Source organism: Bidens hawaiensis, unplaced genomic scaffold, assembly GCF_021521415.1.
Source record: "Bidens hawaiensis isolate Kalapana, Puna unplaced genomic scaffold, B.hawaiensis_p1.1 tig00030755_1, whole genome shotgun sequence".
NCBI classification, from domain to species: domain Eukaryota; kingdom Viridiplantae; phylum Streptophyta; class Magnoliopsida; order Asterales; family Asteraceae; genus Bidens; species Bidens hawaiensis.
The window spans coordinates 7398-147373 of record NW_027495127.1 but is presented as its reverse complement, the minus strand read 5'-3'; the positions used below and the strand labels follow the sequence as shown (position 1 = coordinate 147373).

Here is a 139976-nt window from a genome sequence, read left to right as displayed (position 1 = left end):
ACCTCACATGGGTATCCGGAATTAGATATTCCTAAGTTTATACGAGCAACTCTTCTACTCTATATACACGTTTATCGAGGAGTTCTTTGATCAACCCTTCTTGGCACGCAAATCGAGACAACGTTCGGGTGTCGCAGGGTCGTGCACGTACTTCGAGACGGAATGTCGGGTTATTTGGGTGGAACGCACTTCGAGGAAATGTCGGTATTTGGCACGTATTACGAGGTTATATTTTCGGGTCGGTGGCACGCAAAACGATGTTCGACACGCAAACCGAGGTAGAGAGTGAAATTCTAGAGAGAGAGTGGCTGTGGGTGTGAGGGAATGAGCCCGTAGCCCCCTATTTATAGCAAATTTTGGATCCCATCGCGGTACGCGATGGGTCCTACTTCTCCCGCCGTCGCGTACCGCGACGACTCCTTTCCTGAGGTCACGCCACGTGGCCTGACACGTCTGCCACGTTCTGCCATGTGTCACTAGAGTGTGACACGTGTTGCTGAGTCATCACGGTCCATCGCGGTACGCGGTGGCTGTCTCCTTGGACTCATCGCGTAGCGCGATGGGTCCCTGTATATTATTTTTCATTTTCAGTCCTTCATCTTTTGTAGCTTGTCACTTCTGGTCTAATTCTTGTTGTCTAAAAATACTAAGGCGGCTCGCGGCGATGCGAGCGTGCGAAGTGCAAAGTGCGCCATCAAAGCGCCACATTGCGCCCAACGCCCTTCGCCGTCGCCTTCGCCCGAGCGCGTGCGCGTCGGGTGCTACGCACCCTCCGCTAGGACCACTTGGTGCATGATATTCATAAAAGAATATTACTATGGAAAATCTCTTCCTTATAAAGAGCTTCCATTTCTTTTCCACTTTCCATGTGGGATGGATTCCATCTTCCTTATTTATACCTTAGTGGAATGTTTCCACTTTCTTACATCTTCCAATGTGGGATGGAGTTTCATATAAGAAGACTTAACATAGGAAATATTTTTATTTTTTTATTTTTCTTATACTTTCTTATTTATTATTTTCCCATTACTTATCTTGATATTATTTTTTATCCCTCAACTTTCCTAAGTTGTTAAATTTGGATCAAAATTTTGGGGATGTTACATTGATGAATGCGATTCGTGAATCGGTCTTTAAGAGGCAAAGAGGAAACACACCAACTAGTGAACTTGGTCGATATAGTGGAGCAAACTATGTTGAGGGCGCATCGGTCGATGACATTCGCAATATTGATCTGTTGGCTTGGTGGAAAGAAAAACAAAACGAATTTCCTATTCTATCTGCCATGGCTCGTGACTTGCTTGGCATACAAGCCTCAACAGTTGCTTCCTAATCGGTTTTTTCTATTAGTGGGAGGGTATTATCAATGCGAAGAACAAAACTAACTCCCGAGTCTCTAGAGGTTTGCATTTGCCTAAAGAATCATTTGGATGCGGTGGATCTTGTACAACACAAGGAAAAATTTGGAGACGATATACCAATAGAGCGTCCTATTCATGATTAGGAGTGAAGGGCTTTCTTCCGAGAATTCGGATGGTGAAGAAGACGGTGATGAGGACTAAGAAGACTTGTAATTTTTATTTGTTTTAGTAAAATAATTTGTAACACGATTAAATTTCAAGTAGTATTTTGTTTTGCTTTGTTTATTAACTAGCTTTGCTTTGTTTATTACTAGTAATGTTTTATTTCTTATTAGTCATGTTTTATTTTTTGTTACCTTTTCAATTAATTATAATAACGAAGAACATTTTATTATATAAACAGCACATATTACAAACATTATTAAAACATGATGATACTAAACATAACAACTTAAACTAAAAAACAATGTCCGTCGTTTTAATCCTACGTTCTACAACTATTAAGCGTTGTCACCGGCGACGGTAGGTGCTTGAGTTGTAGAGCCAGACGACTCTTCCGCTTTCTTGGCATCCAAACTTTTTTCTCACGACAATACTTATTGGTATGCTTGCGTAAGGTGGAGTTCGACCCCGCTTTCAGAAACTTCGAACAGTACTTGCACCGGGCCATCTCTTGTGAGTCTATCATGACACACAAATCGTAATGAACCCAAACATCGGGGCATCATGTTGTTTCGATCACCATAACAACGTTGTCATTACTTTCCATTAAACCGTTTAAGCTAAGTTGTGATTTAAAGTGTGGTTTATAGTTTTGAAAGTGTTTTAACAAGTCCTACATAATACATAGCTATTTATAGTATGTGTGTAAGGTTTTTTAGTTAAAAAACCGGTTTCAACGGTAAAAAACGGCTATATAGCCATTGGAACCGGTTCCTAACGGTTAAGTTGTTTGAATTTAAAAAAACAGGTGTATCCGGTTATTATGTAAAACCCGGGTTCGGTTCATACCCTACCCCGTTCCACTGGGTTGCCATATTTCTCCATCGGGTCGGGTCGAGTCCTGACTGAAACCGGTTCCGTTTTGTACCCGATGACAAAAAAACCGGTTCCTACCCGGTTCCGAGTTTTAAGGAAACCCGATATTGTGCACACCTCTAGGAGCACCGCTCACCATGAAAAGAGGACTGGTAAAGGATAGCGTAGTATCCCATTCTCATGGTTCTGCTATCACAATTCACATCATCACCTTTTGTGCACTATCTACGAGAGTACACCACATGGTCTTGTGTGCACATTGAATATAAAGGCGACGAGTTTAACCAACCCATAGTAAAGTAGTTCACACAAATTGACATAAACAATATTTATTATCGTGTAGAAATATGCGAAAAGTAATTTACAACAATGTCTAAATATTCAACGTAATCTATCTCAATACATGCGCCACAAATGATACCAACTCCACCCGAGCAACACCATCATCCATCATAGACTGCCGAACCCTATCACCAAGCTCCGTCGCCCTTTTCCTCATCTCTACTCCTTCATCCGACACTATCAACCTCGTAACCACCTCTTTCACAACTTTCGAACTCACCAACTCATTCCTTTGCGTCCAATCCCTCACATACATCCCAACATTCAATACTTTCGTTAACAACATAACATTGCGTGGATGATCCGAATGCATTGGCTATTAGATGATCTCATTTCTCCCGCTTAAATTCAAACTGTATTATATTTTTAGATAACATTTATTGTAAATATTTTGTTTATTTCTTTCCCACTTTCGAGGATTGTTTTGCATGTATATAACTTGTCAATATTAGTGAATACAATACACGTGATGTGCGAAAAGCTATATATAAATAGTAAACACAAATCGCAACTCAACACTAAGTCTTAAATTTATGAAACCAAACAATCCTAACTAAGCTTCACACAAACGGCAAGTGTACCGGTCGCGTAGCAGCACAGTCTAATGGAAGTCCGGATGTCGAACACAAAGACATGTGAAAACGACTCAGATAATTAACCCTATTCTAAGTACTGCATAAAAAATATATTTATTTACTTAATTATTTAAACTAACTAAACTTAACTAATTTAACTTAACTAACAGTGAAACTTAACGTAACTAACGATAATAAGAAAACTTAACGACACTAACGAAGCTCTTAACGAATATGGAGAAAATGTCTACCTAGGTAAGAATCATATTGACGGTCTAACAAGTTAATGGATTGAATGATCTCACGACACCGGTATCTAAAGATGACACAACTAAGGTTCGCTCAAGAAAGCTAGATCACTTCTCGGTCTCACTAACAAACCCTAACTTACACTTAATTGATTTTAAGAACAAACTGGGAAACGAATGCTAAGGTGTTATAATGACTTGTTAAAAGTACAAGATTGACATCCTACTTTCGATGATAATAAATAAAAGGAATTTCGTTTGCTTACGGGTGTTTTATATCTAGTCAAGATTAAATGAAATATTTAAGTGTGGACTTGGACATTAAAAGATGAAATAAAGGATGGTGATGGGCCTTAGGTCCATGGGCTTAAGGGTATATAAACCCTTTAAACCTCCATAAAACACTAAACAATCATTCTTATCTCTTAGCCTCCATACACCCTCAAAAACACATACAAACACTCTCCTTTATCTCGGACCTAAATCTGGAGGAAAAGACCCAAGCTTGTAGGTTTTAGAGCGTCGTGATGAGCTAGAAACACATCAAGATTAAATCGTGTTCGTGAAGCCGATTCGTTTAAGGTGAGTTCTATAACGAAAACTTGTTCGGATCGTTTAGTATTACTATATCTATACATAGATGGTAAAAACGAATCAAGCGCAAAGATTCTCGTTGAAATTCGTTATAAGTTTAATGGGTTAATTAATCAAGTGTTTAACCGTGAATATATATCGAAAAAACGCACCATTTAAACCCGATGTATAGCTGTTTGAATGATTGGGGTTTGTTGGCGAGGTGATTACGAGTAGAAAGATACCAAATTTTTTTATTTCATCGTGATTTGAAGGTTTATTGCCGATATGGTATTTGTTGATTGTTTGGTTTTCTTGACAATTTTGACTTTGACAATTGAGTCAACGATTGGACAAGTCTGATGCTAATTCGTTATGCCAAACTAATCGCTGGTCATTCGTTAAACAACCATAACGGATAAGATACATCTGCGTGTCTTTATAACGAATGAACCTCTCATTCGTCTTACATAATTAACGAATGGCATTCGTCATTCGTTATCCACACATTCGCCATGATAAGACAGCGAATCAAGTCATTCGCTATATGATACACTAGCATGCTCTGGTAACGAATGAGCCCCCATTCGTCTTATTGAAAGCACGAATGGCCTTATTCATTCGTTATACACTCATTCATCTCAGATCAAGTCATTCGTTATAACGAATGGAACCATTCGTCATAACGAATGAGGTAGCGAATAAGAAAAACATTTAAGAATTTTAATGAAAATTTTGTAAGGACCGTTAATGAAAATAAAATATTTCCAAGCTGACCTGGCAGCTTAACCCCAGCCAGGGTCTCTGCCTCTTGTACTCTGTTAGGGGCTGCCGCCCCTAGACCCCGCTGCCAGGGGCACTGCCCCCTGACCCCCGTTCGTTGAGGGCTATATTAAACTATAAATACGATATGGGTAGTGATAGTTAATTGATGCGTGCAATTGTTATACAGTTAGCCACCCCAAGTTAAAGAGACGAGTTACCATTAACTCTGAGAGGAACCAAGCTCAAGTGAGTTTCTAGCCCCATTTCCTTGTTATGTTTTCGGAGATGTGTGCATACTCGATGTGAATAGTTAATACACTTACCTTAAGTGGTAAGTGTATGCTATGTGAATGTTTATGAATGATGTATATATGATATATGTGTCTATGAATGATGTATGTATGGTATATGAATGATTTAGAAAAGATTAAGAGTATGTATGAAAGTATATAAATATAAAAGAAAAGAAAGGTATGTATGAATTGACGGTAAGAGGGTGGCAGACCCTAATAATATATGTGAAGAAGGGTGATAGACCCTAATAATATCTGTGAGGTTATATGGCGAAAGGCTCTTTAAGGGTGGCAGACCCTAATAATATTTATGAGGTTATAGGGCAAAAGGATCTTTAAAACGTATAAGTATGTATGTATGTAAAGTAAGATACATTATGAAAGTATGAAAGAAAGAATGAAAGTAAGAATGAAGGTATATACTTATGTATGCACGAAAGAAAGAATGAAGAGGTTAATAAGTAATATGTATCTTCAGATACGTATAAGTAAGTATGTGAATGTATCGTGTGTTGTTTGTTTAAATTAAAACTCACTAAGCGTAACTGACTATTAGTATGCACGCAGGTTAATAGACTGAAACAGCTAGCTTGATGGGGACACATGACAGGATCTGAAGAAGCTGGCATCTACATAAATATTTGCCGTGATGTTAAATAAGATGTTTTATGTTATGTTTTTAAAAACAAGTTTGAATGTTTTGTAATGAATGATTGAAGTTTTATTTATTCCGCGAAATTTTTAATTAATTATGATATTTAGAACTGTGTTTATGACTAAATCCAACGTTCAAGTAAGGCAACGGGATGGGGCCTTACAAAGAGGCGGGGGGAAAAGAGTCATTAAATTTTACTCCAAATTTAACTCCAGTTACACCTCTTATACACCATACTGCACAAACTCTCATACACTTAGAATCCTAAAAATGATAGTAACCTAACTAAGAGCTAATCCATAAAACTGAGACTTTTAAAATTACCCAATAATCAACTTAGGAGGCCATCTAGGTCATGGTTTTGAAACCCGGCCCGGCCCGGCTGGTCGGACCGGGACCCGGGACTAAAACCGGCCCGGGTCGCATTGTAAGACCCGTTTTCTAACGGACCGGCCGGTTCACGCGGGCGCCGGTTGGACCGGACCCGATGAGCCGGCGGTCTAACCGGCAAGTTTTTTTTTGTAATCACTTATCATAACTGAATAATATAATCACCTCTCAGGCTCTCACCAAACAAAACCCTATCGCCGCTCGCCAACACAAAACCCTATCGCCGCTCCCAACTCCGGCCACTCCTAACTCCACGTCTATCACAGAAGGTGTCCAACTTTGTCTCCTATTAGTAATTACTTAATTAGTGTTAGTAATGGCTGATTGGCTAGTGATATGAATGGCTAGTGAACTAATTTGCTAACAAATTGTAGATTTGGTTATTAGTGTGCACTGTATAAATAATAAATATGATTGTAGATTTGTAACAGATTGTTTTTCCATGTTTAGAAATAATGAATCTATTATAAATATCAATCTGTTATGATTTTTTATTTTTTGAAAGACTTATTTATATATTAGTAATTATATATATATTATTTATGACGTCATCCGGGTCAACACCGGTCCGCCCTTCTAGGTCGGTCCGACCTTTGACCCGGTGAGGCGTCCGGGTCGACGCCCGGGCCGGGTCTGAAAACATTGATCTAGGGTTTAAACCTACTGACATTGATGATTATGTAACCTCCCTAACTAAAGTTGAAATGGATGTTGGAAAGTTTAATGATCCTAACCCTTCTGATTAAACCATTAAATCAATCAATCTCCTGAATGAAATAAAGCTATTATTAGCAAAATTGACTCTATAAGTCAGAATAACATTTGAGATTTGGTTGAATCACCTAAGAGTGATCATAACTAAACTAAATCCCAATAAAAAAAAGTTAAGACATTAAGAAGCACGATTGATTGTTAAAGGTTATATTCAAGGAGAAACCAATTATCAAAGAATCTTATGTCCTATATTAAAAGAGATTTCTTTAAATATCATTATTGTTCTAGTAGCTTATAACAGTTAAGAGCTACATCAGATGAACATTAAAACAACTTTCCCTAACAATCGGCTTACATATTTATATGTTCATAAAACAACCTAAAAGTTATAAACTGAATGTGAAAGAACATTTAGTCTATAAGTCAATAAAATCCATTTATGGGTTAATGCAAACATCAAAATATGATGAATTCTTAATACAATTATTTTCATAATATACCTACCTTAAAATGAGTGGGAGCAACTAAAAACAAACTTGTCCTTATATAGATGACATTCTTCTGACAAGTATATATTACATAAGTCAAAACATTGTTCACACACTTTAATATTATAGATCTCAGAGATATGACTTACACATGTAACAAACAATACTGTTGGTGCATATTTTGTAACAGGTGATCTTTAGTGTTTGTTAGAATTGAGAGCAACGGTCAAAGGGGAGTCTGTTGGTGCATTTTGTGACCGTCGCTATTCAATTCCGACCAGCTGGGGCGAAGTTGTGGAGGGAGCCAACTTCGCCATAGGTGAAGTTAGAACAACTTCACCTTGAGGTCCAAGCCCAAGCCCGCGAAGATATTTATCTCTATATATATATGTGTCTTGTTTAGGGTTTTGAGTTAGTCGTTCAGTTGTTTAATTTACATGAAACAAACCAGAAAGAGAGTATCGTCTGTAGCCATTATATTGTTTAGAGAGAAACAGATAGGGCGAGTCTCGTGGGCAGACCCGAGGTAGAGCTCACCTCGGGTTGGCCGTAATATGTTTTCTCGTTTAGTATGTAATGTGTTTTGATTAATATATAAAGCGATCTGCAGATCTGTTTATCCCATTCGTGTGTATGTTTGTGTTTAATCGTGTTCTTCGTCTCCAACACCATAAACGGGTATAGGAGGATTCCGCACTCCTAGACTCCGTGCGGATCTCGTATCGATCAACGACGAACCAGGGACTTACAAATACTGCTCTACTTTAGAGGATGATAGGAACACATAGATTATTTCCTTATGCTTCATTAAGTAGAAGCCTTATATAAGTTTAAGTCTATACTCGTTTAGATATTACTCAAAATTGCAACACACTAGATATGTCTAGATTAATGTGAAGCATCTAAAAGAGTACTAGATATCTTTAAAGGAAACGAAGACTATAATTTAAAAGAAGAAGTGAGAATTCAAACCGTTAGTTCACTCTAAACTTTGTCATAATCAAAGATAACATAATGTAATTTTCGGGGTATATGTCGGTAGATAAATCTATCTCATGGAGGAGTCATAACTGATAACAACAATCTAAATTATAATGACATAATGTGTTGATTAATCACAACGCAATTAGCAATAAATGTTGTTAAAAGTTTATCAGTGGACTCATAAGTTTATTAAGTCCATATAAATTATATATTGAAGATTTACTATGATAAAGTCAGCTACTATGTTTTTTCAAACGGAAAAAGTTCGAGAAGTATTGCATTAAAATTTCGATATGCAATTAATTATTCGTTAATAAAAGAATTGAGGAATCTAAATTTTCGTATCGAATAAATTCATGATATGCTCAAGGATCCGATAACTAAAATTCTCACCCATAAATACCCAATAGATGTTTCCTTATGCTAAAATTCTCACCCATAAATGACTTAATTGTCAAAGTTAAAATCGTCAAGAAAACCAAACAATCAACAAATATCATATCGGCAATAAACCTTCAAATCACGATGAAATAACACAAATTTGGTATTGTTCTGCTCGTAATCACCTCGCCAACAAACCCCAATCATCCAAACATCTATACATTGCGTTTAAATGGTGCGTTTAAATGATGGTTACCACATACCCAATACCATAGAACTTATTAAAATGAACTTAGAATTTATAATATACAAATCTTACATGTAACATACTATTAAATCATTTTAAATATAAAGCATCTAAACGAGAGTTCGGTCTTGGTTCTGTCCTTGACTCGGAATAAGACCGAGGATGGTCACCACATACCCAATACTATAGAACTCAAACTCATTAGAACAAACTTAGAAATGATAATACTTAAGTCATATATACAATATGTTAATAATAAAGTATTTAAACAAAAGTTCGGTTTTGGTACGGCTCTTGACTCGGGATGAAACCGAGAATGGTGGCCACATAGCCAATACCATAGAACTCAGTAAAATGATTTGGAAACTAAAGTAATTAGAAACTAAACAACATTAGTAAGCTTGCATAAATTAAAGTGTTTAACAAGGAGTATAATAGTCCTCCATGAAGCCTTGCCTAGCAATACACCTAAACCGACATAGCCGGAGAAGGAAAAGCCAAGGAAACAAGGGGATTATGTTTTAAACAAGTTATAGTAACAAACTTTAATTAACAAGAATTAGCTAGTAATAAAGATTAGTATTAGTTTGACCTTGAAGAGTCAAACTATCAAGAACTTGAAGAATGAATACTTGGATCTTAGATTAAGAGAGTTTGGACAAGAAAGAGCAAACCAAAATGGGTGCATGGGACTTGTTTTTATAGTGGAAAAAGTATAGTTTACTCATAAGGGGTATACATGCATTTTATATGTTAAAAATGGTCAAACAATGCACAAAACAACAAGAGGTGTTTGACACAATTAGTCCTTTAAGTTTGTTTTAAGTCGTTTTTAGCCATAAAGAGGTGTTTTAACGTACCAAAAAGGATGTTTTCTTGATCCGACATCTGTGTAACATAAACGAACATAAAACCCAATATTTTATTTATAAAGATGGATCCGAAAGACCTGAAACAGGTCGGGTTTCCGATACAAACACAAATACAAGTTAAACCGAAATGACAAATGTCACACCGTCAGAAAAGTTCAATGGCACAGATCAATCAATTTTCAAAATCGGGCTTGTATAGTGCCCCTTCCATAAAGCACAAGAACACAAATCATAATTTTCTCTTAGTAATATTACCAATTAAGTGATTTATCATGTATATTTAAAAACTTATTTTTACATTTAATAAATACAAATAAATCATAGCTGTCGTTGAGTTTCAAATTAGAACTTACACTACATAGAAGGTCAAAGTATGAGATAGAAGATTAACCAAAAAATTTAGTTAACAAAAAAAAGCTATAATCCATAACTTGAATCTATCTTAATTTTATTCATCATCATGATTATAAGGTGTCCAAAATACCTAAACCCGAATAGACAAATTCGGGTTGGGGTAAATAGGGTCAAAAAGTATTAATCGTGTTATTCATGTCGAATTGTTAATATGGTCGAGTTTCGGGTTCAATTTTGGAAAAAAGTCGGGTTTCGGGTTAACCCGAATAACCCGATTAATGGTGATACATAACTTTAAATACAATGATTTAAAGGTGAAATAAGCACTATAAAGACAATAATGTAAGCTTTATAGAGGAATTAATTATTTTGTTTATTCATGAACCGTTGAGCGGAAAGTTCATTTATGTTTTGTTCATTTAAATTTGTTTACGTTAATTTACATATTAATAGAAAATTATTAGATATTATTCGCATTTAGAAGTTATATCACCCTAATATGTTTTATATTTGTCAGTGTTTATTTAATGCGTTCATATATGTTCGCTTATCTTTGTTTAATTATGTTCCTGAACTGTTCGTTTATATTTTAAGTGAACGGACATAAACGAACATGAACATGTTTAGTTTTTAACTGACGAACATGAACACAAATATATGTTCGATTAAGTGTTCGCGTTCGTTAAAAGTTAAATGAAAAAACACAGATATGCCTTTGTTCATGTCCGTTTGGTTTATTTTGCAGACTGAAGAGGTAGGTCCCAGCAGAGGTGGTTAGGACCCGCAAGACTCCCTTAAAAGGAGACGTCTGCGCAGTTGAACACGCAAGACTCCTTAAACGGACGTCTGCGCAGTTGAACACGCAGACTTCACCATAGGGACGTCTGCGCCGCGACCTACCAAACCCGCAGGACCCACCACGCTCAGAGTTGTGACGACCTCACATGCGGTACGCAAGCTGGTCTCGCAGGAAATGCCTCCCTATGGTTTCCAAGTATCCGCCTGTTCCCGCAGGTGCGGATACCCGCCATTAGGGACTGGCCACCCGCGCAGCATGGCTACACGCATAAGGCTCAGACTCATAATAATTCAGTAGTCACCTGAAGAAGGAATGAGCAAAGCCGGGAACATTCCCGCATAAAGGCGGGAGGGGGAAAACTCCCGCCTAAATGAGCCAGTCCGTATAATAATGGAGGATCTTTTGTGTGATACCTGACGAGGTATGGACAAAAGATCTGACCAACGATACGACAGCTCACTGACAGCAGCATGGCAGACAACACGCCACAGCACTGTGACCAATAGCCGCCGCCTGCTCACCAACTCCTGCCATACCACGTGCCTAGCCTGTAGTTGGTGGAAAAGGAAAAGTGAACAGCACGCCTGGTCACTGTCAGCCGCTACCTATCCACCAATTACCAGCAGAGCACGTGCGTAGGCCACAGTTGGCAGAGTAGTAGGCCGGCCAAACCTCCTTGGAAACTCACCTTCGGCTATAAAAGACATCAAATGGTAATATCATTTCATCATCTAATATCTTGTATAATTTACCTGATAACTGCTCTAGTATTAATAATATACTTTTATATTCAAAGAGTAATATAGACTGATTCTCACGCCGGAGGGTGGTCACAAGGAGGAACCCCCCCCCCCCCATTTCTTAGTGACGAGCTCACGGTGTCTGTTTTGCAGGTTATCGGAAGAACCATCTTGCCGGAATTAACCCCTCGTGGGAAACGTCTATCTGACCCTCTGGTTACTCGTAATCTGTCGTGGGTTCGACTGGTGTTTCTTCATTGGCGCCATCCGTGCATAAAGCTAGAACTTTATTTTTCTCCAGTTTTTTCAAAATTTCTGGAAAGATGGTTAAGGATACTCCGGTCCCAAAACCGAGTAAGCAAGAGACTCCGGTAATTATGACCCCAGCTATAAGGGGGAATACCGAGTACACAAACTTTACGAACACTACCCCAGCTACCCAAGCCGGGGCAAGTGAAGTAAATAATCACACTGGGATTCACCGATACCCAGTTAGAAAATCAACAGACGAGGCTCCCCTGCCAAACACTCGATGAGGTTAAAGTGTGGGCCGAAGCACCTCAAAAAGAGTTCCAAGCTGAGTTGGATGAACGTTTACGTTCACTCCAACAAGTGGAGGAATTCGAATACGACGACGATTCGGAGGAATCCGAGGAAGACGCGAACCCTCGTCATAGGGCGAAAGGGAAGCGTAAAGAAACGGATTTCCAACCGAGAAGGCGTTTTGGAGAAGCATTCAGTCCAATAAACGTGGGCAACAGCCCACGCGACTTCTCCAAAACATTCACGCCAACTGCGGCAAGGGCGGGAACGTCCAAATTCGCAAGGGACATTGCGGAAGCAATCGCCCCAAGAAGTGCCAAACAAATGTCCAACATAGGCACGTACGATGGTATTTCTGACCCTGACGATCACTTGAACAGATTCATCGCGGGGGCGACCGTCAGTAACTGGACGGAACCCACGTGGTGTTATATGTTCCAAATGACGCTGGTCGGGGCAGCTAGAGCGTGGTTCGACCGTCTGCCGGTCCACCACATCTACGATTGGGCAGACTTCCAACAGAAGTTCAGCCAACACTTTAGTCAGCAAAGAAAGTACACTGAGCAGTGGACAATCCTCAAGTGCGTCCGAGAGGAGGAAGAATCTTTGCCTGACTTCATCACTCGCTTCAACTCGAAGAAGCTAAGCCTGGGCAACGTTAGCGAAGATCTCGTTCGCGCCGCTTTCATCCAGGGCGCAAACGACCCGGAACTCATCCGCACCCTGACGGGCAAAGATGGCATGCCATCCATGTGGGATGCCATCATGACCGCAGCTAAACGCTTTGCGGAAACCGAGAGGCAACTGGGTAGAGATCTTCCACAGAGCACGAACCTCTACACCCAGAAGACGAGGGAAAACAACGTCCTTACCGCCCGATTAAACAAAAAGCGGAAGCTGGGCATTTGGCAGTCAAGGGTAAACTTTGACACCCCGTCCGTTTTCCAACATCGGTTGGGCGGAAGAGACAACGTGAAACCGGAGAAGAACTCCAGGTGGACGCCACTCACAAAGAGTGTGACTGAGATATTCGCCACGGAGGAGCTCCCGTGGCCAAAGGCTCCGTTTATCCGGCATCGCCACAACGCTGATCGGAGAAAGTATTGTGATTTTCACAAAACCAAAGGCCACAACACTGAAGAATGCTTAGACGTAAAGGACTTGGTCGAAGCATTTGTCAAGGATGGGACACTCGCGCACCTTGTGGCGAAGTGAGCGTCGAGCAGGCTGATGCGTGAACCCCAGCTGGGGAAACGCACGAATAAAAATCGCAGCTTCAACGGAGACTACATACTGCGTAAACAACGAGATCCCGAACAAGATACATGTCGGCTCGATGGTGCTCCCATCCAAGCCACGCCTAATGGGAGCTCAATTACATAGTTTGTATGTAGATCAATTCCAAATTTGTAAAGAAAAGGCCTAGAGCCACTTCTAATGGAAACGATTCTCCTTCAAATTGAAGCTGATTTTACATTTATATTTTATGAACTTTGCACATGGAGATGCCGGTATCCGCCGCATCAAGTGAAGAATCATTGCGCAGGGAAGGCGGCAAAACCCGCACAAACCCAAAAGCACCAAACCTTCACGCAGGTCAGTTAAAGGGGAAAGGTTCAGCCATCCCACTATGTGAAAGTGCAGGTACATCCGCATGAATCCTGGTAGAGGAAGCTGAACACTAACCCATTAACTATCGCGCGTTGAACGGTCGATTCGAACACTAATGCCGGTATCCACCGCATCAAGTGAAGAATCGTTGCGTGGGGAAGGCGGCAAAACCCGCATAAACCCAGAAAATGACAAGACCTTCATGCAAGACAGTTAAAGGGGAAGAGTTCAGCCATCCCACTATGTGAAAGTGCCGGTATACCCGCATGAATCCTGGTAGCGGAAGCTGAACACTAACTCATTAACAACCACGCGTCGAACGGTTAAAAGTCATTCTGAAAGGATAAGGAAAAACCTATGCGCAGGTAAGACATAGGTAAAGTTTAGCCATCCTACCAAGTGCAAGTGCCGGTCCTATCCGCACACTCACAAAAGGGGGAAGCAAAACTTCAACCTATTGTCAACCACATTCAAGGTTAACTTATTCTAAACACTTGGGAAATCGCTAATTTAAACTAAGTATGCAAGTCATATAAAGTTTATAAAGCAATGAACCCAAAGGAAATAACAGTCTTATCCACAAAAAGATTTGTATTTCACAAAGATATATTACAAAAGATGGCCGGGTAACTACCCGCCTACAAAACAAGATCTAGTCTATCCTAGCAGCGGGAAGGGATCTTCAGAATCAAGCTTCAGGACCACTTCCACTTGGACCCGCCCCATCAGTAGAGCGTGGCGGTCCAAGGAAAGCCTTGAGGATAGCAAGTCCATCATCAGCAGCAGCGACTTCCTTCACCTTCTCCACCACCGGATGCGGGAAGGCGGCATATTGGTTCACCGCTTGGTCATATGCAGCTTCGGTGTCCATATCGAACAAAGGGAAGTTGGAAGGCGGGACGCCTTTCTCAACGAACCCTAGACCAAGCAGGAAGCCGGCCTTTTCCCCATCCTCATGAGAAGCGTTGAGGGCTGCGCTCATGGCATCATCGTAAGTAGTCTCTGAGAAGACCCGATGAACAACCTACAAAGAAAATACAAGTGTCAAACACCTTTTCTATGAACAAAGGAAAGCGTGAAGACGTAAAGCTAAACATACCTGAGACAACGCTTCTCGAAGAAGCCATTCCTTGGCAACCAGAGCTTCTTGAAGGGCGGCTTGAGCTTGGGTGCAGGCGCGTTCGGCTTCGCTTTTGTTAAGATTGGCAAGTAGCACTTCCTTTGCGGCAGCCTCTTCGACGCCCTTAAGCTTCCGCTCGGTATGGTCAAGCACGCCCCTCTGGTCCAAGATCTCCTGGAGCTTCTTGGCATCTTCCATCGCCAAGGCATCATGAGCACGTTGGAGAGCCTCTAATTTGGCCTTGAGCTCCTCATTCTCCACGCGTGAAGGCTCAGCAACGGCTTCAGCCTTGGTGGCCCTCTCGGTTGCGTTCCTCGCAGTCTCCTTAGCCAGCCGAAGCTGTTCGTTAACAGCTTGGGCAGCCTTGGAGCGGGCCTCGAGTCGCGCTTGAACCTCAACCTCGAGGGCCTTGAAGGCCTTCTCCTTCTCCGCAGCAGCTGCGGCTAACTGTTGGTTCTCCTCCAGAAGAGCCCGCGCTTGAGATACTTCCTTGGCGCGAGCTGCTTTCAACTTGTCGTTTTCACGACAAAGCAGCTCGACGCGCGGCTGCATCCGGGCCTGGAGAACCCGAAGCTCATTGGTTAGCCTACCCTCCTGGTAGCTAGCCATGGCTTCCCCCAACGCACCATGGGGAGCAGCGTGGCGAGCCCATTCCACGCACTCCACAGGGGTACGAAGGGTTGTTCCTCGGCGGATGTTCCATCGCGGAACATACACTTCATTGGAATCCGACACTGCAAAAGAAACAAAACAGTTAGGAAAAGATGAAGAAAAAATACAAAGGCTAAAAGAACCCTACGCACCTGTAGGGTCGATCACAGGCCGATAGCCACCGAACCCATCGCCTGAACCTAAGGGAAATCCATCCAAAAGGTCGGGCTGATGGGAAGGTGACAAAGATTGGCGAGAAGCCCTGCGCGTACCTGATGGGCCGGCCGTCGTTGCCGGTGGCGGAGGCATAGTAGCGGCCGCCGTGGTCGCCGTCGCGGTCGCCGCCGCAGAATCTGCGGCAATCGTAACCGCCGGCTCGGTGAAAGATGCTGTAAAAATCGCACTTACCACCGGCGGTGACGTCATCTCGGCTGGAACAGTCGGCTCAAAGGAGTGAGCAACTGATCCAGCGGAAGCAGGCGCAGGCGCCTGGGTCGTCGCCTCAGGTAGGCTGACCGAGCCTACCGTCATCGGCGGAGAGGTACTCCTCTGCGCTCCACCCTGGAATGCGTCAACATCCACGCCTGCACAAGAAGATAAGTGTTTCAATAAAATTCTTAAGTGATAAATCTACAAAGATAAGGATGTTTATACTTACGGGTTTTCTTGAGCTTGAACGTACGGACGGGCGGGGACGAACCCGATGGAGCCGGTCTCTTGATGCCGGTCACCGTCGTCGTCATTGGTTCTCCGGAGGTAACAGTCGTAGCCTCCGGAGCAGTGGTCTTCTCACCACCGGGGTTCCCCGCCACCTCTTCACTATCTGACTCGGTGTCAGATAGAAGCACCGGATCAGCTGTGGAGGCCACCTTCTCCTTCCCTTTCCCGCCGGCAGCCCTCTTCTTCCGCACCAGCGGAGGACCATCTGCGGATTCCTCAGAAGAAGACAGGATGTCAGGAATTCCAGCAGCAGGTACAGCATTGAGGGGTGGAGGATAGAATAACGCCTTACCTGGCCGCCGGTGGCTCAGGATCTCGTGGCCCAGCGGATAGACCTCCACAAACCGATCCGCCGTTTGCTCCAGGATGGGCAACTCGTTCTCGTCTAGAGCACGAGTACCCACCCGCACGGGACCGTCAGCTTCCCGCGGGTACAGGAGCGACTCCAAATCGTTCCCCTCTGAAAGAAAAGAAACAGTTAGAAGACAAACTCATATCAGCAAGAAAGACAAGACATACCATAAGGAATAGAATTCAAACCATATTCGAGAAGGATGGGAAACCGAGACGCCTCCTTCCATACCCGGCTCATCCCCAGCATCACCATCCCGGACTCCGGAAACCGGTAAACCGGAGACTGGACCCGAGATATCTTCGCGAACCATTCCGCCTCCTGGTAGTTGGAAGCGTGAAGGCTCGGAAGCGCTTGCCCCTTCTTAAACTTCATGGCAATGGGGATGGCGCGGGCAGAAATGTAGAAGAACTCCCGCTTCCACGATCGGAGACTGCGCTCGGTCGCGCAAATCTTCAAACCCTTGATCCGGGTTGTCAGGGTGTACCACCCCTGGATGCACCTCCAAGTATAGAAGGTCATCAGGCGGTCCACATAGGGCTCGATGCCCAGAACTCGGCACACCCACTCGAAGTGCCGAATCTTGGCAATCGCCATCGGATGCACCTCGGTCAGGTGCACACCGTGCCTCTCCAGGACACGGTACACAAACTTTGTCAATGGGAACCTAAGGTTCCCATAAACAAAGAATGCAGCATATACCCCGATCTTGCCACTGGGGGCATCGTACTGCTGAGGTTCAGGAAACTCAGGCTCAAGAGACTCAAGCATGAATTTCCTGACGACATACTGGTACAGATCGATAGGTAGAGCACACTGGCACTCGCCAGCAGTACTCCTATCGTCGGCTACAGCTTCAGCATCATGGGAAGACATATTGCAGAGGAAGAAGAAACGATTTCGGAGGAATGCTCAACTAAATAAGAGAGTATTCACCAGAAATCGCCTTAGAGATGAAGAGAAGAAGTGAAGATGTGAATTACAAAGGACCCTCTTCCCCTTTATATAGGGATCGCAATTAATGCGATGAATTTAATGCGGAGGAGAGAGAAATTGAAGGTGCAATGAAACCGTGACATGTGGCACCAGGCAAGCTGGCAACAGCTGTTGAAAGGACGAGTGAATTTAATTTAGTGGCCACGCGCCCGAAAAATCGCACCCACGCGCCGTAAAAAGCGTCTGGAATGACCATATAATGTCACGTCGCCATAACTTCCAGCACGTCCTGACACAGTCAGAAGAAACCGTCGCACGACGACTGTTCTTATCCTTTCACCAACTTTTCAAATTTCAAAAATTCAAAAAGATTCGAAAAGTAAGCGGGAAAAACCCCTTACCCTGGCTATCCAGTTGACCGTAAGACGGCTGCGGGTACAGTGTTAAGGCAAAACCCTTCACATACCTAGCACCCACGGGGAACAGAGGCCAAGAATACCCAACTATGAAGTCGGGTGCGGGTACAGTGTAAAGGCAAAACCCTTCACATACCTAGCACCCGCAGGGAACGGAAACCGGAAAAACCCAACTGTAAAGCCGGGTGTGGGTACAGTGTTAAGGCAAAACCCTTCACATACCTAGCACCCGCAGGGCACGGAAACCGGAAAAACCCAATTATGAAGCCGGGTGCGGGTACAGTGTTAAGGCAAAACCCTTCACATACCTAGCACCAGCAGGGAACGGAAACCGGAAAAACCCAATTATGAAGCCGGGTGCGGGTACAGTGTTAAGGCAAAACCCTTCACATACCTAGCACCCGCAGGGAACGGAAACCGGAAAAACCCAATTATGAAGCCGGGTGCGGGCACAGTGTTAAGGCAAAACCCTTCACAAACCTAGCACCCACAAGGAACGGAAACCGGAAAAACCCAACTATGAAGTCGGGTGCGGGTACAGTGTTAAGGCAAAACCCTTCACATACCTAGCACCCGCAGGGAACGGAAACCGGAAAGACCCAATTATGAAGCCGGGTGCGGGTACAGTGTTAAGGCAAAACCCTTCACATACCTAGCACCCGCGGGGAAGTGAAGCCGAGAAAATCTTGGCATTCCACCCAACTACAAAACGGGCACAGGAACAGTGTTAAGGCAAAACCCTCCACATACCTAACACCCGTAAAAAGTCATACCTCGGCACCCAATTGTAAGTCGGGCGCGGGTACAGTGTTAAGGCAAAACCCTTCACATACCTAGCGCTCGCAGGGGATTAAACGCCAGGAACACCTCGGCAACCATAAGTCAGGTGCGGGTACAGTGTTAAGGCAAAACCCTTCACGCACCTAGCCCTGCAGGGATTTAACGCCAGGGATACCTTGGGAGTAAAGTAACTAATAAGACGAAGTGCGGGTACAGCGTCAAGGCAAAACCCTTCGCATACCGAGCACTCCATGGGAATTGAAACCAAGAAGGATCTTCTGGGCCATGCTTGCAGAAACGGGATTAACATCCCCGCATAGCGGGAACGTCAAGAACTAGATTGTTTGAAACTTCAGGATGGAATTGGTGGTTATAACATGATTGATCACTATGTTCAAAACCACCAAGACCTCATGGAGAATCTACACAAAAGGTTCTAAACGCTCCTGACTTGCGGGGAGGTTACAGACCTATCCGCATCATCCCAGAGATCAAGCAGAAAATTGGGAAATTCTGCGTGACATTGGGAAACCCGTGGGTAAGACTTCCCGCGGGAAAACCCATAAAACTAAACCCTTTTCAAAAACCCCTTGCTTAAGTCCAAAAGTTCACCTCACTTTATTAAACATTCATGAGAAGAACATTGGACTGGGGGGACTTGAAGAGGTAGGTCCCAGCAGAGGTGGTTAGGACCCGCAAGACTCCCTTAAAAGGAGACGTCTGCGCAGTTGAACACGCAAGACTCCTTAAACGGACGTCTGCGCAGTTGAACACGCAGACTTCACCATAGGGACGTCTGCGCCGCGACCTACCAAACCCGCAGGACCCACCACGCTCAGAGTTGTGACGACCTCACATGCGGTACGCAAGCTGGTCTCGCAGGAAATGCCTCCCTATGGTTTCCAAGTATCCGCCTGTTCCCGCAGGTGCGGATACCCGCCATTAGGGACTGGCCACCCGCGCAGCATGGCTACACGCATAAGGCTCAGACTCATAATAATTCAGTAGTCACCTGAAGAAGGAATGAGCAAAGCCGGGAACATTCCCGCATAAAGGCGGGAGGGGGAAAACTCCCGCCTAAATGAGCCAGTCCGTATAATAATGGAGGATCTTTTGTGTGATACCTGACGAGGTATGGACAAAAGATCTGACCAACGATACGACAGCTCACTGACAGCAGCATGGCAGACAACACGCCACAGCACTGTGACCAATAGCCGCCGCCTGCTCACCAACTCCTGCCATACCACGTGCCTAGCCTATAGTTGGTGGAAAAGGAAAAGTGAACAGCACGCCTGGTCACTGTCAGCCGCTACCTATCCACCAATTACCAGCAGAGCACGTGCGTAGGCCATAGTTGGTAGAGTAGTAGGCCGGCCAAACCTCCTTGGAAACTCACCTTCGGCTATAAAAGACATCAAATGGTAATATCATTTCATCATCTAATATCTTGTATAATTTACCTGATAACTGCTCTAGTATTAATAATATACTTTTATATTCAAAGAGTAATATAGACTGATTCTCACGCCGGAGGGTGGTCACAAGGAGGAACCCCCCCCCCCTTTCTTAGTGACGAGCTCACGGTGTCTGTTTTGCAGGTTATTGGAAGAACCATCTTGCCGGAATTAACCCCTCGTGGGAAACGTCTATCTGACCCTCTGGTTACTCGTAATCTGTCGTGGGTTCGACTGGTGTTTCTTCACAGACATAGTATATGTAATTATAAGATAACTGCTTGTAAAATAAATTAAAAATTAAATGAAATGAGAAATCTTGCAATATACAAATTACAAACACAAAAAACCAACTTATAATTATCCCGAAACCCGATCTGGTTGACCCTACGAACATCCCTCATGAAAACAACACGTTGAGTCTTACCACATATTTTCACCGTTTTGACTTTATGTCTACAAGCTATACATTTGGGCATAAAAGTAAACGTGAGTTCAAAAATCAAAACCCTAAGGTTAATCACCGTGTGCATGAGCAATCTCCGGCGATCGTGTTTTGGGTCGGATCCTATGGGCGTTGAGCTTGGCCGTGTAGGTGCAAGTGTGTTTCGATCATCTGCAAAACCCAGATCAATCAAGTCCCAAATTTCTGGTCTGTCCTTCGATTTACAGTTTCGGTTCAGTTTGATGTTGTTTCGTGATTTCGTTCGTGCTCGAATCTTAACAGTCCCAACTTTCAACCTATTCTTCCAACTTTAAAAATGTTGGGAAAAGCTCGTTGAATTTTCAAAGTTGTGCGCCAATGGGTCAAAGTTTGAATTAGGGTGGCAATCTTGACTCATAGGTTAAATTAGTTGTATCAAAATGTATAAGATGGGTTAGAACGAGTCAAACTAAAAAAAGAAAATGATTGAAACGGGTCAAAACGGGTTGACATTTCTCAGTTTTTTTTAATTTTTTTATTTATGGAATGAGAAAACCGGAAGAAACTTTTTGTTATTTTTAGTTTTTAAGTTTTTTATTTATATTTCGACTTATAATTTTTAATTATTTTTTTGAATTTTTTGGTGAGTGTTTCGAAATGGGTCAAAATGGGTTGAGATTTCAAAACCCATTTCAAAACCCTTCACCAAAAAATAAAAAAAAAATATTTAAAAAGTTATATCTCGAAATATAAATCAAAAACTTAAAAAGTAAAAATACCAAAAACTTTCCACTGTTTTTCTCGTTCCATAAAAAAAACCCGAGAAATGTCAACCCGTTTTGACCCGTTTCAATCATTTTCTTTTTTTAGTTTGACCCATTCTGATCCATCTTATACATTTTGATACAACCCATTCAACTCATGGGTCAAGATTGGCACCCCTAGTTTGAATTATTAAAATTCAATATTTCAGTACTAGATAAACAAACTTCCCACTGCAACGTTCAGTTCTAGGCCTAGAATTTACATCTATTATTATTATTATTATTATTATTTTTTGTAAGAGATTGATGTCATAAACCTAATTAGCACCAAATGTGATTGTGTAATTCTAGATGGAGATATTGAAGAAAGTTCTCTTCTCAAGAGCCAATTAAAGTCTTTTGGTTCAGTTTTGCCATATGTTGGTGTTGCTAGTCTTGGAGCCATATTGTTTGGATATCATTTAGGGTAGCTACATTAACAATCTATAAGATTGTTACATATATTATTAAAGTTGTTAGTTTATATCATTATTAAATTCTTTCAGTGTGGTTAATGGTGCACTGGAATACCTTGCAAAAGATCTTGGTATTGTGGAAAGCACTGTTCTACAAGGTAAGTTGTTTTGAATTAGTATGTTGGCACTTGTGTTGGGTTCGCGGGTTGTAACCTTTTGTCTAAACGAGTCCAAAACGTTGGCGGTTAAATTGGTTGTAAACGGGTTGTAAGCGAGCTGTAACATAAGGGTTAAACAGGTTGTGAATTGGTTGGCTGGATGACCCGTAAAACTTGATTTTTTTTACGGGTCATGTCTGGACTTGTCTTTTTCTGAACGAGCCAAACAGGTTGTCGGGTTGAGCGTTTAAAACCTTGTTGTTTTATACGGGTCATGTCCGGACTTGTCTTTATCAAAACAAGCCAAAACAAGTTGTCAGGTTATATATGTGATGTAATCAAGTTGTGAATGCGTTAATAAGTTGGTTTTAAACGAGCTGTAATAAATGAATTATACGGGTCATACACTGATTGGCGGGTTGACCCTATAAAACCTGATTTTACGGATCGTGTCAAGAGTTGGCATCAATCTAAATGAGTCAAACAGGCTGTCAGGTTACAAACGGGATGTAATCAAGTTATAAATGGGTTAAACTGGTTGTAAACGACTTGTAACAAATGGTTTTAAACGGTCGTAAGTTGGTTGGCCGATTGTCCGTTGACCCCCCGAACAGGACCAAATTATTATATGGGTTAGACATGACTATTGGAACGGAACCTATAGTTTTCTTCAATGGCGGTAAGAAAATTTTGGGGTCGGTTGACTACAATAATTTTCTTTGGCCCGGTTCTGGTCAGAAGTCGGATCATATTAAAAAAAAGATTAAACTAAATGTCATATGACCAAAATAAGTATTGTCATTACAAATGCAAAATGAAAGTACAATATATCTAAAGTTCTTCACAACTGCTTTTCATTTTTTTTTAAGTCTAACCATAACATCATTTATAGAGATATTCTTAGCAAGTCATTTTCAGGTATTACAAATACAACTATCTTTTGAACTCTCGTCACTAATCTGATTTTAGACTTCATGTACTTCATTGCCAAAAAAACATCTTTCAGTGGTTGTGGTTGCGATGGGTCATGGGTAATACGAGAGCTAGTCCGACTAAACTAAAACAAAGCTTATTGGCTAGTTTATATGCAAATTGTTTGTTTTATTTCATTATTATCATTGCAGGATGGGTTGTTAGCACGCTTCTCGCTGGTGCCACTGTTGGTTCATTTACAGGGGGATCACTTGCAGACCATTTTGGAAGAACAAAAACTTTCATATTGGATGCAGTCCCACTTACCATTGGAGCTATTCTTTGGTTAGATATGCTTTTAATTTGTTGTAAATTTTTTACGTTTAAAGCGATATAACATTATAAACTTTTCCAGCGCGACAGCAATGAACGCCGAAACTATGATAATAGGCCGTTTACTTTCCGGCATTGGAATCGGCATATCATCTGCTATTGTCCCTCTGTATATATCTGAGGTAACTGTATCATTAACATATTCTGACTTTCTGGTTAACATCCTTACACTTCTGACTTTTTGGTCACCCTGTCTTTTAGATCTCGCCAACTGAAATTCGAGGTACACTTGGATCCATCAATCAGTTATTCATTTGCATTGGGATTCTTGCGGCTTTGGTAGCTGGATTGCCCTTAGCTAGAAACCCTATATGGTAATGTCTTAATCCTATTTGCATTTTATATATTCAAACTACGAGTGTAAATAAGCCGAGTCGCTCATAAACTACTTGATACTGACTCGCTTAAAGCTCAAACCGAGCTTATGCAAAGCCTCAAGCCTCACATATCAAGTTTGACTAGGCTCGCAATTTTTTTCATATATTAACAATGTTTGAGATTAGTTTTACCGTATTTTATATATAAATTTTGTATTACATATATGAATCACAAGTTTACATATGTCTAAAATTTAGGTAATAAAAAATTTACATATATGCAAAAAGAAATTTAGATATGTTTAAAAACTAATTTTCATAATTGTAATCATAAATATAGATATAAAAAATGATAAAACTACACTCAAATAACATGAACATACAAAATGTTTTATAAAAAACGTTAGTTATTAAGAGTTCCTTCAAGTTCTTAAATAATTTAAGAGTTCTGTAATGATACTCATCACACACACACACACACACACACCAGCTTTTATCCCCCGTATTACGGGGTTGTTTTATGCTATTCGTTTATAATATTTATATATACTTTTTGGATTCTAATTTTATTTAATGTAAGGGAAGCTATATAGGTTTGGTGAGACCCATGACCCGCTTATGTTTTTACTATAAAATTGTTTCTTCATCACCATCATCATCGTACTTAGTATATCCCACCAATAGCAATGCTATGGTAGGGTCTGAGGAGGGTAAGATGTAGACAGCCTTACCTCTATCCCATAGGGATAGAGAGGCTGCTTCCGGTATAAAATTGTTTCTTAATTATAAATAATAACTTAAAAAAAAAATCAGATATTAATTTTTAGTATATACCTTTATAGGATTTTCATGTCAAATATTTGGTGAGATTAAGGTGAAACTCATACCCGTGAATTCGTGTCAAATGCATGAGAAGTCTCCATTTACAAATAATGCAATCTGGTGGCTTGAGAGAATGTAGGGAGTAACTAGAGAGCTTTTAAATGTTTCGTTTATATATATATATATATATATTCCCCTTTAAACTTGCAAGGTTACATATTTTTGTGAATCATGCTTGAAGAGCATTGAATATTATGCATTGTAAATCTGTGTTTTCAGGAATACATGAAGGTCACACTAAATATCTAATTACTTGTTAAATGTTATTATATATGATGTTATAACAAATGACAAAAATAAGTAATTAATATACATTATGTAAAATTTTTAGTTTCACATGAACATGGAAATATTATATATCTAAATAGATAAAATAGTTAAAATTAATATATTAGGTGGAGAACAATGTTTGGCATTGGTGTTATCCCCTCTGTTTTACTTGCACTGGGAATGATGTTTTCCCCCGAGAGTCCTCGTTGGCTCGTTCAGCAAAGAAAAATGTCACAAGCCGAGCAATCAATTAGAATATTATATGGAAAGAATAGGGTCTCCGAGCTTATGCAAGATTTAAATGCATCGGGTCAAGGTTCAGAAGAACAAGATGCCAGTTGGTTTGACCTTTTCAGTTCCCGGTATTTCAAAGGTATGAATTTATAATAACACCTAAATCGGAGTTTTTTGCATATATAGGATTAAGCTTTGATTAGTAACAACTAATGGTTAATCATTTAATGATAGTTGTCAGTGTTGGTGCCACCCTTTTCTTATTTCAGCAATTGGCTGGAATAAATGCTGTTGTATATTATTCTACTTCGGTTTTTCGTCATACTGGAGTTACATCTGACGTGGCGGCAAGTGCTTTAGTCGGGGTAGCCAATGTTTTTGGTAGAATAAGCTTCATCTTTACTATTCGCTGATAATAAACAGTTTTAGCATCATAGTTGACCTGTAGTTGACTTTTTTCAGGCACGATAATCGCGTCTTCTTTGATGGATAAAATAGGACGCAAAACACTTCTCTTCACAAGCTTTACGGGAATGGTATCATATGATTCATATCGACATAAAAATTGACTTATTTTATTTTCATTTTTTATTTAAACTTATTTGAATTTTATTTGGATCAAGGCTGCTTCAATGCTGCTGCTTTCTTCGTCATTCACTTGGGAGATTCTAACACCTTACTCTGCACCGCTTGCTGTCATTGGAACCGTCTTGTGAGTCAAATTCTTGACTTGATTTTTTCCTTAAACCATGTGTAGTGGATGGAGCCCCTATGGGGGCATTTTGCGCCACGTCACCATAGGGGCTTTTTGCAAAAAAAGGGTGTAGTGGATGGAGCCCCTCCCAGTCGTTACCTCACTATTATTAATTTTTCTTTTCCAGTTTTTTAATACGAATAAAACAAATAAAATTTCATTAAATAAAATAAATAAATAAATCACATTAAAGTTAAAACACTACGTTAAAATACAAAAATAATTACATAAATAGTACTTAAAAATATCAGTTATCATTTATTACATAATATTAGCTACTGAATTGAACACATCAATTTGAAGATTTGCAAGTCAAAGACACTTATTTTTTCAATTACATACTCAATAATGGTTCAAATTCAAATTCATGAACGTGTTCGTGTCGTGAACAAGACGTAGATCGATATCTAGAATCAACGTGAAGATGCGGAATCCCTAAACGTGATCGAAAACAACAAGATTACTCATTATATTCTTTCTCATATATCTCGATATTAATGAAATACAATACGATATGACAATTATAGAACAAGCACAAGTTGGACCAAAAAAGCTCTAAACTCAAATGCCAAAACAACCTCTATATATAGGTTAGTTTGGGACTTCTACGCCGTATAAGTGGGTTATACGGCGCATAACTTATGCGCCGTATAAGACATACGCCGTATAAGTACTCTCATGAGTTTACAACATTCCAATACTTATTCTAATACATGGCCTAAAAGACCAAAGCGATAGACATTTTATGTACTAACAGACTCCCTCTTGGATATTGTTTGGTCTTGGTGTCTAAGCAGTAGACGTTCATGCTTCAACAGACTCCCTCTCGGATATTGCTTAGACTAGGTTTTTTCAAAAAACTTCGATCATTAAGTTCTCTTCAATAATTCTCCCCCTCAAGTCAACAGTTTCAGAATCTTCAGGCATATTCATTAAATCATAACTCTTGTTATCTGAACTTTCAGAATTGACATGTAAAACCGTTGAATTTACTGAACTTTTTGGATTTGACTGATATGACATTGTTATTCGAATTTTCAGAACATGACTCTTTTCAACACAAACTTGATCAGATGAGTCCTTTTACGAAATTTTGGTTTTTCTGGTTTAAGAACATGTTGGTTGCCTTTAGATGTAACAACATCTGATTTTGGAATGTAAGCAAACTTAGGACTATTCTTAAAACAAGAAGGTTCCTTAGTTTGTTTACGTTTGTCTCTTTGAATAACGAAATCCTTATTGAATTGATTTCGATACTGGATTTCTTTCTCGCTCTCAGATGTCGTACAATGTGCAAATTCAACCTTATTAACATGCTTATGCTTATACCCCACACCATGATCATTAGATCCATAAACAACATTCCCAGTTACCTCATCAAAAGATGCTTCTTTGTAACTGTTAAGCTTTAAATCCACTTTTTCAGTATCAGTTTGTAGTTCTTGTTTAAGTGCAGAATTTTCATCAATGTTTCTGTTCATGGTTTTCTCATTTTAATTAATCTTTTCCCAAAGTGCCTTTTCGCATTTTTGAAGTTTATCATAAGCTTCCTTAACACGTTTAAGATCATTTAGTAAAGAGTCCATGTGAGTTTTTAACATTTTGTACTCCACATCTCTTTTTAAACATTCTTTATAAAGTAACTCACATTTTTCACATGATTTTTCATTAGCACACTTATTCGTACTTTCACAAACATTAACTTTACTATTATTTTGGAAAGACAATTCACGATCCTTTATCTTCTCTATGAATTGAGTGAGATTGTACGTGTTGGGGTCTGATTGTATTGACATAATGAATATACCCCAAACTTCAGGTGAAGTGTCAACGAGTGTAACCTATCAATGTATTCGAACTTACGTTTCTCAATTCCGATATGTTTCCTTTTGCTCACAAGCTTGCAATATCTTTTAATTAAGCGATCAAACGATTCTTCAGTCATCATCTCAAAATCATCAAATTATTTCTTCAAAACTTGCTTTATGTTTCTTCTCAATGCCTCTTCAATATTAAACAAATTCGAAAATTCCATTTTGAAAATTTTCAAAATTTTGTGTTTCCAGCGTGTAAGTTCTTAGGGCGTATAAGTTTTTAGCAACGTATAAGTCCTTAGGGTGTATAAGTCCTTAGCAACGTATAAGTCCTTAGGGCGTATAAGTCCTTAGCAACGTATAAGTCCTTACATGAAATTTTCCAGAAATGTTCCCAATATCGAAACGAACATTTTGGTGCAGTCAGATTTTGATTCTGAAACGGGCTAATTTTTCGCGTTTTTTAACGATCTTAGACATTTAAGCAAAGTAAACGAATTCGAAATCCAACGAAACTTTCCAGACTTGATGTATAAATAGAAACGAACAATCTCTGAGATTTTGGACATGATTTGACTTTAACGAATCCGGACGAACTTTTAACGAAATTAGAAATAGCTCGATTCTTGACGTGAAACGAGTCGTAGATCGATATCTAGAATAAACGTGAAGGTGCGGAATCCCTAAACGTGATCGAAAACAAGATTACTGATTATATTTATTCTATTTCTCATATATCTCAATATTTATGAATTACAATATGATATGACAATTATAGAACAAATACAAGTTGGATCAAAAGCTCGAAACTCAAATACCAAACAACGTATATATATAGGTGAGTTTGGGACTTATACGCCGTATAAGTACTCTCATAAGTTCACAACATTACAAAACATTCCAATACCATTACGGCGTATAAGTCTTATACGGCGTATAAGTTATGCGCCGTATAACCCACTTATACGACGTATAAGTCCCAAACTCTCCTATATATATAGGTTGTTTGGTATTTGAGTTTAGAGCTTTTGATCTAACTTTTACTTGTTCTATAATTGTCATATCATATTGTACTTCACTAATATTGAGATATATGAGAAATAGAGAGAATATAATGAGTAATCTTGTTATTTTCGATCACGTTTAGGGATTCCGCACCTTCACGTTTATTCTAGGTATCGATCTACGTCTTGTTCACGTCACGAACACGTTCCTACAGGTGAGGTGGTCGATCGGTTCCTTCTTAAAGGCCAGTTTTTTATTCATTTGCCTCTCTTTCAATATCTCGGTGAACTCTTTATTGGTTGAGAATTTTGTTGAATTAGTTGAAAACGTTGATTCCCAAGGTCGTGTATATCAGCGAGTTAACGGTTCATTTCATTGAATTCTCCTTTCATTTCGGCAATCGCACCCACCGCCGACGATCCCGCCCCTTTCCACGACTTCTTCTACCATTCGGTCGCACCACAAATTCGTAGGTAAACCCTTGGTTTAAAAAGGCGCGCCGCGACCGAGGCGTTTTTGAAAACTCCTTATTTTACGTAAGGCGAGAAAATACATGAGGCGCCCTGAGGCGGCGCATTAGCTGGTGAGGCGTTTGAGGCAACGCCTCATGTGATGCAGTCTAAATTAGATTGAAAATGTAACTGTTTGGGCCCATCTGCTTAAAATATTAACGTTGGGGCTAATCTATAAAACATTACCCATCCGTATTATATATATTTATCACTCTATCTTTAATTTTCATATTCAAAAGTTTGTCTTCTCCAAATATCAACCTTCTAGACGTTTCAAGTTTATCTTCTCCTCAGTCATTACTACCATCTTTTAAATCGGTTCAAACTCACCTAATTATTACACATGTGTTTATGACTCAATAGGTATTTTTCTTCATTATTACTTTTTACTATACCTTTTACTTTTTACTCTAAGAATTTATGTGTTTTGCAACTTCTAAGTATGCTTTTATAATGTTTAATCTACGTATTAAGTATTCATGTTTAGTTTTACAAATATGTTTTATCTTTATGATTGATTTTCAAGTAGAATATGTCATGTATAATTAATTTTTAGTAATTTTTAAATTGAGCGCCTCACATACGTGAAGCTCTCACTTCGCGCCTAGCGCTTCGGATTTTTGAACCAAAACGCCTCGCCTCGCCTAACGGTTTTTTAAACCAAGGGCAAACCCCTTAAAACAGTTGACATTTGGCGTTTATATCGGACCATTTTCCCGATATAGAATCGCTCTTTCTTAGTTGGAAAAAAATGTTCCCAATCTTTGTCCCAAAATATGCCTAATTCTTGAAAGTTGGCTATAGAGAAAAGCAGAAACATATTAGTAACCGTTAGTATTATTTTTAAAGGAGATAAAATAAAAAATAGTATTTAACACTTACGACATTCGGGTTTATATAGGGTATAGATTTTAATTAATAATTTGTTTCTTTGTTTTTTTTAAAGAAAAGAGGCGTTGACAACGGCTATTTTTTTGAAAATCATCACCCTCCCTTGCGCTTTACACAAAACGCCCAACCCCCATTTTTAACCAAAGCGCCCGGGGCGGTGGTGTACTTCGGCGCTTTGGGGGCGCCTTCATCACCCACTACCTTGGATATTAATTAGGCATGTAAAGAAACCGAATGAACACGAAAGAAGCATGCTCGTGTTTGTTTGTTTAACTTTAAACGAAGAAACGATCGAACAAAAGAAACTAAATGAGAGCGGTTTTTTTGTTCGTGAACAAACTGAACATATTTGTGTTCGTTTTTGTTTTTCGTTAACAATATAATTATTTATTTATTTATTTTTTAATACAACCCAAACAACTAAGTGAACATAAATGAACAGCTCACGAATGTAAACAAACGAAAACAACTAAGTGAATGAACATAACTAACTAAAACCAGCTAAAGTAAACATGAACAACAATAGAACAAATTGTAAAGAACTAAAAAGTTTGGAACTGGAATTTGCATATGATATGGAATTGGAAAGGATTAGCTTTGGAATCTGAACATTCCAATAGGAATAGGAATTGAAAGGAATTGAAATCCAATTCCATTCTTGATGTGTTCGTTTGACAAATGAATTGTAACTAAGTGAATGAACATAACTAGCTAAAACCAACTAAAGTAAACGTGAACAACAATAGAACAAATTGTAACGAGAGTAAAAAGTTTGAATGTATACATTAATGAACATAAACAAACGAACGTAAATGCACATAAACTAACAAACATAAACAATCGTAAACGAGCGTTCGCAAACATAAGTGAACAATGGGAAATGTGTTCATGTCCGTTTGTTTATTAAATAAACGAACATAAACAAACTTCCCGTCGAACGTTTCACTGTAGCTTGGCTTATTTGCAGGCCTAGGTTTAATACTTTTTAAAAAATCATAAAAGAATCATGCTTATGTTGGTTGATCTTGGTAAAATGGTAACTAATTAACAGGTACGTGCTGTCCTTTTCACTTGGTGCGGGTCCCGTACCGGCTCTGTTATTACCAGAGATCTTTGCCTCCAGAATACGAGCAAAAGCAGTTGCGTTGTCACTTTGTATGCATTGGGTAAGTCGTGAATCGAATAAACAATGTTTAAATTAGGGGTGAGCATGGTTCGGTTCGACTCGGTTATGGGGTTTTCATAACCGATCACATTTGGTTGTAAACGATGCGGTTAATTCGGTTATTGGAAATGATGATTTGGTTAACCACCTGCTTTGGTCGTGGGTAGGGGTTGTAAAATAACCGTACCGAACTATACCTTGTTCATGTTTGTTCGTTAAGCATTTACCTAACAAACGGACGGTTCACGAATCACGAACACATAACCGAACATGTGTTCTTGTTCGTGTTCGTTCGTTAAGGAAATGGTTTTGTTCATATTCATTTGTTTTTGCTCGTTAAGTTCGTAAACGAACACAAACGGTCACATACACAAACAAACAAACATTTGTTAATTTGAAAAATAAAAATCAACATTCTTAAGGTTATAAACTTTATACAAATTAAAAAATAATCAAAGGTTAAATATAAGTTTAATAAATTAGAAAATATAAAAAACCTTTAATGAACGAACGTAAACAAACGAACATTGAACGGACGCGGCCTCTTTTCAAATTTGTTCATATATAAAACGGTTCACGAATGGTTCGGTTAATTTACAGCTCTAATCGTGGTTGGATTCAAAATAATTTCAGTCAGTAAATCCACTTAATATGTTATATGCATTAATACATTATTTATAAAAGATGTATAACAAAACTTTCTTGACATACATCATATGATTCATAAAAAAATATAAAGGCTGGTTTATTTTCAGTTAGGTTTGGTTAATTCGGTTATTTACACAAATATAACAAATAACGAAGCATAAACACCGGTTCTAAGAAAATGTTAAGCGAATCATCGGTCTCCCAATTGGATGGGCTCGGTTTTTCTGCTCACTTGTAGTTCTAATATGGACTTACAACAAACTAACAAACGGTTACTTTACTGTTGATCAGATAACAAACTTCTTTATCGGGTTGTGTTTCTTGAGTTTGGTGACTGCATTTGGCATAAGCAAAGTGTACCTTGGATTCGGTTGCATTTGTCTTCTTGCTGTTATGTACATAGCTTCTAACGTTGTTGAAACCAAGGGGCGGTCATTGGAAGACATTGAACGTGAACTTAGCCCACCCATATGAAAGATTTCACAAATTTACATGATAATATTTTGATGGTAATGTAGCTTTTAGTTGTTTAGTATTCCGGTTAACAATTGGAGAATTGGGTTATTGGAGAAATAACAAAATTTGCTGTTTTTTTTTTTCTTACTAATGTACTAGGCCTTATTTAAAAAAGACAAAATAACAAAATTTGTCCTTTATGTTTACATGATTTTTCAGTAGATGTCTTTTAGCGGAAAAAATGATAGAAAGTATCCTTTATGACAAAACCTTATCACGTTTTGTCTTGACTATAACCCAGTTAAGTTTTCTCGTTAAAACCAGTCATGTTCAAAACATGAGGGTAAATTTGTCTTTTACTCCTTGAGGGATTAACTTAAACTTTGAGCCAAATGAAAATATTTAAGGATAACTTATCTCCATCTCTCTCCCACCACCACTACCATCTCCGGCTATCATATTTTCTGACCCTCTTGCTTCTTTACTCCGTTTATTAATGTGATTTTCGAGCTTCTCATGTTTCAAACTAATTCTTCATAAATAATGTGAACAACAAAATCCGTGTATTACAACTTAAATGTGCAAAAACAATCAACAAAAATTACCTAAAACAAATCTATCAAGCAACTATCTAACAACTGGGAAGAAACAGTAAACATAGGAAGAACAACAAAAATCTTGATAAGCTGGGTACGATTCATGTTCAAGATCCATGGATAATAAAACATCAACCAAACACATGTCGAAGAACATGCACATTTACTTGTTTTGCTGTTGAATTAATTATTATTAATTTATTGTATTAATAAACTGCTTTCAAAGAAAAATACTTTCCACAACAGTATTTGCCACTGGCCAAAGTGTGTGACTTGGTGGATCTCCCCGTTGCCATCCCTGTCGCCATTAACCCCGCTGCCGGCGCACATCACCACCCCCTCAACCTCTCTATCAACCACTGAAAACCATCCATAGCTTCCTCCGACTCACTCCAAAACACCACCATAACAGATGCAACCCCCCCACCCCCAATATTCCACAACCAATTTCCGAATTGGAGTTTTCAAACCCTAAAACGAGGTATCATAACAAGAACTTGTGGGATTCTTTTCTAAAAAGGTCGAAGATGTGATGCCTCTATCTTCAAGCTGAGTAAAGAAGCATGAGAAGCTCGAAAATCACATTAAGAAACAGAGTAAAAAAGAGAGTATCATATGGTGGTCGGAGAGGGGATGTGATAGTGGTGTAGTGAGAGAGGGAGAGGATGAAATTGCAGGTAGGTGTGTGTGTGTGAGAGAGAGAGAGAGAGAGAGAGAGAGAGAATTTATCATGAAATATTTTAATTTGGCTTAATGTTTAATTTATCTATACAAATAGTCATTCAAGGAGTAATGAGAAAATTCCAATTTGACTCCCTGAAATATATCGTCGGGAGATGGAATATCTTCTGAAAACGAAATTGCGTATTATGGACGGGCGGGGCAATTCGTGCCCTTCCGTCATGTTGACCGGCGTTGACTAACCAAAAAAGGTTGAAATAACCACTTTACCCCTAAGCCTATAATTAATTCTAAAACTTATCTTCGATATTGTGTAGATGGTGGGGTTCGAACCCCCGACCTTTGGTTTAACAACAAACAAAACCTACCATGTGAGCTAATATGATGTTTGGTATAATTGTATAATATGAAATATATATTACATCTCAATCTTCGTCACCCTCTCTATCAATCATTCCACCACCAGTGGCATCTTCTTCCCCACATCTTCTTCCCCCCTTCAAAAAAACCCTAAATCTCAAATACACATATCTTAAATACCAATTCATCTTCTTCCCCATTAGCAATCAATAACAACACGCGTATGTTAATTACAGTTACCTCATTTACTTCTCCTTTTCACCGTCTTCCTCTTCACCACCATCAACCCTCTGCCGCCGTCTTCCACCGTCTTCCTCCTTACAGACCAAAACCCCTTGCTGCCGCCTTCCTCTTCACCACCATCAACTCACCCTCTCAGCCACGATCCTAATTTCATCCGATGGGTTTCGGTTCGGGTACTAGTTCAAAGCCCTAACCCCCAATATTAATAAATTGATTAACAATGGAAATCTAGGGTTTGGTTTAACATGAAGAAGATGATGATGAAGATGATGAAATTCAGAAAAGAGCAACTGGATGGTGAATTGATGATGGGATGATGTTCTAGGTTTTGAGGTTGATGATGATGAAGATCATGAGATTATTATTATTGTTATTGTAATAATTGATTATGTTATTATTATTATTATTTATTAGAAGAATATTATTAAAATACCCTTAATATGTTGGTATTATTACTAAAATACCAACAGTCAACTGACGTCAACTAACGGTGGGAGTCAAAAAAACCCGCAGGAATATCACAGGTGCGCAACATGCGCAAATTAGTTTTCAGGGGCTAATCCATCTCCCGCCGATATATCACAGGGAGGCAAATTGGAAATTTTTTCAGGAGTAAAAGATAAATTTAACGAGAAAACTTAACTGGGTTAAGGTCAAAGGACAAAACGTGATAAGGTTTTTAATCATAAAAGATGTTTTCTGTTATTTTTTTCGTTAAAGGACATCTACTGAAAAATAATATGAACATAAAGGACGAAAATGAGAATGATGAGAAGGATTTGTAGCCACACAAAAAACCCCGTTAAAAAATAATAAAAAAAATCATAACTCAAAATTTAATAAAAAACGAAAATGGTAAAAACACAAAAAAGTTTTCACCGTTTTTCTCGTTAAAAAAAAAAGAAACAATGGTAAGTGAAAAAGATCATTGTGTCTTCCTGTTTATCATTGTGTTTATTTCATAATTGATTGTGCTTTTTTTCATTGACATTTTTGTTATGTTACTCAACATTGTGTTATATTTTATTCGGTATTGTGTTATATTTGCGATCTATTGTGTCTTTTTAGTTATAATTGTGTTTTTTGTTCATTTTCGACATCATGTCTTTGATCTCGGCATTGTGTCTTTTCGTCCATTTTTTTAACAGGAATGACGGGTGAATCATTTTAGTTTTTAAATTTTTTCGTTTTTTATTTGCATTTTAAGTTATGATGTTTTTATTATTTTTTTTAAATTTAAATTTATTTTTATGGTTTTTTATGTGGCCACAAATCCTTCTCACACTTCTTATTTTTGTCTCCCTTTATATTTTTACCCTCAAAATAAGACAAAATGGCAAAAGACGTCCTTTATGTTTTCATGCTTTTTCAAGGACGTCCTTTGGCAAACTTAATAACAGAAAACATCCTTTATGTTTAAAAGCTCTTTCAAGTTATGCCCTTTGACACTAACCCAATTAATTTTTCTCGTTAAATTTGGTCATGTGCAGTGCACATGAAGGTAGCTTTGTAATTTTATAGTTTATTTAATTGCTAATACTAAAAATATTTTCCTTACAAATATCTCTCCCTCACTCTAATTCTTTCTTTCTCTCTCTACTCTCCACCCACCACCCTCTACACCCACCTCCACCACCACACTAGACCAACCATGGCATCTCCACTACTACCAAACACCTAAAATCATTTGTACACTTTTGCCATTAATTAATGTATACACACACTTTACTAATCTTCTTGAATGACCCATCCACCATCGCCCTGTTCAAACAAACCTCAACCATCGCCACCATCCTTCACCTAATATCCGGCGACCCTTGTCTTTCCGGCACCACCACAAATCCCCCGCTCCTCTCTCTCTAAACTCGTAATCTTACCAGCGTCTCCCCTCTTGTTTTTCCGATACCGACACCACCACCGATCCAACAACCTGAAACCCGGATAACTGAAATCTATGAAGAGGTGAGCCGTTGATATAATGTAGGAATAGAGGGGAAGAATAAGCGGATTTTATGGCCAGTTTGGTGGTGGATTGGTTCAAAATTTCAGATCTGGTATGCCTTGATTTGGATTTAGTCCGGCGACGGTTGGTGGTGGTATATGCGTCGATGGTCCCGCGATGAATTCCAGATCTGGTATACACAGTGGTTGCAGGTGGTGGCGGTCCAATGATGGTTAGTGGTGGTATACGCAGCGCGGCGATGGTCTGGCGATGAGTTTCAGATTTGGTATTTGCGGTGGTTGTAGGTGGTGGCAGTCCGACGATGTGGTGGTGGCATGTGTTAGTGAAGGCGGCATGTGGTGGGTGATGATTGTTTGGTTGGTGACGGTGAGAGAGGGAGAAGAAAGGGAGTAGAGAGAAAGAAGAAAGAGTGAGTGTGTGTGTGTGATGTATACACTTTTATTTTTTTAGCATTATCAATTAAATAAAGTATAAAATTACAAAGCTATCCTTATTTGCACTGCATATGACCAGGGGCGGATTTAAAGCTTATTGAGGGTGGGCCGGTGCCCAATGTCCACCGTTCATAGTATTGTGTTTGTGTGTATGCGTTAGTATATGACGAGCCAACAATGAGTCCGTGCCCACCGTCAACGATTAGTCAGTGCCAGTATTTAAAGGGTAGAGAGACGCGAAAAATAGCTTCACCGGATTTTTTTTCCGGTAACTGTATTATTTATTAGGAAGAAGGAAGGGGATGAGAGGATATAAAATAATGTCAGCACTTTGTTATTATATTTAACTAGCTTTTTACCAGGCAGGTCGATAAAACTCAAACGGTGGTAAAACCCAAGTATTGAGCCAGTAAGTTGATCCGAATTTGGTCGGTTTCGGTGACGTGTGCTATTGTACCAGAACTAAAACAAAAAACTATAATAACTAAGGTGGATCAATATGGTAGTGTTGGTCGGTAAAACTCGAGCGCTGGTAAAACTCAACTGTTGTCAATCCCATGAGTTGAGGCGGTGAGTCTACGGGAATTCGATCGGTTTTCATCATGTTTATTATGATACCGGAATTATGATACTGAAACTAAAAATAAATGGCGTTTGGTCGGTTTTCATTATATTCGTTACGGTGACTGAACTAAAAAGCAAAAACAAAACTTACGGACTGGTTCGGTGCCGCTAAATGGCCCAATCAGGCACTTGCGGCACCAAACTTCTCTTTTATATATATACAAGGCATTACATTATGCTAATTCTTGTCGCGATTGAGAAAACCGAGTATGAGCTCGTTAACCTGATCCAGGAATTGTTCTTGAACAAAATGACCACCTCCAGGCAAGTACATGATTTCCAGATTCGGCACATATTTCTTCACCTCCCCGCTCCTCACGTATTCCTCAATTCCCGGGAACTTGAACACATAATCTTCCTCGCCCATGATGAACAATGCTGGAGGTTCAATCTTCATATCGCTTAGACCTTGTTTTGGAGGTTCAATTTTCTCTTTAAACGACCTACAACGGTTAACAATATCAACTCATTAGTTCTAAAAGATAATAGTTGGTTTATTACATAATATTAATAACTGGGTTGATGTTATTGGCAGTCGTACTCATACAACTTATCAAATCTTGTAGTGCGTATGCGAGTCGAGGTGAATTCAATCGGTGCCAAGTAACGAAACCAGTAATTAACCCCCCCCCCCCCCCAAATAACTTTATTAACACAAAAATACAACAAATTAACATAACAAAACACATATTGCGGTTACGAACCGATGACACTTTGGTTGGTATCTGGTTACGACCAAAAAAATTAAGCAAACCATAAATTCGTCCACTCTTAAATACAATAGTCTAACATATTTAAAATTTTAAAAAATGTGGTGAACAAAAAAAAAACACGTGCGTTGTAGTTGCGAACTGATACGAATTCGTTGATTATGTAATCGAGAGACAAAAAAAAGTGATAAAAAACTACGCGTTGCGTTTCCGAACTAAGTGAATCCAGTCGGAATCGATGTTGTCGAGACTAAATCGTACATAGAAAACCATGTGTTGTGATGGTGAACCGACACGGGTTCGGTTGGTATCAGGTTACGACTTTGAAATTAAAGCAATAAGTTAATTCGTCCACACTCAAAATACAACAAATTAACATATTTACATAAAAAAGACCATGACGAAAACAAAAAATATATGCGCATTGTGGCCTTAACCTGACGCGGATTCGTGCAGAATTGATGGACTAAAATAACTCACAGGGGAAAAACCTTGGGTTGCGACTGCGAGCTGACGCGAATTTGGCCGGAATCATTTGACGATATCAACGATAAAAAAAACCCGTATTTTATAGCAGCGAACCGACACGAATTTAAAAATGTAAAACAAATTAAAAGCAAATAAGAAGTTTGGCAACCAATCACGTGATTGCGTCGCCAAACTTCTTAATTATTATATATAATAGTTATATTTCTATTGATTGTTATTTACGAGACAATTAAATTATTGTCCTTCTGTTTTCTTTTTGAGTTGTATGTTTAATTTATTTTAAGGAAATTTGGTTTTTATTGGTCCCAACTATTTTATTTTTGTCGGCGGTGATCACAACTATCATTTTGGCTGGCAACGGTTCCAACTTTCGCATACGTTGAATCCACCAGTCTGCGACTAACGGAGTACCAACTCCGTTAGTTAAAAGCTGATGTGTCCATCCTAGTTGTCAAAAACAGCTGACATGGGCATCCTACGTGGACCGGCTGTGTATTATAACTAACATTTTATATTAAATATTATACAAACATAAATTCCCAAATTATACACCCCCTAAATCCTCAAATTCTCTCTAACTCAAGAACCCTAATTCCCCCAAATTTGATGGCATTTTCTTCCCGATTGTTAACCCCTAGAACAATCATCATCTAGGTACGTTCCGCTTGACATCGTCTTCTCGGCCACATCTCCTTGCACGCTATACTCGAATGTCATGTCCAAAAAGGTCAAAGCCAAGAAGGATGTCGTCCTTTCACTTGATCTACCAAAGTCACCGCTTGTTTATTGCTACACGGCTACACCCAGAATCGCGGTCGAAAGAGGTTTAACTGTACTTCCGGTTATGATACATTTGTGTCCAATTTGAAGGTGGTGGATGTTGTTCAAGTGAAAGTTGAAGATGATGAATTTGATGATGGTGAGATTAGGGTTAGTAATAAGAAGAGGAAGGTGAGTCACGAGGTTGTTAAGTTAGGGCTTGGTTTTGGTTCTCTCGATGGTTCGAGACCGAGAGCTGGTTGATGTATTCGAATGTTGGGGATTTGGGGAGTATGTATAATACACAGCCGGTCCACGTAGGATGCCCATGTCAGCTGTTTTTGACAACTAGGACGGACACATCAGCTTTTAACTAACGGAGTTAGTACTCCGTTAGTTGCGGACTGGTGGATTCAACGTATGTGAAAGTTGGGACCGTTGCCAGCCAAAATGATAGTTGGGACCACCGCCGGCAAAAATAAAATAGTTGGGACCAATAAAAACCAATTTTCCTTTCTTAAATAAGTTAAGTTGGCACTTGTCATTTTTCTGTTGAGTTTTTTTATATTTTATTATTATTAGTTTAATTTTAAAAATTGCTTAAAAATATATTTTTATTGTCTATATAGTTTCAGTATGAATAAATTAGACTATTGTATATTATTTATTTACTACTTAAAGTTTTTATTACCAGTTAAAATAATATATAACTAAAAAAACATATCATTTTATATTCACATAAAAATGCTTTGTTAAAAATATATATATATATATATATATATATATATATATATATATATATATATATATTACAATGACTTCAAGATACGAGGACTCAAAAATTACAAATAGATTGATATATTGATTGTTAAAGAAGGTTATTGATGTATACATCAAAAGTAAAGAAGTTCTATGTTGACCATCTCGTTATGATATTCTAGTTCAGCAACTGACGTAGATTACCGCTAGTTACAGAACAAATTATAGAGCAAAGATAAATAGTAGTTAATGATCTATTTTTGTTGGCTGATGAAGCGCCAATGAACTTTGAAAAGAAGATGGAGAAATATGACTGTGTGAAAAGATCAGTTTACCCTCTCATGTTCCCGAAAATTTATTCCGCTCTGGGCTTTTAGCATGTTCGTTGGCCTTGTTCTTTTTGACCCAACCCATTTTAACACAACTCATTTTATGCCCACCATAGCAAAAATTTCTGGATCCGCCTCTACATACAAATTATCTCTGTCAATTTGTTACTTGATAACATTATATTTGTTCACTGTTAGCATTCTAGTTCAACATAGATCCCAAAAAAAAAAAAATTAGATGAAATACATCGTCATTCTCCATCCAAAGTTGTACTTTAATCGGTACCCAATTAATCCATCTATGCATGCACCTTCCTTGAATAAACTTTGCTCTCTCGGTCATGAGCCAAAGGTCTGAAAACTATCACTAGTCTTTGCCATCTCTGGAAACTATATATTTCATCATATTAGAATAATCCTTGATCAAACAGAGAATAAATTATGGAAGTAAATGTATTGGCTAAAACATTAAATAAGTAAACATGTCCATTAGGCTAAGGCTGCTTTCAACAATGATCTGTGTCCAGATGGATTGGGCAAAAGTCTGCTTTCAATCGATTCAAAAGAAAAAATAATGATCCAAGGATTTGTTATCAAAAGATTACAGAACTTCAGCGCCATCCGTGGGACTCAAACCCACGACCACGTGGTTAAAAGCCACGCGCTCTACCAACTAAGCTAGAACGGCTTCTTTATTTTACATAACACCAACAAAATTTTATATAATTTATCGGATTGTTTTCCTACTCACATTATCTATTATCTTATATATATTATTTTTAATAGAAGTAAAAGACAATGTTGGTGCCACAAGAAGATTTTTGATATTTTTATTGTTTTATGTTCTAGAAGTTATCTATATATGAAGAAACACTAAGTGACACCGGGCAGATTACGGATAATCTGGGGGTTAAGTAGATGTTTCCCACGAGGGTTAGGTCCGGCAAAGATGGTTATTCTTCTGATGACCTGCAAAACAGACACCGTGAGCTCGTCACTGAGAAGGGGGGGGGGTACCTCCTTGTGACCACCCTCCGGCGTGAGAATCAGACTAGATTGCTCTGAATATAAGTGTATATTAAGAGAAATAGCTAGAGCAGATATATGATGGTATAAGATAAGATATGATCAGATGATGATACCGTTCCAAGGTGTTGGAGTATTTATAGCCGAAGGTAGGTTTCCAAGCAGGTACAGCCAGCTGTATAATATTCCTTTTCTACCAACTGTGGGCTACGCATGTGCCATGCTGGTGGTTGGTGGGTAGGCAGCGGCTGATAGTGACACGGCCGGCTGTGTACTATTCCTTTTCCACCAACTGCAGGCTATGTACGTGCCACGACAAGGGTTGGTGAGTAGGCAGCGGCTGATAGTGACATTAAGTACTAGAGCGTGCTCCTCGTCGTACTGTTGTCAGTGAGCTGTCACCCTGTGATGGGCTGCTTTGGTCAGATCTTGTCTATTTTGTCCATACCTTGGCAGGTATAGTACAAAAGATCCTCCAGAAGCGTACGGACTGGCTCATTTAGGCGGGAGTATTCCCGGCTTGCTCATTCCTTCTTCAGGTGACATTACTGAATTATTGAGAGTTAGTGCCTTGTGCGTGTAGCCTTGCTATTAGTGCGGGTAGCCTTCCCTGATGGCTTGTATCCGCAGCTGCGGGAACAGGCGGGGTACTTCACCATTGGGAGGCTTTTCCTGCGGGAACAGCTTGCGTACTGCGCGTAAGGTCGTCATCTCTCTGAGCATGGTGGGTCCTGCGGAACCAGTTAGTCTTTGCGCAGACGTCCCTCTTCAAGGTGAGTCTTGCGGGTCCAACTGGGCTCTGCTGGGACCTACCTCTTCAAGTCCCCCCAGTCCAATGTTCTTCTCATGAATTGTTAATAAGTGAGGTGAACTTTTGGACTTAAGCAAGGGGTTTTGAAAATGATTTAGTTTTAAGGTTCTCCGCGGGGATTCTTCCCGCGGTTTCCTAACGTCACGCAGAAATTCCCGACTTTTCTGCTTGATCTTTGGGTACGATGCGGGTAGGTGTGTAACCTCCTCGCAAGTCAGGAGCGTTGAGTTTCACTTGTGTAGATTCTCCACGAGGTTTTGGTAGTTTTAGACATAGTGATCAATTATGTTAAACAACCAATTCCATCTTGGAGCTTCAAACAATCTAGTTTTCAACGTTCCCCGCTACGCGGGGATGTTATTTCCCTTTCCACAAGCATGGCCCAGAAGATCCTTCTTGGTTTCAATTCCCTTCAAGTGCTAAGTATGTGAAGAGTTTCGCCTTGACACTGTACCCGCACTCGTCTTATAGTTACTTTACTTCCAAGGTATTCTTGGCTTCAATTCCCTGCAGGTGCTAAGTATGTGAAGGGTTTCGCCTTGACACTGTACCCGCACTTGTCTTACGGTTTCTTGGTTACCAAGGTATTCTTGGCTTCAATTCCCTGCAGGTGCTAAGTATGTGAAGGGTTTCGCCTTGACACTGTACCCACACTTGTCTTACGGTTTCTTGGTTACCAAGGTAAGGGGGTATATTCCCTCTTATTTTTGAATCTTTTTGAATCTTTTTGAAATTCGAAGAGTTGGTGAAAGGATAAGAACAGTCCAAACTGTTGAAGGGACGTTAGCGTCGTCCGACGGTTTCTTCTGACAGTTTCAGGACGTGCAGGAAGTTATGGCGACGTGACAGTATATGGTCATTCCAGACGCTTTTTCAGGCGCGTGGGCGCGAGTTTTCGGGCGCGTGGGCGCGAAGTTTACGGCACGCGTCCCGTCGACAGCTGTTGCCAGCTTGCTCTTTCCACGTGTCGTTGTCTCATTGTGCCTGCGCTTTTCCCTCTCCCCCGCATTAAATTCATCGCATTCATTGCGATGGGTATATAAAGGGGGAAGAGGATGCATCTCAACTTACACATTCACTTCACTCTTCTTCTTTTAAACGATTTCTGGCGAATACTCTAACTTTTCCGCCGAGCATTCTCCTGAAATCGTTCTCCAAAATGTCTACTCATGATCCTGAGGTTACTGCCGAAGAGTCCGACGTATACCCTGAGAACCCGATGTCCGTGTCTGACAAGGACGATAAGAGTACTGATGGCGAGTGCCAGTGTGCTCTTTCTGTCGATCTATACAGCTATATTGTCAAGAAGTTCATGCTCGATCCTTACGAGCCTGAGTTTCCTAAGCCTCACCAGACGGTGTACGATGCCCCCAAGGGCAAGATAGGGGTGTATGCTGCATTCTTCATCTATGGGAATCTCAGGTTCCCATTGACGAAGTTTGTGTACCGTGTTTTCGAGAAACACGGTGTACACTTAACGGAGGTGCACCCGATGGCGATCGCAAAGGTTCGCCACTTTGAATGGGTGTGCCACATTCTGGGCGTTGAGCCCCGCGTCGACCGCCTGATGACCTTCTATTCCTGGAGGTGCATCCAGGGCTGGTACACCTTGATCACTCGGATCAAGGGTTTGAAGATCTGTGCTACCGAGCGCAGTCTTCGGTCTTGGAAGCAGGAGTTCTTCTATATCTCTGCCCATGTCGTCCCCATTGCGATGACATTCAAGAACGGGAGGGCACTCCCCAACCTTCACGCCTCCAACTACCAGGAGACTGAATGGTTTACCAAGATCTCCCAGATCCAGACTCCGGTTTACCGCTTTGCGGAGTCTGGGATGGTGATGCTTGGGATGAGCCGGGTATGGAAGGATGCCGGTTCTGGGACGCCGCAAGTACCTATCATCCTCGAATACGGTTTGAATTCTATTCCCTACGGTATGCTCCGTCTTTTTTGCTGATTTAGGGTTTTTCTTCTAACTGTTTTTCTGTTTATTTTCAGAGGGAAACAACTTGCAATCTCTTCTGCAACCGCGTGAGAGCGGTGGTCCCGCTCGGCTGGGTACTCGTGCTCTTGATGAGAACGAGTTGCCCATCCTGGAGCAAACGGAGGATAGGTTCGTGGAAGTCTACCCGCCGGGCCACGAGATTTTGAGCGCCACGCGGCCAGGTAAGGGATTCTTTAACCCTCGCCCTCTTCATGCTCAAAACTCTGCTGGAGTTTCCCTAATTTTATCATCTTCTGATGAGGGATCCGTAGATGGGCCTTTCTTCGTGAGGAAGAACAAAGCTGCCGGCGTGAAGGGCAAGGCGAAGGTCGCCTCCACCGCCGATCAGGGAAATCGGTCCGACTCGGAGACCGAAAGCGAGGAGGCAGTGGGGAACCCTGGTGATGGTGAGACCAGTGTTCCGGAGGTTGAGACAGCTGTCACCTCCGGGCAGCCCAGTACGACGACGGTGACCGGTGTGAAGAGGCCGGCTCCATCGGGTTCGTCCCCGCCTGTCAGAACCTTTAAGCTCAAGAAAACTCGTAAGTATAAATTAATCTTACCCGCAATTCTTTCCGCCATTGTTTTTAATATTGTCTTCGTGCAGGCGTGGATGCAACCGCATTCCAGAGTGGAGCGGGAAGGAGCATGTCTGGACCCATGACGGTAGGTTTGGTCAATCTACCCGAGGCGATGACCCAGGCGGCTGCGCCTGTTTGCAGTGTTGGTTCAGTTGCTCATCCCGTTGAGGCAACTGTTCCAATTGTGACGTCATCTCCGCCGGCTGTCAGTGCCATCTTTACTGCATCCTTCACTGAGCCGGCGGTGATTTTTTCTGCGGGCTCCACCACAGCGGCGGACTCGGTTGTGAGTTCACCTCCGATGGTCTCTACCGCGGCGGTTTCAACCGTGCCTCCGGCACCGGCGACTACCTCGTCCCCGGCCGGTTCATCAGGTATGTTCAGGGTTGGGGCTTCTAGCCAATCTCTGCCTCCTTCCCATCTGCCTGACCTCTTGGATGGATATCCCTTAGGTTCGGGTGATGGGTTTGGCGGCTACCGGCCTGTTGTCGACCCTACAGGTGCGTAGGGTTATTTTGGCCTATTATCTTTTTTTTTCCTTTTTTTTATATATCATCTTTTCCTAACCGCTTTTTGTTTTTGCAGTTTCGGATTCCAATGAGGTGTATGTTCCACGGTGGAACATCCGCCGGGGAACAACCCTTCGAACGGCTGTGGACTGCGTCGAGTGGGCGCGTCACGCAGTCCCAAGTGGTGCGTTGGGGGAAGCCATGTCTAGCTACCAGGTAGGCTGACGAATGAGCTTCGGATTCTCCTTGCCCGGATGCAGCCGCGCGTCGAGTTGCTTTGTCGTGAAAACGACATGTTAAAGGCGGCGCGTAGCCAGGAAGTGGCTCAGGCGCGGGCTATCCGGGAGGAGAACAGGAGACTTGCCGCCATTGCTGCGGAAAAGGAAAAGGCCTTCAAGGCCTTCGAGGTTGAAGTTCAGGCCCGGCTCGAGGCCCGTTCCAAGGCTACCCAAGCTGTTAACGAACAGCTTAGGTTGGCTAAGAAAACTGCGCGGAACGCGACCGAGAGGGCCACCAGAGCTGAAGCCATTGTTGAGCCTTTGCGCGCTGAGAATGAGGAGCTTAAAGCCAAACTAGAGAAGCTTCAGCAGGCTCATGATGCTTTGGCTTTAGAAGATGCCAAAGAGCTCCAAGAGATCTTGGACCAGAGGGGTATGCTTGACCATACTGAGCGTAAGCTGAAGGGCGTTGAAGAGGCTGCTGCTAAGGAAGTGTTGCTTGCCAACCTTAACAAAAATGAAGCCGAACGCGCCCGTGACCAAGCTCAAGCTGCCCTCCAGGAAGCTCTGATCACCAAGGAATGGCTCCTACGAGAAGCGTTGTCGCAGGTATGCGTAGCTTCATAATATCTTTACGCTTTTCTTTATACTTAAAAAAGTTTTTGATACATATATATTTTTTTTCGTAGGTTGTGCATCGGATCTTCACGAACACATCTTATGACGATGCCATGAGCGCAGCCCTCAACGCTTCCCATGAGGATGGGGAAAAGGCCGGTTTCCTGCTTGGTCTGGGGTTTGTTGAGAAGGGCATCCCGCCTTCCAACTTCCCTCTTTATGACGTGGACACTGAAGCTGCTTACGACCAAGCAGTGAACCAGTATGCTGCCTTCCCGCATCCGGTGGTGGAGAAGGTGAACGAAATTGCTGCTGCTGATGATGGGCTAACTATTCTCAAGGCTTTCTTTGAACCGCCACAGCCAACTGATGGTGCGGGTTCGAGTGGGTTTGGAGGGAGTGGTCCTGAAATTTGAACCTTGAGATCCCTTCCCACCGTTAGGATAGATTTACATTTCTGTAGGCGAGTAGATACCTGGCCATTCTTGTAATGTTTGAAATGTTTGTGCGGGTAGGACCGTCACTTTCGCTTAATGACTTGCTTTATAAATGTTATATGACTTGCTCATGCATATTATAGTTTAATTTGGCACTTGTTTTGCCTTATAAACAATATATGATTCGCTCGTGCATACTTTAGTTTAACTTAGCAATTTTCCAAGTGTTTTGAATAAGTTAACCTTTCGACGCGTGGTTGTCAATAGGTTAGTGTTCAGTTTCCTCTATCATGATTGTGCGGGTAGGACCGTCACTTTCATTTAGTGGGATGACCAATCTTCACCTATAACTGACCTGCGTGAAGGTTTTCCTCATCTTTTCCTTAGAAATTTCTGCCGTTTTTTGTGTTTATGCGGGTTTTTCCGCCGTCCACACGCAACGACTTCCCCACTTATTTATGCGGTGAATACCGGCATATCAGTGTTTTGAATAAGTTAACCTTTCGACGCGCGGTTGTCAATAGGTTAATGTTCAGTTTCCTCTATCATGATTGTGTGGGTAGGACCGTCACTTTCATTTAGTGGGATGATCAAACTTTACCTATAACTGACCTGCGTGAAGGTTTTCCTCATCTTTTCCTTAGAAATTTCTGCCATTTTTTGTGTTTATGCGGGTTTTTCCGCCGTCCATACGCAACGACTTCCCCACTTATTTATGCGGTGAATACCGGCATATCAGTGTTTTGATCATAAGTATAAATGTAAGACCATCAGCGTCAATGTGATTTGGAGAATCATTTCCATTAGAACTGGCTCTAGGCCTTTACAAGTTTGGAATTGATCTACATGCAGCCTGTGTAATTGAGCTCCCTTCCATGTTCTTGGGATGGGGGTGTCATCGAGCCTTTCGAGCCGATATGCACCTGGTTCGGAATCTCGTTGTTTACGCAGTATGTAGTCTCCAACATTGAAGCTGCAGTTTCATCCGTGTTTTCCCCAACTGGGGTTCTACACGCATTAGCCTGCTTAGCGTCCATTACGCCACGAGGTGAGTGAGTTTCCCATTTCTGACGAATGCTTCGACGACGTCCTTCAAGGATACGCATTCCTCCGTGGTATGGCCTTTTGTCCTGTGGAAGTCACAGGATTTGCTCTGATCAGCGTTGTGACGCTGTCGGATTATTGGAGCCTTTGGCCATGGGAGCCTCTCGGTGGCAAATATTTCGGTGACGCTTTTGGTGAGTGGCGTCCATCTGGAGTTCCGGTTCGACGACTGCATGTTATCCCTTCCGCCTAACCGAGGGTGCGAGCCGGATGAGGTGTCAAAGTTTACCCTTGACTGCCAAATACCAAGCTTCCTCTTTTTGTTTTGTCGGGCGGTAAGGACGTTATTTTCTCTTGTTTTTTGAGTGTGGAGGTTTGTGCTCTGGGGAAGATCTCTACCCAGTTGCTTTTCCGTTTCCGCGAAGCATTTAGCCGCCGTCATGATGGCATACCATGTGGATGGCATGCCATCTTTACCTGTCAACGTGCGGATAAGCTCTGGGTATTCGGCGCACTGGATGAAAGCGGTGCGAACAAGATCTTCGCTTATGGTGCCCAGACTCAGCTTTTTCGAGTTGAAGCGAGTGATGAAGTCTAGTAAAGATTCATCCTCTTCTCTAACGCAGTTGAGTATCGTCCACTGCTCTTCAGTATATTTCCTCTGTTGGCTGAAGTGTTGGCTGAACTTGTGTTGGAAGTCCGCCCAATCATAGATGTGGTGGACCGGTAAACGATCAAACCACGCCCTGGCCGCTCCAACCAGCGTCATCTGGAACATATAACACCACGTGGGTTCCGTCCAGTTGCTGACGGTTGCCCCCGCTATGAATCTGTTCAAGTGATCATCTGGGTCGGATATACCATCATAAGTGCCGATGTTGGACATCTGTTTGGCACTCTTCGGAGCGATTGCTTCCGCAATGTCCCTTGCAAACTTGGACGTTCCCGTATTTGCAACAGTTGGTCTAAAGGTTTTGGAGAAGTCACGTGGGTTTCCCCCCGCGTTCCTTGGTTTGAAGGTTTCTCCAAAATCCCTTCTTGGTTGGAAGTCCGTTTCCTTGCGCTTCCCTTTCGCCCTATGACGAGGGTTTGCATCACTGTCGAACTCCTCCCAATCGTTATCCAAGTATTCGCACTCATTGCTCATGTTGAGCTGTTGTCGAGTGTTTCCGAACTCGTCAGCCTGTTGGAGTGAACGTAAGCGTTCATCCAACTCAGCTTGGAATTCCTTCTGACGTGCTTCCGCCCACGCTTTAACTTGATCAAGTGTTTGGCGGGGGAGCCTCGTCTGTTGTCTCTCCAACTGGGTATCGGTGAATCCCAGTGAAGGATTGTTTACTGCACTTGCCCCGGCTTGGGTAACCGGGGTAGTGTTCGTAAAAATTGTGTACTCGCCGGTGTTCCCCCCAGTAGCTGGGGTTGTGGTTACCGGGGTTTCTTGGTAACTCGCTGGCCTTGGCACCGGAGTAACCTTAACCATCTTTCCAGAGGTTTTGAAAAAACTGAGAAAATTAGTTCTAGCTTTTATGCACGGATGGCGCCAATGAAGAAACACTAAGTGACCTCGGGCAGATTACGGATAATCTGGGGGTTAAATAGATGTTTCCCACAAGGGTTAGGTCCGGCAAAGATGGTTATTCTTCTGATGACCTGCAAAACAGACACCGTGAGCTCGTCACTGAGAAGGGGGGGGGTACCTCCTTGTGACCACCCTCCGACGTGAGAATCAGACTAGATTGTTCTGAATATAAGTGTATATTAAGAGAAATAGCTAGAGCAGATATATGATGGTATAAAATAAGATATGATCAGATGATGATACCGTTCCAAGGTGTTGGAGTATTTATAGCCGAAGGTAGGTTTCCAAGCAGGTACAGCCAGCTGTATAATATTCCTTTTCTATCAACTGTGGGCTACGCACGTGCCATGCTGGTGGTTGGTGGGTAGGCAGCGGCTGATAGTGACATGGCCGGCTGTGTACTATTCCTTTTCCACCAACTGCAGGCTATGTACGTGCCACGACAGGGGTTGGTGAGTAGGCAGCGGCTGATAGTGACATTAAGTACTAGAGCGTGCTCCTCGTCGTACTGTTGTCAGTGAGCTGTCACCCTGTGATGGGCTGCTTTGGTCAGATCTTGTCTATTTTGTCCATACATTGGCAGGTATAGTACAAAAGATCCTCTAGAAGCGTACGGACTGGCTCATTTGGGCGGAAGTATTCCCGGCTTGCTCATTCCTTCTTCAGGTGACATTACTGAATTATTGAGAGTTAGTGCCTTATGCGTGTAGCCTTGCTATTAGTGCGGGTAGCCTTCCCTGATGGCTTGTATCCGCAGCTGCGGGAACAGGCGGGGTACTTCACCATTGGGAGGCTTTTCCTGCGGGAACAGCTTGCGTACTGCGCGTAAGGTCGTCATCTCTCTGAGCATGGTGGGTCCTGCGGAACCAGTTAGTCTTTACGCAGACGTCCCTCTTCAAGGTGAGTTTTGCGGGTCCAACTGGGCTCTGCTGGGACCTACCTCTTCAATATATATTAGATTTTTGTTAAGTAATTATAATAGACAGTTATGGTAGGTTGGCTTTGTTTACTTTCTTAAAAGTGTATTTCTTTTTTTTGACTCAGGTTCAAATCCCTCCAAAAGCAAGCAAATAGTTTTCTTTAGTTTTTTTTACTTGTCATTATCAAACAGGTTTCAAATGTTTTTTTTTTGTGTATCAAGCAGTTTTAAAACATGTTTCCGACAATTTTATTCTTTTTGTTTTAGTATCGGTATCGTAACTATTGTGACGAAACCGACCGAATTTGTGTAGAATCACCGCCTTAAGGCTAGAGTTTGACAAACATCTGGGTTTTACCGAACGACGCCACCCCATTGGTTGACCTCAACTTATATATGTTCTTTTTGTTTTATTTTTGATACTATAACGAACGTAACCGAACAAGTTTCTTTTATTTATGTTACCGTAACGAACATCATGGAAATTGACCAAATTCACGTTGACTCACACGCCTCAACGCCCGGGACCGACGTTGCTCGGGATTTACCAACACCCGATTTTACCGACTGACACCGTCTTATTGGCCCGCCTCAATATTTATATTGTTGGTGTTTTTGTGTTTGTTTTTGTTTCGACACCGTAACGAATGTAACCAAAAGCGTAATGAACATGATGGAACCGACCAAATTTATATTGACTCGTCTCCTCAACGCACACGACCGAAAACATATAGGTTTACCAAAGCTCAAGTTATACCGACTGACATCATCCCATTTGTCCACCTCAACTTTTATATTTTTTTTGTTTTTTTTTGTAGTGTAATGAACGTGACCGAAACTGACTGAATTCCCGTCAAGTTATTGAGTTACCGCCTCAACACCTAGAAGCCACACAACGCGCGGGTAATTTACTAGTTCTTAACAAACTTCGTGTGCCTGACAATTCACAAATGAATTGTTAATAAGTCACTAATCTAAAATTATCTTTCCTTTTAATCTAACATTTCATTCTTCGTTCAACATCATTCTTCATTAACTAAATTTGTTTTCAAACGGATGGCTTAAAACATCAAAGAACACTGAGCGGTATACGCATGTGTTTGGTTTTGATGTCATCCATTATAATATTATCCCCTTATTATTGATTCTTCGATTCGGCAATCCAATAGCGAATGCAATTAAGCTTTGCAACCCATCTATTAATAAAATAATAAACATTAACAAAGTGATAATCTATGATAACCCTTGGAAGTAGCATTCAAACTGTATTTGCTGATTTAATAAGATGTTATAGTATAAGAGGCTTGATTATGAATCCAAGTCTAATTCATGGCATTAATTGGACGAAAATAGTATTACATCATGTCCAAGTTACATAGTTACATGCACACTATGATTTGGTCCAGTCCTTCAAGCCTAATCAACAAATGTAAAACTCATCAATAAGCTTTTGAATTACAAGACCGCAATAGTGCACCACTTATACTTTCAACTGGCCGTCTCTGAGATTCAGATGCCCGATCGAGTATTAAAAATGGGCCTGCATATAACTCTTTTTTTTTCAAATATCAACGATAATATGATAGCAATAAACAAAACTAAGTTATTGAACTTCATAGACTACGGAGTAAAGACTAATGGACTACGTTTATTTATCTTTAATAGAAAATGTTTGCTTATGTTTAATGGGTATCTTTAATCTCTCTAGATTGTCTCCTTATGTTAAATGACTCTTTGCCTACTTTAATATCAATCTTGATGAAACTAAAAAGGTTACTAAGCACCATTTTCATGTAAGTTTTTTCTTAGAACGAGACTTCAAACACCTTGTTGAATATACTTGATCACATACAACATTGTGATTATATTTCATAATCTTGATCACACGCACCTTTATGATTTAATAATAATAAGGCTTACATTTAAGCTACAAGTCCATTCATTAACTTATATTTTTTTAATGCAAACATACAATATCCATTTTGTTAGAACTTTTTCAATCAAGTGAATTAAGAACACGAATCGGATTTATATAAACCTTATGCAACTCTTTTTTTTTATTAAAAATACTCGAGAACGGAAGACAATCTAAAAATAAATTCTAGGCTTTATTTATAAGCAGCTAGAAACTTAAGCAACAAGAAAACGAACTCGATCGAATCAGGGAAACTAAACAACTTCTAATTTAATTAAAACAAATTCCATAAATAAATTATGCACCAATAAATCATCTTTGGTCCCTGAACTTTAAATCTCCTCCAAACCGCTTCTTAAGATTTTTTATACCACTCTTATATTGTTGTATTAGTCATTTGGGTCCCTAAAATTTGTATTGAACCAGCTTTCACACTTTTTACAATATAAAACATTTTTTAATGCACTTTCATATTCACACAAATCATCAATTGTTTCAAAATAAATATGGTTCAAACACATAGTTATGTGAACCCACGTACATTTGTCCTTTGGGTCTTCAAATAACAAGTTTTTATATGCTTCTATGTGGACTCCTGAAGTAAACCATAAAACCACACTCATATGCCAATAATTTGAGGCATATATCTCAACCAATCAACCTATTGATTCTTTTGAATAGTTTCATCACCAAACATACTCTATATAGATTTCCAAACACATTAGAAATCATTAATCCTCAATTGAACTTTTACATTTGAGTTCAGGCCTCATGACCGGTTACTTCAACTCTTTTGACCTGTTTAATGCAAAACTTGCAAAAACTTATCTATGTTGGAACTGTTTCGAGTTGTAATAGATTGATCAGTAAATGACGGAGCTGCAAATATTGATCCGACTTCATCGATTTTTCAAATATGATGGACAATTGTCTTCTTTCAACAAAATGGTTTCAGATCTGGAAGTTATGACTAACAGTAAAATATAATCTTTGTTGAAAGCTCTTGGCTTAGAACCCTAATCAATTACAATTTCAAAGCTTCTAAACAAATATCCTATACAAATAAAAATAACTAGTCTCCTTGTATTCTTAATCAACTTTTACTAAAGAGTAGAGACTATTAAGTATAATTTAACTAATTGCAAGGACTAAAGATGCAATATGCTCAACTCATCATTTTTTTAACAACCAACGAATAAAAACCCGACTACTTTGGTAACCCAATGACAAAATGCGACCTTAAACGATCACGTTCGTAGACAGCGCCGACCACCCAAGCACACCGCTAAATTACTCTCGAAATAAAACTGAATTACCTATGTACAAAATGACGCTCATAACAAAACATAATTACTCCCATAACAAAACTGTTAACCAAAACAAATTGAGTTACTTCTCAAATATGATTTTATTTTACGCTTTGTTACAAAGATAGAGGATCGATTGATAAACTCTACATGATTTTGATTGATTCATTGCTTAATTAAGAATCAGAGTTCATCCTCTATTTACGTTCATCCCAAAATTGACTTAAGTTATTATTGTATCGGATGTGTAAAGAAAAAGCTCCCATTTTTGGTATGATGTGATTAGAGGGCCCACTTTTACCCAATTACAAATCCCAAGGCAAAAACGTAACATCACCAAAAAGTCAAAAACATCCTCCTTTGAGTCCTTTACTTCACAACCCATCCCCATTCACCAAACACAAAAACAAAAACATGGCGAACTTTTTTCGCGCTCGGCGCGTAGGGTTCACCGTCTTGACTCTAACCGGTTCTTACGTGGCACTCCGTGATCCACACATCTCCTCCAACGACCGTACCACCACCACCACCACCGCCTTAGAATCAATCCGACGTAAGATCACCGATCCGGCAGCGGTTATTCCGTCACGTGCGTCACAGGTGTCGGCATTAATCAGTGCTAATGCCTCTAATCCGCTTGATGTTCTCGTTATTGGCGGTGGGGCCACCGGATGTGGAGTTGCTTTGGATGCCGTTACTAGAGGCTTACGTGTTGGCCTTGTCGAACGAGATGATTTCTCGTCCGGAACGTCGTCTCGGTCAACGAAATTGATTCATGGAGGTACTTCTTCGGTTATTCATTATTATTATTATTATTATTATTATTATTATTATTATTATTATTATATTATTATGTGTTGGAAGTGAGTTAACTGAATTGTTATGTGATAATATGTGTCATTTGTTAGGGTTAGGATGTTATAATAATAATATAATGTGTGTTTTTATTAGTTATATAGGATTGATGATTTGATTTTATACATATGGCTTTGATGAGGACGGTTAAGTGTGGCGGTTCACTGGTTTAGGTTTTCTGATAGTGTTAATCAGTTTGTTGCTTTCGGTTCTGTTTGCATTGATGTGTTAAGTAATTTTAATCTGTATGCCAGTAATTTGTATTTTCGGATGCGTTGTAATTGAATTTGACAATGGACATAATTATCCTGTAAGCGAACCGTTAGTGATCTATTTTGGCGGGAAGTTCGTTTATGTTCGCTTAATGCTAACTTATGATCGTTTATGTTTGGTTAATGCTAACTTATGTTTGTTTGTTTACGTTCGTTTATGTTTTAAGCGAATGAACACGAACATGCCCATTTTTCCAATGAACAAACATGAATAAAAAATTTGTTCAGTTGTATATTCATGTTTGTGTTTGGGTTTGGTTAAAGTTAAATGAAAGAACACGCACATGCCTTGAGTCGTGTTCGTTCGGTTCGGTTACAGGCCTACTTAAAAGGGTGAAAACATTAACTAGACTAAACTTCTTAAGAAAGTTGTTATAAGTATTAGCATCTTAAAGAGTCCTTCCCTGCACAGGCATGCTGACATGGATTTTATGGCATATGTATAATTCTAAAAAAGGGCATTCGTCATTGTTTTTGTGAATTTACGTATTTGTGTTCATGTGTTCTCTATCTCTTTTAGGTGTTCGCTACTTGGAAAAGGCTGTATTCAATCTAGATTATGGGCAACTAAAGCTAGTTTTTCATGCACTAGAGGAACGTAAACAGGTTATTGATAATGCACCACACCTGTGTCATGCTTTACCCTGCATGACACCATGTTTTAGCTGGTTTGAGGCAATATACTATTGGGTGGGCTTAAAAATGTACGATCTAGTGGCAGGAAAACATCTACTTCACTTATCTAGATATTACTCTGCACAAGAGTCCACTGAACTGTTCCCCACACTAGCAACAAAAGGCAAAGATAGAAGTTTAAAGGGAACAGTGGTCTATTATGATGGACAAATGAATGATTCACGGGTTAATGTTGGATTAGCATGTACTGCTGCATTAGCAGGTGCTTCTGTACTTAATCACGCGGAAGTTGTTTCTTTGATTAAGGAAGATGGTGGGGACCGGATTATAGGAGCTCGTATTCGGGATAACTTAACAGGTAAACTATCATATCAGCATTTATTTCTGATGTCATCACCTGATATGTTTGTAACATGCCAAAGTTTGATTGATATCTTAATGGTTATCAAGTTTTGTGTTTTAAATAGAGGTGGTAATTTCTACCTATCTACTTATTAGTGGCTTGATTCTGGTTACGTGTGATCTCTAATGACTTAATGAGTCAGATTGATAAAAATTTAAAAAAAAAAGATAGCTTTAAGGGAAATGGGTCGAAAGTCACTTGAAGTGTATCTTTAACGCATAAATTGTACAAAGTTTTCTAATAAAAAGCTGGATTGTTACTAAAACAGTATAGTTTTATTTGACACACTAAATTGTAAAAGGTTGGACAAAAAGTGTTTTGTGTCAATCTAACACAAGTCAACCCGCATGACGATTTGGCCTGCACAAAAGTAACTCGTTTTTAGGCATGTAAACGAACCAAACATTCAGTGAACAGCTATTGTACCGTTCAGCGGGAAGTTCGGTTATGTTTGTTTATTTAATAAGCGACGATCATGAACAAAAGATTTGGTTCACTTAGTTAAACGAACGAACATGAATGTGTGTCTCGTTTGTTCATTTATGTTTGTGAACGTTCATTTTCTTTAAATTTGATAATGTTTGTTCATTTACGTTTGTTTAAGTTCGTTTGTTTATGCTCATTAGTATATTCATATAAAGTTTTTTGTCCCATTACAACATAGTTTAGTTTTAATAACTTTTTAGGCCAATTACATTGTTTTTCAAATTACTTTTAACTGGTTTTACTTTTAGCTTAGTTATGTTCGTTCATCTATGTTTAGTTATCTTCTTTCGTTTGCATTTGTGAACCATTCATTTATACTTCACGAACAACGTAAACAAACACAAACAAGAAAATTCTGTTCTTTTAATTGTTTGTGTTTAATCGTATGTTCGGTTAAAGTTAAACAAACGAGCATGACTTGCTCGTGTTCGTTTGCTTTGTATACAAGCCTACTCATGTTGACCATTTTGCCCAATTAGTCCATTTTCCACCTCTTTCTGCATGTATGCATTAGCTTGGTCCTCGTATTCTAGTGTACGCTGGGCATAGTTTGAAAGACTTTCTTTGATTCTTATTTTTTTAAGTTTACAGGCACAGAGTTTGATTCGTATGCAAAAGTGGTGGTTAACGCGGGTGGACCGTTTTGCGACTCGGTTAGAAAACTGGCTGATCAAGATGCAAAACCAATGATCTGCCCGAGTAGTGGTGTGCACATCGTGTTGCCTGATTATTATTCCCCTGAGGGAATGGGTTTAATCGTTCCCAAAACAAAAGATGGGCGTGTTGTATTCATGCTTCCGTGGTTAGGTAGAACCGTTGCTGGTACAACTGACTCCAGTACAAGCATTACCATGCTTCCAGAACCTCACGAGAATGAAATTGAATTTATACTTGATGCCATATGTGATTATTTGAATGTTAAGGTTTGCAGATTTCACTTGTTTTGTACAACATCATGCATCTTATCGTGCCATCGATTATATCAATGTAATAACGCTATGGTTTGTATAGGTACGGCGCACAGATGTTTTGTCTGCATGGAGTGGTATCCGGCCTTTGGCTACTGATCCGAGGGCTAAAAATACAGAGAGTATATCAAGAGATCATATTGTGTGTGAAGATTTTCCCGGTTTGGTTACTATTACTGGTGGAAAGTGGACCACATATAGAGGGTTAGTATTTGTTTGATTATTGTTTAATATTGTCATGTGTGTCCGATTAGATTATTAATATTGGCATATACAAACTAAACAATAATTGTTTTTTTCAAACCTTTTCTTTTTGGGAGCTCTCTAGCAATTTCATCACAGTCAAGGTGGCTAGGCATGTAAACGAACCGAGCGTTCAGTGAACCACTAGGCGAGAAGTTTGCTTATATAATAAATGAACGAAATGAACAAGTGTTTTGCTCATTTAGTTGAATGAAAATGAACACATGTCTCATTCGTTCATTTATGTTCGTGAACATTTCTCGATCTATGCTCGTTTATGTTCATTAGTTTACTTGTGTTTATATATTCATTTAAAAATTTTCTTTTGCCTACTAGAGTTAGTCTAGTTTTATGGTTTTAAATTATAACCCATTACAATTTAGTCTAATTTATTATTTTTTAGGTCCAACAAATTGATGTTTGCGTTTACTTTTAGTTGGTGTTCCCTAGGTGATGTTTATTCATCCAATTTTAGTGATGTTCATTCATTTGCGCTCGTGAACCATTCGCTTATAATATCAACTAATGAACATAAACAGACACTAACACGCTCATTTTCCTAACAAATGAACATGGAAAGAAAACCTTGCTCGTTTGATTGTCCGTGTTCGATCGGTAAGTTAAACAAACGAACACCAGCATGCCCTGTCTTGTTTGGTTAAAGTTAAACAAGCGAACATGAACATGCCTCGTCTGTGTTTGTTCGGTTCTACTTCAGTTGCAAGCCTAAATGTGGCAATTTTAGCTCCTTTACTTTTCAATGGTTTGTACGGGTTATGGGCTGAACGGATAAAATTATGAAAATAGCTTTTTGATGTAAAAAACTGCTATGCTGTTTTATATTAAGCAGATTTTGAAAATAGTATAAATTCTATATAATTGTGCTCGACACACTAAGTTTCATGTCGATCCGGTCCAAGCATCTAATTATGTATGTTGAATTGTTATAAAAAATCAAACATTGACTTGGTATTTTTGTAAATTGAACCACACTTCAGGATGGCTGAAGATGCAGTTGATGCAGCTATCAAGTCTGGTAAATTGAACCCAAAAAACAAATGTTTGACATCCAATATATCTCTGGTGGGTGGAGACGGATGGGATCCTGCATATTTCACTGTGCTTGCTCAAGAATATGTACGTATGAAGGTGTCACATACTGGAAAAATTGTTCCTGGAATCATGGACACTGCTGTTGCTAAACATTTGTCGCATTCGTATGGTACCAAGGCTGAAAAAGTAGCCGCCATTGCTCAGGTTTCATTTCATATTTATCTTTTTGTTAATCACTTATTAATAAAAGGTTCATACTATAGTCCTTATCATTATGGTTAGTTGGTTACAAAAGCAATATTGTTACAACTAATCATTAAAGTCTTTGAATAAAGACTGGCGGCTGTATGCATAAAAGTACACTTCTAGAGACTTTCAACTTGTTTGACTCATAAACCTCGGCCTATAAATGAAATGAACAGTTCGTGAACTGTTCGAATGGAGGTTTGTTTATGTTCGTTAAACAGACAAACATGAACCAAACTTTTTGTTTATATATGTAAAGAACGAACACGAACATGAACCATGTTTTTTTGGCCCAGTAGAATTTAGTCTAGTTTTAGAAATTAAAATATTACTCATTACAGTTTAGTTTAATTTTAATTAATTTTTTGGAGCCAACACATTGTTGTTCACATTTATTAATTGGTGTTAGCTCAGTTATGTCCGTCTGTTTACTTCGTTAACGTTTTTCTATTCTTATAAACAAACACGAACATGGTCATTTTCTTAACGAAAGAACACAAACAAGAAAACCATGGTCGATCATTTGTAGGGTTAAAGTTAAATGAAATAACTCAAACATGCTCCATTCATGTTTATTCGGTTCGATCATTAAATGATGTGTTACTTTTGATTACAGAAACAATATTATTACAGCAATCATTAAAATCTTTGAATAAGATTTGTATGCTTAAAAAGTACATTTTGGCAACTTTTAAGATTAAAATAACCTATATGCACATAACATTAATGGTTATAATTTTTGTAGAATGAAAATCTTGGCAAGCGGCTTGCTCATGGGTACCCATTCCTTGAAGCTGAGGTGGCGTACTGTGCACGATATGAGTACTGTGAATCTGCAACAGATTTTATTGCTAGGAGATCCCGACTTGCTTTTCTCGATACTGATGCTGCAGGGCGAGCACTGCCACATGTCATCGAGATATTGGCTGCTGAACATCATTGGGATAAGGCAAGACAAAAGCAAGAGTTCCATTCAGCAACAAAGTTTCTTGAATCTTTTAAGTCATCAAAGAATGCTCAGTTTCATGACGGAAAGCATACATAGTCAGATCTTTCAGTAGTCATTCAGCCACTCCTGGTATGTATTATCGGCTTCTTGTACACTATGCGTAGATGGGTGTACTTGCTGATTCTTGTAGTTGTTTTGTAGGGTATTAATAAGTCCACCCCAAGGAGATGGGAATTTAGCTGGATGCTCGCTCGCTTCATTGTTTCGGTATGCAGCTAGTAATCATACTTTGTGCTTATGACTTGTAAGCTCACCTCATAAATGTTCTTCGATTTGTTGCTTTAGTCTTACATGGATAATAATGACGCGCACAACGTTTTTTTGGGTGCATAATTCACATTTTCTTGGGTTAACGATAGGAATGCCATTTGAAAAAAAAATGTGTTTTTGATATTTTATTATCTTGGTTTTATAAATGTTAAATCTCAAGACAAACTTTGTGATCAATCACCCAACACTAGATAATGGAAGGTACTAACATGAGTGTAGGAGTTGGAATACATTGGTTAGAAATTTGGATTATATAAAAATAAAAAATATACATGAAAAAAAAACTAGCCTTATTGAGGAATTACATGAGTTTTTAAAGATGTGGTAGCACACCCAAATACCCAATTTACAATAAATTTATCTGTTTTTATTTGTCATTCATGCATCCTTCCTTTTGATGGTATATGGATTGGTTGTGTATTCGGGATGGCCTAAAGCACGATTAGCCCATGTTTTACAACCCACCAATGTTATCAACGCATCTACATCTTGGTTAATAGCTTCTAACCCATTGATTTTTGTGACGCATTTCGGTAAATGGGATAAATGATGACCGGGTTATACTATTTTAAGTCTGTGGGTTATTGACTTATTGTTGATGTTTTGAATACAAGAATATGGATTGTATTGACTATTGAGGTTGCACAATTCAACCTATCAACGGCACACAATTTAGATATTTAGTTGGTAGTAAAATGTGAGTTATCTTTTGTTCGTTTCATAGATCTTATTTCTGAGAATTAAATGTTTTACATTTTTATGGAAAATAAATGTGACATGTTTAAATATTTCTCACAAGTTGTCCTTTATTTGCGCTACCTATTATTCATTTCTATAGTCCCACGAGTATTTTCACACAAACTAGCCATCATTTTCATGACATGTTACCTCAACTGACTCACCGAGTTACTTCCTTGTTCAACAATTAACCACTCACGATTATCAACTTGCCTTGTTACTCGCTCACTACCCGTAGTTTTCAAATGCTTTGATTGAACAATAATGAATCCATGTAGTGAGCTTAGTAGCGAGCTAATGTAGCAGCAAGTAAGAATCCATTGTAGCGGTCAAACATCTACCCGTCAAACTGTTTGTCGGTCACAACTCCCAACATAGTTAGGTCAGTAATGGTTATCGATGGTTGTAAATGCAAGGATAGATCCTTAAGTTTTGATTACTAAAGATTCAACTATATAGACCTTGCAAATGAAACATGGGGTAAAAAAACAACAATAAATGAACCCTGGGTAAAATGGTAAAACAATAGCTCTTGTTTTGAGAGAATATCATAAGTATATTTTATTATTTTGTTATTTTATTTAAAATCAATCGAATAATTTCCTCAATCCTTTTCATTTGTGTTCATACCTCATAAATAAAAGTCCTGTGTCATTACCTTTTTTAATATTCAAATAGAATGGAAACGGAAATTATTTTAAAATGATAGGATTGGTCAAATCAAGTTCATGAGATATTTATATACTACAAAACTGAATTTAAAAATATTTCTACATTCTAACTTTCATATAAAAATAAATTTCTTTATTTTATAATGTGCAGCATATCAAGCTAAAACGTGTAGGGATTACTCAAATCAATTCCAAGCATTATTGTTTACTTTTATTCTTTTCACGTGTTAACAAAAACATAGTATAAAATTCTATAGCCATTATCATATTTTTACATATTATATAGTTTGTTTAAGTATAAAACAAATTATTGAATTATTAAGACTTTGTAATTGTAATGACCCTTTCGATGTGTGAATAAGTTGGTATAAGTTTTTATTATTTAACTGGTGTATGACTGTATCATTATTTTACATCATTTCGAACAAATTTTTTTTGGAAACTGTGCTAATAATTAATTTAGAAAAAAAAACATTAGTACATTGATCTATAGAAAATTTATCTTGTTTGGTGGGGGTGATGTTCTATTTGATGTACATTACATCAAAAAGATTGTTCGATATGTGATCGAGTCACTACCTCGTGGACGGTTTGGGGTTGGGGAGATGCCTAGGGGAGGTTAGGAATATAATCAGTTTATCGATCTTCAATCGGTTATAGTGAATATTTGTTTGGGAGATTGAGATAATAAATGGATGTGAGAGTTGGATCTAGCGAACGGATTTTCGGTTAAGTCTATTAGAAAGCATTGATAGTATAGCTCTTTCGGATGAGAGCACGTTACTAGATGTGATAGATTTGTTCCGAGGAAGGTTAATATGCAAGTTTGGAGAATGCTTTTGGATCGTCTTCTTATTGGACTGAATATAAGTAAGAGAGGCTTTGACATTCAACTTATTGTTTGTCCAATTTGTTCAACTACGGTTCTCTTACTAATATGATATGGAGTTGTATTGGTAGATGGATGAATGTTTCGTTTCTGGTTGTCAAATCTCCACATTCGATAATCTTGTGGTTGAATTCGCTTATTATTATTATGATTATTATTATTGTTATTATTATTACTACTACTATTGTTACTGTTGCTGCTGCTGCTGCTATTAAGAAGAAGAAGAAGAAGAAGAAGAAGAAGAAGAAGAAAGAGGTTATCGAGGCAATTATTTATACAACTAGGTGAAGTATTTGGAGGTTTCGAAATTGAGAAGTTTTCAGTCATCGAGAAGCCAAAGGAAAGAACTTATTTGATTCCATTATTACATTATTGTTTTTATGATGTTTCGGTCATAGTGTTAAATAGAATAGAGTTACATAGTGCTTAAATTATCATGTAAACGTTTTTGTTTTATCCAAGATTAGCTATGGCCTTTCACTTTCTCATTTTAAATATTAAAGGTTTTTTAAGGTTTTAATTATTTTCTTTTTAACAAAAAAAATGGTACAAAGTAAAATTGGTATTAACTAAGGTGAAAAAGGGTAAACTGAGCCGGTTGTTTGGTTGGATCAGCCGGACCAACTAGAATGGCTGGGTTTTACTATATGAACCGTTCTTTTCTATATAAAATTATTGTTTCATATTAAGTTTTAAAATGATAAAGACGGTTTATAAATATTATCATACACAGATGAATATTCAAAAAATGAAACAAAATAATAAAGGTAAATGACGAGTCAATTTACACGAACAATTTCTAGCTTTAAACTATAAACCAAACAATGTAAATCTTAAACCGATCTATTTGCTTCTATCAAATGGTTCAATTGATTCTAATGATTTTTAAGCATCATAAATTATACAACGTATATATCGAATTAAATAAAACAAGTAGCATTTTTCAATTTGATAGCAATCATCATAACAATATATAGAATATGAGAATAAAAACATTAAAAACTAAATATTCCAATCATTTAAGAATGTTTTATCTTTATACTATTAATCAATCCACTTGTTGAATCAAGTTTTTTTACATGCAAACTACAATTGACAACCCCATGTAATTCACTCCATCAACACATATTTAAAAAGTAAACATCTATTAAATAAAGTTTACTTTATACATTTAAAAAACTAACACAACAATATCATATTTAGATATTTTATTTGTCATAAATACTTATCTAAGTTTTTTTCTTCAATTCTCTACCTGTTAATGAGAGGGTGGCAAGCCAACCATGTGGGTGGGGGGTATGCTCTCGCCATCACATGCTCTTCCATTATTGTCATAAATAATTCTACAAACAAACACATCACCTTTTATGACATTACATTTGATATAATTATATTTTGCTCTTTCATAATATATTATGTTTGAAAAATTGAGGTGATTTGTCATATTTAAACAAATGCAATGTTTCAATCTAATTAATCATAGATATTTAGATTCATGCATGACATTGTTCCATTTGCACTTAATGGACAAATAATTTTGAAACATGGTATTAAGTTTCAAAACTTGCTTGTTGGATATTTTAAAACATTCTTTTAACTCAAGGATTTGGTTTTGGGTCCCTAATATCCATAAGTATGTTCGATTTCATTTGCAAAGGTGGGTTCATGTGATATTCGTAAATTTCGGGTCTTGTTTGTATTCGTTTTTGTATTCGTTTATCATGTAAACCGACCCATTTTATAAACCAAAGCTTATGATATAATCAAAATGATGGATTTTATGTTACAATTTTGTTTTACACTTGTTGGGTCTTGAAAACATTCTTTTTGGTCCTTAAAACTCCTTAAAATGACTTAAACCAAACTTTGGGGACTATTATTGCCATTTACCAAAAACTTGTTTGACCATTTCAACCATCACATGCATCTTTACCCTATTTGTATGAACCATACTCTTACCATTATAAAAGCAAGGCTCCATACATAATTTTGGTTGTTCATCTTCTCCAAAATCTCTCTCAAATCCAAGTATTCATCTTCAATATTTTGTTATTTTAATTTCTTAAGGTCAACTAACTATAGTCTTTCATTTTAACTTGTTCATCTAATATTATTAACACTTGAATATGGTGGTACAACATATATATAATACACACCCCTTGTTTCCTTTATTTGTTACTTCACCGACTCCGGTTGGTTAAGTTTCGAATGTCATAAGGCAAGACTTCATGGAGGACTTCGTGTTCTTGATATATATATACACACACATAACTTATTATACATATCACTTATGACTAACTTCTAACCCTTTTAGTTTGTTCATCTTATTTACAAGTTCCATGATGTGGGTTTGTATAAGACTAACCTCGGTTTAACCGAAACTAGTCCAAACCGGAAACCGAACTTTTGTTTACTAGTTTTGTTAAAATAGTTGTTTAAACATGTTTATTGCTAGATTTGAGTTTCAAAAATCATTTTTATAAGTTCTTTGTTATTAAGCATATGGAATCCATCTATGAACTCGTTGGGAGATGGAAACCGAACTAAACCGAAACTTTTGCTTAAAAGACTTGTAGTTAACTTTTTAGTTGTAAAATTTAAGTTTTCTTCATTTATAAACCAATATACAAGTTCTATGATATTTGGGCATGTAGAAACCATCTATGAACTATTTGTGAGATGGAGACCGAACCAAACCGAACTATACCGACTTTTACTCGCTTAAGACATACAAGTGTGTTTTTAGCTATCAAGACTTATATATTTCTTTAAAAATAGTTTACAAACTGATTTTAATTATTTTCTTAAGTACTTGGAATTGTTGGATCCAACTTGATCTCATCACATAGTTTGGACCGACAAAACCGAACACTCGCTTAACGTGCGTTGTTAGTTCTAAACAATAGATCTACATACTTGGTTAAGTGTTAGTATATTTTAATGAGTTATCTCATAACAATTAATATGTTGGAAAGTTGACTTTGGGTTTGACCATTTGTCAAGACCCGAATTGACAACCCGAACACTCGTTAAAAACCCGTTTTAGTATCTTTGTCCCAAAGGAACTTGCATTTTAGCATTTTTCCCACCTTATTACTTAACATTGGTTAAGTAAATATTAAGGTTAGATACTTTAACCCGGTTTCGAGCAAACTTACATTTTTAAAGGATTGTTATTATAAATTCTTAAATAGTTACATTTTAAACATTGAACTTTAATTGTTTACTTTTTGCAACAATTATTTTATTTAAAGATCTTCAAGACAACCATTCTAAATCCAAGATTTTATTGTCATTTAGGCCTTGCTCGTTAAACTTCATCCATCCGGTTATTCATCTTTTACCGATCAAGTTTTATACTTGAACGTGAGTAACTTCATACCCCGTTTTCTATCTTTTGTTTTGGGGTGACATTTCATACTTATTCAAATCAAATGCTTTATACTTGAGTCTTAAACCACAAACGTTGTTGTATACTTTACTTGAATAATTGCTCGATTTGGTGTTCTATGTTTATATGCCTATGTGTTTATCGTTTTCGGTTGGTGGAATCTATAAATCCTAGACTACTTGGCATCCCCTTGTAGCAAGGTGTCGTTAACGTAATGCAATTAACGATATTCTATTAAATCCTAGACTACTTGGCAATCCCTTGTAGCTAGGTGGCGCTAACGTAATTTTATTAGCGATTGTCAATTTATCCAAGTTTATAGATATTATTTATGGTTTTGTATACTAGTTTTGTGGCTTTTCATACTATATATCTATTGTTCAAACTTATGAATTGCTCACCAACCTTTGTGTTGACAAGTTTATTTTATGAAATGTTATAGGTTTGCATCTAGGTTGATTATGGAGTTCGGTGAAAAAAATGACACAAATAACGTTAGGATATTAGCAAAAATAAACAATATTTGATTTGCTATATTTTGCTATATTTTGTTTTATTTGACTTATGAATATTTGGTTATGTGACATTTTCGATGTTGTGAAATGAAATGAGTTTGTTAAATATTGTCGCTTTAAATAGTGTCATACGCTTATGGGCAATCGTTACATCTCGGCATGTTCCGCCGCCTTTAATCGGGGTGTGACAGTTCATGTTTTGTTGGTGGTCCATATGATGGTGTGAAGCATTGACCGGTGTAATGTATTAATTGTGCTCATATAGTCATATGTGGGCTCGTGATAAACGATGGTAAGTGTGGTGGTGCAAGGCTTGATGTTGATGGGTTTGTGGGTGTGTTTACAATAGTTATTTTTTAATGGACTATTTTAAACTTAATAATAATAATAATAATAATAATAAACAAACGGAAGTTAAAATAACATGTTCTAGTTGGTTAAAAAGTTATCAAATATATAGCAATGTAAGTTTTAAACACTTATTATATCAAAAGGTAAGTTATATGGTTTTATATAATAATATATTTTTATAACAATTACTTTGTTATGTTTTTGTTGAACTTAGAGAAAATTTGTGTGAACACCGATCACTACATGTCAGTTGTTTGCGTTCGATCAATTGGTTTTGTGGGACTCTTGTCGTGCACGAAAATAATATTAAAGTAATTATTTACAACTAAATGCAATAAATAATTATTCTAAAGGTGTTTGGATTTACTTTTTAAAAGGACATTATGACTAAATAATTGAATAATTATTCAACCAAAAGTTGGTGGTAGTTAAATCATTTTCTTAATATCATAAAGACATAAAATTAAGTTATGTCACAACTTTTCATCCAATTCCCTAAATGTAGATAATTTTGTTATGTGTACCGTATCTTGATTAATGAATTTCAGTTTTGCATCGTATAAAAAAACTTACCTTTTCTTCTATTTCTGAAAATGGAATTTTACATGCTATTGACGAGTATTGCAAATCTTAGCTTGACTAAACTCAAGTTTGACACGTATCTTAGTTGCTACAACTCAGATTATTTATTATTTATCTATAACATTATATATGTTACTTATTTATTACTTACTACTTATTTAGTAATAATAAATTAACAAATTAAATTAACATACAAATTAAATTAATAAGTTAACGTACAAATTAAAATAATGTGCTAACTGTGAGAATCAAGTAATTTAGTCATATTTACAAGTAGTGTGATTATGCAGTTATATCATAGTGTAATTACACTACACTATAATTATACTATGTTATATATATAATTACATTAATTGATTTGCACATTTAAGAACATTCTCTATGGTAGGGGGGCATCGAAGCCCAACCAATAATGTCCTGTTATAGTTTAATGCCCCAATGGCACCCATCATATATATACATGTGTATGTATGTGTGTGTGAGAGATGGAAAGAGAGAGGGGCCCCACCATTTTTCAACGAAGGCGCCGGCCGTTGGGTTGATGGGCAAGACGGCGCCCCACCACCAAGGGTGCCCCTTGGTGGTGTTGAGCGCCCAAACGGCGCCCACCATCTCTCCAAAGCCGCCCTATAACGAGGGGTCTTAACACTTTAGTTTAATTTGTATTTGATTCTAACCTATAATAATTATATATCATATTTCATCATATGAAATTATTGTTGTATTTATGTAAGTACTAGAATAGTGCCCGCACAACTTGACATTGAACGAATATTCATTTTCGGTACATACGTCATTTGATGACTGTGCCCACGTAGACTGAAATTGGACACGTAGTTCATGCAAAGTCATCTGCGTGTAACCGATGATTGAACATGCGTAATCGGACCAGAATGCACGTTACTGACATTAAAACTTGCTTAACCAACACCAGACGTGTAATTCATGCCGATTACCGGTGCGGGGCGTTGGGTTTAGCACCTACCAGGAATGGACTATGTGCGTTACGTGGTGCTGGACACACATTTATCGACCCTGGTACATGTAAACACCGACATTTGCGTAACCAGTGACGAAAATCAAGAAGCAAAGCTAAAATATACAATAATTTTAAATAAATAAAATTTTAAATCGGCCTGTTTTGGCCCCAAACACGTTGTGACTCGACATCATTCTAACATGTCCCTTTTCTACTCGAACTTGTACCGATCCGAACCTAATTAACTATTTTTTTGTATTGACTCGTTTCGACCCTATCCAGTTTTACAAATGGCCCGATCTTACTCGACTCGACATGTTACCGGTTCGAAATGATCATCACGTAACATGATATGATTTAAAAACTATAGCAATATCATACTTAGATTAAAGAGAATAAAATGCTCGTTTTTATGATGTACTATATTTGAAAAATATTAATGTATGAAAAAACAATAAGCGTTAAAAATATGCGCGGGGGGGGGGGGGGGTAGTTGGTCTTGAATTAGGAGGTATATGTGTAATTATTATTTAAATTGACAAAAAAAGTAGTGAAGTTGAAGAAGCAAAGTTGTAATTGTATTTTGAAAGAATGGAAGTTACGTGTTACTTGTGACTAAAGACTAAATTACCTATAATAACTATATTTTAGAAGCATTGTGTGTTGTACATAAAGTAATGAGTTTGGTACCTCTTAAAATTTAAGAGGTCCCTAACTCATGCTTTATATATAGAATAGATTAACTGTCGCGCAAGTTTAACCACGCATTTCCAACTATTCGCAAAGTAACTCACAATCAACTCGATTACTTTACTCTCTCTTAAAACATAAATAAGTTTGACACTTTTTTTAATATATTCGTAAAAAACAAAATGAAATACAAAAGAATTAACTGCAATTAATTATTATTCTCTGTAAGTAATTTAAGCATTTGAAGTTGGGTTGCTTGTAGGGTGTACTGATATTTACTGTTGCGATGACCAGGTCAGATTTTAATCAAATTATCTTCCATCAATAATACAACGACAAATGGACCCCCGGCCGGAATTTCAACGTACTCTCTCTCTTAATATTATTAATTAATTAATTAATTAATTTGTTGTTTATGCGTCTGCACACTGTTATCATCGTGCCGGCCTCTACTCTACTCTACTCTACTCTCTATAACTAACTTACATGTATGCATGTATATATATTAACTTTCTCTCTCTACGCTTCTGAAGAACTAATGGCTTCCGTTGCCAAAATGCCGAACAATGCTGCTAACAATAATAAGCAGCACGTTACTCCGCCACATTCTTCTAAAACCACCGGTACCGGAGGCGCTGTGTCCGTACGCTCCAAAACGCCGTCGTCTAGACGCTCTCTTACGCCTAATTCTCGTTCGTACACTCGCCACAACGACGATGACGCAGGTACGTACTTACTGTTTATTAGTAATTTAATACTCATTCTAATTACTAATTAGCCTCTAATTGTGTGATTAGTTAGTTAATTATTTGTGTTAATAAATGTATTAGTTGATATAGTTTAGGTTGATGAAGTTGTATTAGATCAAACTTTTGATTAATGTACATGTATAATAAAACGCCTTCGTCTAGACGCTCAGTTACCGTAGTTTCTTGCTATTAGTGCTCATAATTCGCTTCTAATTGTGTGATTAGTTAGTTAGTTATTCGTGTTTATGAATGTATTAGATGTTATAGTTTAGGTTGATGAATTTGTATTACATCAAACTTTTGATTAACGTACATGTATAATAATTGTTCAGGTGCATTTGTAATTAATTAGAGCTCAATTAGTTTACTAATTTGTGTCTATTTGTCTGATTACTTAGTTATTCGTGTTTATAAATGTATTGATTGCTATAGTTTAGGTTGATGAAGTTGTATTAGGTCACACTTTTGATTAATGTATATGCATAATTAGTTAATACCTATTTGCTGAAAATTTGAAGGAGTGGACATTGTTCAGGTGCATTTGTGAATTGTGATTAATTAGAACTTGTAACAGATAAATGTTAACTGAAAAGAAAAGGAAGGTTAAGTAAGGTGGATTAGTGTTCTATGGAGAATTGAAGCTAATGATTTCTTGATTAGTGATTTTCCACTTTTCCTGGAAAGAGGGATGCAGTTTGACTTTGTAGGTCAACTCAACTTGTTTTTAACTTCAAACATGATATAGTTTCCTTTTCATTTTCACTTAATAGATTTGAGAAATTCTAACAGATGTTACAATTTATAAACTCATACGCCTTTATATTAAAATTTCATTTGTATATGCCTCATACATTCGAACTATGTCTCATTGACTGATTTGATGTTAAATCTGAAACAAAATTGAAGTTCATTTATACCACATTTGCTTAAAAGTTATGACTTATCTTCTCTAATTGAACAGAAATAGTAGTCTAATAGGGAAAAACATCATTTTAGAGTGGTTGATCAAATGAATAACTTGTGGTTTGTAGATAATAATATTTGAGGGTAATGAATTTGTTTTTGCTACAGAATCTGGAAGAGTTAGAGTTGCTATTAGACTGAGACCAAAAAACACAGAGGAGATATTATCAGATGGTGATTTTTTCGATTGTGTAGAGCCTCAACCCGAGGTGAGTTTACAATATATATTTAAATGAATAGAATATAACTCGCATGCTAATCAGAATTGTATTTAACATCTCACATAATTGAAATTTTCTACCTGCAGCTTAATAAGCTGAAACTGAAGAAAAATAATTGGAGTTCTGAGTATTACAGATTTGATGAAGTATTTACAGAATCTGCTTCACAAAAACGAGTCTATGACGCAGTAGCAAAACCTGTAGTTGAGGTATATAATATATTCTTACAATACTTTTAATACTTATGCATATCATGTCATGGGTTGTACTGTCCTCGATGTTTTTAAAAAGTTTATGACTTCGGATATCAAGGAATTGGATGATTAGTCATTAAAGTTCTTGATTTGATCTGTGCAGGGTGTGTTAAATGGGTACAATGGAACAATTATGGCATATGGTCAAACAGGAACCGGAAAAACTTATACACTTGGAAAGTTAGGCAAAGATGATACATCCGAGAGAGGAATTATGGTTAGGGCTTTGGAGGAAATCATTTCAGGTGCATCTTCAGCTTCTGATAGTATTGAAATCTCCTATCTGCAGGTATTATCGAGATCTAATCATTTTGTTTTACTCACATGCTAATTTCATTAATAAGTAACTGCAAAAGTTTTTTCAAAGAATTGATGCGCACTCGATTGTTGTAACAGATTTACATGGAATCTGTTCAAGACTTGCTTGCACCAGAAAAAGTCAACATTCCAATAGTTGAGGATCCAAAGAATGGGGAAGTGTCGGTACCTGGTGCAGCAGTGGTCAACATTCAAAATGTTGACCACTTTTTGAATGTACTGCAGATTGGAGAAGCAAATCGCCATGCAGCAAACACAAAAATGAACACTGAATCATCTCGTAGCCATGCAATTCTTATGGTGCGTGTTAATTACAAACTTGCAACCAATGCTTAACGCCTTAACACACATATAATTATTTTGTTTATATCCAACAGGTATCTCTCAGAAGATCTGTTAGTGATAAAGAAGAAAACGACACATCAAGTGTGTTAGTTGGTGGCCGTGTGATACCGACTGTTCGGAAAAGCAAACTACTTATAGTCGATCTCGCAGGTTCTGAGCGTCTAGACAAATCTGGTATGTTGCATCATTATAATGTTAAGTATTAACTTTATACAATAGGTAATCAAATGATTACACACTTTGCAGGTAGTGAAGGTCACTTGGTTGAAGAGACAAAATTTATCAATCTCTCTCTTACTTCCCTTGGTAAATGTATAAATGCATTGGCTGAAAATAGTCCTCATATACCTACAAGAGATTCTAAGCTAACAAGATTGCTTCGTGACTCGTTTGGAGGTAAATAGGTCATATTTTGCTTTTACTTACTCAAATATATGTTTGAATAGGTATTATAAACATGTTTTTTTCTTAATTGTGTATTTACTTTTTGCAACTGAATTTGTTAAACCAAACAGGCTCTGCAAGGACCTCTTTGATAGTTACAATTGGCCCGTCTTCTCGACATCATGCAGAAACCGCAAGCACCATAATGTTTGGGCAACGAGTAAGTTGTATTATATTTACTTATTAACGGATCAACTTGTGTTATGTTTTATCTCAAACATGTCAAGTTGTTTAAATTAGGTTATAAAGGAACATGTCAACTGCCAAATGAATTAAACTGGTCAATCGTGTTGAAAGCCAACCAAAGTCTAGTTTTGATTTATAAAACCTCTTAAAGTTCTATTCCATTATTTAGATTTTTATTGTGATAATATTGTTTTTGGAACTATACTTAACATATTTATTATGTATAATATTATATAGTGAACAAAAAAGTGTTTACACCCGCCCATAGCCCGTTTTAACCCAAAAATGTTTGATCCATCGCCCTACTCTCACATACACACAAGTTGAAGTACTTAAATTCAAAAAATGCCAGTTTCGCCTTTTTTAGCTAAGAGTAACTTATACAGTAAAAGGAAAATAAATTAAATTCAGCCCATAAAGCAATTGCAAAAGTACTTTAATAATAAGAGTTCAGTATACAAATAGTGCTAGATAAAAAAAAGTTAGTTTTAGACTCCAAACATGTTACAAACTGAAAACCACAGTTACCACACTTGTTAGTTGTTACTTTTTAAAGTTAGATCCAAACCTGTATTTTTTGTGCACAGGGACCATTTATGCAACTAACTTTATTCTTAATACTTACTGCTTGAGCAGGCCATGAAAGTGGTAAATTATGTAAAACTGAAAGAAGAATTTGATTACGAGAGCTTGTGTCGTCAACTCGAGAATCAAATTGATGTACTCACAAAGGAGGTAGATAGGCAACAAAAATCAAAAGATGACAACACATTTAGATTAGAAAATAATCTCAAAGAATGTCAAAATAGCTTTGAAGAAACAAAAAGGTCCTTAATTGCAAGGTGTGAGGTACATTTCTTTCTCTCTTTCCGGTTTTCCTTATTAATATTATTCCACTAAAGTTGACTTTTGACGTATTTGAGCTTTATGTTTGTTTCACACTTTGACTCAGTTGCTAGAGATGGATAAATCTCAATTGGAGTTAAAACTGAAAGATATTATCAACGACTTGAATTCCCAGAAAAATCATAATGATCTTGTTTGCAAAGAAGTTGAACGTCTAGAAACAAGCTCAAAGTATTGTGAGGTAATCAAAATATGAGCTGCAAGCCGGAAAGTTTGACTTTCCTTCTATACGAAATTTCAAGCTTGACCTTGACCTTGACTTTGACTTGCAGTCACTAGAAAAGGAGAAGTCCAGATTGGAATCAGAAATCAAAGACGTGTTGGAAGAATTAGAATACCAGAAGAATCAAAACAATTTATTGCATGATGAGATTGCACGTTTGGAACTCGGTCTTGAACATAACAAGGTGTTTGGAATAACAATTTGCTCTCTATTACTATTGTTATATAATAAAAAGCATAATTACTCATACTATTCTCTTGGATGCTTGTAGCAATATGAGGTTGAAACATCAACATACAAGAAAGTACTTGCAGACACAACACAAATGTATGAGAAGAAAATAACAGAGTTAATGTCACAGTTAGAAGATGAACGAGAACACTCAATCAGTGTAGAAAAACAGTTAACTTCAATGGAAAGTCTACTGAGTCAACATCAAAAGTCAATGGAGGTTTGTAATTAATTTCCTTCATTGTAAAAGAACTTATTCAATGTGCTTGTATCATAACTTTGTTTTTATCTTTTAATAGCAATATCAAATTGAACGTGCTACATACCAGAAGGCACTGGCAGAAACCACACAGATGTATGAGCAGAAAAATAGTGAGTTGGTAAGAAAACTGGCGGATGAGCATGCCAGGTGTACTGGTTTAGAAGAAGAGGTGGTTTTACTTAAACAGGCTTCAACCGATCATCAAATTTCATTGCAAGTAAGTTGTGGGTGCATATAAGTAACTAATAGTTACCTTCATATTTTTGTAAAACAAAATTTATTTTATTGCCATTAAATGTCAACTGCTTGCAGGTTGAAGGTAAGGAGATTGATAATCTGAAAATGAAAGTACAAGAAATGACTCGGCTGCATGAAACAACTCTAAATGAACTTCAGTCAGTGAAAACAGAACATAAAAACTTGTCATCCGAGAAGGTAACTTGAATGTGAGGATTATCTTAACTATGATAACACAATGTTTATATACAAAGTGACTAAGAGAAGAATAGAAGTGTCCTAGGCTCAACCTAGAGGTGTGAATTTCTGAATCGACATGAACATGACAAGGAATATGCAGGTTTGGGTTTAGTATAAACGTGTTCGTGCCAACTTGGCGGGTTCGCGTGTTGACCCATTTAACCCATTTTATAATATATTTTTAAAATGTATTTTATGTCATAAATTTAACTGGTTGGATATATTAGGCCAAATATTGAATAATAAAAGAGAAATTGAACAATTAACATAAGATTTTATTACTAAAATGTAATTGTGTTATATACATTATACATTTTTATTTATTTATTTATTTAATTATTTATTTCTTAAAGTGTAGTTTTATTGTTTTAATACGTGATAAGATAATATAAAAAAAGTTCGCGTTAAACAGGCCGTGTGCGTATCAACGTGTGAAAACTTGTGTCATCTTCGGGTTTAAATTGTCTGACACAACTTTTGGGTTAATGTCGGGTTGTGCCCGCTACCCACGAACACGCCAAGTTTAGCACACCTAGGTCAGCCAACCTAGCCCGGACCAGTTCGACCTTTACTAAACTATTGCTCATTTTTACTCATTACCCGGCCCAGCCATCTTGCCACCTGTACCAATGTTGAGTTGTTGACCATAGTTTACTCATGATACCATTTCACGTTTAAATAATGAATGTGACACAGACTAGACTAGGTGATGAACTTCAATCTGTAAGAGAAGCCCTTTCACTTGAAGAAAAGCGAAGAAAGACGGTTGAAAAAGAGTTAATTAGTATTAAAAACGCAGTACCCGAAAGCGAGGACGATTTTGAGGTACTGTACACAATGCAATTTCCATAATTAATATTGTTTTTACATCAAATATTTTCGAAATTTCATGTTGTAAGTTTTAATAGGATAAGAGACCATCCATGAAAGAAAACATTGCACGAGGATCAAAAACAGGCGCTCCATTGGGACTACATAATTCAAATAAATCAAGGGAGGTGAACAATTTTCAAAGAACCACTATAGCTAAAATATGTGAAGAAGGCAAGTTTTTCATAAAGATTGTTTTAGGATATAATGATTTATAAACCATATAATTCTCTAGATTAAAGTTTAAATTGTTTAATATCTACAGTTGGATTACAAAAGATATTGACACTATTGCAATCTAGTGATTTAGATGTTCAAACACATGCTGTGAAAGTGGTGGCAAACCTTGCTGCTGAAGGTAAATTTATACTTTTGAGTTTTGAATATAGATGATTTTTGTTTATGAAATCGTGTTTTAGTTATATATATGTAATTTTAAAGATATTAATCAAGAAAAGATTGTACAAGAAGGCGGTCTTGATGCATTGCTCATCCTATTGAGAACTTCTCAAAATACAACACTACTTAGAGTTGCTTCTGGAGCCATTGCAAATCTTGCAATGAATGGTATTATATTTTGCAAAGTGTTTGCAAATCATAGTTGATATTATGCAAGTTACATGCTGATTAGCTTATAACTGAAATTATATTTTTGTGGTAGAACCGAATCAAGCCTTGATTATGGGCAAAGGAGGTGCTGCTTTACTAGCACACACGGCTTCAAAAACGGATGATCCACAAACTCTCAGAATGGTAGCCGGAGCCATTGCAAATTTATGTGGAAATGGTAAGCTTCTTAGGGCAAACGAGTCGGTGACAGTTCAAACTGCATTGAAACGGGTCAGTTTCAGGCTCAAACCAAAAACCAAAAGTTTGGTTTTTTCGGTTTTCACAGTGGGCTCGGTTCGGTTTTGCTTTTGCAGTTTGGGCGAAGGAAAAATGATCCAAAATAATGAATGTGGGCATGAAACTTTGGCTCTAATTTTTTTTTTTGTTAATTAATTATTAATTGATTATTACACATTTGAGCCTAAAATTTTTGGGCTGCAGTGTTTATTAAGTTTTTTATAAATTACTTTACAATTTTAAAAAATTAAACTTATAATTAACAAATTCAGTAACAAAAAGTCAGCTTTTACAGGTTCAGCTTGGTTATAAAAGTTGGTTTGGCTCATGTGTGTGTGTGTTTGGGTACATGCAAAACCGAAAATTTGATTTAAAAAAAGAACCATCGTTTTGGGTTAGGTTTGGTTATGTCAGTTATTTCGGTTTCATGCACACCCCTAGTTCAAACTAGGTTGAAAGGGGTCATCATTAAGTGCAAGATCAAATGGGTCGGGTCTGGTTTTTGTTCATTTTTCATAACAACTAACGCTTTAGGTATGATTAGAAACAATGTAATCTTAATCTTTGAATAAACAATCTTAGATGTTACATATTCAAACAGACTTTGGTTGTGTTTCAGCCCGTTCAACTACTTTGACCCGTTTCCCTTTTAGCTCTTTTGAGATAAATAGCATCCCAAATCGCCACCTTTTAATATTTAATACTAATAATTTTTATTTTTTTTTATATTTACAATATCAGAGAAGTTGCATTTGCTGCTGATTGAACAAGGAGGCATTAAAGCACTTTTGGGCATGGTTAGATCCGGAAATAATGATATCATCGCTCAGGTTGCTAGGGGAATTGCAAATTTCGCTAAATGCGAATCACGAGCAATAACTCAAGGTTTTTTTATAATTTTTTTTTTCTTTTATCATAAATTATCATGCACTAAACTAAAAACAATCTTTGATGGTTTTATACCATGAAGGACACAAAAAAGGCCGTTCTCTTCTAATGGATGGTGTTCTTTCGTGGCTGCTTGCAAACTCGAATACTGCTTCGATATCAACCCGACGTCACATTGAACTTGCTCTTTGTCATTTAGCACAAAACGGTATATATTTTTTGTTTTATAAATATTTTTCTTTTATTAGAAATCTAATGTGTTGTAACTTTGCTACTGATATTCAGAGGAGAACACTAAGGATTTCATGACTAGTGGAGGAGTTAACCAACTTTCAAAAATATCGGTTGATTCGAGCAGAGAAGATATTCGTGACTTGGCGAAGAAGATACTGAGGTTGAACAAGTCTTTTAAAGCAGTTTTGCAGCAATAGTTTGTAATGATATTATCAACTCTATCATGTATAATCCGTAATATGATGTATAGATCAAATCTATAGAAAGTATAGCTTTACTTGTCCTACAAGTAATGTAACATTTCGAGTCAAACTTCATAGAAAAATAAGTTTGACTGGGTAAAATTCGAGCAAATGTAGAAATTGAATACAAAACAATAACAAATGGTTGTACTTAAACAAGTTACTTATAGCCTACATGCTATGAAACTGTAATTGAGGATGGTATAATCTTAGGGCGAGCGTAGTGGGATGTTTTCTCCTTTTTGTGGCCTGCATGTTTTTGTGGCGACGTCGTTTCCATTTCTATCCCACAACAGGCCACGAGTCGCAATCGTTTGACTTTTTTTTTCTCTTTATTAGTAACCAATCACTCATCCTTCCATGTTCTTTTTAATTCTCTTAGTTTAGCTAATTAATAACAGATGGTTGTGCTTAACCAATCACTCATCCTTCCAAAGTCTAATTTAATGCATACAACCTTAGATAGTTTATTCAGCAATATAATCATTACATCCACCAACACAACACAAAATAAAACACCACATAACATAAACAAGACATAACGAGTAGATTGTCAAAAGAAAACATAACGAGCAGATAGTCTAAACAAAACATAACTAGTAGATAGTCTAAACAAAACGACAAGATGATAGACAAGCAAGTTATCACCCAACATACAGCTTAACACGTTCCTTGCTTGCGAGGCAGCGAGACACATAATGTCTCATAAAGATATCAAAGTCGATCTCGTCAATGATATCTACTGGTTCAAACTTTGCCTGTGGATCATTCTCCATAGGCATAGGAAGTGGGTAAGTAAGTTTGAAGCTTTCATTTGGGGATAAACCAAGTGTGGTTCTCAAACTATTCATCAACTCCGAAAATGTGAAAGTGGCAGGCAACCTTAAGACATGTTTCACAACGTTGCTGCCGATGAAAACCTTAGCATAGGTTCGTCCAGGATTCTTGAAGCGCCATGATCCTCCGGTATAAAGGTGCACTTCATGCATCTTTTCTTCATGCTTCTTCTTAGATGAACCTTTCGTAGAACTAGGCAACATCCGAGATGATTCCATATTCCTAAATATTATAAGAAGTTAACTAATATCATAACACACAAAAATGCTATATCAACAGAAGAAACTAAAATAATGACATCCAACAAAACCATGAAATAAACAAAATTTTAATAAATTGTAATGGTTGATACTAAATTACCCGAATCATACGTATTTAATAGTAGAGATTCTAAAGAACATCTTGACTACACAAAAGGAATAAACAATATACATTATACAAATAGTTGGTATAAAAAAATTGTGACAAAACTGAACTGTGTTATAAAAAACTAACAGAAGAAAATATTAAAGGTGTATATTTATGTTTTGAAGATTTCAGAAGAAGAAACTGACCTTTGCCTTGTGGAGAAGAAAATGCCTGACAAGAAAAGATGAATATGGGGATGAAAGTAGATTATATAGTTGTAGGTGTAAATTTTGCCTTTCGAAGAAAAGACAAAAATATTGTGAGTAAAATATGGAAATGATTTGTTCTTTAAATTATGAGTCCATAAACATAAAAAAATTAGAAATTGGAAAATTGTAACTTTGGTAAATAATTTCAATTTTCTTAAAAGGAAACAAATAAATATCAAGAAAGTTTTCCTTACACCTGTTTATAACAGTAAATAAAGTATTAAACTAATTAAAAATTTTGAACAACGGATTTGCAAGTATCACGAAAATCTTTGTATACACCAAAACAATAACATAAAACAGAATTCTATACCATCATAAACGTATTATGGAATCAAATATTAAAGTAATTAAGTTTAAGATATTTAGAAATAACAAATAATAAAAACTTATAACATATGATTATGAATTATAATAACTAATATCGTAAACATGAATAATATTGTTTTTAATATCACACCATTTAAAAAACGTTTACATATTGAAGTACAAAGTGTAAGAAGGTAATTGACCATGACAATTGTATGATAAGAAATAAACAACATTACACGCGATTTTGTGAAAATCATCCTAACATTAGTTTAGCTTCCTTTGTACGTCCACGCGTGTTGGTTTGATCAGTTATAACAAGCCTGCAATTTGAGAACAGAGCGTATTTGACATGTGAAATTTCAAATTCAAGTAGTTGAATTCTCAAGCAAGTAAAGTTGAGACTGAAAGCGCAATTAGACAACATGAACATATTATAAGTAGGTGATTACACAAAGTAGTTGATAATGCTGTAAAAGTTTGGCCTAGCAATATAAAGATGCATCAGTAATTATGAAATTGAGTTGGAAATTAGACAACGTGAACATATTATAAAATGTAACCTATCAATATGAATGTCTATGTAATTTACCTAACTGGCTAACTATAGTACAAATTTACAATCAATCGAGCAGACAATCTTTCAGTTATCAGCAGATTAGGATCATTCTCTGTTCAATGAGATTTGTAATTAGTTTCCAATTTACATTCCACTAAGCTAAAAATATTTTGTGTCGGGAAAGAGTGTATCATGTCTTATGGTTATTGGAAACGGACATTTCTTAATGCAACATCTTAGGTGTATCTTGGGGTGTTCTTTGGGTTTGTTTTTCGGGTCGGGCTCTTCGGGTTTCAAAGTTTTAAATCTTAACCCGAAACCCAACTCAAATCTCTTATGGGTTATTCGGGTTCGGGTTTTCTCGGGTTTCGAGTATCCTAGAAAATAAAACAAAAGGCAAAAAAAATTAAAAGACTTCAATGCTAAAATTAAAACATGTTCTTCTTTACTCGTAACGCAAATAATCAAATAATAAAACAAAATAACTTGATAAAACAATCCAAAAGAAAATAAAACTAAGTAACTAACTCGAACTATAATCTTCTTCAATCGGACGTGATTTGGTTGTTCGATTATGGTTGATATTTACAATCGATCCATAATAGTTTGAATGACAACAATCGTTTAGGGTCAACAAATGATAACTTTAGTAGCTAAGACCAAGTTTATTATACCTAAAAACAAGGTTGCAAAAGTCGCTAGGCAGTCCCTAGGCGGTCGACCCCCTTTGAGGGAGTACTCGGGGAGTACTCGGACATGATAAATATAAAGAAAATTAATTTTTGGGTAATATATATATTTCAAATATCATAAGTTTACTAATATTTATAACAAAATAAGTGAATATCAATATAAATAAGAGAAATACATTTTTAAATACAAAATTTTTCTAAAAAATGTTAATCGTTAATTAAAAAAAATGATATTCGTTCTTTAATATTATAGAAATACGAATTATGTTGTATTTTTAAGTAAAAATAGGCCCCAGTTAACCGACTAGATGTATTTATGGCTGATGTTGACCACATTTGAACAACTTTTAGTAACTAGGCGGAGGTAAAGAAACTCTCCTTGGCACCATACCTTGTAGCGAGTACTCGGCCTTGTAGACCTACTTTTACAACATTGCCTAAAAATATATTTAATTTCAAAACTAAAAGTTTATTCGGGTTGATCCGAAACTTATAAATCAAACCCGAAAACCAACCCGAATTACTTCGGTTCAGGTTCGGGTTAGTCTTTTCTCGGGTTCAGGTTCGGGTTAGTCTTAGGTTATTGTGAAGTGAAAAGAGAGACATGAAGGATTAAAGGTAGAACGTTACGACGTGATATGATAGAATATGTTAATTTTGAAGGATTTTGGGTTTTTTTCACGTACATCATTATTTATTATTTATCTTTTTAATAAAAACAATTTAAATATTTACCATACTTGATAATTTCTGGATTTGAACAGTTATAATAATTTCCTCTGCAGTCGAGTGTATTTTACCGCACGAAATCATCTTATTTGAAATTGAAAATTTCATACCCTGAGTTACTTTTCCTTGAATAACAAAAATTGTAAAGAAAAGAAAAAAAAAACATCATTTCCCGTATCACAAAATTAAACACCACATAACATAAACAAGACATAACGAGTACAATATTAACATAACAAGTAAAAGTCTAAGCAAAACATTACAATAACTAGTATATAGTCGAGATAACACACAAGCAAGTATTCATTTCACCCCAACATACAACTTAACATGTTCGTTGTTTGCGAAGCAACGGGACCATACATCCACTTTAATTATACAGAATGGTCCTGCCATTGTTAAAAGAGACATCTGAGGAGTTAATTTGTATAGTCAAAGAAAGAGGTTGACTATTTCTAATTTGGAAGCATCAACTCTTCCATCAAGTTTACCTAATGCACTTATATGCACGCAGTTGTAAGACATGATTTTTGTTTGCCAAAAAGATCTGGTTATCTTTTATTGGAATTTATGGTACTTATTTGGTGAATAAAAATGGTTTTATTTTTTTATATGTAAAACCTTATATTAATCTATAATATTTTCGCCCCCCCCCCCCCCACCCTCCCCAGTTAAAAAAGTTCAAGTTCCATCCTTGCGTTGTGAGCTCACATGAAGTATTAAACATTGGTCACATCAGCCCCTTAATCAAACACTGCACCTCATGCTTGTTAAGTATTTATATATGAAATTTCTAGACTATGATATCAAAACACTAAGACCACTTTACTTTTTTATATATGTCGTTTATACACAAACCACTTTTAGCTTTTAAAGTTTCTTTCTTCAACCAAATGTGACTTGATGAAATGTAGCGAAGACATCCCATCTCCGACATTATCAAAGGGCGGACACCAGTTCCCGATCAGAACGGTCGGTTTTAAATACCTTGATAGAGAGAGTAGGTTAATTTTGAAGGATTTTGTTTTTTTAAATTAATATTTATTTTCTTTTAATAAAGTTAATTTATTTACTCATGTAAAAAGTTTGTCCTTTTACCCACCTTTTAAGTTGTTTGATGGGAAGTCGAAATCAGACAACTTTGGAAACAAAACCATACTCAACACAAAACGAAACACCCCATAACATTAACATTAACATTAACAAGACATAAAAAGAGTACATTAATTGTTATAAGAAAACACGAACACTAAATAAAACACCACATAACATAACAAGTAGAGATCGAATTATTAGCCTAAACAAAACATAACCACTAGTAGATAGTCATAGTCTAGATAACACACAAGCAAGTTTTCATATCACCCAACATACAACGTAACACGTTCATTGTTTGCCAAGCATCGAGACACCCACCGCATAAAGATCCCAAAGTCACTCTCGTCAATGATATCCATTGGTTCAGCCATTGTTTCTAGATCACCCTCCGTAACCATAAGAACTGGGTAAGTAAGTTTGATCCTTTGATCCATTGATAAACCAAGTGTGGTTCTCACAACATTCAACAAATCCGAGCATGTGATATTGGAAGACAACCTTAACTCATGTCTCACAACGTTGGCTCCTGAGTAAACCTTCTCATTGCTTTCTTCAATGTTCGTGTACCCCCGTGACCCTCCGGTGTAAAGGTCCACTTCATGCTTTCATTAGGTATCTCTTAGACGATCTTTCAACTATCTGTTAGGCCGTGTGATACCAAGTTACCAACTGTTAGAAAAAGCAAACTACTTATGGTTGATCTTGTGGGTTCTGAGCGTTTAGACAATCTGGTATGTTGCATCATTATAGTGTAGAATATTAACATTATACAATTAGTAATTAAATGATTATTTAGTACATATGGTCACACACTTTGCAGGAAGTCAAGTTCACTTGGTTGAAGAAACGAAATAATTTATCAATCTCTTATTTACTTTTCCAGGTGGAAAGTGATCTGGTCGGTTATTTTTAATTAACAGGGCATTATGGTTTTTTTTAATAAAATTTAAGGAAAATTCTGATGATGTTAGTGATCTGATTTAATGTAATAAAGATGAAACTATAGCATCCCAAATTTAAAATTATGGAATAAAAGAGTTAAAAAAAAAAAGACGAGTCGAAGTTCACTCTTTTGTTAAATTTATACATGCCGCCAATTCGTCAAAAAGATCATGAAAAAAATTCTTGAAGCGAAAGCGAAAACTCTAAATTTTATTTATAAAGATTTACAAAGTAATATATTTAGAAAGACAAGAACACTTTAGAACACTATGGAGAAAAAGAAATATAGAAAAAACGTATAGAATCGTATTAACCTCATGCAGGTGAATGGTCATTAGGCCAAACCACCACCAACATTACCCTGTAAGCTATTGTAAAAGTAGTCACAAAACAATATAAGACATTATTTGTTTACGTAATCCTTGTGTTCCACAACAAGTTGTTTGATTTCATGTTGTTATTGATGAAAGCTAAACTTATAAAGTCCATCTAGGGTTCATAAATCTAACCCAACAACCACTGTGGCCACCACACCAACGTCACCTAAGGTTCCAAAAATGAACCCGACAACAAAAGAAATGACGTCGATAGTCGGTGGAAAACAAGGAGGCAGAAATCGAAGACGATGGCTACCACTTAAAAGGTTTATATAACTTGATACATTTTGGTTTTCATTGGATTTGTTGTACATTAGTGAATGTCAATGTTGTTGAAACCAGACCGGACCGGCCGGTCGAACCTGTCCGACTGGGATACGGTCCACCGACTGGTCCGGTTCAAATAGTTCGCTCGGCTGACAGAACCGGCCGGTCCGAACCGGTTAAGCGGGTCGAACCGGAAAACCGGACCGGTTGAACCGGTTTTCTAAGAAAAAAATATTTTTTCTTTTGAAAAAATCATTTTTTAAGCTTGATCCGTCATTTTTTTCCAAATTTGTTCGGCCGGTCCGACCGGTTGAACCGGTGAACCGGTAGGCCATCCGGTTCGTTGTCCGGTTCGGTTATGAAAACATTGGTGAATGTGTCCAAAAGTGTTGCTGACTAGATGCCATGGAGACAGTGGGTGTAAAATGTTATGTAAAATGATATTATTAACTCTATCATGTAAAAATCGTATGTTGATGTATACAGATCAAATCTTTAGACAGTATAGCGTTTCTTGTTGTACAAAAGTTAGTTTGACCCGGGTAAAGGGCAAATGTAGAAATTGAAGAGAAGTATAGAACACAATAATGAATGGTTCTTTATCTTTTAAGCTGTTTGAGGACACGAGGTATTTATAGGCTATAGAAATGTAAATGAGGATGGAATCATCTTACTACCATTTCTTTTTTGTGGTTGTTCTAGTATAAGAGTACAGAACCAATAAGTTATAATAAGATCTTTATACAATGTCTTATATCAATATGCTAACAAAAGTTACTACCAGTGTAACTTTTTACACTGAATAACGCTAAAGCTTAACTGACATATTTTTTCTCAAAGAGTTGTATTGTTTCAACGTAACAGTGTGATGCTTCCCTACCTGTATAAAGAAAACATTTGGTATGCTTTACATACATATTAATATACGAATTATACAAGTTTTCATCACAAATAATATTCTCGTTCTTTTTTTAATTATTCCGTTAAAGAATTAGAAGTACCAAAATAGAACTTTAATATAAAGTGATTACACCATTGAATGAATCCCTCATTCAACTAAAGCTTTTCAAAACATGTTATCACCATCGTACTCAGTAAATCCAATAAAGAGTAAAGCTATGGTAGGGTCTGAGGAGGGTAAGGCAGATAACACTCAACCATTGGGACACCCCACTGATTGGTGCATGTACCTTTGTCTTTCGGTCATCAACGCCACCACATGATGCCTGATTAACCTTCCGTCACTTTTAACGTTATTTTCACGAAATTAGTAAAATAACGTCAAAGTTAGTGCAATTTCATTTTTGCCCACCCGAGGGCTCACACATATATATACATTATATGCGCACACCGCAACCAGGGCGAAGCCATTCAAAACGTATGTACTTGTATAATCAAGGATAAATATTGGCGACTAGCACGCATGTTTCATATGTGAAGTGTCCGTAAACAACTTTTATTAATGTGAATGTTATGTATTGTGATACGATCCTATTATATTAATAAGTTTATTATTATTATTATTATTATTATTATTATTATTATTTTTATTTAAGTTTATCTTTTATTTAGTTTCCTTAATATTATAGTCAAATTATGTTTCTTTGTTGTTTATCTTTTTCTATTTTTATGTCTTTGTTTTTCTATATATTGTAATCTTTTTTAAGAAAAAAAATAAGAAAGAATTATTATTTGGGTCTATTTTATCTTCTTCTTTTGTGTTATTGGGAGATTGACGGTTGTCTCGATTGAAGGTGCTCTCAATGAAAGCACCAATTGTTACTGTTTATTCGAGACAACCGTCAATCTCCCAAGAACACAAGAGAATAAGAGAAAAGAAACCCAAAATAATAATTTTTTTTTATTCTTTTTCTTAAAAAAGATTACAATATATAGGAAAACGAAGACATAAAAATAGAAAAAGATAAACAATAAGGAAACATAATTTGACTATAATATTAAGAAAACTAAATAAAAGATAAACTTAAATAATAATAATAAACTTATTAATATAATAGGATCGTATCATATTGTAGACTCCAGTACGTATTGACGTGAAACAACTAGTGTGTACTCTTTTTATTAAAATATGTTATGATAGAGATCCTAGTTTGCATATTGAAGACGTTGGTTGCTCGAACGCTTGTTACATAACTGAAGTCTATGTAAACGGTTTTTATTGAGTCGATCATTGTGGGCTAAGAGCACCTCTAATGCAATACACCAATTCTTATTTCGAACAACCTACTCAGCATACACCATTTAGATTTTAAACTAACCTACGAAAGCTTGTATTTCTCCTTTAATAGTTATTGTCTCTTGTTGTTTCAAACCGGTATTTCTCCTTTAATAGTTATTGTCTCTTGTTTCAAACCGTCATCTCATCATCTATGTTTTACCTTATTTATTATACAATTAATGTGAATGAGCACACTATCAAGTGTTTGTTATTGTTTTTGTTCACAAAATAGTAGAGGAAATACAAACCACTCTAATGGAGGAAGTGGTTTATAACATGTGTTTGTAAATCCAAACGATGCCACATGACACCATTGAAGATGCTCTAATGGCAGAATATGTTACCACCATTCACGTCTGTCACCACCCACTATGTCCTGATAGCGCTACTTTGTTGGTGCATTTTGTGACCGTCGCTATGCAATTCTGATCAGCGGAAACGATGTACGAAGTTAGGACAACTTCGCCATAGGCGAAGTTAGAACAACTTCGCCTTAGGCGAAGTTGTAACAACTTCGCCTACAGGCCCAAGCCCGTGAAGTTGTTTATATATATATATATGTGTGTCTTGGTTAGGTTTGTGTATCCAGAAAGTTAGAGAGTTTTGTGTTACAGTTCATTTGTCTAGAGAGAAACCGAGAGGGAGAGTCGTGTGGGACGGCCCGAGGTAGAGCTCACCTCGGGTCGGCCATGTTTCTGTTTATGTTCGGTATGTAACGTGTTTGGTTATTATATGAAAAGATCTGCAGATGTGTTTATCCCGTTCGTGTGTTTGTTCGTGTATGTATTTGTGTGTAATCGTGTTCTTCGTCTTCTACACCAATAAACGAGTCTAGGAGGATTCCGCACTCCTAGACCTCGTGCGGATCTCGTATCGATCGGCGACGCCCCGCGGGGGGACTTACAAGTGGTATCAGAGCCTTAGGCTCTTATGCTATGGTTCGAGATCTGCGTTTTGGTGTTTCTGGCACGTTTCTGATGCGTTTCTGGCCGAACAGCCGCCGCAGGCGAAGTTATGGGGTTCAGGCGAAGTTGTCGCTTAAATTTTAGGGTTTAGGCGAAGATATAAGGTTAAGCGAAGTTATTCACAACTTCTCCTACCTCACAAGTTCGCTTATCTCAGGCGAAGTTATCTGTCAGGCGAAGTTTTGGTCAGACGAAGTTATGGACAGGCGAAGTTAAGGAGGAGCGAAGTTGACTTTAGGCGAAGTTAAAAAAAAAAAAAGGAAAGAAAAAAAAAAGTGTTTGAAGTTTTCGTCTGTATGGCCAGGTGTACACGATTATTGTGAGACCGAAGACGTTGTTCCGTCAACGATTGAAACTTGTTATCTCTTGGTCTTACGTGTGAACAAATACGTGTCAACTCTGGATATGGAGTTGAGTTTGTGAATGGGATATTGATTGAAACTGGATATTGACACATATTTGGGTGTTTGTGGGCAATGAAATTGTTGTTGTTCGAGGTTGACCAACTGAAGAAAGTCAAATTGAACTGAAGGTTTTTGTCATTACTGGATTGCGGTCAGAGCATATTATTTATGTTATTTTCAAGGCGTTCGAGAATTGGATCCTGAAACGTGATGCTTATTTATTAAAGTGAAAATTCTGGAACAAGTTGGATTTAATCGGGAATTAAAGTGTTTATGTTCTTCTACACCAATAAACGAGTCTAGGAGGATTCCGCACTCCTAGACCTCGTGCGGATCTCGTATCGATCGGCGACGCCCCGCGGGGGGACTTACAAGTGGTATCAGAGCCTTAGGCTCTTATGCTATGGTTCGAGATCTGCGTTTTGGTGTTTCTGGCACGTTTCTGATGTGTTTCTGGCCGAACAGCCGCCGCAGGCGAAGTTATGGGGTTCAGGCGAAGTTGTCGCTTAAATTTTAGGGTTTAGGCGAAGATATAAGGTTAAGCGAAGTTATTCACAACTTCGCCTACCTCACAACTTCGCTTATCTCAGGCGAAGTTATCTGTCAGGCGAAGTTTTGGTCAGACGAAGTTATGGACAGGCGAAGTTAAAGAGGAGCGAAGTTGACTTTAGGCGAAGTTAAAAAAAAAAAAGGAAAGAAAAAAAAAAGTGTTTGAAGTTTTCGTCTGTATGGCCAGGTGTACACGATTATTATGAGACCGAAGACGTTGTTCCGTCAACGAGTGAAACTTGTTATCTCTTGGTCTTACGTGTGAACAAATACGTGTCAACTCTGAATATGGAGTTGAGTTTGTGAATGGGATATTGATTGAAACTGGATATTGACACATATTTGGGTGTTTGTGGGCAATGAAATTGTTGTTGTTCGAGGTTGACCAACTGAAGAAAGTCAAATTGAACTGAAGGTTCTTGTCATTACTGGATTGCGATCAGAGCATATTATTTATGTTATTTTCAAGGCGTTCGAGAATTGGATCCTGAAACGTGATGCTTATTTATTAAAGTGAAAATTCTGGAACAAGTTGAATTTAATCGGGAATTAAAGTGTTTATGTTCTTGATCGTTATCTCTGGTGATTGAAGATGCTTCGGATTAATTAATGGTCATGTGTGTTAGATTTTGTCAAGGTGGTTTTGTGATGAAATTGATCACTTGATGTTGAGTAGTTGAAGATTAAACCTTATCGTATGCCGACGTGTTGGTGAAGTTGTGGAGGGAGCCCAACTTCACGTGTTGGTGAAGTCAGAAGGACTCACGTGATTGGTTGAGATGATCAATTAGGCACGGGGATGCATGCATTTCAAAGACCTCAATCTATATAGTCGGAGAAGCTTACACTGAAGGGGAGATCGGATATGGAAGACGCTGGGTGATTGGTAGATTTGTGAAGCTACAAGACAGTTTCAGGCACAGCTGGTTGAAGAGCAAACAGAAGATCATCAGTTAAGAGGGAGTCTGTTAGTGCATGGTTTGTAACAGATGATCTTTTGTGTTTGTTAGAATTGAGAGCAACGGTCAAAGGGGAGTCTGTTGGTGCATTTTGTGACCGTCGCTATGCAATTCTGATCAGCGGAAACGATGTACGAAGTTAGGACAACTTCGCCATAGGCGAAGTTAGAACAACTTCGCCTACAGGCCCAAGCCCGTGAAGTTGTTTATATATATATATATATGTGTCTTGGTTAGGTTTGTGTATCCAGAAAGTTAGAGAGTTTTGTGTTACAGTTCATTTGTCTAGAGAGAAACCGAGAGGGAGAGTCGTGTGGGACGGCCCGAGGTAGAGCTCACCTCGGGTCGGCCATGTTTCTGTTTATGTTCGGTATGTAACGTGTTTGGTTATTATATGAAAAGATCTGCAGATGTGTTTATCCCGTTCGTGTGTTTGTTCGTGTATGTATTTGTGTGTAATCGTGTTCTTCGTCTTCTACACCAATAAACGAGTCTAGGAGGATTCCGCACTCCTAGACCTCGTGCGGATCTCGTATCGATCGGCGACGCCCCGCGGGGGGACTTACATACTTCTCTGCCCCTTGTTTTTAAACAGCCATCAAATCCTAAAAATGAGCTACCGGCTAAAATCACCACACCGGGATACACTTGCCTTTTGATACGAGGAAAACCATTACTTAAGGCCAACGCCCATGAACACTCGCCCGAATGCACGACAATGTGGTGAGGTAAAACCCATTCAGTTCAAGGACCTAACCTATGAACGCCACCTTACACTTACTCGATTAGTGCTCCATCATCACTCGATGCAGTCCAAACTAAACAGTTTCTCCCTTATCACTCCATCCTTTTTTATATTATTATTATAATCAGAGATGCGCAACCCGGTTTAAAACTCAAAACTGGTTTGGGTTGAAACATGTTCTGTTTGGTCAACAAAAGTCATAACCGGTTTATAATTGGTTTCGGTTCGGGTTGAAACTGGTTTCTTACTATGTTACAATCGGTGTTGATTCGGTTAACTGGTTTGAAACTGATTTTGGTAAGAGAAAATTATAAACTGGTTCTAAATCTACGGTTTCAGTCGGTTCTAAACCGGTTTTCACATAATCGGTTTCAAACAAATTAAGTTTTGATTCAATTTTCGGGTTAAGAGGTAATCAGTGGGTATTTGCCCACATGAACTCAAATCAGCTCACCGTCATCATCCATGGCACCTGCTATAGTTTCTTCCTAATCAAATTCAAACCCTAACACAAATACACAAATCTCTCAACTTTCTTCAATCAAACTCATAACCATGAACCCACCAAACGAAACCCACCAACAACAAATCCTCCCAAACGTCAATAACCCACTTCAATTCACCATCGTTCTTCCTAATTCCGACCCGAACCCAAACCCTAACCCTAATAATAACCTCAATCACTTACTCTCACTCGGCATCCCACGAAAACGACGTCGCGGCAGACCCACTTCGGATTTCACCCAAAACCCATTTCAATCCAACAATCTTGATCCAAACCCTAATATTAAATTAAACCAATTGACCCAATTAGACGTGTCCGATGAGATCATTGTCATCAACAAAGAAGCAACATCCGAAGCATTGATCGCATTGACAGCCGGGTTTCCAGCCGATGTGCTTACGGAGGAAGAAATCGATGCCGGGGTGGTGTCGGTTATCGGCGGGATCGAACAGGTGAATTATATATTAATTAGAAACCATATTATTACTAAATGGAGGGAAAATGTGTTTAATTGGGTTACTAAAGAGATGTTTCTTGATGTCGTGCCTGCACATTGCGTAAAGCTTTTGGATTCCGCGTATAAGTATTTGGTTTCACACGGGTATATTAATTTCGGGGTTGCCCCGATGATTAAGGATAGGATTGGTAATGATAGTGGGAGTGGGAAGTTGAGTGTGATTGTAATTGGGGCGGGGCTTTCGGGTTTGGCGGCTGCGAGACAGTTGATGTCGTTTGGGTATAAGGTTGCGGTTTTGGAAGGGAGGAAACGGGCCGGTGGGCGGGTTTATACTAAGAAAATGGAAGGTGGGAATCGGGTTGCGGCTGCTGATTTGGGTGGGAGTGTGTTGACGGGTACGCATGGGAATCCGCTTGGGATTTTGGCGCGTCAGTTGTCGTATCCGCTTCATAAGATACGTGACAAGTGTCCGCTTTATCGGTTGGATGGTCAAGTGGTTGACGCGAGGATTGATGCGAAAGTTGAGGTTGCGTTTAACCAGCTTTTGGATAAGGCGAGTCAGTTAAGACAGTTGATGGGTGAGGTGTCGCAAGATGTTTCTCTCGGTGCGGCGTTGGAAACGTTTTGGCCGGTTGACGGTGGGCCCGCGAATGAAGAAGAAACGGGGTTGTTTAACTGGCATCTTGCGAATCTTGAATATGCGAACGCGGGTTTACTGTCGAGGCTCTCGTTAGCGTTTTGGGATCAGGATGACCCGTATGACATGGGAGGGGACCATTGTTTTTTGCCAGGTGGCAACGGGCGATTGGTTCTGGCTTTAACCGAAAACGTTCCGATTCTGTACGAGAAAACGGTTAACTCTGTGCGTTATGGTAGTGACGGGGTGCAGGTGGTGGTTAATGGCGGTCAGGTGTTTGAAGGTGATGTGGCGCTATGCACGGTTCCGTTAGGGGTTTTGAAAAGTGGGTCGATTAAGTTTAATCCCGAGTTGCCTCAAAGGAAGCTTGACGGGATTAAACGGTTAGGGTTTGGTTTATTGAATAAAGTGGCTATGCTTTTTCCTCATTTGTTTTGGGGGACTGATTTGGATATGTTTGGGCATTTGTCGGATGATCCGAGCCGTCGTGGCGAGTTCTTTTTGTTTTATAGCTATGCAACTGTAGCCGGTGGTCCGGTTCTTATGGCGTTGGTGGCGGGGGAAGCGGCTCATAATTTTGAAAGAATGCCGCCCACTGATGCTGTTACACTCGTTCTTCAAATTCTGCGAGGTATACACACACACACACACTCATAGTGAAGTTATACGTTTATTAAGACGACTAGTTGTAAGTAGTTTAATTTTCTTGATAAAAATTGTGGATTTTTCTGTCTTTGAGATCCTGAAATTTAGAGGTAGCAAAACGGGTTCGGGTCAATGTGAGTCATTTTTTAACGGGTCAAAACAAGCTGGTTTGGGTCGGTTGACAGAATTTTTTTATTTTTGTTTAAAACTTTGTGAATACTTAGTTTTGTAAATATGATTATAAAAGCTATTTGCTTACTTTTGTAATCTATTTACTGGAATAAAATGATTTAAGAGGTTGTCTGCTTTACTGCATCCTACTCTAAACATGTTCAATTGTTGAACACTTCAACCATTTGACCTGATTGAACTAGGGCGGTAAACAAAACAGACGTTCAGCGAACCATTTTGAACTGTTCAGCTAAAAGTTCAATTACGTTCGTTCCCTCAGGTGCTGTTTGTTTTTGCAGACATAAACTGTCTGTAAGCTGATTTCATCTGTTTTTATGTCTGCAGCTGAAGATGTGGTCTGAAGCTCTGTAAGCTGAAAAAATAAGACTGTTTGAAAACTACTACCAATCTTGCCATATATCTTTGAAAACTACTACCAATTTCATAAATCTTCAACAACTCTCAAACAAAAACAACCAGACAATCAAACTCTAAAATACACACTTATAGCACATCTGGTACACTAGAATCTATCTACTGATTACAACAATCATAAAGACTAAAACTGGAAAACAAACGGATTCAAGAATCAAAACCCTAAATTAACAGAAGATGAACAAAATTGATGTTTGAGAGAGAAACTGAACGGATTGTATGAATCACGATAAAACTTCTCGACTCTTTCAATTTATATAAGCAGACCAAATCAGCCCAAAACACAACCACCAGAACGAGGTGGTCGAACGGCGGTGGTCGAACGGTTTAATGATGAAGCAGCGGGGGGTCGACGGAGGTGGTCGAACGGTGGTTATGGCGGCGGTATGGCGACCGAACCAAGGGAGAGAGCAGGAGGCGGTATGGCGGTGGTTATGGCGACCGGAACCAAGGGAGAGAGGAAGAGAAGGAGTGTACCTGGAGGAGCAGAGGCGGTGGCGATGGCTGCCGGCGAGTGGAGGAGCGACGGAGGCGGTGGCTAGGGTTGGAAGGGCTGGACGACCGGTTGTGGAGGATGAAGACGTTTGAAGCATGTTTCAATAGCTTTTGTTTTAAGAAGTTATAAGCTGTTTGCAGATCTTATTCTTTTAAAAAAACAAACTGTCTTCACAGCTGATTGTCTGCGCGCCTGCAGACATTACTCTCCTGAAGATGTTTGAAGCAAAAACAAACATCACCTTAGTAATTGAACGAACATGAACAAAGAACTCCGTTCGATTAATTAAATGACCGAACATGAACAGATGCCGTGTTCGTGAACGTTCGATAATGTGTTCGTTTATGTTCATTCATTTACGTTCTTTTATTTTCTTTCGTTTCGGTTTGTTTGTTTATGTTCGTTCATTAAGGTTTATTAATATTTTAAAACTTTACTTTTTAGTCATTAAGAATGTTCGTTTATTTAGTCATTAAGTTTCTTTATGTTCATTCATCAAGAATTTGAAGCTTGTATCTCGTTCAACATTTAAGTCATTTGAAACTTAGATTTTTGAGACATTATCTTAGGATAAATATGTTTATGATTATTATGTCGAACTTTTTTCTGATAGTGATGTCACGTACTTAGCTTTATATTCTTTTTGGTGATTGCGTCTAATGTTTGGAATTAAGAATGTTGATTTTTATTTTTCAAATTTATACGTAGGCATATATGAACCGCAAGGGATTGAGGTTCCCGAGCCAATACAAACCGTGTGCACGCGATGGGGAAGTGATCCATTCACTTTAGGCTCATACTCAAATGTAGCAGTTGGTTCGTCGGGGGACGATTATGACATTTTAGCCGAAAGTGTCGGAGACGGAAGACTCTTCTTTGCAGGTGAAGCCACCACAAGGCGGTACCCCGCCACCATGCACGGAGCTTTTCTTAGCGGCTTGCGAGAAGCCGCCAACATCGCGCATTACGCCACCAATCGAGCCGCACGGGCCAAAATCGAAAAAAACCCATCAAAAAACGCACACGCTTGCGCCACTCTTCTCGCTGACTTGTTTCGAGAACCTGATTTGGAGTTCGGAAGCTTCTCGGTTATTTACACGAAGAAAAACATGTTGGATAATAATTCAATGGCGGTTTTGCGGGTTGTGTTTAGCGGGCCTGTGAAGAAGGATGTAGGAGGTTCTAGAACGGATCAGCAACATTCTAATAAGTTATTGTTTCAACAGCTTCAGTCTCATTTTAATCAACAACAAGAGCTTCATGTGTACACGTTGTTGCTCGAGAACAAGTGTTTGAATTAAGGGAAGTTAAAGGAGGTGATGAAATGAGGTTGAATTTTCTTTGTGAAAAAGTTGGAGTGAAGTTAGTCGGAAGGAAAGGATTGGGGCCCGCTGCTGATGACGTCATTTCTTCGATTAAGGCCGAGAGGAGTAAACGCAAGCCTGCGTCAACTTCATCGGCTGTTAAATCTGGTAAGTTTTTATATTTAGTTATACAAGTTATATATTTCGTAATGCATATAATTATAATTCAACAGCATTTTCACTAGATGCTGGTTAGGTCAAAACGGACCGGGTTGACCCGACATTCGTTCTTTTTTAAGCGTTAAAAAAGGATATAAACCTAGCTTGTCATATATATTACATATTAATAATTTAATTTCAAGAAAATGAAGTGTTTCACGAGGTTTATGCATTAAAATACACACAGAATGACTTTGGCCCGTTTGACCAATTTTGACTTTTGATCGTTTCGAGACTAACATTTTGTTTTGGCTGTATTTATTTTGGGAACAGGAAACGCGAAGCCAAAATCAGTAAAGTTGATTAGGTATGCTTATATCTATCTATCTATCTGCAACTTTTACTTATCTCTTAATAAGCATGCATTAATAATTTTTTAAATTGTTTTTGTTTTCAGAAAGGCTAAGATATTGCGGAGCAACAACAATTCGTTTTCTCCTGTTAAAAAAGAATTGGTTGGTAAAATAGTTGGCAGTAATGAAGGGCCCAGTACCCCTCAGTTAAATCAAAATGTGGAAGTTCAAGTTGGTAGCAGTAGTGTTGCCTCCAACGGGACTACAGGTGGTGGTACACCGATTAAACAAGAGGTTAATGGCGGAAATGACTCGGTTCCAAGTGTAAGTATGGGTTCTGGATCAGTAGTGAACAACACTGATGGCTCACCGAATTTGAATGTGGGTTCTGGAGTGATTGGGGATATTAACTGTTCTAATCCTCCAAATAATAATATACTAAATGGCGATATGTTGCTTACTTCAAATGCTGTATTAGATTATGAAATGCAATAGCAAATGATGACTTCGTTGCATATAGAGGTGTCATAATATTGGATGGGCTCGATAAGTATCGTTACATATGTTATTTGTACACGTAGAGTTTTAGATAAGCAAGTCGCTTCTAGTTTACTGGGCTGTCAATTGACTCGAGCTTGACCCGTTCTCATGATGCAGTCTCGAAAGATTTTAGACCACATAGCTAATTTTTTAGTTTAAATAAAAAATATAGGTCCAGTAAAGAAATTGAGGCATTTAATAAAATTGAAAGGGAAAGAATGGAAAATTTGTTATATGTGTAGGAAAATTTACTACATGTACTGAAATTAATTTACTCAAAATTATTGCAGAAGCAAGTTTACTTTTGTTTTTTAAAACTAACACATACCTTAAGCGTACTCTTAAATCTATACCAATGTCCATTTCGATTTTCCATTGGGAAAAATATCATTCTGCACACCACAATATTACTAGACGAGTCTTTCGTTAAGCAAGTTATCTAGTAAAGTCATAGAACGAAACCACATTATCAACGAGTGTCCGTTTTTAATTATAAACTAAAGAATGTATATTGTTAACATGATACTACATTACTACTAATACTTAACTAGAGTTTCATAATACTTTTATTTTTTATGAACTTTTTACTATAAACTACCTAGAGGTGCACAAATCGGGTTCACCTTGAAAACCCGAACCGGTTCAGAACCGGTTTTTTCACACCGGGTAGAAAATGAAACCGGTTCCAGTCAAGAACCGGTTCGGTTCCCGACCCGAACCGATGCCCAGAAATGCAAACTTTTAGGAACCGGGTAGCGTTGGAACCGGACCGGTTATTACGCAAAAACCGGTTCCACCGGTTTTTTTTGAAATTCAAACAATATAGCCGTTAGAAACCGGTTCCAACGGCTATATAGCCGTTTTTGACCGTTGGAACCGGTTTTATTACTATATTTAGCCATTTTTCATTCTATAAATACCAATGTATGAGTGTGTACTTGTTAAACCACTTCCAAAACTATAAAACACACTCCAAAACACAATTAAGCTTAAACCGACAACAAATGGCAACTAATGACGACGTTGTTATGGTGATCGAAACAACAAGATGCCCCGATGTTTGGGTTCATTACGATTTGTGTCTAATGACCAACTCACATGAGATGGCACGTTGCAAATATTGCTCGAAGTTTCTTAAAGCAGCGTCCAACTCGACATTACGAAAACATACGAATAAGTATTGTCGAGAGAAAAGAAGTTTGGATGCTAAAAAAGCGGAAGTGGGAGAATCGTCTGGCTCTACAACCCAAAAATAAGTATTCCCGAATTAAAACGACGGACTTTGTTTTTTAAGTTTTAGTTGTTATGTTTAGTATCGTTTATGTTTTAATAATGTTTGTAATAGTTATTGTTTAAATAAATAAAATGTTTGTAATAGACTCCCGATAATTTTGTTGTTGACTTTTTGAACACGTCAAGATACTCCAACAAATAACCGACTTGGACCCAAACACTTTCCGGAAACATATCGGCCTCGCGTTCTTCAACAAGATTGTTATGAAAAGCTTGTAAAGTTTGGCGTTGGGCAAAAGCACACTTTAACATATGACAAGTTGAGTTTCAACGGGTTGGAACGTCCCAATTCGGCCCCAAATACTTTCTTTCAACCGACTTGCAATAGTTCTTATATTCAAGATGTCTTCTTTTACCACTTTTGAAGACATCTTGTAACATAAGTCTAAAGAATTTTAAATCGTCACAAATGTTTTCATTGTCAAGACCTTTTTGAACAACTAAGTTGATGATATGTGCAACACATCGAACATGAAAAAAATCCCCGAAACAAGGTGGTGAATATTTAATGATAATTTTTTCGGCCGCCTTAGTATTGTTTGATGCGTTGTCAAACAAAATCGAAAATATTTTATTTCTCAAATTGTAAGTCGTTATAACTTCATCAAGCAAGTCAAACAATTTTTCAGCGGTATGTGGGTACGGGAAGTTTTCAAAAACTATGGTTCGTTTCATCAGTTGCCATGTCACTGGATCAACCCAATGAGCGGTGACACATTTGTATGATTCGGGCAACCCGTGTGGTGCCGACCAAACATCGGTAGTTAAACTAACCATGGCTTCTAAAGAATGAAAAGACTCGATTAACTCTTTTTAGCACACTCCCACAACCTGATACAATGACGTCTTAAGGTAGTATGACTTACATGTGTGTATCGCGGTTGTAGAGTTTCGCGAATCAACGACGTCAAATCCGGGTCATCAAAGTGGTTAAACGGCAAACCTCGTTGAATAACGAACTTTGCCATTCTATCTTGAACTTGAGTCGTGTTGTAACGAAATAGTGTACCATCTTTACCCAAGTCAATTTGATCGGTCGCGCCAATCCCTTTCAACGCCTTGCAATATGGCTTCTCAATGTGTTTTCTCAAAGTAGAGTTGGAATCGTGCTTTAATAGTGAACCACATAGTTTGCAACGAGCCTTTTGATAACCTTCGTCATCCACAATCAAATCCCATTTCTTCCATATGTCTTCGTTGCGGTTATGGTTGATTACCGTAACAACCCTTGGGTCCTCCGTAACAGGAACGGGGGCAACAAAAACACTCTTCTTAGCCTTCTTGTTAGTTTTTTTGATGGGTGCCATAATAATATTTAGTTGGATGGTCAGGTAACGGAACGGGTTTGCTAAAGGAGTAGTATTTTAGTTTGTTTTTGAGTTTGGTGGTGAAACAAGTGGTGGAAAACAAGTTATATATATGTTTCGGGCATCAAAACCGGTTCCAACAACTATATTACCGTTGGAACCGGTTACAACGGCTCTATTCTCTCTCAAAAACCGGTTCCAACGGCTATATTACCGTTGGAACCGGTTCCAACGGCTATTTGTGTCTCAAAAACCGGTTCCAACGGCTATATTACCGTTGGAACCGGTTCCAACAGCTAATTTGACCAATGTTTGACTAATAAAAAAAACCCGCCGGAACCGGTTTTTTCGAGTAGGAACCGAACCGGATACAATTAAGAACCGGGTAGGAACCGGGTTGGAACCGATGGGGACATACAAATAGGAGAACCGGGTACGATTTTCGGGTACAAAAATACCCAAACCGGGTATTGGGCCAACCGGGTAGGAACTGGAACCGGTTCCGGTTCGGTTCCACCAGTTAGGTTCCGGAACCGATTTTTTTGTGCACCTCTAAAACTACCAAAATTAAATTCTATAAAAATTGGATTATCTTTACCTTCTCTTTCAAGTTTTGACCATTGTATACTTCTAAACCTTTTTATTTCTCTCTTTCACTTGGATTTCTTTTATCTTGGACTCCCTTGAAGGCTTAAATGAACACAAAGCTACTGCATTTACTTGTTTAATTTATGTTTACCCAAAGGTCTTCTAGTTGAGTGCTGTACAACACCATCATGTGAACTCATAAATGATCAACATACAAGCAACATCACAGTTGACCTCAAAAGCCAAAAAAACACTTTATATAGCTTATTACAACAAATAACTTTAGTTACAACCTTTAAACTATTCAAAATCAATCAAATCCTACAACAATAAACAAACACTAAATCACTGTTCGGAACGTGTATCATTACCACTTAACCATTCCTCAAATCTTGCTTCTTTATCAGCTTTAAACTCATCAAAATTCTCAGCACGCGCCAAATCCAATATCAAATCATCAACCAATACATCTTTTTCTTGATTCCCAGTCATAGGCACTTCTTCTGTAGATTCTTGTGGGGCCCACTTAAGATTAGTCGCCTTCTCTTTGGCTGACTTGAAAACAGATGATAAATAGTTAGTTGACTTTTCAGCATCGTTAACACCCCTCCAAGCGGATGCACCCCACGAGCCTGTTTGAGACCCTGAAACCGATTTGCTACTAATCAAACCTTTCTTCGGTTGTTTTGATGACATAATAGCTAAAGATTTTGTAATGTCTTTGACCATATCGTCAACTATTGGGAAACCGCATTCTTTCATTGATCTCAACATTGTTATTGAATCCTCTGAATCTTCTGTGTGTAAACTGATTTCATGGGATTTAGCAACAATGCTGTTTTTGAGGTTTAAAAGGTTTGGAACCGCCTTGTGAGTGTGTTGTTGAACATAAACTAGTCCCACGGAGGGTTCGTTTGCTAATGATTTGATCATGTTTCCCAACCCTTCTGATATGTCTATAAACCCGTCTACTGGAGAATATTCATACATCTTGTTGAGTGCAGATCGTACCTCGTCATCACTAGTTCAAGAAAGAACAAAACAAATCAAACAATAACAATTTCAATTAATCATAGAAATAAATAGTAATTATTAATTAATGCATACTGGCAACTATGTATGGGGCTGTAAACGAACTGAACGTTCAACGAACTATTTGGTGGGAAGTTTGTTTAATAAACGAACATAAACAAGGAATTTCATTCGATTAACTAAATGAATGAACACCAACAGAGGCCATGTTCGTTTACGTCCATTTATGTTAGTTTATGCTTGTTCATTAAAGGTTTATAATACTTTTTAATGTCTTTTATAATCTTATCACACAGCTTTAAGAAAAACTATTGACTACAAAACAAAAATATACAAGCATTATGTGATTAATTTATATTTAAACGAACATACGAATATTAATGTTTAAAAAAAAAACCATGACCATTCTCAGTTAGCCATATAAAATAAAACATTGTTTGTGTTCATTTGTGTCTGTGTACCGCTCACGAACAGGTTCATTTCCTTAATGAACGAACCCGAACATAAAATTCCATTCAGTTAGCTGTTCGTGAACCGTTGACAAAATGTCCATTTCCTTAACGAACGAACAAACACGAACACGAAATTTCGTTCAGATAGCTATTTGTGAACCGTTCACTTGTCCGATAAGAGCTTCTTCGGTTCGGTTCGGTTCATTTACGGCATTAACTATATAAAGTGACTAAAGTAATTAGTAACCCTAAATCCCCAATCATAATTTGAAGCTAATACAGGTAAATAATTATAATCTAGCTTAGCATGTTGTTTTGCGAAATGAATTGAATAGAAAGTAAATCGCCTAATTATAATAGCATTCAATATAGAGAATAATAACATAAAGATGATAAGGTTGAACAAATTAAGAATCTTACTTGAACATATAGATCGTTGATCCGCAGGTAAACAAACGGAAGGAGATTAGATTAGTGTTCCAAATTAATTATAATTAATAATTAACAATTCATTAAGATTTTTAACTCAGAATCGGTTAGGGGACATGACAAAGCCAGCCTTTCGTACATTTTAAACGGACAACACCAAATCTAATACTGTATTAATTACCTTTTCTTTTTTCTTTTTCTTTTTCTTTTTCTTTTTTTTCCTTAACCGGTAAATGTAATTATTTATTTAATCTTTGATACTTTCTTTCAAACTAGTGTTACTAAATACTATCTTGGTGTTCTTTAAATAAAAATCGGTAAAACCCATTTTTATTGGTGTTTTTTTTCAACATGAACGTTTAAGCGGGTCATATTTAATTACACGTTTTCTTTTAATTACAAGGAAAATTAGAAACGAGTTAGCAAAGATATTTAAATGTTGACTGTTAAAAAAATAAATAAACCTTTTAGATTGATTGGATATAAAATATATAAGACATGATATAAAATTAGATAATATATTAACTAAATCCAAATAAAAAGTGAATAATATGTTGATTCGTAAAATGAATATAATTAAAAAAAACAAAAAATTTATATATTTAAGAAAAACAAAATCAATAAGAAAAAAAATTCAAAAAGAAAAGATTTAGAACGCATTAGTAAAAAATTAAAAGAAGGTTGATTAATAAAGAATATAAAAATAAGTTATTGGATTTATCGGATAAAAAATGTATAAGAAATATGAAATAAAAATAATTAATAGATTAACTAATAGAATACTAGATTTAAAAGTAAAAGGTGAATACAAATAAATGAAAAACACTAAAATGGTAAATATTTTGTTTCCACTAATACTTGTTTGGTAAATAATTTTATTAACACTAATTAGGGGTGTCAATTCCAGACACGACCCGAAACCCGACACGAAAAATATAGGTTTTGGGTTGACTAACACGACCCGTTTTCTTAAACATGTCAACCCGAACCTGCCATGTTTCAAAAATAGGTCAACCCGAAACCCGGCCCGTTAAAAAGTAGGTTGACCTGTCCGTTTAACAATTTTAGAGAAGTTAATATTTTTATTTTAGAGATAAATTGACGCCCTGCTTGCGGTGCACGCATATAATGTATATATGTGTGAACCCTCGGGTGGGCAAAAGCGAAATTGCACTAATTTTGACGTTATTTTACCAATATCGTGAAAATAACGTTAAAAGTGGCGGAAGGTTAATCAGGCATCATGTGGTGGCGTTGATAGCCGAAAGACAAGGGTACATGCACCAATCGGTCGGTGTCCCGATGGTTGAGTGTTATGTGTCTTATGTCCAAGGCTTGATGCAAAACTACTATCGAGCCGAGGGTCTCACCGGAAGCAGCCTCTCTATCCCTATGGGGTAGAGGTAAGGCTGTCTACATCTTACCCTCCTCAGACCCTACTATAGCTTTGCTATTGGTGGGATATACTGAGTACGATGATGATGATGATGATGATGATTTTAGAGATAAATTGTTTTAAATTTTAAGTCCCTAGACTTTAAGAATTGACATTTTTAGCTTAATTCCATTTGTTTGTTTGAAAAGTGTTGTGTCTAGTTCACTAAATTGTAAGACCTTAACTCGTTTTTACCATTTTTAGATGTAAACATACGCTCGTTAGGACTTAAAAACCAGGTCTAATTAAAACTTTTGCGGATGACGTGATAACATGACACGACATACATAACTGGTAATAAAAATTTTACAAATTTTATATTTATATGATACGAAGACTATACTAGGCTTTGTCTTCTAAAATGGATTATTATAGTGGAAGCCTGTTCGGTTCGGTTGTGTTCAGTTCTTCAACAGCTTGACCGTCAATCCATGTCCTTCAATTAAATTATAACCTGTAATGGAAATTCACCATAGCAATTAGTCATACATACTTTACATCTACTTGTAATAAACACAAGTATACTTAACCCATTCATTAATACTTTGACTATCATTGTCTTTATACAATTTTTCTTTTAAAACATTAAGAGGGTCTAAGTGTTCTCACTTAGTATATCCCCCATTTTATCCTTTTATATTTGCCATTTTAGTATTTACAACTAAAAATTAGGATTTGCACGTTCATGCACAAAACCCTAGCCACTTCGACCCCATGAGTCGTTTATACAACAATTTACTTGTTTGGATTAATCGTAAGAGTTAAAACGGTTTTAAAATTACAGATTAAACCCAACAAGCACGAACTCAGTAATTGTACACGGGCACCAGCAGCCCATGTACACCAATTTCCCGTTTCCCTGTTATCCCGTTACCCTTTTTCCACTACAACCATATCGTAGCCAGTAACTTCATGGTTCGTAAATTTAATCGTCACGACCCCGTTATTCATTTTTAAGTCAGTGTTTACACTAACCTTGTCGTTTGACTCTTTATGCCTCATACGACTAGGTAATATCAATGCACCCATACCATTGCCCGGCAGGCGTTTTGGTCATTTTTAACATTTATTGATATCATGATTTAATTCACGTACCTGGCAGGGTCAAAGTCGTGACCCGTTACCAATACCTTGTAACTCCTTTTAGAGAACTCGACAACGCATTCTATTACCATCATGCTTACCTGTAGGACAATTCTTAACAGGACAAGCATTATATGTCAACTTAAAATGGTGATAGTTTCACCATTTGACATATATGGTCCGTTCACGCATATACCCATTCCGGCTCTCTTTTTTTAAAAATATCTTAATCTTACAATGGTTATTACCAAAATAGTGATTTAGCACCAATTTACCCATAGTACCCGTTTATGACTTGGTCTATAAACCACACCCGATAACCATTAAAATCTTTGTCCCATATACTAGGATTATTAGTTTTCAATTAACATTTGACCCTTTTAGGCCAATTTGAACCAAGTCTCGAACATTAAAGATTACAACCCAATCCCGGGTTGTACCTTAATACCCCAAACTACCCTTCTTTAGTTTTCTTAACCTTTCAATCTTTTGTTAGTCATTTAAGCAATATTACAATTTGACAAGAAACTTTAGCTTATAAATTGAAGTGAACAAAGTCACTTACCTTTCTTTGCTAACTAGAACTCCCGTGTACTCCATTAGCTTGTTTGACCCGTTTCATCCAAGCCTCCACCTAGCTTGACAAGATCAAACTTTGTCCAATTTCCACAAGATTGTCGGGTTAGTCATTATTATATAACATGCCACAAAATCCTATGGGCTCATACATACCAATTTATCAAAACACTAGCTTTCTTTTTGGTCAGTTTCACTTTTAAAAAGTCAAACCGCTCATAGGTATGTATATTCTCCAATCACTACATACAATGGTGTAAATACTCATACAAACCATTTGTAAGTCCTTTAGACACTTTTAAGTATGTCCCATGAAGTTATATTAGTTCTCTACAATCAATGCATCATGCCTAATGCAAGTATATGCAATCTTATGTGTTTTCTCGATTACTAATATCTTTATTAATGTGCAGCGATTTCCTATATCGCTGCTGTAATAAGCCATTTTGACCCATGTAACATCCAAACTGGTTCAACATGTTCAAAGATGGATCGTAGGGGACTCAAATACCTTTTCATGCATATAAAGCACACCCTCTAACTATTTTTCTATGATTTTATATGATTTCTACAAGATCAGGACAGAAGCATAAATATTCCCAGTCAGCATGTTTTAAATCCTGACTAGTCACTTTAGTCTACTGTTTTGGACAACTTCCGATTCTCTTTAGACTTTTATGATCAAATATGATTTGAAATAGACACATACACCTTTCTAACGATATAAGGCCCGTCCTCTAACTCTTAACGACGAGTGAGATACGCGCTCTGCAAATTAACTATTTAAATCTGTCAAAAGTGACGGATTTCATACTATATTGCACAATTCAAGTTTCATGTGAGCATTTCATCAAGCACTTGGTGTGCGGTCAATAACTTAGCCTTAAACATAAGGGTTCTAAACATAAATCACCTTGTTCCTCAACCAAATTCTATTATTCAACATCAACAAGTTTAAAACACCCAATTTCATTTAGTCTAGCAATAATCTTAACATCTAAAGCTAGACTAACACATACACATGCTCAATTTCATGTTATTCAACATAACTAGTTTTCTCCCAATCTTGAGTTTATTCACAATTGAAGATATTTAAACATACCTTATGTTCACCAAGTTGAGATGAGCACAACCTTGCTCACATGCACGGTTTTATCACCCAATTTGACTTTTAATTTGAAGAACAAGGGTTTCTCCCCTCTTGTTCTTCTCCCTCTCCCTGATGATCGATACACACACACCAAGTGTGTGTGTTTTAATTTATTTTCTATTTTAATGCTTATACTTTCTAACTTGACAACTTCAACCCTTCATGATTAATAAGTTATTTAGTTTAAGAATATTTCACCATTATTAACTTAAGTACTAACTAGGTTGAATATTATCCTAGTTACATGTTTCATACTCGACTCGATTAATATTTTGGGGTGTTACATAAATGGGTCGATAGATGGGCTTTTGTTTTCACTAAACAGGTCTATCAGGGGCTCGTGGGGATGATTAAGGATGTGAGTTCCTTAATCTAGTCTTTTTTTTACATGTTTTCGTTTTCATTTGTACGTTTGGGCTTCCACTTGTTCGTTTAAAATGTGACACTTATGTTGTCAGTGAACAGAGCTAGAAGCAACTGGTAGCCCTTTGTTTTAACTGAACGAGGGTTATCAAACACTTTTGGGATGATTAAGTAAGTGAGTCCCTCTTTCTAGTCTTCTTTTACCCGTTGTGTTATTCATTCCTTCGTTCAGGCTTCCAAATGTTCGTTTGAAAGGTGTCGCTTATGTTTTCACCGATCAGGGTTGGCAACAACCGGTGGATTTTTGTTTTCATTGAATAGGGCTATTAAGTACTCGTGGGATTATTATAGAGGTGATTCCCACATTCTAGTATTGTTTTATTTGTGGTTTCCATTTGTTCATTTGGCTACCATTTGTTCGTTTGAAAAAATGTCTTTTTTGTTTTATCTGAACGGGGCTTGCAGTAACTGATGAGCGTTTGTTTTAACTTGGGGGGGGGGGGGCTATTAGGGATTTTTTATGGGATAATTAAGGATGTGAATCCATCATTCTAGTCTTCTTTTACTCGTTTCGCTTTCCATTAGTTCGTTTGGGCATCAATTTGTCATTTGAAAAGTGTCATTTATGTTTTTCACTGTACATGCTAGCAGTGTAACACCCCGACCAAAGGCGGATTATACATCGGGGCGCCACATATTGTTTCATTACTCGTGACACTATTGGGTGTCAATATTTAATAAATACATTCATTCGCGCACGCGCAAGCAAATTCAAGATAACATAAATCATCATAAATCAATATATTATAAATCATAATATTCGAACAGCAATAACTTGTCTTGATACATTTTTAATCTAGGTCCAAAATAAGGAAAACTTCCTAGGTTATCTCGAGCTCCAAAACAGCTACTGCAAACCTGAACATGTGTTAAAATAAATGTCAAACACTTGCGTGTTGGTGAGAAATCAAGTTGAATACAATACATAGATAACAATAAAATCTGCGCGCAACACGTGTATGTCTGGTGTTTAACAAGGGTGCAATCAGATTGTGATCAAGCCTAGATAGATCATAGCTCATAGTTCATAGTTCAATCCGTGCTCCCAATTGAGCACAAAAACGAGAAAACATCTGTGCAAGTGTAAACAAAGAAAACCGTAAACGATAGGTCTCCCGTGTTCATCTAATGGATCCATGAAAACTTCGGAATAGGCCGAACAAAGCGGTTAATGATACACACATACAAATAAACAGCCAAGTAAACGTCCTCAACACATGGGATACTGCGCGACTAAAGTTCATAAACAAGTTTAAGACTCTAAGTTTGTATGAACACATGAACATCCCAAAACATTTAAAAGCAAAAAGGGATTAGGTACGAGATTACTCACTTGATAAACGATGCGGTGTAAGATAAAGCAAGAACCAACTTTAAACAAGCACAAGTTAACCTATAAATAAGATTATTGTTTTAATGATTTGTTTCAAGTCTTGATTATAAGTTAGCATAATTAATAAGTATATATTACCGGAAAAGCAGGGCAGAACAGGGAGGAAGACGGAGGCAAGAGAGGGAGGCGGCAGAGAGCAAGGAAAACAGGAGAGAGTAAGTGTAGTGTGTGAAGTGTTAAGAAAATAGTACTATATATAGGCAAACCCTAGGGGACACAAACCCTAGAAAAAGGGGAAAAGATCTCAAAAAGTAAAAGAAAAGATATCAACAGTAAAAAGTTCTGAAAAGCAAAGATATCAAAAGATATGGTAGCAGGGAAAAAGAGAAAAAGGCTGACAGGATTCAGAAAAAGGCATGGGAGAGGACAGATAAAGTACTGGTCAAGCATGGCAAAAGCAGATTCTCAAAAGATTATGTCAGTCACTTTTTCTGCCAACCAATGGGGTTGGTGCGCATGCTGCGCCGAAAGTAACTTTTCAGACATAAAGCAGATTAGGTCAACAGCTCAAAAGATAAGACAACACAAAAGCAAACGGCTAGTTAAACAGAAGAAAACTCAAAGGGTTCAGCGCGAGAAGGCTGACACAGAAGGTCAAGAGAGCGCGAGCGCGAAGGCAGACAGAACTAACCTTAACGCGTCGCGGAAAGAACTACCATTTCTAAACGTGCCGCGGGAAGAGTCACATTTCTTAGCGCGCCGCGGGAGGAACTAAAATTCCTAGCGCGCCGCGGGAAGAACTATAATTCTTCGCGCGTCGAGGGATGAACTATGATTCTTAGCGCGCTGCGAGAAGAACTACAAATCCTTAGCGCGTCGCGGGAAGAACTTCCGTCCTTCGCGCACTGCGAGAAGAATTACAATTCTTAACGCGCTGCGAGAAGAGTTCGTCTCGCGTATCGCTGAAACAGGTGGTCTTCACGCAGGATTCCTTGTAAGGGAGTCTGGCGCGTGGAGCTGCGCAGACAACCTTAGGCGGGAAGGAACAAAGGACAAGCAAAGAGTTAGAAGAAAAAGAGGGAAACAAGGCGTAAGGGCGGGACGGCGACAAGAGGGAAAAGAAGGCGGAAAGAGAGAAGGAGAGGGACGGGACGGCGGAAAGAAAGAGAGAGAGAGGCGGGAAGGAAAACATTATTATTATTATTAAAAGTAAAATATAAGTATAAATAAATATTAAATCATAAAAGAAAGAGATCGGGTCAGAGAAACGGGTACCTGGGTCGGGTCGGATCGGGTCAGATGTCACAGTCTCCCCTACTTTAAGAAATTTCGTCCCGAAATTTATCTCGAAGTAGGTTGCGCAGAGAACAGGTGCGGGTACTTGATCTTCATTTGATCTTCCCTTTCCCATGTAAACTCGGCTCCGCGCTTGGACTCCCAGCGAACTTTCACGATAGGGATACGACTGCGCTTGGTTTGCTTAACCTCGCGATCCATAATCTCAACAGGCTTCTCAACGAAATGCATAGATTCATCAACTTGAACTTCATCAAGTGGGATGTGAAGGTTCTCGTCAGCTAAACACTTCTTAAGATTGGATACATGGAACGTTGGATGCACATTACTGAGCGCGGGCGGCAGGTCAAGTCTGTAGGCAACTTTTCCCACACGCGCGAGAATCTTGAATGGTCCAACATATCGAGGAGCAAGCTTACCCTTCTTCCCAAAGCGGACAACACCCTTCCAGGGCGACACTTTGAGGAGAACAAGATCACCAACTTGAAATTCGAGAGGCTTCCGCCTACGATCGGCGTAACTCTTCTGTCGGCTTCTAGCAGTCAGCAGATGATCACGGATCTTGGCGATTTTATCGGTTGTCTCTTGAACAAGTTCGGGTCCTGTGATTTGAGTTTCACCCACTTCGCTCCAACAAATCGGGGAGCGGCACTTACGACCGTAAAGTGCTTCAAATGGGGCCATACCGATACTGGAATGATAGCTGTTATTATAAGAGAACTCAATCAAAGGCAGGTGTGAATCCCAATTACCTCCAAAATCAAGAACACAAGATCGGAGCATATCCTCAAGAGTTTGAATAGTTCGCTCAGACTGACCGTCAGTCTGAGGATGATATGCCGTACTCATGTCCAAGCGAGTTCCTAGCGCAGATTGGAGAGATTTCCAAAAGCGAGATATAAAACGGCCATCGCGATCGGATATGATGCTCAAAGGAGTACCATGGCGGCAGACAATTTCCTTGACATAAAGCTGCGCGAGCTGCTCAACACGGTAGTTTTCACGAATGGGCAGGAAGTGAGCAGACTTAGTCAATCGATCCACTATTACCCAAATGCTATCATGTTTGCTTGCTGTCAAAGGTAACTTGGTAATAAAGTCCATCGCTACACATTCCCATTTCCACGTAGGAATTTCTGGTTGTTCGAGCAAACCAGATGGGCGTTGGTGTTCAGCTTTTACTTTAGAACAAGTCAGACATCTAGCTACGAACACAGCAATATCCTTTTTCATACCGGGCCACCAATAAGTAATGCGCAAATCCTTGTACATCTTATCAGCGCCAGGATGAACGGAATATCGAGATTTGTGCGCTTCACTCAGGATATCAGCGCGAAGATTCTCATCAAAGGGAATCCAGATGCGATTGAGATAGCAGAGAATTCCACTCAGATTAGGGACAAAGAGTGCTTCCGCGCCACACGCTAACTCGGCGCGAAGATTACCATTACTGATGGATGCGCGCTGCGCGTCACGAATACGCGATTCAAGGTTGCTTTGAATCGGCGCGAAGTGAAGCTGGGTGCGCGGCAAGATACAGTTAAGCTGGCAGGGTTTTCGGCTGAGCGCATCGGCTACCACATTAGCCTTACCAGGATGATACCGGATCTCACAATCGTAATCGCTGATGAGTTCGTTCCATCGGCGTTGTCTCATGTTGAGTTCCTTTTGATCAAAGATATGCTGAAGGCTTTTATGGTCAGTGTAAAGGATACACTTAGTACCATAAAGGTAGTGTCTCCAGATCTTCAAGGCAAAAACAACTGCACCAAGCTCGAGGTCGTGAGTTGTATAATTCTTTTCATGAACCTTAAGTTGCCTTGATGCGTAAGCGATAACCTTGCCTCGTTGCATAAGAACACAACCGAGACCTTGGTTGGATGCATCGCAATACACGACAAAATCATCATTACCCTCAGGTAGCGCAAGAACAGGAGCTTCACACAACAAACGCTTGAGCGTTAGAAAGGCTTCTTCTTGCTTCGAGCCCCAAATATACGGTTTACCTTTGTGCGTCAGAGCTGTTAAAGGCAAAGCGATCTTTGAGAAGTTCGAAATAAATCGCCGGTAGTAACCAGCTAAGCCCAGAAAGGAACGGATCTCAGAAGGAGAGGATGGCGTAATCCAGTTCTTGATTGCTTCAATTTTGGATGGGTCGACATGAATACCCATCTTGTTTACAACATGACCAAGAAACTGTACTTCATCAGACCAAAATTCACACTTGGAGAGCTTGGCAAAGAGCTGCTCGGCTCTAAGCTTTTGCAACACCAACCGAAGATGTTGCTCATGCTCGGCCTTGGTCTTAGAATACACCAGAACATCATCGATAAACACGATCACAAAACGGTCCAAGAAAGGCCTACACACCCGATTCATTAGATCCATGAAAACGGCGGGTGCGTTGGTTAGACCGAAGGACATGACCAAGAATTCAAAATGGCCATAACGAGTTCGAAAAGCAGTCTTCGGAACATCTTCATCGCGGATGCGCAACTGGTGATAGCCAGAGCGGAGATCAATCTTGGAAAAACAAGAGGCACCTTGGAGTTGATCAAAGAGGTCGTCAATACGCGGTAAGGGATACCGGTTTTTAATGGTGAGTTTGTTCAACTCGCGGTAATCAATACACATGCGAAACGATCCATCTTTCTTTTTAACGAACAACACCGGAGCACCCCAGGGCGAAGAGCTAGGGCGAATGAATCCCTTAGCAGTCAACTCTTGAAGTTGGCTTGCCAATTCTTGCATCTCAGCGGGTGCAAGACGGTAAGGAGATTTAGCTACGGGGGAAGCACCAGGGACAAGATCAATACGGAACTCGACTTCACGAGCGGGAGGGATACCAGGAAGATCATCAGGAAAAACTTCAGGGAAATCACGCACAACAGGGATATCGCGAAGCTTCTCTTCTTCAGCAGGTTTAACCACATGAGCTAAGAATGCAATACACCTTTTCCGCATGAGTCTTTGGGCTTCGGCGCAAGACATAAGTTTAAGACCGCGGGAGGGTTTTTCGCCGTAAATATGAAGATCACCATTTTCTCGAGGTATGCGAATCATCTTCTTGGCGCAAATAACTTCGGCGCGATTATGCGAGAGCCAGTCCATACCAATGATAACATCAAAGCTTCCAAGAGGCATAGGGATGAGGTCGATCAGAAAATCGTTTTCGTTAAGGTTAAGCGTGCAATCTTTAATCACCGAGTTAATTAAAATAATTTCACCATTAGCCAATTCAACTGAAAAATCTTCTTTTAAGTTATCGCGCGGTCGCGCAAGCTTCTGCTCAAACGCGCGAGAGATAAAACTTCGATCGGCGCCAGTATCAAAAAGTATAGAAGCGTAAAATCCGTTAAGCAAAAATGTACCATTAACTACGTCATTATTCGCTTGCGCTTGGTGCGCGGTTATGTTAAAAGCTCGTCCACGCGTCACTTGGTTTGAAATCTGGTTCACCGGATTCGCTTGTGTGATCTGAACTTGTAGCCTTGGGCACGCGTTCCGGAAATGACTGGGATCACCGCAGTTAAAGCACGATCTGGGTCGTGGGTTTTAGTAGGTTGGTTGTGGATTCTGCGGGTAGACTGGTGGTGTTTGCGCAATTGGGTTGGCGGGAGGGACTCTACAGTATTCGGCAGAGTGACCAACGCGGCCACATCGGTTGCAAAGTCGACACGGGGTTTGGGTTGGGTGGTGAAATCTACAGGTTGGGCAAAAGGGTTGATTTCCTGTGTAAGGTTTCTTAGTTGGCGGGGCAGGGAGTGCGGGATTGGTTAAGGCATAGTTATGGACTACAGGAGGTGTTGGGTAGGCTGATAGTGGGTTAGGCGCGTAAACTGGGGGTTGGTAGATGGGTTGCTGGACTATGGGCGGGTTGGTAAGCGCATAGGCCTTGCGCCTGCGCTTGAGGTTGTTACGGTTTGAGGGTTCTGGTTTGGTTTCTGTTGGTTCAGGGGCAGTCTTGGTGAGTTTGGTCTTCTCAGTTCCCCGCAGGAACAGGGTTCCTGCTCTGACATGGTTGTCGCTGAGCACAGCGGCCAACTCGATGGCGTCAGAGAGGGTAACTGGGTTTCTGGCCCATACAGAATCTTGAATTTCCATGGGGAGACCCCCAAGGAATTTCTCTATTGCTCGGCGTGAAGGGGTAACAAGGTGAGGGACCAGTAAGCTTAGCTCGTGGAAGCGCGTCGCGTACTCGCGCGCTTCTCCGCTGTATTGCTTCAAATTCCAGAATTCTTCCTCCAGGCGCTTAACTTCGTTGGGAGGGCAGAATTCTCGCGTAAGACTTTCCTTGAATTCCTCCCATGTCATGCTAGAAGCAGCCTCTGCGCCACGCGCATGAGCTACTCCATTCCACCATGTAAGCGCTCTGGATTCCAGGACACTGAAAGCATATAGGGTTCGTCTGTCTGAGGGGCATTGGGTGTGGAGGAAAGTGTTTTCTATCTTCTCGAGCCATTGGAGCATCACGGTGGCTCCTTCAAGACCTGTGAACTTTGGAGGGTTACCCGCGTTAAAGGATTTAATGTTATAACTGGAGGTATTGTTTTGGCTCAAGGCTTGGGCTATCGCGGCGGCCATTTCCTGGGAACGTTGCTGTCTACGCATGCGCGAGGCTTCTCTTCTTTGAAATCGGCGAGATAGCGGAGGCATTCTATAAAAATTTTAATTTTAGTTAATATCTTGGTTTTTATCGCAAAGTTTTAATCTTATAAAGCTTGGTTTCACGGAGTTAGATGCTATCAAAAGTTAAAGTAAAATAAATGACTTTAAATGCAGACTTAATAAAGGTAATAAATTCGAATCAGAAATCGACAATTCATGTATCACCATGACTTTCCGAATTCCCAATTTAAAATATACGAGTAAACGAGTATTGGAGATTGACAATTCATGTATCACCATGACTTTCCAATCTTCAATATAAAATATACAAGAAAATGAGTATTGGAGGTTGACAATTCATGTATCACCATGACTTTTCAAGTCTCCAACCTCAGAACATAATCGTAAATGGAAATTGAAAATCAACTATTCATGTATCACCATGACTTTTCGGATTTTCAAATCCCACAAACGAATATGTAAGTAAAATCAATAAAAATCGAAATTCAACAAAAATCGAAATATCGCGAAATAAAACATAAAATCATATACTGCGCAAGCGCGAGCATATTCATAAATAACGAGTAATTAACAATAAGCGCGCAAACATGAGATTTCTCTCATGCGCGAGAAGGGACTCTTAGGTATTCTAGGCCGTTACGTCTAACCACCTATCCTAAAGTCAACGAGCTCTGATACCAATCTGTAACACCCCGACCAAAGGCGGATTATACATCGGGGCGCCACATATTGTTTCATTACTCGTGACACTATTGGGTGTCAATATTTAATAAATACATTCATTCGCGCACGCGCAAGCAAACTCAAGATAACATAAATCATCATAAATCAATATATTATAAATCATAATATTCGAACAGCAATAACTTGTCTTGATACATTTTTAATCTAGGTCCAAAATAAGGAAAACTTCCTAGGTTATCTCGAGCTCCAAAACAGCTACTGCAAACCTGAACATGTGTTAAAATAAACGTCAAACACTTGCGTGTTGGTGAGAAATCAAGTTGAATACAATACATAGATAACAATAAAATCTGCGCGCAACACGTGTATGTCTGGTGTTTAACAAGGGTGCAATCAGATTGTGATCAAGCCTAGATAGATCATAGCTCATAGTTCATAGTTCAATCCGTGCTCCCAATTGAGCACAAAAACGAGAAAACATCTGTGCAAGTGTAAACAAAGAAAACCGTAAACGATAGGTCTCCCGTGTTCATCTAATGGATCCATGAAAACTTCGGAATAGGCCGAACAAAGCGGTTAATGATACACACATACAAATAAACAGCCAAGTAAACGTCCTCAACACATGGGATACTGCGCGACTAAAGTTCATAAACAAGTTTAAGACTCTAAGTTTGTATGAACACATGAACATCCCAAAACATTTAAAAGCAAAAAGGGATTAGGTACGAGATTACTCACTTGATAAACGATGCGGTGTAAGATAAAGCAAGAACCAACTTTAAACAAGCACAAGTTAACCTATAAATAAGATTATTGTTTTAATGATTTGTTTCAAGTCTTGATTATAAGTTAGCATAATTAATAAGTATATATTACCGGAAAAGCAGGGCAGAACAGGGAGGAAGACGGAGGCAAGAGAGGGAGGCGGCAGAGAGCAAGGAAAACAGGAGAGAGTAAGTGTAGTGTGTGAAGTGTTAAGAAAATAGTACTATATATAGGCAAACCCTAGGGGACACAAACCCTAGAAAAAGGGGAAAAGATCTCAAAAAGTAAAAGAAAAGATATCAACAGTAAAAAGTTCTGAAAAGCAAAGATATCAAAAGATATGGTAGCAGGGAAAAAGAGAAAAAGGCTGACAGGATTCAGAAAAAGGCATGGGAGAGGACAGATAAAGTACTGGTCAAGCATGGCAAAAGCAGATTCTCAAAAGATTATGTCAGTCACTTTTTCTGCCAACCAATGGGGTTGGTGCGCATGCTGCGCCGAAAGTAACTTTTCAGACATAAAGCAGATTAGGTCAACAGCTCAAAAGATAAGACAACACAAAAGCAAACGGCTAGTTAAACAGAAGAAAACTCAAAGGGTTCAGCGCGAGAAGGCTGACACAGAAGGTCAAGAGAGCGCGAGCGCGAAGGCAGACAGAACTAACCTTAACGCGTCGCGGAAAGAACTACCATTTCTAAACGTGCCGCGGGAAGAGTCACATTTCTTAGCGCGCCGCGGGAGGAACTAAAATTCCTAGCGCGCCGCGGGAAGAACTATAATTCTTCGCGCGTCGAGGGATGAACTATGATTCTTAGCGCGCTGCGAGAAGAACTACAAATCCGTAGCGCGTCGCGGGAAGAACTTCCGTCCTTCGCGCACTGCGAGAAGAATTACAATTCTTAACGCGCTGCGAGAAGAGTTCGTCTCGCGTATCGCTGAAACAGGTGGTCTTCACGCAGGATTCCTTGTAAGGGAGTCTGGCGCGTGGAGCTGCGCAGACAACCTTAGGCGGGAAGGAACAAAGGACAAGCAAAGAGTTAGAAGAAAAAGAGGGAAACAAGGCGTAAGGGCGGGACGGCGACAAGAGGGAAAAGAAGGCGGAAAGAGAGAAGGAGAGGGACGGGACGGCGGAAAGAAAGAGAGAGAGAGGCGGGAAGGAAAACATTATTATTATTATTAAAAGTAAAATATAAGTATAAATAAATATTAAATCATAAAAGAAAGAGATCGGGTCAGAGAAACGGGTACCTGGGTCGGGTCGGATCGGGTCAGATGTCACAAGCAGTGGCTGTTGGGCTTTTGTTTTCACTGACAAGGCTATCAAGGACTTGTGTGATGATTAAGGAGGCGAGTTTCTCTTTATATTCTTCTTTTACTTTTTGTGGTTTTCAATTGTTCTTTTGAAAAGTGCCTCTTATGTTTTCACTGAAAGGGTAGCAGCAACTGATGGGCGTTTGTTTTCACCTATCAGGCAGGGACTCGCGAAATAGTTAAGGATGCGAGTCTTTCACTGAACAAGGCTAGCAGCAACTGGTAGCCTTTTGCTGTCACTGAACAGGGATACCAGGGACTTGTAGGATGCTTTAGAATGTGAGTCCCTTATTCTAGTCTTCTTTTGCTTGTTTTTGTTTCCATTTGTTCCTTTCGCCCTCAATTTGTTCGTGTGAAAAGTATCGCTTCTGTTTTCACTAAACGAGGTTATCAGGGACTAGTGGGATGATTAGGGAGGCATGATATTTATTATAGTCTTCTTTTACTAGTCATGGTTTCCATTTGTTTGTTTGGGTTTCAATTTGTTCGTTGGAAAAATGTCGTTTTTATTTTCACTGAACGGGGCTAGTAGTGATTAGTGGGATTTTGTTTTCATAGTACGGGGATATCAGGGACTCGAGATGATTATGGATGCGAGTCACTCATTCTAGTCTTCTTTTACTCATTGCGGTTTCCGTTTGTTCGATTGGGCTTCAATTTGTTAGTTTGAAAATATCGCTTTTGTTTTTCAGTAAACGGGGCTAGTTGCGACTAAAGAGGTGAGCCCTTCATTTAAGTATTCTTTTACTCGTTGTGGTTTCTATTTTTCGTTTGAGCTTCCATTTATTCGTTTAAAAAGTTTCACTTCTGTTTTCACTGAACGGTGCGAGCAACGACTGGTGGGGTTTTGTTTTCACTGAACGGGTCTATTCAGATAATAGATAATAATCAATTTCCAATTATATATAGGTTAATGTTTAAAAACATAAATCATTATCCAATATTTGACACCTAAAACAAAACTGGAGGATCAAAAGTGACTTTCATAAAATCAAACACAACCAGTGAACCAGAAACATAGGATAAACAAGATACTCTTCGTTATCTTCATCTCCAACTCTCTCATGGCTTCTTCCATCTTCATAACAAGACTATTTACCTGCACTCAACACCCTAATCTCACAAACCAATTTGTACCTGTTAATATTTTCAACTATCCATCATCCTTCCAGACCCGAACCCGACCCACCCACCATGGCCTGGACCTCCTCAAAGCAGCCTCAGAAGGTTTGCTTCCTTAGTTCCTTATGTGTTTTAGTATTATTAGTAGCATTTTGGTAAATGATCATTTTGATTTCAATGTGTTGTATAGAAACTTCTCCTGAGTTGATGGAAGATTCTAAGTTTGTTCCTCTAAATCCCGATGATCCTACATTTGGTCCACCAGTAAGTTGCGGTTAGTTCTTTATCGATTATCGATCAAAATAACGTTTGAATTAACTTCCATTAACAAATATATATTGTGGTTTAATGTCATACTTGGATCAAGTAATGTAATAACCAAGTACTCGTTTTTTTATTTGCAGGCTTTGTTATTGATCGGGTTTCAAGTCAATGAGCTTGTTAAGGTAACTTTTTTACCCGCCTCACTCGTTAGCAGGATATTGGTGGGACCTGTGAGTTTTTTTTTCTTAATGTACACATTTTGTTGTGGCAGATACAAAAGTTTCTAAAGGAGTTGGATGGTGAATTTTTAGAGGTTATTTTTTGCACCGAAGACATGATGAATGGCTCTCTTTGGGAAGCAATAAATACTAAACAACCGAACCTTGAAGCTTCAAAGGTTTGTTTCCTAGTCATTATCAGTGTTGTGAAGGTCGTATTCTAGGTCGGCCCTTGGACCCTTACCTTGGAGACTTTCTTCAAGTCGGCCTGGATTAGTAGGAGGCTGTCAAAGTCGGCTTAGCTACCTTTTTGACGTGAATAATGCTTATTTTAACATCCATAGAATATATATATATATATATATATATATATATATTTATATTTACCATGCCATGTCCAACTACACCTTGAGTACTCAGAGCGAAGAAGTACTCCTAACTCTCTAGTCAGCCAACTAGCGTCCACCTAACGACTTTTGTAGCCTTGGTCATTATATATGAAAATGTTGTTGTAATTTACATGGTGTCACACACAACCAATTTGATGATATTGTATCCAGATTGCAGGATCGTTGCCTAGGATTTGCTTTTTATCCGGTCTTACAGGCGAGGAGATGATGATGTTCATCGATGCTTTTCCAGAAGCCGGTAATTATTATTTTGTTAATGCGTCAAAACAAGAGTCTCGGTATGACTTTTGAGGTCAAACAAAATGGGATTTGACTTTCTTACCAGATTTATATATAATATGAAATCTGCTACAACTAAGGCGTAATATTCCGTTTTAGAATGAATATAGATGTAGTTGTCAAGATTTATCTATAATTTGGTTTGACCCGGTAAGTCAAACTATGCAACAGGTTTAGCAGGACCAGTGTTTGCAGCTGTTGTACCGAATAGTGCGGATAAACCATTACTTGAGGTGATTGAAGAGATCATGGGAGATCATGAGATGATGGTATGCATATTTTTATTCATTTACACCACCTCCTATTTCAGTCATCAAATCTTGAAATCTATACCTTTTCATATAAACTACAACTCACATATAACCCACAAATTGAAGTATTGAACAAACAAAAAGTTTACATTTTCTCTTCTACCACTAATGAAATAAGTAGTGTCAATTCGTTTGTTGTATCGTGCAGAAATCATGAGAATCAAGCTAGATTAGCATTTGATTGCGGAGTAAGTAGTTTGTAATTAAAAGAATCGAATTAGAGTCGGGTCATCCACTATTCACAAATCACAACTTGTGGTTTTTAATGCTACCGATTGTAAGATTGATGTCAAATATACAACATTTGCATGTGCAAGAAGATGCTATTTGACCCTTTGGGATTCTTTTATTAAAAGGTGCATTCAACCATTTGGTTAACATGTCTATGTTTACTTAGGTATCACTTTTAGTCAGAAAATAGTTCATAAGCCATAAGTTACACAAGTAAAAAAGTAGATACTTTAATTAAGTTCGCGTATCACTTTATAGGAGTGATGAAAATGCATCTTGAGATATGCAAATAAATATACGGGCAGGGCTTATGTTCACCTATTCAACCCGTTGACCTGAATCCTTCAACCCACGAACCTGACACCCCTAACAATTAATGATAATTTTTTTTTTCGTAGCATGTTGACACAAATATTTTCTACAAAATCGTGTTTTCGCAGTCTTTAAACACGTCATAATGCAAACTTCACAACAAATAAGTCGGATTCGAGCTATCTAACTTTTTATGGGCAAATAAGTAGCATAAATACATGAAAACAGAAAACTAGTTACAAAGCTACTTCTTGGTCTTTTATAAGCTCTAGAAATTCATATTTATGTTACAACTTACCATAAAAAAGCTGGAAGAACAATGCATATCCAACCTGAGTTTATTAATAAATTAACAACCGGATAAAAAATCAGACTGGATTTGCAAGCTGCAGTCCTATATATTAACATTCTGTGACGAGTCATGAGCGTAATTCTTCTACTGCAACACTGGATTTTGATTCAACATCTAATCATACAAACCTTCATCAAGCCATATGTCAACTAAGAAGTCTACCATCTCCTGCCAAAATAATCAAAACCGCAATTACTCATTAGATTGTGTTCGGTCTGGTCAATTCAAACGTTGATTTTTAAATGCTTTTTTGGTATTTGAAACACTTACAGGCAAAGGAATTGGCTCTGGAAAACGGGCGTTATTAGAAAGCAGTTCTTCATAAGTAGTTGACCAGCTGCAATACAAAATTCAAAACTTTGAGGTCAAACAAATGGTCAAAAAATTATTTGGTTTTTTTAGAACTTCAATATGTTTATATTAAAAACATAAACTTGACAATTTATGCATTTAACCACGGGGTTTGGGTTGGGTGGTGAAATCTACAGGTTGGGCAAAAGGGTTGATTTCCTGTGTAAGGTTTCTTAGTTGGCGGGGCAGGGAGTGCGGGATTGGTTAAGGCATAGTTATGGACTACAGGAGGTGTTGGGTAGGCTGATAGTGGGTTAGGCGCGTAAACTGGGGGTTGGTAGATGGGTTGCTGGACTATGGGCGGGTTGGTAAGCGCATAGGCCTTGCGCCTGCGCTTGAGGTTGTTACGGTTTGAGGGTTCTGGTTTGGTTTCTGTTGGTTCAGGGGCAGTCTTGGTGAGTTTGGTCTTCTCAGTTCCCCGCAGGAACAGGGTTCCTGCTCTGACATGGTTGTCGCTGAGCACAGCGGCCAACTCGATGGCGTCAGAGAGGGTAACTGGGTTTCTGGCCCATACAGAATCTTGAATTTCCATGGGGAGACCCCCAAGGAATTTCTCTATTGCTCGGCGTGAAGGGGTAACAAGGTGAGGGACCAGTAAGCTTAGCTCGTGGAAGCGCGTCGCGTACTCGCGCGCTTCTCCGCTGTATTGCTTCAAATTCCAGAATTCTTCCTCCAGGCGCTTAACTTCGTTGGGAGGGCAGAATTCTCGCGTAAGACTTTCCTTGAATTCCTCCCATGTCATGCTAGAAGCAGCCTCTGCGCCACGCGCATGAGCTACTCCATTCCACCATGTAAGCGCTCTGGATTCCAGGACACTGAAAGCATATAGGGTTCGTCTGTCTGAGGGGCATTGGGTGTGGAGGAAAGTGTTTTCTATCTTCTCGAGCCATTGGAGCATCACGGTGGCTCCTTCAAGACCTGTGAACTTTGGAGGGTTACCCGCGTTAAAGGATTTAATGTTATAACTGGAGGTATTGTTTTGGCTCAAGGCTTGGGCTATCGCGGCGGCCATTTCCTGGGAACGTTGCTGTCTACGCATGCGCGAGGCTTCTCTTCTTTGAAATCGGCGAGATAGCGGAGGCATTCTATAAAAATTTTAATTTTAGTTAATATCTTGGTTTTTATCGCAAAGTTTTAATCTTATAAAGCTTGGTTTCACGGAGTTAGATGCTATCAAAAGTTAAAGTAAAATAAATGACTTTAAATGCAGACTTAATAAAGGTAATAAATTCGAATCAGAAATCGACAATTCATGTATCACCATGACTTTCCGAATTCCCAATTTAAAATATACGAGTAAACGAGTATTGGAGATTGACAATTCATGTATCACCATGACTTTCCAATCTTCAATATAAAATATACAAGAAAATGAGTATTGGAGGTTGACAATTCATGTATCACCATGACTTTTCAAGTCTCCAACCTCAGAACATAATCGTAAATGGAAATTGAAAATCAACTATTCATGTATCACCATGACTTTTCGGATTTTCAAATCCCACAAACGAATATGTAAGTAAAATCAATAAAAATCGAAATTCAACAAAAATCGAAATATCGCGAAATAAAACATAAAATCATATACTGCGCAAGCGCGAGCATATTCATAAATAACGAGTAATTAACAATAAGCGCGCAAACATGAGATTTCTCTCATGCGCGAGAAGGGACTCTTAGGTATTCTAGGCCGTTACGTCTAACCACCTATCCTAAAGTCAACGAGCTCTGATACCAATCTGTAACACCCCGACCAAAGGCGGATTATACATCGGGGCGCCACATATTGTTTCATTACTCGTGACACTATTGGGTGTCAATATTTAATAAATACATTCATTCGCGCACGCGCAAGCAAACTCAAGATAACATAAATCATCATAAATCAATATATTATAAATCATAATATTCGAACAGCAATAACTTGTCTTGATACATTTTTAATCTAGGTCCAAAATAAGGAAAACTTCCTAGGTTATCTCGAGCTCCAAAACAGCTACTGCAAACCTGAACATGTGTTAAAATAAACGTCAAACACTTGCGTGTTGGTGAGAAATCAAGTTGAATACAATACATAGATAACAATAAAATCTGCGCGCAACACGTGTATGTCTGGTGTTTAACAAGGGTGCAATCAGATTGTGATCAAGCCTAGATAGATCATAGCTCATAGTTCATAGTTCAATCCGTGCTCCCAATTGAGCACAAAAACGAGAAAACATCTGTGCAAGTGTAAACAAAGAAAACCGTAAACGATAGGTCTCCCGTGTTCATCTAATGGATCCATGAAAACTTCGGAATAGGCCGAACAAAGCGGTTAATGATACACACATACAAATAAACAGCCAAGTAAACGTCCTCAACACATGGGATACTGCGCGACTAAAGTTCATAAACAAGTTTAAGACTCTAAGTTTGTATGAACACATGAACATCCCAAAACATTTAAAAGCAAAAAGGGATTAGGTACGAGATTACTCACTTGATAAACGATGCGGTGTAAGATAAAGCAAGAACCAACTTTAAACAAGCACAAGTTAACCTATAAATAAGATTATTGTTTTAATGATTTGTTTCAAGTCTTGATTATAAGTTAGCATAATTAATAAGTATATATTACCGGAAAAGCAGGGCAGAACAGGGAGGAAGACGGAGGCAAGAGAGGGAGGCGGCAGAGAGCAAGGAAAACAGGAGAGAGTAAGTGTAGTGTGTGAAGTGTTAAGAAAATAGTACTATATATAGGCAAACCCTAGGGGACACAAACCCTAGAAAAAGGGGAAAAGATCTCAAAAAGTAAAAGAAAAGATATCAACAGTAAAAAGTTCTGAAAAGCAAAGATATCAAAAGATATGGTAGCAGGGAAAAAGAGAAAAAGGCTGACAGGATTCAGAAAAAGGCATGGGAGAGGACAGATAAAGTACTGGTCAAGCATGGCAAAAGCAGATTCTCAAAAGATTATGTCAGTCACTTTTTCTGCCAACCAATGGGGTTGGTGCGCATGCTGCGCCGAAAGTAACTTTTCAGACATAAAGCAGATTAGGTCAACAGCTCAAAAGATAAGACAACACAAAAGCAAACGGCTAGTTAAACAGAAGAAAACTCAAAGGGTTCAGCGCGAGAAGGCTGACACAGAAGGTCAAGAGAGCGCGAGCGCGAAGGCAGACAGAACTAACCTTAACGCGTCGCGGAAAGAACTACCATTTCTAAACGTGCCGCGGGAAGAGTCACATTTCTTAGCGCGCCGCGGGAGGAACTAAAATTCCTAGCGCGCCGCGGGAAGAACTATAATTCTTCGCGCGTCGAGGGATGAACTATGATTCTTAGCGCGCTGCGAGAAGAACTACAAATCCGTAGCGCGTCGCGGGAAGAACTTCCGTCCTTCGCGCACTGCGAGAAGAATTACAATTCTTAACGCGCTGCGAGAAGAGTTCGTCTCGCGTATCGCTGAAACAGGTGGTCTTCACGCAGGATTCCTTGTAAGGGAGTCTGGCGCGTGGAGCTGCGCAGACAACCTTAGGCGGGAAGGAACAAAGGACAAGCAAAGAGTTAGAAGAAAAAGAGGGAAACAAGGCGTAAGGGCGGGACGGCGACAAGAGGGAAAAGAAGGCGGAAAGAGAGAAGGAGAGGGACGGGACGGCGGAAAGAAAGAGAGAGAGAGGCGGGAAGGAAAACATTATTATTATTATTAAAAGTAAAATATAAGTATAAATAAATATTAAATCATAAAAGAAAGAGATCGGGTCAGAGAAACGGGTACCTGGGTCGGGTCGGATCGGGTCAGATGTCACAAGCAGTGGCTGTTGGGCTTTTGTTTTCACTGACAAGGCTATCAAGGACTTGTGTGATGATTAAGGAGGCGAGTTTCTCTTTATATTCTTCTTTTACTTTTTGTGGTTTTCAATTGTTCTTTTGAAAAGTGCCTCTTATGTTTTCACTGAAAGGGTAGCAGCAACTGATGGGCGTTTGTTTTCACCTATCAGGCAGGGACTCGCGAAATAGTTAAGGATGCGAGTCTTTCACTGAACAAGGCTAGCAGCAACTGGTAGCCTTTTGCTGTCACTGAACAGGGATACCAGGGACTTGTAGGATGCTTTAGAATGTGAGTCCCTTATTCTAGTCTTCTTTTGCTTGTTTTTGTTTCCATTTGTTCCTTTCGCCCTCAATTTGTTCGTGTGAAAAGTATCGCTTCTGTTTTCACTAAACGAGGTTATCAGGGACTAGTGGGATGATTAGGGAGGCATGATATTTATTATAGTCTTCTTTTACTAGTCATGGTTTCCATTTGTTTGTTTGGGTTTCAATTTGTTCGTTGGAAAAATGTCGTTTTTATTTTCACTGAACGGGGCTAGTAGTGATTAGTGGGATTTTGTTTTCATAGTACGGGGATATCAGGGACTCGAGATGATTATGGATGCGAGTCACTCATTCTAGTCTTCTTTTACTCATTGCGGTTTCCGTTTGTTCGATTGGGCTTCAATTTGTTAGTTTGAAAATATCGCTTTTGTTTTTCAGTAAACGGGGCTAGTTGCGACTAAAGAGGTGAGCCCTTCATTTAAGTATTCTTTTACTCGTTGTGGTTTCTATTTTTCGTTTGAGCTTCCATTTATTCGTTTAAAAAGTTTCACTTCTGTTTTCACTGAACGGTGCGAGCAACGACTGGTGGGGTTTTGTTTTCACTGAACGGGTCTATTCAGATAATAGATAATAATCAATTTCCAATTATATATAGGTTAATGTTTAAAAACATAAATCATTATCCAATATTTGACACCTAAAACAAAACTGGAGGATCAAAAGTGACTTTCATAAAATCAAACACAACCAGTGAACCAGAAACATAGGATAAACAAGATACTCTTCGTTATCTTCATCTCCAACTCTCTCATGGCTTCTTCCATCTTCATAACAAGACTATTTACCTGCACTCAACACCCTAATCTCACAAACCAATTTGTACCTGTTAATATTTTCAACTATCCATCATCCTTCCAGACCCGAACCCGACCCACCCACCATGGCCTGGACCTCCTCAAAGCAGCCTCAGAAGGTTTGCTTCCTTAGTTCCTTATGTGTTTTAGTATTATTAGTAGCATTTTGGTAAATGATCATTTTGATTTCAATGTGTTGTATAGAAACTTCTCCTGAGTTGATGGAAGATTCTAAGTTTGTTCCTCTAAATCCCGATGATCCTACATTTGGTCCACCAGTAAGTTGCGGTTAGTTCTTTATCGATTATCGATCAAAATAACGTTTGAATTAACTTCCATTAACAAATATATATTGTGGTTTAATGTCATACTTGGATCAAGTAATGTAATAACCAAGTACTCGTTTTTTTATTTGCAGGCTTTGTTATTGATCGGGTTTCAAGTCAATGAGCTTGTTAAGGTAACTTTTTTACCCGCCTCACTCGTTAGCAGGATATTGGTGGGACCTGTGAGTTTTTTTTTCTTAATGTACACATTTTGTTGTGGCAGATACAAAAGTTTCTAAAGGAGTTGGATGGTGAATTTTTAGAGGTTATTTTTTGCACCGAAGACATGATGAATGGCTCTCTTTGGGAAGCAATAAATACTAAACAACCGAACCTTGAAGCTTCAAAGGTTTGTTTCCTAGTCATTATCAGTGTTGTGAAGGTCGTATTCTAGGTCGGCCCTTGGACCCTTACCTTGGAGACTTTCTTCAAGTCGGCCTGGATTAGTAGGAGGCTGTCAAAGTCGGCTTAGCTACCTTTTTGACGTGAATAATGCTTATTTTAACATCCATAGAATATATATATATATATATATATATATATATTTATATTTACCATGCCATGTCCAACTACACCTTGAGTACTCAGAGCGAAGAAGTACTCCTAACTCTCTAGTCAGCCAACTAGCGTCCACCTAACGACTTTTGTAGCCTTGGTCATTATATATGAAAATGTTGTTGTAATTTACATGGTGTCACACACAACCAATTTGATGATATTGTATCCAGATTGCAGGATCGTTGCCTAGGATTTGCTTTTTATCCGGTCTTACAGGCGAGGAGATGATGATGTTCATCGATGCTTTTCCAGAAGCCGGTAATTATTATTTTGTTAATGCGTCAAAACAAGAGTCTCGGTATGACTTTTGAGGTCAAACAAAATGGGATTTGACTTTCTTACCAGATTTATATATAATATGAAATCTGCTACAACTAAGGCGTAATATTCCGTTTTAGAATGAATATAGATGTAGTTGTCAAGATTTATCTATAATTTGGTTTGACCCGGTAAGTCAAACTATGCAACAGGTTTAGCAGGACCAGTGTTTGCAGCTGTTGTACCGAATAGTGCGGATAAACCATTACTTGAGGTGATTGAAGAGATCATGGGAGATCATGAGATGATGGTATGCATATTTTTATTCATTTACACCACCTCCTATTTCAGTCATCAAATCTTGAAATCTATACCTTTTCATATAAACTACAACTCACATATAACCCACAAATTGAAGTATTGAACAAACAAAAAGTTTACATTTTCTCTTCTACCACTAATGAAATAAGTAGTGTCAATTCGTTTGTTGTATCGTGCAGAAATCATGAGAATCAAGCTAGATTAGCATTTGATTGCGGAGTAAGTAGTTTGTAATTAAAAGAATCGAATTAGAGTCGGGTCATCCACTATTCACAAATCACAACTTGTGGTTTTTAATGCTACCGATTGTAAGATTGATGTCAAATATACAACATTTGCATGTGCAAGAAGATGCTATTTGACCCTTTGGGATTCTTTTATTAAAAGGTGCATTCAACCATTTGGTTAACATGTCTATGTTTACTTAGGTATCACTTTTAGTCAGAAAATAGTTCATAAGCCATAAGTTACACAAGTAAAAAAGTAGATACTTTAATTAAGTTCGCGTATCACTTTATAGGAGTGATGAAAATGCATCTTGAGATATGCAAATAAATATACGGGCAGGGCTTATGTTCACCTATTCAACCCGTTGACCTGAATCCTTCAACCCACGAACCTGACACCCCTAACAATTAATGATAATTTTTTTTTTCGTAGCATGTTGACACAAATATTTTCTACAAAATCGTGTTTTCGCAGTCTTTAAACACGTCATAATGCAAACTTCACAACAAATAAGTCGGATTCGAGCTATCTAACTTTTTATGGGCAAATAAGTAGCATAAATACATGAAAACAGAAAACTAGTTACAAAGCTACTTCTTGGTCTTTTATAAGCTCTAGAAATTCATATTTATGTTACAACTTACCATAAAAAAGCTGGAAGAACAATGCATATCCAACCTGAGTTTATTAATAAATTAACAACCGGATAAAAAATCAGACTGGATTTGCAAGCTGCAGTCCTATATATTAACATTCTGTGACGAGTCATGAGCGTAATTCTTCTACTGCAACACTGGATTTTGATTCAACATCTAATCATACAAACCTTCATCAAGCCATATGTCAACTAAGAAGTCTACCATCTCCTGCCAAAATAATCAAAACCGCAATTACTCATTAGATTGTGTTCGGTCTGGTCAATTCAAACGTTGATTTTTAAATGCTTTTTTGGTATTTGAAACACTTACAGGCAAAGGAATTGGCTCTGGAAAACGGGCGTTATTAGAAAGCAGTTCTTCATAAGTAGTTGACCAGCTGCAATACAAAATTCAAAACTTTGAGGTCAAACAAATGGTCAAAAAATTATTTGGTTTTTTTAGAACTTCAATATGTTTATATTAAAAACATAAACTTGACAATTTATGCATTTAACCTCAAAAGTCAAATATAAGTCAAACCTTATGACCGGATCTTCGGGCGTTCTTCCTCTTTGTGATCTTTGAGATTTATCTCCGACCCATTTTCTTCTGCTCTCGTTCCAAGCCATCACACCTAAAAAAACAATTTAGACATATATAAAAATATAGATACATAAATTCCTCAAATATATGCAATTATGCATTTATAAAATTGAAGTAAAAGTGTAAAACTCACCATGGTTAATAAAGACGGTGGTGTTATTTCCGTTGTTGTCCGGATGCTTTCTTGCTTCTTTTGCAGGTGAAGTAAGTTCCAAGGGCCGTTTCTCATTGACCCGCACATTTCCAGTGTTGACTTCCACCATCATAATATTATTGGCTCGTGAACTTGTGTCGATTTCCATCATGTTTACAATTCAAATATATATTCTTTTACAGAAAAATGCTCATAAGCTCATTATTTTTGGAAAATGCATGTTATTCAAGTACTATGCAAGATTGCATTTCTTATTTATGTTCGGTTTTCTTCGCACACAAACACCTAAAATCTGCACAAATAACATATAGAACCTAATGAATATAAATCTATCTACATCAAATATATGAAAATAATAATTAAATATTGGTTTCTTCTCACATCCTAAGAACAAATTCCATGTTATTTCAATTCTTGAACCTTTTACATCATGAACACTCAAAAATCCAAAATCAACCAAGATCCAACTAGGATTCATAATTCAAAAGGCCTAAAGATCTCACAAATTGCACAATATATTTATTGTTGTAACCATGAAACCCATCTTAAATCTCATATTTAATAATATACCCTTTTGATGATTAATTAATGTTATTATTTAGAAAAAATAATCCAAAAAAACATACATACATTGTTACTGTTTTAGAGATCAGACCCACTAGTTAATTTTCATAACAAGTACATCATGAGCAATTATATTAAATAAATATAAACAAATAATTATAACTAAACAAAAAAAATAAAAAGAAAAAGTATAAAGTAAACAAAGAGAGAGAGAGAAAGTAGGTGTGTGTACCTTACTGAAAATGCCCAGGTTGCCAAAAAGAAAGAAAGGATTTTCATGTGACACAAGGGGTTTATATAGACACTTTTTTAGTGAATATTTATTTATTTTATTTTTTTATTTTATTTAATATTTAATTATTAACATTTTTCTTGCTTAAAACGTCTTTGTCAATCCGTGGTCTAGTTCCGGACCCCTTGTTTCATCACGAGTGGATTTTGTCTGGATATCTTGAAGTAGTGCTGTTTTTGTTTGACAAAATGACGAAAATGCCCTTGGATTTTACTTTTAAGACTTGGTTAGGTAAGGTCAACTTGGTCAGGTAAGGTCAACTTGGTCATTTCAAATATGCCCACCGAAATTGACCCATTTTTTTATTTTTGATCTTTTACGTTTTCTCTTCGTAAAAGTTAAAATATTACAAGTTTTGTAATGTTGTATCGTTGTGATAATAATTACTAAAGTACAAGACCACTTCAATTATTTTAGTTTACTAATTTGGCGTACACGTTTTCAACAATAATTTATGGTGACGTCACGTATATAATTAATTATTGAATACATGAATTATTTTCTGTTTTTTGATTACTTTAGTTTTTTTCATTTCCGCACGTTTTTCTTTTTATATTACTATTTATTATTTTACTTTTTTACTTTTTTAAATATGATATCATTTTCCAATCATTCAAGTACATGAGATATCTTTACACATGGTTGTAAAAATCTAGACTGAGCGTTCGTTAATCGTCGATTAATCCCAGCTAATACTTATTTTTGATTAATTTTTGATTAAACGCTAGTCTTTATTTGTTTGACTGACTAACAATTAGCGATTAATACAACTCTTTAAGTTATTGCGGCTATGATACAGTTGTGATATTATGTTGGATAAGGTTAACGAGGTATATTGTTATTGTTTTGGTGTAATGATCAAGTATTACTTTACCATGAAGTGAGTTCGTAATAAAAACAGGTGAATATATTCTAAAGACGAAATGGAGAAGTTATGTCACACCGAATGTTTCTATACACATAGTTAGACCGAGCGTCACCCCACCCCATGGAGCCCCATAGTGCCGTGAACACCGCTCCCGGGGGGGGGGGATTGGTTGGTTGTTTTATTTTATTATTTTTAATCAATAATCATAATTTTAATATTAAAGAGAGAATGATTAATAGAGGTTACATCCACTACACTCATTTTAGCCATAAAACCCCTATAGTGACGTGACGTCACATAGCGCATAACGCACTATAGAGGCTCCATCCACTACACACGGTCTTATAGCATGTGACAACTTAATCAATTACTAATGACCACGATGGATACTTTTTTGCACTTTCACTTAACTAGATTCATCATTCATGGGTGAACTAGATTCCTATATTTCCATATGCGCTTAAAGTTATTCTATGTTGCATTGTTAAAAGTGACTTGAAGCACGAGAGTGGGCCTTAATATGAATTATGAAGCTTATTTCATCAACATGCTTAAGAAAACGTTTGGGTTGGTTGAGTTAGCATGTGAAATAGTTGAATCTGTTGACAAGGCAAGCAAACTAGCTTGGTCAAAACTAGTTCCAGTTCCCTTTTTTTTTTTCCTAAAACGTTCTGGTTTCGGTTAACAAAAGTCTAAAATGGTTTTTGCCCAAACAGGTTCTAGTTCCTGTGGTGAAAAGGGATCGGTTTGATTCCAAACTGGTTCCGGTTTTTGATGGCTCCAGTTTGGTTTTTTAACCAAATTCAACGTTGGGGTTCCCAAACCGGTGTTAAACCTTTGGTTTGGATTGGAATTGGTTTCGATTCTTGTCGTATCGGTTTGGGGTCTGTTGGTTCGGGAACTGTTTCTTTTTTTTTTTGTACATCTGTTGATAAAACAAACTCTAATAAAAACATATAGAAATCACTATCATGTAATTAAAGTCTAAACAAACACATATATAAATATGTCACCATCAGGTACTAAGAGTCTAAAACCAACACATAAATATCTCTTAGACAATGTGTATACTAGTAACAGCCACCTATGAAGATAACATTTTATGTTCACAAATGAATACTATTTATTGGAACAACGTTAAATGGTCACTTATAACTTCCTTCTATTTCTATCACAAAACAGGAAACCAAAGTGTCTGATGACACACATGCCTGCAAGGCTTATTACCAAACCTTAGTATCGAAAGCCCTTTAGCGCCATACCCGATGATCAACACACCCTGGCTCACATGCTTCTTCGAGCATATCCACAGATACGACACCCCGCTGAACACTAGGTTCAACTCAAATGCAAAAAACCTGTCATGATATAAAAAACCAAAACAAAAACAATTGTATATAATAAAGTAAATCTCATAATATATACCTTCTAAACATAAATTGTATCATCATCATCATCATCATCATCATCGTACTCAGTATATCCCACCAATAGCAAAGCTATAGTAGGGTCTGAGGAGGGTAAGATGTAGACAACCTTACCTCTACCCCATAAGGATAGAGAGGCTGCTTCCGGTGAGACCCCCGGCTCGATAGTAGTTTTGCATCAAGCCTTGGACATAAGGCACATAGCACTCAATCATCGGGACACCGGCTGATCGTTGCATGTACCCTTGTCTTTCGGCTATCAACGCCACTACATGATGCCTGATTAACCGTCCGTCACTTTTAACGTTATTTTCACAAGATTAGTAAAATAACGTCAAAATTAGTGCAATTTCACTTTTGCCCACCCGAGGGTTCACACGTATATACATCATATGTGCGCACCGCAAGCAGGGCTATAAACATAAATTGTATATGTAATTAATTATATAATCTAAAATAGTTACATAATTATAATTAATAAATAATAAATGAACTGAGCTTGAGCTTGACAAACTACTCACGAGCCAAACTCGAAGCTTTATAAATACAAATTTAAAGGAGCCTTCTTAAACTAAAACGAGCCAAGATCGAGCCTAAACAGGCTCAGGCTCGGATCGTTCACACAAATGCTAGTAACTTTACCTCAACCTCAGTAACGGCGCTTTTTTCCCTCCAATCAAACTCCTCCGGCAAGCCCTTCGGACCCAGCAACTGGTGTTTGGGTGTGAGTTGGACTATGATAGGATTGTGTGGTCTTGCATGAACGACGTCTATAATGCATGCTAGCACAATGACAGCAGCAAAGCGTAAGCTAGACTATGTCATATGCAAACGGGCCACACTTGGGAGATCTGACCTGGAACTGGATTCGTTTAGTGGCATTCTCAGGACCCGGGACTCGACATTAATAACCATGTCTGGTTGGTTCTGGTCTTGCAAGTCTTACCTGGTTTATGTAAAGAGAAAATGGTCAGACTGGCAAGACCCATCCCGGACCCTTTTAATGATATTCTTAGGACTCAGGAACCGACCCTATTGTAAATAGCCGGATTTGATCACAGTCAGGTTTCGCGGGTCTCGCCTGGTTTATGCTCACCCCCACTTTTTAGGGTGGAATGGATTTGATATTAACTAATATTATCTGAAAATTGAACTTGATTATCAAAACTTATCACATACCCGACACAATACAAAGAAACTATAGCTATACCAACTAGCTTTTTAATCAAGTGATCATGGGTTCTAATCCAACAATCTTAAGATAGTTTTATTAATTTTTAATAAAATTTGCCTAACAAATTATACCCTTAAAAGAACTCTAGATTTGCTGATGAGAGCTTTTCTACATTTTATTTTTTGCAAAAACTAAAACGATGGTGTCGCCAGTCTAACGTGGAAATATGTCCATGGGCTACTATGGACATGGGCTTAATTGATAAAAGGAAATCTAAGATGTGTCTATGGGTTTGGACTTTGGAGAACATTCGAGACGATGGATAAAATCTTAGTCTTAAATATATATAAATGAACTTTTAAAAGCTCTCTAGTTACTATTTACTTTTTATCAAGCATCAGGTTACTTTATTTATAAATAGATGTTTCACATGTATTTAACCCGTATCACAGATATTGGTTTCACCAAACCCAGATAGCTCTTAAACGTGTTATAGCATCTTATTAAATTAAAATTTAAACTTACCATATGAAAATCTTATAAAATATGGACATATTAAAAATTAATATATTATATTTTTTAAAAAACATATTTTACTTATAATTAAGAAATAATTTTATAGTAAAAAAATAAGTGGGTCATGGGTCTCACCAAACCATATAGCTTTTAACCGGGTTATAACATGTCAGTTATTTGTGAAACTATTTCATAACAAACCTTAAGTATATTATTAATTTTCATACAATAAATAAAATTAAAATCCAAACAAATATATAAATATTATAAACGAATAATGTAAAACAACCCAACAATACAAATGATAAAAACTAGTGTTAATATAGACTAAACCTACAGAGGATAAAAGCTAGTGTTAAGATAGACTAAACCTGTTTTGGACCCGGCCCGAGTATACCTGACCTGGAACCGGATCCATTGTACCCAACCCACGGATACAAACCAGGTTTCACTTCCTTGAAGAATTCGTATATGGATTCGGGACTAAAATAGACCATCGGAACTTGTTCCACCCAATTAGGTTTTAAAAAAAACCCGGTTTGTGCACTCTATGTTAATAGCACATGATGTGCCCCTAATATAAAATTGTTTGTTTAAGTGTGTCCATGGTGTGTAGCCCAAATGTTATTTGTTTATTTGAGTGTGTATGTACAATAATAATAATATAAAATTACTTCGTTATTTTCAACCGAATATTGTTCGTGTTATAGAAAATTCTTGCTTCCTTATTTTCAACCAAGTTGAATATTACAATAGTTGTTTTTTCACGAAACTATTTCTACCACATATATGGAGTTGGAGTTCTTTTTATTTTTGTTTTGTGCATTTGAGACCATTATTAGTCTTGATTCTGTATATATTTGAATTTTGCTATATGTTATTTGATATTGGATGATCAATATCAAATCTTAATTTTATTTCCGATAATGTTTATAGTTTCATTCAAGGGTAAAACTAACGACAAAGTTCCATATAAAATACCCCCAGTCTTGTACCGCAAACATTTGAATTCACCAAATCATTTTCAAATGGGTAAACATCGTATCATTAGACCACTAAGTCATGAGAATTTATCTTTTCAAATGGTTAACGATGACAAAAGGAACAAACACGTAAACCATTCGTCTAACATTACCAAAAGGGAAAGAATCACCCCCTTGAGTCTTCTTTGTCTTTGCCTAACTTAGAATTTTTCATCTAACCTCGTTTGATTCTTAACGTTATAACATCAAATATACTCCATATGATGTCACGATCATATTCCAATTGAAGGTTGACAAACATACTCATGTTGTTAATATTCCATTTGCACTTATCCATATTGGTTCTCATTTTCCAAAACATGTGGTTGCCATTAGGTCATGATGATTACCCAAACCACAAGATATTCTACCATGTTTAAAGGTTTGTGGAATGTATTTGGTCATTCATATCTTATGTTCAATAAAGAAAGTGGCATATTTTTTTTTATGAAGATATCTTTTTATATTCAATGTTCATATGTACACCTCTACAAAGTGTTGTAGAAATCGTTAGATGCTAGTCGGACGTTGAGATAGAAATTAACAATTAATTGGGATTAATCATATTAAAATTTATATCTAAGATTTCAAATATACATACGTTTTGACATATTTTGAGTAAATAACGATTAATCGGTTGAGTACCGAGTAACGAATAATGTTATGCCTCTGCATCAGATCACCTGAAAGGGGCACAAATTTATCCCGGGCCCATTAGTTTCACCATATTTGCATATATCGGGACTATTGTTGCTAGAAAAGCGAACCACAAACAACAAGATACATTTTGATAAACTCTAAAGAGTGTTTATACCAAGACTTAATTTTTTATTGTATTTTTGACACGTCATCAAAATCAAGAAGAATGCACATATTTATATGATTATAAAAGTTGGAATGAGTTCCGAAATAAGTGTAAATCCTAATTATAGAATGGAAATTTTGTTTAAAACAAGATAAAATCTTATTAATACCTATAAAATATGCCTAAGAGTTGTAATGTTTTGAGTCTTTTGACCATTAAATCCTTTTATATCATGGAACACCTCACTTCACGACGACAATAGAAGTGAAGGCTGGAGTCAAGTAAAGAATATGGGTGTGGTTTTCACTCTTACCGTTGTTACATATTCATATTAATGTCACACATAAGTTTTCACTCCTCATACCAACCATGGAAATGGTCTATCACTTTCCACCACCCTTCGTTCAACCACTTCTTTTTTATTTTTCTTATTTTTTATGTACAAATAGTATTATTATGTTTAAACCTTTAAGTAGTAAAAGATAATTATAACTTAAATAAACTATGTTCATTAATAGTTATAATAAAGAAAAATGATCATAATGACTCATTTGATCAACCACATTCCTTAACTAACATTCCACTTCTACAAATACCTAAAATGGTCCTTTCAAGAACGGTCAGACCGACCGTTTAGTTCTGTCGTCTGACTGTTTATGGAACCAACAAGATCTTGATACGTGTCCTCAAAACAATAAGATATGTCATCATACTAATCTATTATGTCGACTATGGTCTATGTTGCATAGGCGCAATGTTTCATGTGTGGCCACTATGCCGCACCATCTAACGGGAGGAGGCATGATGACCAACCAGGTTGGTCTAAATGAGTGATAAAAACGAATTTATTAGTAGATTGAACCAATATGATCATTGAGTTTTAAGTTTATTGTTTAACTGAAAAGACAATAAACACCTAAAAATGTATAAGATAAATGTTATATAAGGGCAAATACCTTCAAAAAATCATCATACTTATTTTTTCTCAAAAGCCTCTCAACAATGTTTTGCATGTGAAAGTCCCTCCATGTGTTAAGTTTGAACAAAAAAGGTGTCATAACTTATAAAAGAATACATTTTTACTTATGTGGCAACCATTGGCACGTAAGGGGTATTCATGGTCTTGACGGTTTTTAGGTCATATCCTAAGCCAAACCGTTAGTAACTGCTTTTGATTATTGAAAACCATAACTAAACCGTTAAATTTAAGCTAAACTAATACAAAGTGTTACTAATGGTTTGGTTCAGTTCCTCCTAACTAACTAGATTAATGGTTGTATATCTATAAATTCTTCTAATTCAAATGCTATGAGTATTAAGGAAAAAATGGTATATTGATATGGTTGCAAATCTATAAATGTTTATAATAGATGCTTTATGCTGTTAGAAAATTGGGTTTATTGATTTGCATCCCATCTGCATATTCACTTGCATCTCATCCGCTTTGGATCATGAGAGTTAAATAAATACAATTAGCATCCATAAACCAATATTCAATGAGTTATTAATTAAGATATATTGGTAGTGTATGCAGGAACGGTAAATCATGTGCAATAGGATAAACCAATTTTTACTTTTGGTTTGAACAATTTCATGTTTTAAACTTAACCATAAACACGAGTGACATAAGCAAATTTTGTTGATATTCTTTATTACTTTACTTTTTATGATGTGTTTATCAGGGCCGGCTCTAAGAAGGCGAAACATTTTTTGGGCCAAAATCGAAATATTTTTGGGCTTTAAATAAAAGGGACATTTTGTTGGGTTTAAACAATTTAATTTTAATAAACTTACTTGGTTATGATTTGAGTTGTGTAAAAAACTTTTATATAAATATAAACTTAAAAATGTCTCAAACAAGACTAGAACCCACAACCTCTTGATTAGATGTCATACCTATTTGCCACTAAACCAAGCTAATGGTTATGTGATTATGTTGAAACATTGACTATACATATTTTTTTATATTAATATACATATAATTTTTTTTAAAGAAAAATATTTCGGGCATTGCGGGGTGTCGGGCATGTGGCCGTCGACTACCCTACCACCCCTTATGGCCGCTAGCACTGGTGCTTATTGTTAGTTTTTTTTAACCCTTTCTATTTATAATTATATGTTTATAACAAATTATAGGACAAAAATCTCAATTCTAAGCAAAAAAATATGTTTTTAGAAGTTATGTTACTTTTTTGTTCAAATTTAATAGATGTAGGAACTTTAACGTGAAAAAAGTGTTAAAGAAACTTTTATGAGAATAAAAGAAAGTATGTTTTTTTTTGTATTTGCCCTGTATAAAAGTCACGAATAAAGTTCATACTTTCCGATATACCAATTTCAATCTCCTTCCTTCACTACTAAAATACATAATGGAAGTTTATAACCAATGTGTATGCATGTGCACAACCATTAGCATGATCTAGTGATAAATGTGTGTGACCTTCAACTAAAAAGTTGTGGGTTATAATCTCACTGAGATACGATGGAAATACTAGTTGTTTACATCAATTGACCGGAATTCTCATTCCGATTAAAAGTCCTAAAATATCATTTTGTAGTTTGGAACAAAATTAACATTATTAAGTTTTTTTAACGGAGAATGTGAACAAATAGTATGAAAGTTGGAACCAGTGACAACTAATTTTAAAATTTAGATTAATATCGGCCAACTGTTTTAATTAAAATTATTAAAATTTAATTTTCTTTTAAATAAAAAATATGCGCATGCGTGACCCATGGTCTTGTAGGTCCAAAACAAAAATAAATTGACTTAAATGTAACGACATGGTCTTGTAGGTCCTACACAAAAATATATTGACTTAAATGTAACGACATAGCTATTTCCACATTTAGATAGAATATAATAGAATCATATAACAATAATATATGATTTGTTTTTCTTGTGTTTACATATGATTCTTTTATTATATATACGTGAGCACATCATAATAACCTGGTATACTAAATATATTATTATTATTTTTTGCGTAAACTTTTGAATAAGAATATTAAAAGAACCATAGTTTATAAAATTACTTTATTATTAATTAAATGTTTGCATTTTTGTTTTGTAAAGAGTTTTTACTTTGAGGGGAACTTGACAATGAAACTTGAGTGGATATTATTTTCCATTCCTTGGATAGTTGAATGTGAGAATCCCAATCTTGTTAGTCTTGAACTTTTGACTAATATAACCAGTTGACTATAAATGGGGACATAATTTAATAGCTTTGGTTTTATTGATAAAGTTGGAAGAAAACTATAGCAATAATTATTTTTGGTAGTATTTCTATTTGGGAATTGAATATCTGTGGTAAGTTTAAACCTTTGTGAAAATATCTAATATGCAAGTATATGAACATAGATTATAGAGTTTTTATATAGAGATTAGAGAAAATGCAAAATGAAAGAACTCCTCTTATTAATATGTAATAGTGAATACGAGAACCACAATTTATTGTTTATACAACATAATGTTAAAATGACCAACTATTCTCAAAATTATGTATTGGTATTTATAACCATATACTAATAATATTCATGAGACTCTTTCTTGGTTATCATTTGATATGCTTGGAGTTGATATCTCGTTGAAAACATTTATAGAAAAACCTAGCGCGACAGACCATAGATATGGGAAAAAGAACGCAACTCATAATTTCTCGGTGATGCCTCTTAATTGTCTATATATGTTGTTTTATTCATAACCTTACCAAAAAAAACTTAGTAGGACAAAACTTAGTAAAATTAAAAAATAGTGCAACATGTATAATATTCCCTCTAGTGAATTTTTCTCAAAAGTTTGTAGTCAATGATTAGCCACTTGATAGTAAATGTGCAACTCTTTATGCTGAGAATGGTGTATGATCTTCATATAAGACTTTCGGTGCCTCTTCTCGTAAACTAATACCATAAGACCCACAACGTTGAACACAACGTATATAATTCTAATGACTTTAAAGGTTATTGTTATCACTGTAAAGGTTTGATTGATCTCCAACAAAAGATATTTGATGAGACATACGTGAACTAACGTTCAACAACTAAACTAGGTGCATGAAGTCGAACATGACTTTTTTGGGATGCTTGGTAGCATCAATTGCACACATTGGGAGTGGCCAACCTGTTTTACTGCTTGGCGATGTCAACATCAGTGATGTGATGTGACAACCCATACTCAGTCATAATGCTTATTGTTGTGACATCATATTAACTTTGGATTTGACATGCGTTATTTGGTGTTGCCGGATCAAATACTGATATCAATGTTTTAGATCAATTTTCTATTTCGACGGCATTATAAACGAAGATGCATTCGGTCTTTGTTTTATGTCAATAGAATAGAGTACTTATAAAAGTATTATCTTGTTGATATTTATCCAAGGTACATCATGAATGTTAAAAAGCATTTACAAGCTCACATGTGGACAAAAGAAAGAAATTCAAAGTGCAAAAATCGATAATAAACGATATCAAATTACGTGCATTCATAGGTTAGAGAAAATGTTAGGCTATTGTGGCCAATTCGGCACAAATTTGGCCAAAAGAAAAAAAAAGAATGTAATGTACATTTACATGATTTTACATAATATGATTTTGGAGGAACAAAGATGAACTGTTTGCCAAACTATGAATATGATACGTAACCAACTTTTGTAATGATTAACGCTACTGAGAAACTACAAATCACGACACAATGTGCAATAAAGAAACACATAACAACGAATTTCGCATGGATCTTATGGAGTGTACTTGAAAGTATCACTTACATAACAATAAATAATTAATATTAGTACGTGTTTCCCCCCTTATTTGTAGTTATTAAAAATAATATCAAATTGATATTAGTATTCTATGTTTACTTTTAAACTACTTATTTATTTCAAATTAAAACATTAAATAAACATATTTGTAATAACAATTACCGACAATGAATGACTAATAACTAAAAAAAGGCCTCTTTACATTACCGGAACTTACATTAGTGAGTGTGAACTACGAATTCGCTTTTACCTACGTGATAACATTTTTTTTTCACACTCACGTAACCATAACAAATAGTCTTGTTTGATTGGACACATTTTGTTGGGGTGCGTTATTTGATATGACACATTTTGTTGAAGTTTGCCCTAAATGTTTTGGGCATATTAAATACTGCGATAATTTTTATCTAAATATAGCAATTGAGTGATCTATACATGTAAAAATAAGACGTAACAACATTTATGATCATGGATAAGTTATTTTTTTTTTTCAGCATAATGTCGGTCTTTTTTTTTGTTTATAAACCATTTTGAAGAAACCATGACAAGTTTAAAGATAAAAATTATAACACATGAATATGATATCTATAGTGGTTTAATAAGTTGTTAAATAACTTACTTTGTATCCTGTCATTGATATCTACCAGGAGTTTCTTTAGCTCAGAATTTCCCTCAATAGATAGATGTGAATAAATGTCGTAACTTGTGATTTAAGGTTAATCTCATTTGGGTGGGGGAGTGGAAGCGAGATAAACTCGACATGGCTGAGATGTTAATGAAGTGGCAAGGCAGTTTTGATAGGAACATCACCTCCACCTTTAGGTACCGCAAAACTTACATCAGAGTATCATACTTATAAAAAATTGGAGCCGAAATAAGAATGAATTGGTGTTGCGGAATGGAGAAGTCAGAATATTGCCCCACCTTCGATACCACCCCCAACTTCGAATGTGCTTCATGACACCCTCTACCAGTTGGGTTAGGTTTCTCTCTATATATGCATGCACATTATTTTATGGTATCAAAATCTTATGATTTTTCGTACCTTGGTCCATTGGGTTCTCTCTCACACTCTCTTTCCCTCCCTCCCTCCCTCCCTCCCTCTCTCTCTCTCTCTCTCTCTCTCTCTCTCACACACACACACACAAAGCTCCTACACCGTCGAGCCTATTTTGGGTGAACACATTTTATCCATACCTGACTGATACTTTTCAATTATAATTGCTCTAATTAGCATATAGTTAGTTGGTTATGCAATTAAAATAGAGTTTAAAATGCTATAATTTAATAATTCTTAACTCGTAAGAGGGCATATGCCGGGTATGTTTTCGCATTGGCTTATTTTATAAATAACTAGCTTTTAAACATGTGTATTACATTAATTTGTCAAATGTTAAAGATATATAAGATCCATTATTTGAAAAAAATGAACAAAATTAAAGGTAAATAATGAAATATATACTACAAACAATGAGAAGTCTAGAAAATCTGAATTTATAAATTTGAGAAAATCTCTTTATATACAACATTAGTTGCTTTATTAAAAGTATTTTCATCGTTATCTAATATTAACAATGTTTGCTAGTTACCTTGGATAATGTAGCATATAGTGTCCATGGGAAAAAAACTGGGCATCTAAGAA

General features: G+C 37.7%; 7 protein-coding genes, 1 long non-coding RNA gene, 1 other non-coding gene and 1 pseudogene across 10 annotated transcripts; 6 read left to right on the top strand and 4 right to left on the bottom strand.

The window, feature by feature from the left end:
* The first annotated feature begins 20832 nt into the window (after positions 1 to 20832).
* Positions 20833 to 32693, top strand: LOC143580876 (plastidic glucose transporter 4-like). Its single transcript, XM_077063795.1, has 12 exons — positions 20833 to 21057; positions 21945 to 22059; positions 22139 to 22206; positions 23331 to 23463; positions 23534 to 23633; positions 23713 to 23825; positions 25106 to 25353; positions 25449 to 25595; positions 25677 to 25750; positions 25838 to 25926; positions 31242 to 31356; positions 32295 to 32693. The coding sequence occupies exons 1-12, from the start codon at positions 20937 to 20939 to the stop codon at positions 32475 to 32477; spliced, it is 1506 nt and encodes a 501-aa protein (XP_076919910.1). The 5' UTR covers positions 20833 to 20936; the 3' UTR covers positions 32478 to 32693.
* Positions 32694 to 41021: 8328 nt separating this feature from the next.
* Positions 41022 to 41094, bottom strand: TRNAK-UUU (transfer RNA lysine (anticodon UUU)). Its single transcript has one exon. It is a non-coding gene; the product is annotated as a tRNA-Lys (tRNA).
* Positions 41095 to 53715: 12621 nt separating this feature from the next.
* Positions 53716 to 59902, top strand: LOC143580868 (glycerol-3-phosphate dehydrogenase SDP6, mitochondrial-like). Its single transcript, XM_077063789.1, has 7 exons — positions 53716 to 54135; positions 55002 to 55475; positions 56598 to 56929; positions 57018 to 57178; positions 58216 to 58474; positions 59262 to 59594; positions 59667 to 59902. Exons 1-6 carry the CDS (start codon positions 53769 to 53771, stop codon positions 59559 to 59561), a joined length of 1893 nt encoding a protein of 630 aa, XP_076919904.1. The 5' UTR covers positions 53716 to 53768; the 3' UTR covers positions 59562 to 59594; positions 59667 to 59902.
* Positions 59903 to 69122: 9220 nt separating this feature from the next.
* On the top strand, positions 69123 to 77416 carry LOC143580867 (kinesin-like protein KIN-UC). The gene is made up of 21 exons (XM_077063788.1): positions 69123 to 69326; positions 70422 to 70522; positions 70621 to 70743; positions 70892 to 71077; positions 71185 to 71406; positions 71484 to 71625; positions 71698 to 71847; positions 71967 to 72055; positions 72718 to 72930; positions 73034 to 73168; positions 73260 to 73394; positions 73482 to 73661; positions 73741 to 73920; positions 74877 to 75005; positions 75089 to 75224; positions 75316 to 75408; positions 75492 to 75617; positions 75712 to 75837; positions 76638 to 76781; positions 76867 to 76992; positions 77070 to 77416. Exons 1-21 carry the CDS (start codon positions 69140 to 69142, stop codon positions 77213 to 77215), a joined length of 3069 nt encoding a protein of 1022 aa, XP_076919903.1. The 5' UTR covers positions 69123 to 69139; the 3' UTR covers positions 77216 to 77416.
* Positions 77417 to 90012: 12596 nt separating this feature from the next.
* LOC143580866 (protein FLOWERING LOCUS D-like) lies at positions 90013 to 95319 on the top strand (annotated as a pseudogene). The gene is made up of 4 exons (XR_013143732.1): positions 90013 to 91778; positions 93603 to 94366; positions 94691 to 94724; positions 94815 to 95319. The product of XR_013143732.1 is annotated as a protein FLOWERING LOCUS D-like (transcript).
* A 3278-nt stretch (positions 95320 to 98597) lies between these two features.
* Positions 98598 to 100417, bottom strand: LOC143580875 (uncharacterized). The gene is made up of 2 exons (XM_077063793.1): positions 100343 to 100417; positions 98598 to 99459 (listed from the first exon to the last, which is right to left on the bottom strand). Exons 1-2 carry the CDS (start codon positions 100348 to 100350, stop codon positions 98784 to 98786), a joined length of 684 nt encoding a protein of 227 aa, XP_076919908.1. The 5' UTR covers positions 100351 to 100417; the 3' UTR covers positions 98598 to 98783.
* Positions 100418 to 115964: 15547 nt separating this feature from the next.
* LOC143580874 (uncharacterized) lies at positions 115965 to 117888 on the top strand. The gene is made up of 7 exons (XM_077063792.1): positions 115965 to 116266; positions 116352 to 116425; positions 116566 to 116607; positions 116697 to 116822; positions 117204 to 117291; positions 117504 to 117601; positions 117792 to 117888. The coding sequence occupies exons 1-7, from the start codon at positions 116104 to 116106 to the stop codon at positions 117798 to 117800; spliced, it is 600 nt and encodes a 199-aa protein (XP_076919907.1). The 5' UTR covers positions 115965 to 116103; the 3' UTR covers positions 117801 to 117888.
* A 463-nt stretch (positions 117889 to 118351) lies between these two features.
* Positions 118352 to 118896, bottom strand: LOC143580873 (uncharacterized). The gene is made up of 2 exons (XR_013143733.1): positions 118809 to 118896; positions 118352 to 118706 (listed from the first exon to the last, which is right to left on the bottom strand). It is a non-coding gene; the product is annotated as an uncharacterized LOC143580873 (long non-coding RNA).
* A 4738-nt stretch (positions 118897 to 123634) lies between these two features.
* Positions 123635 to 125556, top strand: LOC143580871 (uncharacterized). The gene is made up of 7 exons (XM_077063791.1): positions 123635 to 123936; positions 124022 to 124095; positions 124236 to 124277; positions 124367 to 124492; positions 124872 to 124959; positions 125172 to 125269; positions 125460 to 125556. The coding sequence occupies exons 1-7, from the start codon at positions 123774 to 123776 to the stop codon at positions 125466 to 125468; spliced, it is 600 nt and encodes a 199-aa protein (XP_076919906.1). The 5' UTR covers positions 123635 to 123773; the 3' UTR covers positions 125469 to 125556.
* Positions 125557 to 126019: 463 nt separating this feature from the next.
* Positions 126020 to 127748, bottom strand: LOC143580870 (uncharacterized). Its single transcript, XM_077063790.1, has 5 exons — positions 127700 to 127748; positions 126883 to 127195; positions 126687 to 126780; positions 126477 to 126543; positions 126020 to 126374 (listed from the first exon to the last, which is right to left on the bottom strand). Exons 2-5 carry the CDS (start codon positions 127052 to 127054, stop codon positions 126321 to 126323), a joined length of 387 nt encoding a protein of 128 aa, XP_076919905.1. The 5' UTR covers positions 127055 to 127195; positions 127700 to 127748; the 3' UTR covers positions 126020 to 126320.
* Between the last annotated feature and the right edge of the window lie 12228 nt (positions 127749 to 139976).

Coding starts and splice junctions, on each gene's coding strand:
- LOC143580868 (XM_077063789.1), top strand. CDS start 53,769: ATGGCGAACTTTTTTCGCGCTCGGCGCGTAGGGTTCACCGTCTTGACT. Junction 55,476..56,597: donor TATTCGGGATAACTTAACAG/GTAAACTATCAT, acceptor TTAAGTTTACAG/GCACAGAGTTTGATTCGTAT. Junction 57,179..58,215: donor AAGTGGACCACATATAGAGG/GTTAGTATTTGT, acceptor ACCACACTTCAG/GATGGCTGAAGATGCAGTTG.
- LOC143580874 (XM_077063792.1), top strand. CDS start 116,104: ATGGCTTCTTCCATCTTCATAACAAGACTATTTACCTGCACTCAACAC. Junction 116,267..116,351: donor CCTCAAAGCAGCCTCAGAAG/GTTTGCTTCCTT, acceptor TGTGTTGTATAG/AAACTTCTCCTGAGTTGATG. Junction 116,608..116,696: donor AAGTCAATGAGCTTGTTAAG/GTAACTTTTTTA, acceptor TTGTTGTGGCAG/ATACAAAAGTTTCTAAAGGA.
- LOC143580870 (XM_077063790.1), bottom strand. CDS start 127,054: ATGATGGAAATCGACACAAGTTCACGAGCCAATAATATTATGATGGTG. Junction 126,781..126,882: donor CACCGTCTTTATTAACCATG/GTGAGTTTTACA, acceptor TTGTTTTTTTAG/GTGTGATGGCTTGGAACGAG. Junction 126,375..126,476: donor CAGAGCCAATTCCTTTGCCT/GTAAGTGTTTCA, acceptor TTATTTTGGCAG/GAGATGGTAGACTTCTTAGT.
- LOC143580867 (XM_077063788.1), top strand. CDS start 69,140: ATGGCTTCCGTTGCCAAAATGCCGAACAATGCTGCTAACAATAATAAG. Junction 72,056..72,717: donor CCATAATGTTTGGGCAACGA/GTAAGTTGTATT, acceptor CTGCTTGAGCAG/GCCATGAAAGTGGTAAATTA. Junction 75,409..75,491: donor GGCAAACCTTGCTGCTGAAG/GTAAATTTATAC, acceptor GTAATTTTAAAG/ATATTAATCAAGAAAAGATT.
- LOC143580871 (XM_077063791.1), top strand. CDS start 123,774: ATGGCTTCTTCCATCTTCATAACAAGACTATTTACCTGCACTCAACAC. Junction 123,937..124,021: donor CCTCAAAGCAGCCTCAGAAG/GTTTGCTTCCTT, acceptor TGTGTTGTATAG/AAACTTCTCCTGAGTTGATG. Junction 124,096..124,235: donor ATCCTACATTTGGTCCACCA/GTAAGTTGCGGT, acceptor TTTTATTTGCAG/GCTTTGTTATTGATCGGGTT.
- LOC143580876 (XM_077063795.1), top strand. CDS start 20,937: ATGAGCAATCTCCGGCGATCGTGTTTTGGGTCGGATCCTATGGGCGTT. Junction 23,464..23,533: donor ACCATTGGAGCTATTCTTTG/GTTAGATATGCT, acceptor AAACTTTTCCAG/CGCGACAGCAATGAACGCCG. Junction 23,826..25,105: donor TTAGCTAGAAACCCTATATG/GTAATGTCTTAA, acceptor TTAATATATTAG/GTGGAGAACAATGTTTGGCA.